The sequence below is a fragment of the Ovis aries genome, chromosome 15 (assembly GCF_016772045.2).
Source record: "Ovis aries strain OAR_USU_Benz2616 breed Rambouillet chromosome 15, ARS-UI_Ramb_v3.0, whole genome shotgun sequence".
In the NCBI taxonomy this organism is placed as follows: domain Eukaryota; kingdom Metazoa; phylum Chordata; class Mammalia; order Artiodactyla; family Bovidae; genus Ovis; species Ovis aries.
The window spans coordinates 47,406,890-47,523,559 of record NC_056068.1 but is presented as its reverse complement, the minus strand read 5'-3'; the positions used below and the strand labels follow the sequence as shown (position 1 = coordinate 47,523,559).

Below are 116,670 nucleotides of genomic sequence, written 5' to 3'. Positions count from 1 at the left end.
GGATTGATTTTCAGAAGTCATCTATAATTAATAACACTATAGTATAATCTTCAGAATTAGATGAAGGAAGAACAGTATTCTAGCTTGGGATTTTGCTCAGCTACACCTACCTGAGTTTCTCCCGCTCTGAAACAAACCTTTTACGTACAAACTGCTGTGCCTCAGTGTCTCTCATTCTAGCTACATAACATTCTTAGAATCAGTGATTCCTGGATTTTAGTTATTCCTATTATATCATAATTTATATCCTACTGACATGCACGTCTACAATAAGAGGATGTAAATACAAATATATGTGTTTCATATTTTGTAGAACAACTCTTGAGGAGACTGAGGAGATTGAGAATGATCTGAGAAAAATGGCATACTGTACATAGTTCTATTTTAATACATCTTTGACTAAAATCTATAATTTTTGTAGAAAATGTTAGAAAAAAGCAAAACATGAAATGAAACTCATGGACTCATAAACTAAACAGCCCTTAAGCAATTTTATCATTAAATTTTTTTCTATAGTTGTACATCTGTATCTATATACTTATATATCTATGTCTGTCTCCATCTATATCTAAATCTATATCTTAATCTGTGTCCGCACTTTAATTCCTTCTGAATCTATTTTTAAGTTTATCTATGCTTGTGCTATAAGGAAATATTATGATACATGTATAGATTATAGATTATGGATGATACTATAAACATGGATTATAACATCTTTTTCTCTGGCAGAACATTGCTGATACTGGGAACAAAAGTCAACAGAAGGCTTGACTTTTTGCCAAACTAATGTCATTCTACACTCCTCTTGTGAACATATTGGCTTGGCCAAGTATGCTTGTAATGACATTTGAGTGAACATCTGGTATGGGTTTTCAATCCTCATGTTAACTGTGGTCTTTGATGTCCTATTAATTTCCAAGGTTTATGAATTTATAAACTCATTACTATCTTTATATAATATTTCATTGCAGGGTTTTACAGTAACTTATTTAACCAAGCATTCCCTTTTTAAATCCTTTTACCTCATATTATGACTATATATTCACAAATTTAAGTCTCATTCAATTTGTTATTTAAGTACACAGTCCAGGTGTGTTCTAAATAAATTATTTTAAGTATTGTCTTTTAATATAAAATGCAAATGCTCAATGTAAGACAGTTGGGAAACAGCAAAAATATTTTTAAAAATTCCTAGTCAGGAGAAAACTGATGATAGCTTTTCTTTATGTTATCCCATCTTACATTCTTTGTTCCATGGATATGTAAGTTCATACATTTTCAATATTATTGGCTATTTAGAGCTTTCCATTTTTAACTGTATATACAAGATTTCTCTGAACATATCTAAGCTTGCTCTGATCTTTCAATTTTTATTTTAAGAATAAAGTCTCAGAAATGCTATTGTGGATTGGATTTTTAATGAATCCCATAAAATTACTCTCAGAAAAGATTCATAATGTATCTTTCTTCACTAATAATGAGGCTGAGTATTTTCATTTTTAAGAACAAAAGAACAAAAATGATATTGTACTATAATTTTAATTTATTTTTAATTGCTATTGAGATTAAACCTCTATTGAAGAGTCATATTTCATCTTATGAAGTAATGATAGCTACCATTTGTTGATGACTTGTGTTACAGCTCCATGCTAAGCATTTTTTGGACATTACCTCACATCGTCTTCATTTGGACCCCTTAAAACCATATTACAGATGAGGAAATGGAAGTCTACTAGGGAAATGGCAAAGGCAGGAACAAATCTTTTTCTTGTGTCAAGTTTGTTTTCTTGGCTACTAAATCTCTGAAATGGTTCTGATTGTTTCTGCTTTTGCCCATTGACGTCTCGAATACTCCAGTTGTCCTTATTGCTCTGTATTATTTTTTACAAATAACATAATACTCTGTGTTTTCACTGTCACATTTTGAGTATTTGCCTGCTTTTAGTTCATTGTTAATATTTTTATAAACTTTTAAATATTAATAGCTATGTATAAGTCTTTTCTCTTGTTTCTTTTTTATTGGTTACTCACAGAAAATTTTCCTTAAGCTTGAAAGCTTTGAGGCTTTGAGTATTATTCACATCTGTCTACTTTCACCTCCTCATTCTTAAATTTAGGATTATTTAATCAACATTATGAAGTTCATATGAAGATTAAATAGGCTAATATATGTAAAGTGTCTAGAATGGTGTCAGGCATATAGTGTTATATGTATTTGATGTATAATAATAATTATTATATTTTTGTATGTCTTAAGATATCTTTATTTCACATTCAGCAATTTTTTAAGAAAGCTTTTTATTCTGAAATAATTTTAGATTAATTATCATTAATAAATAATTAAATGTAAGTTTTTATTTCTCTAGAGTAAATACTCAAGCACAAAATTCTGTGTTGTAGGATAAGTTTGTGTTTATTTTTATAAGAAGACCAGACTGTTTTCCTGAGTGTCTCCATTTTAATATATTCCCACCAGCAGTGTATGAGTGATTCACGTCTTCCGTTTCCTCATCAACATTTGGTGTCAGCACTATTTTTTGTTTCAGTTAGTTTGCTTTTCACTGTAGTTTTAATTGGCATATTTCTAAATGTTAATGATGTACATTTTTCATGCTCTTATTTGCCATCTGAATACTCCTCTTTAGTGAGATGTCAGTTCATGTGTTTGGCCTGTTGTTTTCTTCTTTTTAATTTTTATTTATTTATTTAGGGCTCTACCAGATCTTGGCTATAGCACATGGGATAATCGATCTCCATTGCAGCATGCAGTATCTTTGGTTGCAGCATGAAAGTTCTTAGTTGCAGCACGTGGGATCTAGTTCCCTGGTGATGGATTAAACCTGGGCCCCCTGCCTTGGGAGCATGGAGTCTTAGCCACTGGACCACCAGGGAAGTCCCATTGCCTGTTTTTTAACTGGATTCTTTTTTTTTGTTTTTAACTGTTAAGTTTAGGGAGTTTTTTTTTTTTTTTTTTAATATAATCTAAATAAAAGTTATTTGTCACATGTACGGTTTGCAGATAGGTTTTCCCAGCCTGTAGCTTGTCTTTTCATCTTAACAGAGACTTTTTCAGAGTAAATGTTTTTAATTTTTAAAACTTCTTAAAGTTTTTTAAGTTGATAAGTCTAACTTATTAAATTTTGCTTTTATGAGTTCGGCTTTTGTTGTCACTTGAAAACTCTTTACTTAGTTCTAGTTTCTAGGGATTTTCTTTCTTACAAAATTTTTCTAAATGTTTTATAAATATTTATTTTATATTTAAGTCAGTGACCAACTTTGCATTAATTTTTGTATAAGGGGTTAAATTTGGGTCAAGATTCATATTTATTTATTTTTTTCCTTTGGATGTTCATTGCTTCTTGGTTAATGTAGCCAAATATTAACCTTTAACATGAAGTACAGTGACTCATCACATGTTAGTTTTTTTTCAATTGTTTTAAGTATTTTGTCTTTTTTTTTTCTTTCCTTATAAAATTTTGGAATGAGTGTATCTATATCTTCAAAAATTCTTGCTGAGATTTTGATAGAACTTTATTTCCCATATATATATATATTCTGTAAAGATTGATACCTGATCTCCCTTATTTTGAGTCTTCAATTCATGTCTGTTATGCCTCTCCGTTTATATGCTTCCTTTTATTTTTTATCAGCACTTCCTAATTTTCAGCATACATATCCTATTCATAGTTTTCTAGCTTTATACCTATGACCTTTTTTCTTTTGCTCCAAGTGTTATTTGGATGTAAAAAACAGCATGTGTCAGCGTGAAACATAGGTCATAACTACTAATCTATTTATCTAACTCTATAACTTGTTGTCTGTTGATTTTATTCTAGTTTTCATTATCTAAATGAAAAAGGAATAATCAATTTCTTAAAAGTGGTCAAAGGATAGGTCCACTTATAATGGATACAGAAATTTTTGCAAGAAAGTTGTTAAAATTGCAACAATTTGGGGGACTCTCTTTCTGAGTTGGATTTGTCCTTCCTCTCTAAGTATGAGTCAGAAGATGGGAAAGGGCAGAAGGGATAATTACACCTTGGAAAGCAGTTTCCAAAGGTGGCATTTTTTTCTTATGTAATGTGTTTTCTACTAGTACAGGAGAACCCAGGATTTCCTCAATGAATACAGCACAAAAAATTAGCCTAGGGACTTCTCTTGTGGTGCAGTGGATAAGAATCCGCCTGCCGATACAGGGGACACAGTTTCGATTCCCGGTCCAGTAAGGTCTCACGTGCTGCGGAGCAACTAAACCCATATGCCACAATTATCTAGTCCATGCTCTGGAGCCCACGAGTCACAGCTGCTGAGTCCGCATGCTGTAACTACTGAAGCCCACGCACCTGGAGCCCGTGCTCTGCAACAGAGCTGCCACAAAAGCCTGGGCACTAAAATGAAGGGTAGCCCCCACTCACTGCAACTGGAAAAAGCCCCCACCCAACAAAGATCCAGTGTAACCAAGCATAAGTAAATACAGAAATTTTTTTAAGGGATTTTTAAAAAAATTAGTCCTTTAATTGTACTTCCTCAATAAAGCAAAATAAATAGATAAACAAATAAAACTTTTCATGGAGACATAATGTGCTAGGATTATCCTGTGCCCAAGAAGGTGGGAGACGTTTGATAGGCGCTTCTCTGCTCAAGGTTATTCCCATCAGGTGTGGTTTCAACTCCCATCTCCTAGGAGACGGTGTAATGCTTTTGTGGAGCAAGTAGAACACTGGACAGGAAGGGCTGATTCAAATTGGTTGACTGCAATGGAGTAAAGACAATCTCTTTAACAAGTGGTGCTGGGAAAATTGGTCAACCACTTGTAAAAGAATGAAACTAGATCACTTTCTAACACCGCACACAAAAATAAACTCAAAATGGATTAAAGATCTAAATGTAAGATCAGAAACTATAAAACTCCTAGAGGAGAACATAGGCAAAACACTCTCAGACATAAATCACAGCAGGATCCTCTATGATCCACCTCCCAGAATTCTGGAAATAAAAGCAAAAATAAACAAATGGGATCTAATTAAAATTAAAAGCTTCTGCACAACAAAGGAAAATATAAGCAAGGTGAAAAGACAGCCTTCTGAATGGGAGAAAATAATAGCAAATGAAGCAACTGACAAACAACTAATCTCAAAAATATACAAGCAACTTCTGCAGCTCAATTCCAGGAAAATAAACGACCCAATCAAAAAATGGGCCAAAGAACTAAATAGACATTTCTCCAAAGAAGACATACGGATGGCTAACAAACACATGAAAAGATGCTCAACATCACTCATTATTAGAGAAATGCAAATCAAAACCACAATGAGGTACCACTTCACACCAGTCAGAATGGCTGCGATCCAAAAATCTGCAAGCAATAAATGCTGGAGAGGGTGTGGAGAAAAGGGAACCCTCCTACACTGTTGGTGGGAATGCAAACTAGTACAGCCACTATGGAGAACAGTGTGGAGATTCCTTAAAAAATTGCAAATAGAACTACCTTATGACCCAGCAATCCCACAGCTGGGCATACACACCGAGGAAACCAGAATTGAAAGAGACACATGTACCCCAATGTTCATCACAGCACTGTTTATAATAGCCAGGACATGGAAACAACCTAGATGTCCATCAGCAGATGAATGGATAAGAAAGCTGTGGTACATATACACAATGGAGTATTACTCAGCCGTTAAAAAAAATTCATTTGAATCAGTTCTGATGAGATTGATGAAACTGGAGCCGATTATACAGAGTGAAGTAAGCCAGAAAGAAAAACACCAATACAGTATACTAACACATATATATGGAATTTAGAAAGATGGCAATGACGACCCTGTATGCAAGACAGGAAAAAAGACACAGATGTGTATAACGGACTTTTGGACTCAGAGGGAGAGGGAGAGGGTGGGATGATTTGGGAGAATGGCATTCTAACATGTATACTATCACGTAAGAATTGAATCGCCAGTCTATGTCTGACACAGGATACAGCATGCTTGGGGCTGGTGCATGGGGATGACCCACAGAGATGTTATGGGGAGGGAGGTGGGAGTGGGGTTCATGTTTGGGAACGCCTGTAAGAATTAAAGATTTTAAAATTAAAAAAATAAAAAACTAAAAAAAAAAATTTTTTTTTTAAGAAAACAATTAAAAAAAAAATTGGTTGACTGGGAGACTTTCCTGGTAGTCCAGTGGTTAAGTCTGTGTATTCCCAAAGCTGTGGCCCAGGTTCAGTCCCTGGTCAGGGGACTAGATCGTACATACCGCAATGAAGACTGAAGATCCCACATGCTACAACTAAGATATATCACAGTCAAATAAATAAGTATTTTTTTTAATGGTGGACTGATTGAGGGCCTGTGCACAATTATGAAAGTGGTGGAGACCCTCCACTTCCAGCTGGTCTAGGAAATAGATGGCTAAACAGAGCTTCTCAACCTCAGCATTTTGGACAGGACACTTGTGGGAGTCATCCTGTGCATTATAGAACGGTTGGCTGTATCCCTGGTCTCTGTCCACTAGATGGCAGTAGCATCCCCCACAACCAAATTTGTCACAGAGGCCAAAGCCCCCCCCCCCCCCCCCCCCCCCCCACCCCCGCCCCGCCCTGAAAACCCCTGGGTTAAAGCATTATTCTCTCCCCAGTGCCCTAAGGGACCGCTGCCAACTTGGCCCAGAGTTCCTGCCCTCTTCCTCTTCCTGCCAGGCCAAGATTTCACTTTCGTTTCTCTGCCAGCTCCTCATAAGAAGCTGCTTCATGCAGACTGAGCCTTGTTTGGTGAGTGAATTCTGACCATGATTGCCCCTGCTTTTCTTCACCACTGAAACCAAGAGTCTTCTCTGGAAGCTGAAAGTGTGTGGGGAGGTTTGTGGAGGGACAGAGGGCAGAAGACTCTGGAAGGAAAGTACTAGGCTTAGTTGGATGAGTTTAGATTGTGGCTCAGGCTTGCTCCGAAGGTCAAAAAAGCCAACTTGCAGGCTACCTGCTAAGTGCAGACAGATGGCAGCTCTGAGACTACAGCAGGAACCTGGAAAGAAGTGAGTGTGGAAGAGGCAGAGGGCCTTGCTTGCTTCCTGGAAGAGCACTTATTTCTCCAGGCTGAGTCCATCCACATCTCTTTCCTATACCATAGCTTTGATTGTCTACCTTCCTAAGAGGAAATAGAATCCTCTCTCTGTGTGTCTCTCTGTGTGTTTATCTCTCTCTCTCTCTCTCTCTCTCTCTCTCTCTCTCTCTCTCATAACGAGAAGAACAGAAAATCTGCTCACCTCCACCTCATCAGAAGAAAACCTGGTGAAGGAGGTCCCTGTTTTCCAACTGTGTGATGCCCCAGCTTCTTGTATGGAGCATCAGACAGAATGGAGCCTTGGGAACATGGCCAGGGGCAATGTGGAAGTTGATCCTTTGGCCCTCCTCCTGGCACCACTGAGGGGCTGTCTGTGGCCCTCCTGACATCCCCTCAGCTTCCGTCCTGCCTGAGGATGGCAGGTTGGATGTTATGACAACTGCCCACTTCTGTGGCTTCCACTTGTCATGTGTCCCGCTGAGGTCCAGTCTCAGGAATCTGCTTGCACTTCCCTGGATAGACCTGCTACTTTCTCTTCATTAGTCCCTCCTGCCTTGGAGCTCTTCCTCCTTCTTCTTCCACTTAGGCACACCTTTGCAGTGATTGCTCCCTCAATTACTTATTATTTACAATAGGCCACTAATTAATAATGAGTTGATTATTGCTCAGAAGGAGCCCAAAGACTCAGTGGTCTTGCAAAGAAGTTTGCTCTTATCAATTGACACTAAGCATGTCCCATCTTAAGCTCGCATTTCACAGTGACTGATATCTTTTTTTGTTGTTATTATCCTCTTATTTTTTGTATTTTAAAATTTATTTTATTGAAGTGTAGTTGATTTACAATGTTGTGTTAATTTCTGCTAGGCAGAAAAGTGATCCAGTTATACATATATATTATTTTTTATATGCTTTTCCATTAGGTTTATCATAGGATATTGAGTATAGTTCCCTGTGCCATAGAATGGGACCTTAATGTCCATTGATAGAAGAATGGATAAAGAAGCTGTGCTACATTACACAAGGATTGATATCTTACTGACATTCTGATACATGGCCTCTCTGTTCTGTGTGCCCACTTTTCAGAAGTCATTGTTACTGCCTTTCTGTGAGTCTATGCCTTACTCTTGAATAGGATCCACTTCTCCCCAGATAACAAGTGTCTTCTCAGGGTCAAAAACAAGCTGCAATAAATAGGAGGAAAATAGATTTATTCATTTATTTTTAAGATGTAGTTCATAGGAACTAACGCAGGCTGCTGGCTTTTAAAAGTACAGTGAATATCTATTCAACATACAATAAATGTTAAATGCATATAGTAGCTTACATTATAGCTGGGAAGAGATTGTAAACAAACAAAACTAATGTAGTATATAAGAAGATGATTAATATTATGGAGGAACATTTTTTAAATGTTGACTCAGGCTGAGGGATCTGCAAAGACCCAGTAAAGGTCTTGCAATTTTAAGTAGTGCTCTTGAAGCCCCATTGATTTATTTTTTACAAATTTTGGTCACACCCTGTGGCATGTAGGACCTAGGTTCCCCAACCAGGAAAACTTGCATCTCTTGCATTGGAAGGTGGAGTCAGCCACTGGACCAATAGGGAAGTCCCAAAGGCCTCATTGTGAAAAGAAAATTGAGCACAATCTTATGAATATGAGAGACTTAAAGGCCTTCTTTTCTCATTGGCCATTCCTGACTCAAGAAACACAGAAAAGTGTCTGGGATGTTGTCTAGAAGCTCCTAGGGCCAATCTTCCCTGCACTCCACTTTCTAGAGACACTTTCATTTTACTGTCTAATCTGCAGAGAAGCATAGAGTTTACAATATCGTGAATCCAGATATTAGGAGAAAACGCAAGTGTAGGATGCATTCATTTGACACCACGGCAACTGTCTGACTTGGGAGTTCTATCAGGTAGATACTCCTTGTATTCCCTTCTCCATGTCCCTGAAAGATGGCTGCTCTGCTCTTGGGGTCATTCTTGGGTCTTGGTTGGGTCACTGCCCATGTTTGGGGGCTCTGGTTCCTCTGCACCTTTCTCCTTTTGCAGCCATTTATGGTGACATGCACTTTGACATCGGTTCCTTGCAGCCAAACTCTAAACAGGAGGTCCAAGCGCCACAGTAGAATGCATGTTCTACTCTTCCCTTCTCTGTAGACTCTTAGTGTTTCTCAGTATTGAGTGGATTTTCAATAGAATGAAAACATATCATGCCAATGTTGGCTCATACCTTCAGTTGTAAGCTAGGATGGACAATGTCATATTATGTAAACCCCTGGTCTTGCCAGTTATCAGAGCCTTATCTGACACATAGTCACTGTAGCCAGAGGTTAACAACATATGGCCTTTAGACAATTTTCAGTATCTCTCCCATTGGCTAGATTATACCCACCAGCTCTACTTCTCACCAGGTTCACTTCATGGATGATTGGTGAAGTGGACAGATTTCTAGACCTAAATTTATCTCCATGCAGCTTTCATCATGCCCCTCTCCCCGATTCTTTAGAGCAAGGGTAAGTGTATAGTTTATGAATCCCTCAGGTCTTTGTTTCAATATCAAACCTTTGCAACTGTATTCGTTTCCTAGGACTGTCACAAAGAAAAATGTATCACAAATTGGGTTGTTCAAGGAACAGAAATTTATTTTCTCACAATTCAGGAGGCTAGAAGTCCAACATCAAAGTGGTTGTAGAGTTGTTTCTTTTCTGTAGGCTCCAAGGAGGAATCTATTCCATGCTCATCTCCTAGTTTCTGGAGGCTTTCAGCAATCTTAGTCATTTCTTGCCTCGTGGCTACACTGCTCCAATCTCTGCCAAAATCGCCACATGGCCTTCTTTCCAGTGTGTGTGTGCACTCTCATCTTCTTAAAGGATATTGGTCATTGTGTTTATAGCCCACTTTGTATCAGTATAATCTCATCTAAACTTGATTACATCTGCAAAGACCTTGTTTTCAAATAAGCTCACATTCAAGCAGTGAATGCATCTGCATAGGAGACAAAAAAATCCATTATAGCAAGTTCCAAGATATTAATATCTACCAAGATATTCCTTTATTTTTATTTTCGTAATCTTTTGCTTCATAGTTCCTTGTACTAAGGAGTCCAGGTTTGGAGAGTCAGCATCGCCATGCTACCACTCTGCGACAGGGCCTCTGAGTGACCACTAGCACTAGTTTCAGCTTTGGTTTGCCATTCCCACTCATGTATCTTGGCAGGGCAGAAACCAACCAGGTTCACTTAGCCTAGCAGGGGCATAGGGGAGAGGAGACCCAGAAGTCAGTATGGCCGCCTCTGGTGGGCTCTCGGTGAGGGGCCATATTGTGGTATAGTAGATACGTCATCTCTCTCTTCAGGTCATTTGCAAGAGAACGAGATCAGGTGGATATGTATGAAACTAACACAGTTTAAGTAAGTTTTGTGCCAACAGACTGATTTCCTTGTAAGAACCAGAAGCATTACCTTGTAAGAACGAGAAGCATAGCTTCCAGGACCCTATAGGTGACCCTATACGAGTCACAACTTCTTTGAGGAAGCTGAGGTCTCTGTTTACCAAAAATAACAAAAATAAAGAACTAGGAGAAGTCTTCCTAGACATACCAATGTCTTCCTTTTTACAGGAAGAAAAAACTTAAGCCTGATGATAATCCTTCATTCCCATATACACAATCTCTAACTCCCAAGCCTGTCATTTTGTCTCATCTCTCACTCTCTTCTGCTTCTCTCCATTGTTTCCATCAACTTTTCCTACAAACTTCCATCATTGAACCTCTGCTCTTTGGAAGGACACTTCACATCATGTAGGAAGTGTAAAATTTCTGGTCCCTTCTGGGTTCTTGCAATTCTGAAAGCCTAGCAGCTCTCTGCATACCAGTCAGGCTGACCTTTTAAAGCAGGTTGAAGATGCTGTGCCTTTCACTAACAGGACATTAACATATGTGACTCCTTCTCGCTAAAATATTTTTTTCCTCTCATTTCATGTTCCCTGCTCATCATTCAGCTTTCCATTCAAATCTCACTTATTCAGCAGCAATATCTTCGATATTCTCCTATTTGGAAAATTATTTGATTTCTCAAAAATATGTACCTCTAAGTGATAGTATTTATCACACACACCAGGCCTCTGAAAGAGGACCCTGAAGACACTATGAGTGAAGTGAGTGAAGTCGCTCAGTATGTTTGACTCTTTGCCACCCCATGGACTATATAGCCCACCAGTCTCTTCTGCCCATGGAATTTTCCAGGCAAGAATACTGGGGTGGGTCACCATTTCCTTCTCCAGGAGATCTTTCTGACCCAGGGATTGAACCTGAGTCTCCTGTATTGTAGGCAGACGCCTTACCATCTGAGCCACCAGGGAAGTCACCCCAATTCAACTTATTGATTTGAATGATCTTTGTAAGTCACTTGATTCTATTTATGCATCTGAATAAAGGGAGTACTCATTTCACAAAGATTTTTATATGCAGAATAAATAGGTTGAAGTGACTTATAAATTCTAACTGGCTAGACAATTGTTACAAATAACTGTGAAAAGAACAGAGGCAAAAGGCAAAGGAGAAAAGGAAAGATATACCCATTTAAATGCAGAGTTCCAAAGAATAGCAAGGAGAGATAAGAAAGCCTTCCTCAGAGATCAGTGCAAAGAAATAGAGGAAAACAATAGAATGGGAAAGACTAGAGATCTCTTCAAGAAAATTAGAGATACCAAGGGAACATTTCATGCAAAGATGGGCTCAATAAAGGAAAGAAATGGTATGGACCTAACAGAAGCAGAAGATATTAAGAAGAGGTGGCAAGAATACACAGAAGAACTGTACAAAAAAGAGCTTCATGACCCAGATAATCACGATTGTATGATCACTCACCTGGAGCCCAGCATCCTGGAATGTGAAGTCAAGTGGGCCTTAGAAAGCATCACCATGAACAAAGCTAGTGGAGGTGATGGAATTCCAATTGCTCTATTTCAAGTCCTAAAAGATGATGCTGTGAAAATGCTGCACTCAATATGCCAGCAAATTTGGAAAACTCAGCAGTGGCCACAGGACTGGAAAAGGTCAATTTTCATTCCAATACCAAAGAAAGGCAATGCCAAAGAATGCTCAAGTTCAGTTCAGTTCAGCTGCTCAGTCGTGTCCGAGTCTTTGTGATCCCATGAATCGCAGCATGCCAGGCCTCCCTGTCCATCACCATCTTCCGGGGTTCACTTAAATTCACGTCCATTGAGTCCGTGATGCCATGCAGCCATCTCATCCTCTGTCATTCCCTTCTCCTCCTGCCCCCAATCCCTCCCAGCATCAGAGTCTTTTCCAATGAGTCAACTCTTTGCATGAGGTGGCCAAAGGACTGGAGTTTCAGCTTTAGCATCAGTCCTTCCAAAGAACACCCAATACTGATCTCCTTTAGAATGGACTGGTTGGGTCTCCTTGCAGTCCAAGGGACTCTCAAGAGTCTTCTCCAACACCACAGTTCAAAAGCATCAATTCTTCGGCACTTAGCTTTCTTCAAAGTCCAACTCTCACATCCATACATGACCACTGGAAAACCATAGCCTTGATTAGACGGACCTTTGTTGGCAAAGTAACGTCTCTGCTTTTGAATATGCTATCTAGGTTGGTCATAACTTTTCTTCCAAGGAGTAAGCGTCTTTTAATTTCATGGCTGCAATCACCATCTGCAGTGATTTTGGAGCCCCCCAAAATAAAGTCTAACACTGTTTCCACTGTTTCCCCATCTATTTCCCATGAAGTGATGAGACCAGATGCCAAGGTAAGAGAAACCCAAGTAAGATGGTAGGTGTTGCAAGAAGGCATCAGAGGGCAGACACACTGAAACCATAATCTCAGGAAACTAGTCAATCTAATCACTCTAGGACCACAGCCTTGTCTAACTCAGTGAAACTAAGCCATGCCCTGTGGGGCCATCCAAGAATGCTCAAACAACTGCACTCATCTCACATACTAGCAAAATAATGCTCAAAATTCTCCAAGCTAGGCTTCAACAGTATGTAAACTGTGAACTTCCAGATGTTCCAGTTGGATTTAGAAAAAGCAGAGGAACCAGAGATCAAATTGCCAACATCCATTGGATCATCAAAAAAGCAAGAGAGTTCCAGAAGAACTTCTGCTTTATTGACTATGCCAAAGCCTTTGACTATGTGGATCACAACAAACTGTGGAAAATTCTTAAAGATATGGGAATACAAGATCACCTGACCTGCCTCTTAAGAAATCTGTAGGCAGGTCAGGAAGCAACAGTTAGAACTGGACATGGAAAAACAGAATGGTTCCAAATAGGGAAAGGAGTACATCAAGGCTGTATATTGTCACCCTGCTTATTTAACTTCTATGCAAAGTACATCATGAGAAACATTGGGCTGGATGAAGCACAAGCTGGAATCAAGATTGCTGGGAGAAATATCAATAACCTCAGATATGCAGATGACACCACCCTTATGACAGAAAGTGAAGAACTAAAAAGCCTCTTGATGAAAGTGAAAGAGGAGAGTGCAAAAGTTGGCTTAAAGCTCAACATTCAAAAAACTGAATTAAGATCATGGCATCTGGTCCCATCACCTCATGGCAAATAGATGGGGAAACAGGGGAAACAGTGTCTGACTTTATTTTGGGGGGCTCCAAAATCACTGCAGATGGTGGCTGCAGCCATGAAATTAAAAGACTCTTACTCCTTGGAAGATAAGTTATGACCAACCTAGACAGCATATTAAAAAGCAGAGGCATTGCTTTGCCAACAAAGATCCATCTAGTCAAAGCTATGGTTTTTCCAGTAGTCATGTATGGATGTGAGAGTTGGACTATAACGAAAGCTGAGTGCCGAAGAATTGATGCTTTTGAACTGTAATGTTGGAGAAGATTCTTCAGAATCCTTTGGACTGCAAGGAGATCTAACTTGTCCATCCTAAAGGAAATCTGTCCTGAAAATTCACTGGAAGGACTGATGCTGAAGCTGAAACTCCAATACTTTGGCCACCTGATGCAAAGAACTCACTCCTTGGAAAAGACTCTGATGCTGGGAAAGATTGAAGGTGGAAGGAGAAGGGGACGACAGAGGATGAGATGGTTGCATGGCATCACCAACTCAATGGGCATGAGTTTGAGTAGACTCCTGCAGTTGGTGATGGACAGGGAGGCCTGGTTTGCTGCAGTCCCTGGAGTCACAAACAGTCAGATCCAACTGAGCAACTGAACTGAACTGAGATAATTGTTAGTCATAAAATTACTTTCCTCTTATAATGTTTACTCTGTCTGTGGGTGTCTCTGCGGAGTGAGTATAAGTGCGTAGAAGAACTCCTTATGGAAAGGTATATTGGGAGATACAGATGGAAAAATTGATTGATTGACCCATAGATAAATATTCACTGGAAACCTATCGGTGCTCCTAAAGCTCACCTATAGGAGAACAGCTAATTAACGGAAAGAAAAGAGGAAATGCTGATTTTTTTTTTTTTTTTTATAAAAAGGTCTAATTTCCTCTGGGGAAGTGAGAAGATCCTTTATGTATTCATCAAACATTATGCTCCCTGTGCTAGGCATTAGGGATACAGCAGTGAATAAAAACAGTGCCTAATTTACACAGGAGCCTGGTGGGCTGCAATCCGTGGGCTCATGAAGAGTGAGACGCAACTGAGCAACTTCACTTTCAGTTTTCACTTTCATGCATTGGAGAAGACAATGGCAACTCACTCCAGTATTCTTGTCTGGAGAATCCCAGGGACGGGGGAGCCTGGTGGGCTGCCATCTATGAGGTCGCACAGAGTTGGACACGACTGAAGCGACTTAGCAGCAATCTACACAGATTGCATTTTCAGAGTAAGATACTTCAAGAAAGGTATCAATATATTATACAGTGATAATAAGGAAAGATGGTAAGTGCACACAAAGTGATGTATTGATGCTTGTGCTGTAGATGAGTTAATCACATAAGGCCCTTCAAAGGAGAGACCATGTAAGGAGGGAGTCATATGAAGCATAACAGGAAGTCATGCAAATATCAAGGGAAAGATCATTGTAGGGTGAAAGAAAAGCAAACTGCAAAAGCCCTGAGGCATTAGTGGCTTTTCCAGGCCATTAAATTCCATTTGTTCTTTCTTGTTCTTCAGTATTTCAGTCTTAATCAGTTTTTAATGTCTGCATGATTGAAATCTTTTTTATCTATGCCAGTCTTACATATCTCTTTTCAATCTGCCCATCCATCCCAGAATCCTTAAGCAAGAAGAGCTCCAGACAGGAGGAAGCCAGGGAGCAGCTGCTATGGCTTTAAATACTGCGGTGAACCTACAGAAAGAGGTATCCTGTCCCATCTGCCAGGAGCTTCTAACAGAACCCCTAAGTCTAGGCTGTGGTCACAGCTTCTGCCAGACTTGCATCACTGACAGCAAGGAGACAGACATCAGCCTAGAAGGAGACAGCAGCTGTCCTGTGTGTGGTGCGCGGTACTCACTTGGAAACCTGTGGCCTAATCTGCATCTGGCCAACATAGTGGAGAGACTCAGAACAGTCAAGCTGAGCGCAGAGGAGGGGCAGAAGACAGGTCTCTGTGTGCACCATGAAGAGAAACTCCTGCTCTTCTGTAAGGAAGACAGAAAAGTCATTTGTCGTCTTTGTGAACGATCTCAGGAGCACCATGGTCACCACACACTCCTCGTGGAAGAGGCCGTCCAGGAAAGTCAGGTGGGGCCCAGGACGGAAATTAGTACTTGGTGGAAACTCTCACCTTCTCATTTGCTCTGTTTGGCACCGTAGTAGTGAGCTCTGTAATCTCCGATGTATGTCTCTTAACGGTGTGCTCAACTTCCAATGTCTGAAGGACATTCCTGTGTTTTTCTTTAGTTACATAAAGGAGGAGCCAAAAGTATAGACTCTTGGCTGAAAGTGAGAGGTTTTCTTCTTTTGTCTCTTTTGTTGTGTTGATTGGCAATTCCTTCACCAGATTAGCTCTAGTTGCTGAGATTAGCTCTCAGCAGAATGGGTGCTGTTGAAGACTGTGGATTGAACACATAAAAAATGTCAATAAGAAAAAAGGACATTCCTTGCCAAAGCAGAATCGATAATTACTCTAAAAAAAAGAATTGGCAAGGATAGTGACTTTCACCGCTTAGGAATAAACAATGCATTTACCTTCTCAGAATTTTTTCTATCCTGTGTCATCGATTTTAATGATCAGATTCAAACTGATTTCCATAAACTGGTCTCTTCTGAGATCAGCATGATTTCTTCCCTGTTTATTCTCTGTCCAGGTGCTGAAAAAGCCCAAAGTTTGATGCTGGTGTGGTTCCTCCCTTATAGGAGATGCTCCAGGCAGCTCTGATGAGGCTGAGGAAGGAGCAGCAGAAGGCTGAGAAGTTGGAAGCTGACATCAGAGAAGAGAGAACTTCCTGGAAGGTGGGCAGAGACTCTTCTTAATGGATTTCTGAGTTAGAAGTCGACACAACCGTCTGTCCTTCTGTCCTAATCATGAGGAAGCCCCTTCCTCTTGTCGCCTGGCATTAAATGAGTCCAGGTGCTATTTTATTTGTTCTCTCCTTGGTCCTTTCCCTGTGAGAAGTAGGGGCTTGAGAGTGGATATGTTTCAAACATACACAGAGTTTCGGAATTCAGCATGAAGACTGACTTTATGGTGAGTCTGTGTTGTGCTCAGTTGCCTCAGCTGTGTCTTTGTGACTCTACGGACGATGGCCTGCCAGGCTCCTCAGTCCATAAGATTCTCCAGGCAAGAATACTGGAATGGGTTGCCATATTCTTCACAGGGGATTTTCTTATCTCAGGGACTGAACCCAAGTCTCCTGAGTCTCCTGCATTGCACACATGTTCTTGAGCCACCAGGGAAGCCTTCTGTGGTGAAGAAGGCTGGAGAATTCTGTCTTCCACTCCTCCTGCAAGTCTCTGACACCTTCAGTGGAAGACAATGGCAAAAGACTGAGCTTTTTCTCAAGGTTCAAACTTAGGGACTGCAGTAATGCAGGGAGGCATGAGTGTCTAGGACAGCTATCCAGAACTCAGACCTCACTCAGATTTTACATTTTGGCCCAGGGTTGGCAGATAAGATTGTCTGAAACCTTTTTGATTTGTACTGAGGGAAAATAATCGAAAAAAAAATCTGAGCTTTCCCCAAAATTGCTTGCCTACTTTAACTTCCTTCCTGGTTAGAAGCCCCTGAAAAATATTTTCCTGGCTCTTAATCCCTTACACAAGTAGGCTCCCCAGCTGACAGATTCATTCCCTCTCCCCCTTGTCTAACCTTACAGTATCAGATTCAGACTGAGAGACAAAGGATACAAACAGAGTTTAATCAGCTTAGAAGCATCCTAGACAGTGAGGAGCGAAGAGAACTGCAGAGATTGGAGAAAGAGGAGAAGAAGACCCTGGATAGCTTGGCTGTGGCGGAGGTTGAGCTGGTGCAGCAGGGCGAGCTGCTGAAGGAGCTCATCTCAGACCTGGAACGCCGCAGTGAATGGTCAACTGTGGAGCTGCTGCAGGTGAGGGGGGCCATCCCACCTGCGGTTCTGAACCCGTGTCAGTTACCTTCTCATCTGTGTCCTTGGGTTCTAATCCTGTTGTTGTCACTAAGAGGCTCCTTTGAAATATATATATCAAGCTTATTTTCACTCATACTGATGGCTTTTCTAATGTTGAAGCAACCTGGCATTTCTGGGATAAATTCAAGTTGACTGTGATGTACAATGGGGCTTCCCAGGTGGCGCTAGTGGTAAAGAACCTGCCTGACAATGCAGGAGACATAATAGGTCTGGGTCTGATCTCGGGAATGGCATCCTACTCCAATATTCTTGCCTGGAGAATCCCATGGACAGAGGAGCCTGGGAGGCTACAGTCCATAGAGTCGGAAAGAGTCAGACATGACTGAATCGACTCAGCATGCATGGACGCATGATGTATAATCTTTTATATTTTGCTGGATTAAATTTTCTAGTGTTTCATTGAAAAAGTTTCATGTCTATATTCATAAGGGATATTAGCCTGTAGTTTACTTTTCTTGTAATGTCTTTGTCTCATTTTAGTATCAGAATAGTATTGGCCTCATGGAATGAGTTGGGAAGTGTTTCCTCCTCTTCTGTTTTTTGGAAGAATTTGTGAAATATTTGTATTATTTTGCCTTTAAAACTATCAGAATTCACCAGTGAAGCCATCTAGAACTGGACTTTCCTTTGGAGGAGGTTTTTGCTTTTCAGTCCAATCTCTACATGTTTAGGTCTATTCAGTTTTTCTATTTCTCTGTGAATCAGTGTGGATAGTTTCTGTGTTCGAAGGAATTTGTCCATTTAATTTACATTATCTAGTTTGTTGGTATACAATTTTTCATAGCCTTTATATTCTTTTAATTTCTGTTAATTCAGTAGTACCGTCTCTTCTTTAATTCTTATTTTAGTAATTTGCCTCCTATGTATTTTTTTCTTGAGATATTTAGCTAAAGGGTTATCTATTTTATTGATTTTTTCAAATAATTTCAAATAACTTTGACTGCCCAGTTTTTCTCTATAGTTTCCCTATTCTTTGTTTCCTTAACCCTGCTATTTTATTTATTTTCCTTGACTTGTGTTTTCTCTCTTCCTCCTAGGACATGAGTGGAATCATGAAATGGTGCGTATGGGTGATCAGGAGTCATGGTCATGTGGTATGAAGAAAGGTTTGTAGCCATGAGAGTTATCTGGTCAATCAGAATGAAAAATCTCCCCAAACAATGAAGTTTTGATGTAGTATTATTTTAAATTGTGGTCACAGATGAGGATTTTAGTGTTCTATATCTTTTGAGAATGAGCCGGATTCTATGTTAATGAATTCAGTAGTTGGAATTCACAGTTAGGGTCTATAAGGGTAAAGACGATAAAGGATTTTACTGTTAGACTCTTGTGACTTCACTCATTTAATTCACTCTCCGTCCTTCTTTGGTTTCTTTATTTCACTGGTGCCTATGTTAGCACATGGGTCTTGTCAAGCCCTAAAATAGTTATGTGGGTCAGCTTTAAAGAGGAAGAAAAAAATAAAAGTTTTGTTTTGTTTTAAATTTTGCCTACGTAGAAGTAGAGTGGGACTATGTCATTCCACAAGGTTCTCTTTAAGATTTCTAAAAGCAGACCTAAGCTTTGAGGTTATTGGTTTTGACTCTGGTGGCAATAATTAATCTTTTCCAAGTCACACATTTTAGAAACTTATATGGGAAAGTGTAGTCTTTGTGTCTAAAGTTTGCTGATCCATCTAGCAGCACCAAATTCTTTACAAACACATGAAGTTCTACCCATTTTCATTTCAGTAGTCATAACTTCTCCTTTGCCAGAAGTCTTTAACTTTTTCCCAGAACTCCTGAATATCTCCAATATTGTTTGTGGGCCACACCCCTGGAAGTAAAGCTTTGAACCAGGGCACAGGCCTATTGGCTCTCCAAAAATAGACCCATACCACAGTCAGAATCTGTAGCCTCCCTATTGATCTGCCTGGGAACGTCCATCTGGGAGACCCACTGTGTGTGATGACTTTTCCATATTAGTACCATTTTAGAGGTAGCAAAGGGTTTCCCTGGTGATTCAGACAGTAAAAGAATCCATCTGCAATGCATGAGACCTGGGTTGGGAAGACTCTGGAGGAAAGCATAGAGGCATATTCACTCCAGTATTCTTGCTTAGAGAATCCCCATGGACAGAAGAGCCTGATGGGCTACAGTCCATGGGGTCACAAAGATTCGGACATGACTGAGCAGCTAAGCACAGCACAGCACAGCAGAACACAGAGGTAGCAAAAGCCTTTCCTATACAGTATTTCACCTAGTTTCATATTCATTCCATGAAGTATCGAAAGAAGGGTTAATATATTCCATTTCTAGAAGGAGACAGCTTTTTGTTTAATTTTTTTAAGTGAAGGTCTTCTTCCTAAGTGGGCAGGTAGACACGAGCCCATTTCTTTTGTCTGCGGTGTCAGAGCCATCACTTCTCCCCTCCTCGGGTTTCTCAGGGAAGAAGGTTTAAGTGCGTCAGTGCATGGAAGGAGAGGAAGGCAGTGGTATTAAAAGGATGGAGTGTACGAGATGTAGGGTCAACATTTTTATCATCTCTAGGGGTGAGATCTGGACACTGAAGAAGCCAAAAACGATTTCCAAGAAACTGAAGAATGTATTCCGTGTTCCAGATCTGCGTGGAATGCTGCATATGTTTAAAGGTGTGGAAGCCAGGGCAGGAGTGTGGATATGGGATTCTTGTGGTGCCAGGGACTAAATTTGGGCACAAGTTGGGGTAGAAAGAAGGAGGGTATTCAGAGAAGGGGTATTGCTGAAGAGGATGTGTTATATAAAAGGGAGAATGGCTAGGTTTCTGGTTCATCCTTTCATTCACCACTTCATAGCTTCACAGTGGTCCTACACCCTACCCTCACCCTAGAAAAGAAGTAGGTATCAGTGCTTAGTCACTTGCATCAATCAACATCATTGAATCTTTTATCATTTCAGAGCTAACACGCGTCCAGTGCCACTGGGGTAAGAAGATTTATTGGGTCTTCAAATTACTGTGTTCTGACCCCATTTCAGAAGTCTGCAGTTTCAATTAGATTTGATCATAGCCCCACGTGTTCACCTCCTGATACATACATATAATATGTCACTCTAATGTTTAACTCCTTTTCCCCAGTCCATCAGCACAAGTTCTTCACAGTCAATTCCCAAGTTCCCTCTTCACAATGTCACTGGATAAGCTTACCCTGTATTTGTTATATGTTTTTATTTTTATTTTTTTCCTCTGCAGTGGACATCAGATTGAATCCATTCAACCTAAATTTGAATCTTGTCCTTTCAGAAGATCAGAGACAAGTGCTATCTGTGCCAATATGGCCTGTTAAGTATTATAATTATGGTATCTTGGGCTCCCAATATTTCTCCTCAGGGAAACACTACTGGGAAATAGACGTATCCAAGAAGACTGCCTGGATCCTAGGGGTATACTGTAGAATACGTTCCTGTAATACAAAGTTTGCTGTTCAACGAAGCACGAGTTCTGAAAATGCTTACTCCATATACAGACCCCAATTTGGCTACTGGGTTATAGGGTTAAAGGATAAATTTAGGTATGAAGCCTTTGAGGACTCTTCCACCACTCATCCTGACTCAAGAGTCTTGACTCTTTCCATGACTGTTCCTCCCCGTCATGTTGGTGTTTTTCTAGACTATGAAGCAGGCACTGTCTCATTCTTCAATGTTACAAACCATGGGTCACTCATCTATAGGTTCTCTAAGTGCAACTTTTCTCGGAATGCCTATCCATATTTCAATCCTTGGGACTGTCCAGCTCCCATGACACTGTGCCCTCCAAGTTCCTGAAACTTCCGTTCCCTCTCCCACTTCTTATAGTGACCCTTGCCATGGATTTCGCCTTCTATACCTGAGCCCATCTGTGCCATTCACACCATCTCTTCCTTCCGGTCTCCCATCTCTACTTTAGAACTCGTGCTCATCTTTGGGATGCAGAGTGCATCTGCTTTGAGTTAGCAGACATGCTAATTCACCTGTTTGACTCTCTTTTGTATTCTCAAAGAGAGACCTCTAATCCCTTCTGAAGACGACACAGTAATGGTATAACGTCTTTGCCCTCATAATCCTCCATATATTTCTTTTTTGATCACCAACCTAAAGAAACATAGCAAAGCCTGTCTGCCACCCTCTATGATATCCAGGACAATCTACAATCACTCCCCACCTACTACCATCAACTAAGTATTTGAGCGAATGTCTGTTGCCCAGGACACACTCAGTTTATCAAAGGGTCATGGAAAGGAAAACACAAGCAATATCTGTACACAGAATAACAATTTTATGTTCAGAGTGTTGGAGTTCTAATCCTGTCTTGACTTGTACGAAGTGTGTAATGATGAAAAAATTCTGACCTTCTTTTTTCTTAAATACAAACTAGGGTTTAAAGCTGTGCCTAACTCTTAAGATCATTGTGTAAAACTGAATGTCAGTGTAAAACAACTATTTAAGTGTCCTGCACAATTTAATAAAGATTTGCTCTGTGATTAGTGAAAAATATAAGCTGTGTCAATGTCCTGTGTACATATTTGTGCCCTTCAGATGAACGATAATGGACCTATCCAGGCTCATTTTTCAAGTTGCCAGACTTGGCTGGCAAGACCACTCCAGTTCCTATCTTGGTTTACAGAACTTTTTTATACTGAGGCTGTTCTATTTGGGACCATTTTTAAGGTGCTTTACTGGAAATGGATCAGAAAAGGTATAAAAGTATGAGTTTCTGAAATCTGTCTAGCAGAGGAAGCCATGTCTAGGGACAGCTGTTCTTATTAAGGATAGACTTTTGGTTTTCAGGCCTTTCGCTTATGGTAAAACACTTGAGTATATCACAGAATAGGGCTTCTTAATGGGCACAGTGATAAAGAATCCACCTTTTTGATCCACCTAAAATAGAACGCCTGTTCAGTTCCTGGGTGGGGAAGATTCCCTGGAGGAGGAAATGGCAATTCAATCCAGTATTCTTGCTTGAAAATGTACATGAACAGAGGAGCCTGGTGGGCTAGAGTCCATGGGGTCAAAAAGAGTTTGACAAGACTGAACACACACACACACATTCTCCAGTATATGCCATACCATGCACTTTTCTGTTCTGTTCTTTTTCTTTGTAACTAGTTTCAAATTTATGATGAGAAATTGACCTAGGATAGCAAAGAAGCAAGCTTTGCTTTGAGAAGTATACATTATAAGTTAGAGTAGACTACTATACAGAGTCTACCCCAAATTATAGAAAAATAGTAACTTGTCCCAGTGGAATGATACAGCATGTAATCTGGAAATGGTCTATATATACACACTCATACATACATGCACACATGTACACATACATATAATTACATGTATAAATATACATATGTACATAGAGCATCTTTATACCAGTAAATCTTCAAAAATACCACATAAAGAACAAATTCCTATCAGGTCATTAAAGGAATACATAACCTTATGAGATACACCCAACATTTCATGGCTGACAGTGAAGAAGATAGGATGATTAGGCCTAGGATTGTGTTTCTCCAGCACAAGTGCTCTATCAATAGAATACTCTCCAACAAAAGGTAGGAGCCAGATTCCCTAGGATGTGGCGTAGAAGGGAGAGCCATTAATGAACCAAGAGCAGGTCACAGTAATGGCTAAAATTAAGTTGAGCTATTTCATAGCAGGGTGCTTCTACAGGTCACATGTTATAGTGGGGGAAAACTGTGGACAGTTAAGAGCTTGGGCTTTGAAATAACATAGAATTTTGTTATCATACTTACTAGTCCTTATTAAAATTAACGATTCAGTTTTTCATAAGAAATAAAAGTAGTAAGACTTACCTTATAGGCCTATTGTGGGAATTAAATAATAGAATATTTGTAATAACTTTATCTCCTAGCAAGTAAGCACTGATCCAGATTGCTATCAGTTAATTTTCTTTTTGACTAGAAATGCATGTTAAGAATGAATAGGAATCTACTTTTTTTTTTTCATTTTAAACAAGTTTATTTAAACAACAAGATGCTTGACTTGAAGGGAAAAGTGTCTAGGGTTCATTTCTTTTAGAGTAACTTATCCCTACTTAATGACAGATTGCTCTACATGTAACACCTATGTACAAAAAATTATAAAATTGTCCTTGGTTTTACAGTGATAAATGAACAACATTAAAATTCTCCAATCAAACAAGGTATGCAAGAATTTTTATGTTGTTCTTTTTGTTTGTTTGTTTGTTAAACAGTGAGAGCAAAATAACTTACTGGAGTGTAAAGATAAGAGCTGATGAGCAGGCCACTAATGGAGAAAAGTGGGTATTTTCACAGAAGCAGTATTTTTCCCCTAAGCCATCTCCGTTTGATGTTGAGCAAAACATACCACTGGCCATTTAGTTAAAAAAAAATGCAGCATGCTTGTGCACATACATCAGTTACTTCAAATACAAGAAAGGAACGGGTGCAGGGGAAATGAAAGAATAGAGAATCTATACTGCGGTAGTCAGGATGTGGTGGAACAAAATTGTGGTTTTCTAACAGAATGTCTTCTTGGTCTGGAGGCATAGAATTCTGGTGTAAAGTAGCAGGTTCTGCTTTTAGTAGACACTTCCTTCCTGCTGCCGCTTCTACTATGTCACTTCAGTCGTGTCGACTCTGTGTGACCCCATAGACGGCAGCCCACCAGGCTCCTCTGTCCCTGGGATCCTCTGGGCAAGAATACTGGAGTGGGTCACCATTTCCTTCTCCAATGCATGCATGCATGCTAAGTCGCTTCAGTCGTGTCTGACTCTGTGCGACCCCATAGACAGCAGCCCACCAGGCTCCTCTGTCCCTGGGAGTCTCTGGGCAAGAACGCTGGAGTGGGTTGCCATTTCCTTCTCCAACTTCCTGCTGCTGGAATATGCCATTGTATCTTTATCTTCCATCTTTGACTGTGCAGGTGTGTCTGTTTCATTGATTGGCTGCCCATCGAATTGGAATCTGATCTGCCCCATTAATAAATCTTGTCATTCACAATAGGCATTTATTAGCTTCCTACATGGTGTATGCCTCTTAATCTTAAACTACACTACAGAACCATCCTGCTCCATCACCTTCAAATTAATTTGATTGCTGTTCTCAGTCTTGACATCTTCCTTGGGCTTTTTGTCCACCATGTTGAGGACTGGAGTCTCCTCAGCTTCTGCTTCACAAAAGAGGACCCAATGAGCACACAAGCAGCACCAAAAGTGGAAGAAGAAAGGGTAATCTACTTTAAACATTAGTAACTTTGCTTTGCTTTGATAAGGAAAAACTTGATTAGGGACTTTCCTGGTAGTCCAGTGGTTAAGAATTCACCTTCCAATGCAGGGTACAAAGGTTCAATGCCTGGTCAGGGAACGAAGTTCCCATGTGCCATGAGGCAACTAAGCCCAGCACAACAACTACTGAGCCTGTGTGCTCTGCAGCCCATGCACCATACTAGAGAGAAGCCATGTGCCGCAACAAAAGAGCCCCCATGCCTCGGGGAAGATCCCACATGCCACAGCTAAGACCTTATGCAGTCAGATAAATGAATTAATATTAAAAAGAATAACCCTATTAAGGAATTACAAATCATTTTGTATATTTTTTTTTCTTAAATCTTTAAATACTTTTACTTTACAGATAGTTTTCTGAATTTATTTTCTCTAAACATTCTATTTGATTCTACTATTTAATCCTCTGCTATCAATCACATGGGCTCTTTTATGGTGGTAAGAATATTTAACGTGAGATCTAACCTCTTAGAAAGTTGTTAAGGAGTTGCTGATCAATTAATGTAAAGTGTCAGTTACACAAGATGGATAAGTTCTAGGATCTACTGTACAGCATTCTGCCTGTAGGTAACAGTACTATATTGTGCATGTAATAAAAATATCTTCATTGTAAAAGGAAGTTTTATCTCTTCCTAACTACCCAAGCTTTTATTTTAATTATGGGAACTGCTTCTTTAATGTAAGAATATACTAGCTAAAAGTTGATTTAACATTTCTTTTCTATTTTTGCAGTAGTTCTCTTTCATTGGAAAACTGTTTTTCTGTTTGCCCAGATACATCTCCATTTTTCAGGGTCCTGGTTCACACTATGATTTACCATGAAAGAAGAAGGGTCAGGAGTTCTGTTCTGGGCTCCCTCAGCCAAGGTATAGGTCAGTGTTTCCTGGCCAGCCTCACTCTTTCTAGTGAGGTGGAAAGCTGCAGTCATCCTCAGAATGAAGTCAAGCCTGGTCTCATCCTCCAGTGAGACAGAAGGACAAATGTTGCTACAGTGAGCACACGCAGAGCACATGGTGGCAGCCATGCGTCTTTTGGCTTTTTCATTTCCAGTTCTTTCCCAACCTACTTGAGAGCTGAGAGGAAAAAAAAAAAAAAAAAAAAAAGGACTACTTGTCCAAACAGTATCTGTTCTGAGCCTTATTTTCAAGGATATAAGAAGTGCTTTGATGGGAATATAGGGGAAAGTCAGAGCTTAATAATTTAACACCTGTTAGTGTAATAATGTAGTATTAAGTTGGCCAAAAAGTTCATTTGGATTGTCTGTACTATCTTATGGAGAGACCCCAGTGAACTTTTTGGCCAGCTTCATATTTCTGCATGACTCTCCACATAAATTTCCGGTGCCCAGTTGCTTCTTGATTTGGAAGCCCTAAAGGTGTGACAGGTGCCCTGCTCTGCAGTTTCTTCTGTGTTCACAAGTCCTGCATGATATCCAAGTTTAAAATCAGGCATCTACTACAGTTCCCCCCAAATCACTAGCCCTGCTCATCCTTCTTGAGCCCCATCTGCAACCCAGATACAGAGCTCAGCTGAGAGATCAGAAGCAAGAAGAACCTGTAGGAAGAATTTCCATCAGGGACATCTTTACACTTTTAATAAAACAAAGAGATGCTTGATTGGCTTTAATCATGTGAAAAAATATCAGAAGTAGCATGATAACAAGATCCTGAGACCTATGAGAAAACGAGGTTAAAATAGAAGTGACTATCTTATCACCTCTCTTCTTGGGAGGCTTTGATGCAACCCAGACTGACTCACTCAATGGTAAATCCAATCAAAGCTTGTTTTCTTCATTTCATTTTCTTAGTTTACTCTGACTTCCTCATATCTGAACAGATCTTGCTAGATTAAGATTGATACATTGAACATTACTATCCCTGCAACATCTTCCTTGTACCTTTAACTGTACCAACTGACTGTATGGCACACAGTTTTGAACAATTCAGTCATGTCATTATCCTTAACGGAGTTCCTGTGCCACCTAATGCAGAATTGGAGCATTGTTTCATGGGCTTCCCTTGTGGCTCAGCTGGTAAAGAATCTGCCTGCAATGTGGGAGACCTGGGTTCAATCCCTGGGTTGGGAAGATCCCTTGGAGAAGGGAAAGGCTACCCACTTCACTATTCTGGCCTGGAGAATTGCATGGACTAAGTCCATGAGGTTGTAAAGAGTTGGATATGACTGAGTGACTTTCACTTTCACTTTTCAGTACTGTATTAGTGTTCTCCAAAGAACAGAGTAGTAGAATTAGTATGATATATATATATATATATATATATATTAGTTAATGTGCATGCATGCATGCTGTTGCTTCAGTTGTGTCTGATTTTGCAACCCTATGGACTGTCACCAGTCTCCTCTGTCCATGGGATTCTTCATAATTATGTATATGTATATATATAAATGCATATATATATGTGTGTGTATAATATTTATCAAGATGAATTAACTCACTTAATCAAGGAGCCTTAGATGTTCCATTATCTGCCAAAGGCAAACTGGAGACATAGGAAAGTTGGTGGCTGGTGCAATTTGGTTCAAGTCTAAAGGCTTGAGACCAGGGTAGCCACTGGTCTAAGTCCTCTTCCAGGAAGAAAAGAAAATCTATCTATCTCCTAGTTCAAAGTAGACAGGAAGATGCAAAAACAGTGAATTCTTCCTTCTTCCATATTTTTCTTCTTTATAGGCCCTCAACAAATTTTTTGATGCCTACTTAATTTAGGGAAAGTTAACTTCTGAGTCCATACATCAAATTCTAATCTTATCTAGAAACAGCACCCACACAGACATACCCAGAAAGAATGTCTAATCTAGGCAAACAGCGACTAGTCAATATGACACACAAAATTGAAGCTATTTGAGAACAGCTTCTAAGAGAAGAGCTGAGAGGAATTAAATACACTCACTGACCCAAGGAGGCTAAGGCATAAAAGCCTTGTCTTTTCCGAGGGGCCCTATGTGGTCTATAGTTTCTCTCCTCCTTTCCTGTCCAAACTCCACCCCAGAGAATTTAACTTTCATTTCCCCTCATCTTCTACTTCGGATCATCATAGTGGAGGTCAGGCCCCTGGTATGGTGAGTGAATCATGAACACATCTGCCCAGGGCCTGTCTTCATCCTTCTCCAGGGAATCACAACTTCTCCATTCTTATCTGAGGATAGCTCAGTGGTTTGTGGAGGGCAGAGTTTGAGACAAACAAAAAGAATAATGGAATCTGCTTGGGTGAGTTTAATTAGATGTCTAGAAGCTGTTCTAAAGGCAGAAATGGGCCAGCCTGCAGGCTTCCTGCTGAGAGTGCTGACTGAAGATCAGTCTTGAGGAGGGGAAGTCTTAGGAGAAGGGGGGTTGGAAGAAGAGAAAGGCTTGGTTTGTTCCTTGGAGGGACCATTTATTTCTCAAGGTTGAATCTACCCACAACGCCTTCCCATTCTGTAAGTTTCAATTATGCCTTGCTGAGACAGTCAGGATCCCTGATTTTTCAAGAGGTAGAAAATCCCTTCTAACACCAGTAGGAACAAAGGCCAAGGGGTCTTTGAGTCCTGCTATCTTAATTTTTATCAGTGTATCACTTAGTAGTATTTCTGCATGACTGTATCAACAAATTCTCACAGCCTCTGCCTCTCTGTGCTCAGAGGCCTGATGATGTGACAGCTGGCAGACTCTCCTCTGTGGTATTCAATGGTCCAGACACAGGGAACTGCTGCACTTACGCCCCTAACCTGCTCATGCTTCTCTTTGAGCCGGCTCTGCCACCCAGAACCAGCTCAGCTGAGAGATCAGGGCAAGAGGAACACCTGGGAAGAATTTCTAGAAGTGACATGTGGAAGCATCTAACATTAACAACAGTGACATCTAAATTTAACTTTAAAATTTTTCTTACTTGATTGGTATTCATGATATTAAAAGATGTCAGAGAAGCATGATTTTTTTTAATTTTAATTGGAGGCTAATTACTTTACAATATTGTGGTGGTTTGAGAAACATGATTATAACCACATCATGAGACCCCAAATGGAAGTAAGTTAGAGGAGCCTCTGTTTATTCCCCTTCTTCCTTATAGAAAGTCCAGCTATACCCACTGTACTCAGGAACAGAGACACAAGTCAACTCTCTTTCCTCACCAGGACTTCCCCTTTTCTGACCAAATCTTACTTCATCAAGGTTGACTTTAGAGATTATCATCTCTGCTACATATTTCTTATTCCCTCTCACCGTTAGTCAGTGTTACACCCTTGTTTTCTGAGCTCATACATCTCACCTCTGTCAGACCAGTTACTACAAGGTGTCAGAACTGATTTGTTAATTTACTGCTTCAGGTTTCATTATACTAGTATTGCAATGAGTTTATATTAAATAATAGCAGATGAATGCCTGGGAAATAAAACAACGTACAATTTAACTTTCCAATTCTATTTAGGAAAAAATGACTCTTTTCATACAATATCCATAATTTGTGGTTTTATTGTACTTAAGAGAAACAGTTTCACTGCAATCACAAAAGAAGAAAGTTCTGTCTATAAATTTCCTGTTTGAACTTTTACATAATTATTGTTCGAGTTAACGAATATAGATTATAACCCCTAAGATATTGTGACTTTGTATTCTCATGAGCTCAGATGTCAAATGACCAACTTGTAAGGTGCAAACATCTGAAATATTATCTGAAATATGCAAATGCCACTCATGTTCCCACATCTGTCTCTCTGATTGTTGGTGTGTCCTTGGGTCTCTGCTTAGTGAGTGGTGGGGTCATTCTTCACATGTAAAGACTAGTTCCTTCCATGTCTGTCATGCTTCAGCAGCTTTGACATTCAGTTCGGTTCAGTTCAGTAGCTCAGTCCCCGACTCTTTGCGACCCCATGAATTGCAGCATGCCAGGCCTCCCTGTCCATCACCATCTCCCGGAGTTCACTCAGACTCACGTCCATCGAGTCAGTGATGCCATCCAGCCATCTCATCCTCTGTCGTCCCCTTCTCCTCCTGCCTCCAATCCCTCCCAGCATCAGAGTCTTCCAATGAGTCAACTCTTCTCATGACGTGGCCAAAGTACTGGAGTTTCAGCTTCAGCATCATCCCCTCCAAAGAAATACCAGGGTTGATCTCCTTCAGAATGGACTGGTTGAATCTCCTTGCAGTCCAAGGGACTCTCAAGAGTCTTCTCCAACACCACAGTTCAAAAGCATCAATTCTTCGGCTCTCAGCCTTCTTCACAGTCCAGCTCTCACATCCATATGTGACCACTGGAAAAACCTGTAACCTTGACTAGACGGACCTTAGTTGGCAAAGTAATGTCTCTGCTTTTGAATATGCTATCTAGGTTGGTCTTAGCTTTCCTTCCAAGGAGTAAGCGTCTTTTAATTTCATGGCTGCAGTCACCATCTGCAGTGATTTTGGAGCACCCCAAAATAAAGTCTGACACTGTTTCCACTATTTCCCCATCTATTTCCCATGAAGTGATGGGACCGGATGCCATGATCTTCGTTTTCTGAATGTTGAGCTTTAGGCCAACTTTTTCACTCTCCTCTTTCACTTTCATCAAGAGGCTTTTTAGCTCCTCTTCACTTTCTGCCATAAGGGTGGTGTCATCTGCATATCTGAGGTTATTGATATTTCTCCTGGTGATCTTGATTCCAGCTTGTGTTTCTTCCAGTCCAGCATTTCTCATGATGTACTCTGCATAGAAGTTAAATAAGCAGGGTGACAATATACAGCCTTGATGTACTCCTTTTCCTATTTGGAACTGGTCTGTTGTTCCATGTCCACTTCTAACTGTTGCTTCCTGACCTGCATACAGATTTCTCAAGAGGCAGGTCAGATGGTCTGGTATTCCCATCTCTCTCAGAATTTTCCACAGTTTATTATGATCCACACAGTCAAAGGCTTTGGCATAGTCAATAAAGCAGAAAGATGTTTTTCTGGAACTCTCTTGCTTTTTCCATGATCCAGCGGATGTTGGCAATTTGATCTCTGGTTCCTCTGCCTTTTCTAAAACCAGCTTGAACATCAGGAAGTTCATGGTTCATGTACTGTTGAAGCCTGGCTTGGAGAATTTTGAGCATTACTTTAGTAGTGTGTGAGATGAGTACAATTGTGCGGTAGTTTGAGCATTCTTTGGCATTGCCTTTCTTTGGGATTGGAATGAAAACTGACCTTTTCCAGTCCTGTCACCACTGCTGAGTTTTCCAAATTTGTTGGCATATTGAGTGCAGCACTTTCACAGCATCATCTTTTAGGATTTGAAATAGCTCCACTGGAATTCCATCACCTCCACTAGCTTTGTTCGTAGTGATGTTTTCTAAGGCCCACTTGAATTCACATTCCAGGATGTCTGGCTCTAGACGAGTGATCACACCATCGTGACTCTTGGTCATGAAGATCCTTTTTGTGCATTTCTTTTGTGTATTCTTGCCACCTCTCCTTGATATCTTCTGCTTCTGTTAGGTCCAGACCATTTCTGTCCTTTATTGAGCCCATCTTTGCATGAAATGTTCCCTTGGTATCTCTAATTTTCTTGAAGAGATCTCTAGTCTTTCCCATTCTGTTCTTTTCCTCTATTTCTTTGCATTGATCACTGAAGAAGGCTTTCTTCTCTCTTCTTGCTATTCTTTGGAACTCTGCATTCAGATGCTCATATCTTTCCTTTTCTCCTTTGCTTTTTGCTTCTCTTCTTTTCACAGCTATTTGTAAGGCCTCCCCAGACAGCCATCTTTTTTTTTTTTTTTTCATTTCTTTTCCATGGGGATGGTCTTGATCCCTGTCTCCTGTAAAATGTCATGAACCTCATTCCATAGTTTATCAGGCACTCTATCTATCAGATCTAGGCCCTTAAACCTATTTCTCACTTCCACTGTATAATCATAAGGGATTTGATTTAGATCATACCTGAATGGTCTAGATGTTTTCCCTACTTTCTTCAATTTAAGTCTGAATTTGGCAAGAAGGAGTTCATGATCTGAGCCACAGTCAGCTCCCGGTCTTGTTTTTGTTGGCTGTATAGAGCTTCTCCATTTTTGGCTGCAAAGAATATAATCAATCTGATTTCGGTGTTGACCATCTGGTGAAGTCCATGTGTAGAGTCTTCTCTTGTGTTGTTGGAAGAGGGTGTTTGCTATGACCAGTGCATTTTCTTGGCAAAATTCTATTAGTCTTTGCCCTGCTTCATTCCGCATTCCAAGGCCAAATTTGCCTGTTACTCCAGGTGTTTCTTGACTTCCTACTTTTGCATTCCAGTCCCCTATAATGAGGAGGACATCTTTTTTGGGTGTTAGTTCTACAAGGTCTTGTCAGTCTTCATAGCACCTTTCAACTTCAGCTTCTTCAGCATTACTGCTTGGGGCATAGACTTGGATAACTGTGATATTGAATGGTTTGCCTTAGAGACGAACAGAGATCATTCTGTCTTTTTGAGATTGTTTCTAAGTACTGCATTCCGGACTCTTTTGTTGACCATGATGGCTACTCCATTTCTTCTGAGGGATTCCTGCCCGCAGTAGTAGATATAATGGTCATCTGAGTTAAATTCACCCATTCCAGTCCATTTTAGTTCGCTGATTCCTAGAATGTCGATATTCACTCTTGCCATCTCTTGTTTGACCACTTCCAATTTGCCTTGATTCATGGACCTAACATTCCAGGTTCCTATGCAATATTGCTCTTTACAGCATCAGACCTTTTTTCTATCACCAGTCACATCCACAGCTGGGTATTGTTTTTGCTTTGGTTCCATCCCTTCATTCTTTCTGGAGTTATTTCTCCACTGATCTCCAGCACCTACTGACCTGGGGAGTTCCTTGTTCAGTATCCTATAATTTTGCCTTTTCATACTGCTCATGGTGTTCTCAAGGCAAGAATACTGAAGTGGTTTGCCATTCCCTTCTCCAGTGGACCACATTCTGTCAGACAATTGACATTTTGACATTTTGACATTAGGGCCTTAGAGTGCTGCAGGTAAAATAAATGCTGTGACTATGTGGAAGAATGCATGCTCCGATCCACCCTTCTCTATCAGTTCTTGGTACATTCATCTCAAAATTGGTTGGATCTTGAATGGGATGAGAAAGATTTGGAGGTCCCACAACCATGTTTGGATCACAGCTTCGGTAATAAAGTGATATAATGATTACCTCTGAATTTGTCATTCATCAGAGCCCCATCTGGGCCATAGAATTTTCAGCCAGAGGTAAGCTGTACATGACTTCTAGGCTGTTTTTTGTAGCTCTACCTTTGTTGTTGTTGTTTAGTCACTGAGTTGTGTCTGACTCTTCGTGACCTAATGGACTGCAGCACTCCAAGCTCATCAGTTCTTTACTAACTTCCAAAGTTTGTTCAAATTCATGTCCATTGAGTCAGTGATGCTATCTAGCCATCTCATCCTCTGCTGCCCTGTTCTCCTTTTGTCTTCAATCTTTCCCAGCATCTGGGTCTTTTCCAGTGAGTTGGCTCTGCATATCAGGTGGCCAAAGTATTGGAGCTTCAGCTTCAGCTTCAGCTTCATTATCAGCCCTTCCAATGAATATTCAGGGTTGATTTCCTTTAGTATTGACTGGTTTGATTTCCTTGCTGTCCAAGGAAGGTCCAAGGGACTTGCAGTCCAAGAGACTCTCAAGAGTCTTCTCCAGCCCCACAGTTCAAAAGCATAAGTTCTTCGGTGCTCAGCCTTCTTTATGATCCAAGTCTCACATCCATACATGACTACTGGTAAAACCATAATCTTGACTATACCTTTGTCAGCAGACCTTTCTCAGCAAAGTGATGTATCTGCTTTTTAATACACTGTCTAGGTTCGTCATAGTTCATCTTCCAAGGAGCAAGCGTCTTTTAATTTTGTGACTGCAGTCACCATCTGCAGTGATTTTGGAACCCAAGAAAATGAAATCTGTTACTGTTTCCATTTTTCCCCTATCTATTTGCCATGAAGTGATTGGACAAGATGCCATGATCTTAGTTTTTTCAATGCTGAATTTTAAGCCACTTCTTCCACTCTCCTTTTTAACCCTCATCAAAAGGCTCTTTAGTTCCTCTTCATTTTCTTCCATTTAAGTGGTATCATCTGCATATCTGAGATCATTACTATCTCTCCTAGAAATCTTGATTTCAGTTTGTGATTCATCCAGCTTGGCATTTCACAAGATTTACTCTGCGTGTAAGTTAAATAAGCAGAGTGACAATATACAGCCTTGACATACTCCTTTCCCAATTTTGAACCAGTCCATTTTTCCATGTAAGGTTCTAACTGTTGCTTCTTGACCCACAACAGGTTTCTTAGGAGGCAGGTAAGGTGGTCTGGTATTCCCGTCTCTTTAAGAATTTTCCACAGCTTGTTGTGATCCACACAGTCAATGGCTTTAGTGTAGTCAGTGAAGCAGTAGTAGATATTTTTCTGGAATTCTCTTGCTTTTTCTATAATCGAATAAATATTGGCAATTTGATCTTTGGTTCCTCTGCCTTTTCTAAACTTGTACATCTGGAAGTACATCTGGAAGTTCTCGGATGATGTACTGCTGAAGCCTAGCTTGAAGGATTTTGAGCATAACCTTGCTAGCATGTGAAATGAATGCAATTGTAAGATAGTTTGAACATTCTTTGGCATTGTCCTTCTTTGAGATTAGAAGGAAAACTGAGCTTTCCAGTCTTGTGACCAGTGTTGTATTTTCCAAATTTGTTGACATACTACTGTAGACTTTAACAGCATCATCTTTTAGGATTTTAAATAGCTAAGCTGGAATTCCATTATCTCCACTAGCTTTGTTTGTGGTAATGCTTCCTAAGGCCCACTTAACTTCACATTCCAGGATTTCTGGCTCTAGGTGAGTGACCACACTATCAAGGTTGTCCTGACCCTTTTTGTACAGTTCTTCTGTGTATTTTTGCCACCACTTCTTAATCTCTTTTGCCTCTGTTAGGTCCTTACCATTTCTGTCCTTTATCATGCCCATCTTTGCATGAAATTTTCCCTTGATATCTCCAATTTTCTTGAAGAGATCTCTCATCTTTCCCATTCTATAGTTTTCCTCTACTTTTTTGCCTTGTTTATTAAGGAAGGCCTTCTTATCTCTCCATGTTATTCTCTGGAACTCTGCATTCAGTTGGGTATATCTTTTCCTTTCCTCCTTGCTTTTCACTTCTCTTCTTTCCTCAGCTATTTGTAAAGCCTCCTCAGACAACTTCTTTGCCTTCTTGCATTTCTTTTTTTGGGGGTGGTTTTGGCCACTGCCTCCTCTACAATGTTGTGAACTTCCGTCCATAGTTCTTCAGGCACTCTGTCTACCATATGTAATTCCTTGAATCTATTTGTCACTTCCATTGTATAATCATAAGAGATTTTATCTAAGTCATACCCAAATGGCCTAGTGATTTTCCCTGCTTTCTTCAATTTATGTCTGAATTTCACAACAAAAAGGTGTTGATCTGAGCCACAGTCAGCTCCATGTCTTGATTTGGCTGATTGTATAGTGCTTCTCCATCTTCAGCTGCAAGAAAATTCAGTTCAGTTCAGTTGCTCAGTCATGTCTAGCTCTTTGCGGCTCCATGGAATGCAGCATGCCAGGATTTCCTGTCCATCACCAACTCCTGGAGCTTACTCAAACTCATGTCCTTCGAATATAATCAATCTGATTTGGGCATTGACGATTTGGTGATGTGAATATGTAGACTGTCTTTTGTGTTGCTGGAAAAGGATATGTGCTATGACCAGTGCATTCTGTTGACAAATCTTAGTCATTGTCCTGTTTCGTTTTGTACTCCAAAGTCAAACTTGCTTGTTATTCCAGGTATCTCTTGAGTTCCTACTGTCGAATTCCAGTCCCCTGTGATGAACAGGACATCTTTTGGCTATTAGTTCTAGAAGGTCTTGGAAGTCTTCCTAGAACCAGTAAAGCTTCAGTTTCTTCTGCATCTGTGATGGGGAGCATAGACTTGGATTACTGTGATGTTGAATAGTTTGCCTTGGAAATGAACTGAGATCTTTTTGCCAATTTTGAGATTGCACCCAAGTACTGCATTTTAGACTCTTTTGTTTACTATGAGGGATACTACATTTCTTCTAAGTGATTCTTGCCCACAGTAGTAGGCATAATGGTCATCTGAATTAAATTTTCCCATGCTCTTCCATCTCAGTTCACTGATTCCTAAGATGGTGATATTCACTCTTGCCTTCTCCTGCTTGACCGTGTCCCATTTCCCTTGATTCATAGACCTAACATTCCAGGTGGCTATGCCATATTGTTCTTTATAGCATCAGACTTTACTTTCACCACTAGACCCATCCACAGCTAAGTGTTGTTTCTTCTTTGGCCCAGCCACTTCATTCTTTCTAGAGCTATTAGTAATTGCCCTCCATTCTTCCCCAGTAGCGTATTGGACACCTTCTGACCTGGGGGGCTCATCTTCCAGTGTCATATTTTTTGTTTTTTTTTCATCCTGCTCATGGTCATGGAGTTCTTGTGGCAAGAATACTGGAATAATTTGCCATTCCCTCCTCCAGTGGACCACATTTTGTCAGAACTCTCCGCTATGAGCAGTTGGTCCTATACAGCAACTTATTGTTTCTCTTATATTGGAGAGCTTACTTTTGCCATCAAACTCTGGCAACCATCAAGACATGGACTATCTTTTGAGATTGTCTTTATTTTCCTTTACTGCTTCACAGCCCCATTTTCCTCAAGTCCCTGACAGAACTTTTGAGTCTAGACTATAATTACCAGCCATGTGAATCCAGGTTGAGGAATGAGATTGACTGCGCTACCACTCTGTGATACTCGATCTGACTGACCTCCACCAGTGGTTTCCAATTGGGATCACAAATTCCACCCACTTAACCTCATAAGGCATAAAATATCAGGTTTACTAAGCTTAGCTGAAGGTATTAAAAAATACATCACTGAGCATGAGTGTTTCAGGTAAGCTCTCAGAAATGGTCCTTATGGGAGGTATGACATCCCCATCATCTCAGCTTTGTAAGGAACCAAACTAGATTGGATATATGTGACATTCCCATTGGTGGGATAAACCTAGTGCTACAAAGGACTGATTACCTTTCAAAAGACTGTGAACACCAGCTTCCAGGGACACAAAAGAGACATATTTGTTGATAAGAGTCACAATCCTCTTGTGAAAAATAAGATGTGTGCTTACCAACTGACATTCAAGGTCTATATAAAGTCTTCCTAGCCCCAATGCACTTTGCATGCAAGTTGCTTCAGTCATGTCTGACTCTATGTGACCCTATGGACTGTAGCCCACCAGGCTCCTCTGTCCATGGGATTCTCCAGGCAAAAATACTGGAGTGGGTTGCTGCACCCTCCTCTAGGAAATGCACTTTACCTCAGACTAATTTTGTTATCAATAATGTGGTCTCGACTGCTGACCTTCCACTTTGTTGTAGGTTTCCCAGAAAATAAAAGACACATGCATGCACACTTAGGAGTGTAGTAGTTCAATATTATCTTTGCAGGATGGAGTCCAAGACTGATGTTAACCCTGTTCCCACATATCTCATCCAACTCCCAATCTTGCCCTCTTACCTGCTCTTCTCTCTCACTTTTATCCGCTGCCCTGCCTTTCCTTCATTACCCTGTCCCTCCAGCTATCATCATCTCTCTCCTGAGGAGCTGTGCCTGCATCCTACCTGATCTTCCCAATTTCACACTGTGTCTATCCAACATCTCACAGCCCAAGGGCATAGCTGGTCATGCCCCTACTCTTCTCTGATGGCAAAACATTAATAACTTCTCCTGACTCATGGAGATGGGCTCCTAAATGTTACATATTTTAGGAAGTATCATATTTAATGGCACTTCAGCCTCTTGTGATACCAAGTGAAAGTGTTCATCGCTAAGTCATTTCCAACTCTTTGCATCCCCATGGACTGTAGCCCACTAGGCTCCTCTGTCCATGGAATTCTCCAGGCAAGAATACTGGAGTGGGTTAAGGGATCTTCCCAACCCATGATTGAACTTGGGTCTCTTGCATTGCAGCTGATTCTTTACCAACTGAGCCACCACCAAGATCCTAACAGTTTTCTACCCACCAATCACACAGGCATTTAGTAATCTATGTTAGATGTTATGTCTTCTAGGAACAGAATTGTTTCCTCCATCTAAACATTTTTCCATTTTCTCATTACATATTTCTTTCTTCTTCCTCAACTTTAAGTTCAACCCTTATGTTTCCTAGTGGAAGTATTTAGATAATCCCTATTTACCCCATTATTTAAAATCTAACATGTATATCTCTATACTAGCATTTTTTACACCTGCTCTTTTATGAATATATAGATACATATGAAATATATATATATAAATATATGACTAAAGTTTGATTTATTGTTACTTTCCAGGTAAATGTCAAGTGTGCAGTGATTTAAGCCCTCTTTTTAGATTCATCTTACTTTCTATAGATATTAGTCCTGTTACCAACACATAATTCTTCATCAGCAATAATTAGTTGAATGATCTGGCCTAATATTTTGAGGGTGTTTTCCTCAGGACTGATATTCATTTCATCAGTGTTTATATGCTTTTAAATATCTGACTTCTGTGATCCTCTGGATCTATTCATACTAACTCCTTCTCCACCATCCTCATACAATACATAGTTAGATTTCTATCAATATCTTTGACATATTTCAGGTCAAGGTGAAATCACTGTTTACACAGTCAAGACTTTGCAGAAGTTCCCAGTTGGTTTCTATTTCTTCATTTCCATACTACCCATTGCTCTTAAGTATTAACTAGGTTCATGAAATCTTTTTTCTTTTCTTTAACTCAATGGGGTAGGTGATAGGTCTCTGTAGGTTCAACTTCATTTTGTGTGTTGAAGATACATGATCATTATAAGTCATCATCTCCATTCATACATCAGATAAAGAATTTTTTCTCTTATGTATACAAACACATTGTCATGTATTATGTCATGATGAAGTGAGAAATCATTGCGTGTGAAAGTTGCTCAGTCATGTCCAACTCTTTGCAACCCCATGGACTATACAGTCCATGGAATTCTCCTGGTCAGAATATTGGAGTGGGTAGCCATTCCCTTCTCCAGGGGAGTTTCCCAACCCAGGGATTGAACCCAGGTGTCCCATGTTGCAGGTGGATTCTTTATCAGCTGAGCCACTAGGGAAGCCCAAGAACACTGGAGTGGGTAGCCTCTCCCTTCTCCAGTGGATCTTCCCTATCTAAGAATTGAATGGAGAAGGCAATGGCACCCCACTCCAGTACTCTTGCCTGGAAAATCCCATGGACAGAGGAGCCTGGTGGGCTGCAGTCCATGGGGTCGCGAAGAGTTGGTCACGACTAAGCGACTTCACTTTTACTTTTCACTTTCATGCATTGGAGAAGGAAATGGCAACCTACTCCAGTGTTCTTGCCTGGAGAATCCCAGGGATGGCGGAGCCTGGTGGGCTGCCGTCTATGGGGTCGCACAGAGTCGAACACGACTGAAGCGACTTAGCAGCAGCAGCAGCAAGAATTGAATAAGGTCTCTTGCACTGCAGGTGAATTCTTTACCAGCTGAGCTTCCAGGGAAGCCCGGAAATCATTGTAAATGTACAGCAAATGATGGCGATGGTTACAATGTAAGTAATTTAGTTAGAGCAAGTCTTTGTGATGAGATAATATGTGAGGACAGAGTTTCAGCTCAGTTCAGTTCAGGTCAGGTCAGTCCCTCAGTTGTGTCTGACTTTGTGACCCCATGGACTGCAGCAGTCCAGGCTTCCCTGTCCATCAGCAACTCCTGGAGCTTGCTCACACTCATGCCCATCGAGTCCGTGATGCTGTCCAACCACCTCATCCTCTGCCATCCCCTTCTCCTCCTGCCTTCAATCTTTCCCAGCATCAGAGTCTTTTCCAATGAGTCAGTTCTTCACCTCAGGTGGCTAAAGTATTGGAGCTTCAGCTTCAGCATCAGTCTTTCCAGTGAATATTTAGGACTGATTTCCTTTAGGACTGACTGGTTAGGAGAGAGTTTACTGAAATATGAATCATACTAATATCAATGGCAGCATCCAATGCTGAGAGAAGAGTGGATATAAAAGCCCAAAAGCTTTAAGTATTTTCAGCTTTTTGATATGGAGGATGCTTCTTGGGCATGGGAAACAAAAAGATGGTGGGTGGGTCATAAAATATCTTAGTAGAAAAGGTATTAGGACAACTTTTGTTTAGTAAAATTAAATAGCAAGATATAGATGGAATTTGTCACATAATAAGAACCATGAACTGCTGGTAAAGTGTTTAACATTATTATGCAATGTTCTTTTGGCTTAGTCACTGGGATCCTTCTTTCTGAATGTTTCTTTTTATATCCTTCAATAACTTGACCTTGGCCTGTATTTGATTTATAAGCAGCAACTAGAGATAGGAATACCAGACCACCTGACCTGCCTCTTGAGAAACCTGTATGTAGGTCAGGAAGCAACAGTTAGAACTGGACATGGAACAACAGACTGGTTCCAAATAGGAAAAGGAGTATGTCAAGGCTGTATATTGTCACCCTGCTTATTTAACTTCTACGTAGAGTATACCATGAGAAACGCTGGGCTAGAAGAAGCACAAGCTGGAATCAAGATTGCCAGGAGAAATATCAATAAACTCAGATATGCAGATGATACCACCCTTATGGCAGAAAGTGAAGAGGAACTAAAAAGGCTCTTGATGAAAGTGAAAGAGGAGAGTGAAAAAGTTGGCCTAAAGCTCAACATTCAGAAAACAAAGGTCATGGCATCTGGTCCCATCACTTCATGGCAAATAGATGGGGAAACAGTGGAAACAGGGTCAGGCTTTATCTTTTTGGGCTCCAATATCACTGCAGATGGTGACTGCAGCCATGAAATTAAAAGACGCTTACTCCTTGGAAGGAACGTTATGGCCTACCTAGATAACATATTGAAAAGCAGAGATATTGCTTTGCCAACAAATATCCATTTAGTCAAGGCTGTGGTTTTTCCAGCAGTCATATACGGATGCAAGAGTTGGACTGTGAAGAAGGCTGAGAGCAGAAGAATTTATGCTTTTGAACTGTGGTATTGGAGAAGACTCTTGAGAGTCCCTTGGACTGCAAGGAGATCCAACCAGTCCATTCTAAAGGAGATTAGCCCTGGGATTTCTTTGGAAGGAATGATGCTAAAGCTGAAACTCCAGTACTTTGGCCACCTTATGCGAAGAGTTGACTCACTGGAAAAGACTCTGATGCTGGGAGGGATTGGAGGCAGGAGGAGAAGGGGATGACAGAGGATGAGATGGCTGGATGGCATCACCGACTCGATGGACGTGAGTCTGAGTGAACTCCGGGAGATGGTGATGGACAGGGAGGCCTGGCATGCTGCAATTCATGGGGTCGCAAAGAATCAGACACGACTGAGCGACTTAACTGAACTGAACTAAGTATCATGTATTTCTACTTTTCTTACTCTACTCCAATTATCTTTCCCAATCATGCAAGGATCTGTATAAGAAAGTCCTCAGAAGTCAGGACAGGTAGGAGCAGGGGAAAAGTTACCATAGCTTCAGGAAAACTGGTGAACCTACAGGAGGAGATGACTTGCCCATTTGCCTGAAGCTTCTGACAGAACCCCTGAGCCTTAACTGTGGTCACACTTTGTGCCAAGCTTGCATCACTGTAAATAACAAGGGGTCCACGATCAGGGAAAAGAGAGAGTGTAGCTGCCCTGTGTGCAGAACCAGTCACGAGCTTGGGAACCTGAGGCCTAATTGGCACCTGGCTAACATAAGCAGAGAGGTTCAGAGATTTCAAGGTGAGCCCAGGGTAGCAAAGGAGAAACTCCTGCTCTTCTGTGAGAAAGATGGGAAGGTCATTTGCTGGCTTTGTGAGCCATCTCAAGTCACCACATATTCCTCATGGAGGAGGTTGTCCAGAAGTACCAGGTAAGAGACCATAACAGAGGGAAGACCTGTAAGAAACTGGTAATTAAGGGGAAATGTCTATTTTGCATTGGAGTTTAATTACCTGGACACCAAGAACCTGAGGCCTATGACCTCTTCTCTTCCTATGCCCCCCTTCTGATGTCTGAGAAACATTTCTGTGCATTTCTCCAATTATAACGTTATAACTCTATGTGCAGACTCTTAGCCAGAAGTAGATATTCATGTTCCTTGTGTTAATACATGGAGATCTGGTACCTAGGAGAAGCTCTCATTACCCCTTTGAACAGGAGGAATAACTGAGACACTTGCTGGATTAATGTGTAAGATGTTTCCCTGCTGCAGGATCAGATTTCTTCTAGAATAGAAGGAATCAATCTTCTCTTGGCAAGTATATAGTGACTTTTACTGTTCGAGTCATAAAGAACACATATCCTACCTCAATTTTTTCTTTCCAAATCACAGATTCTAAATGCTGCTCTCAGTTTCTGTAAAGTCTATTCTCCTTGGAAATCAGACTCATTTTTCCTCATTTATGCTCTACAGTGATGTGAGAAAGCCCATAGATTGACTCTAGTGTGATTCTTTTCTCACAGGGGAAACTCCAGGAATCTTTGGAGAGACTAAAGGGGGAACAGCAGAAAGTTGAGATGCTGGAAGATGAAATTCAAGAAGAGATTTCTACCTGGAAGGTGTGAGGAGATGCTTCTTGAAGGAGTTAGACATCTGGGCAAGACTTTGGATTGGTCACAAGGAACTGCCTTTCTCTTTGTTCCCTGATAGCTGTGTCATTTGACTTGTATTTTTCTTTGTCCTTTCCCTGATAGGAATGAGTGCTGAAAAGTGAATATATCACAAATGAACACAGATAGCGGAAGGGAGGTATTCATACAGAGGGACTCTCTGGCGAGGATGATTAGGGAATTGCATATCCATTCTTGTCCTGTCTATTAGTCTTGGGGAGACACCTGGCAATGGCTCTTGGTTCATCCTCAGTGTCAACTGTTTGGCAGAGGGTGGAGGGAAGGGGTCAGGAGTAATCCAAGGAGGTACAAGTGTCCTGAACAGCTGTGTAATGTCCGAGTCATACCCCCAAGAATTTCATTTGGACTCAAAGTTTACCTCACTAATGCAGACTTGAGGCCATTATTTTGCAATGTGATGGAGAGGAAAAAAAGAAAAAAAAAAACAGGAAAAGTCATGTTCCCCAAGAAATGTTCCTCCTCCTCTCTCTCTCTCTTTCTCATTCCTGTAGAATCAAATACAGCATGAAAGAGAAAATAGTTAGACAGAGTTTAAAAAACTGAGAGAGATCCTGGACAGTGAGGAGCTGAAGTAACCGCAAAACCTGAAGACTGAGGAGGAAGCTGGTCTGGATAACCTGGCCGACTCTGAGGATAAGCTAGTCCAGCAGAACCAGTTGGTGAACAATCTCATCTCACATGTGGAGCATCAGTTGCAGAGGTCAACCACTGAGATGATGCATGTAAGACTGGGGAAGAAGCCTCAGCATCTGAGACATGAGGAAAATGAAGAGAAAATGTCCTTCTCTTCTGTGTTGCTGTGTCTCTCTGCTGTTCTCACTAAGGTTGCTTTGGAACCTACAGTCCCCCTTCTCTGCATCTATTTCAGAGGCTGTAAGAATAAGTCAATGCCAGAATCGAATGCAGGAATAACAAGGGAAATTTTTATTTTTTTTAAGAATAAAATATTCAGTGCAGAACTTTGTGGAGAGAAGATTCATTGTGTTTGATGGTTTTCTAAAGGCTCCTGTTATCTGTGAGCTGGTATTAAGCATTTATCAGATCCTTCTACGTGTTCCAGCTTTGCCGCAGACAAATTCATTTCAGATATCAAGAGGCTTTTTTTTCTCCTTAAGCTCTTGAGATTTTTTTCCCCACTTTCTCTGTTTCTGAAGAAAATTTTTGAAAGATTCTTATTTATTCTTTAAGTATTCAATGGAATTCACTAGAGAAATTATCTCACTCTGGTTATTTCTTATTTAAAGTGTTTAAAATATTTTACTTGTTTTACAATTATTTAGATCTTTTACAATCCTGGAGTCAGTTTTTGCATCTCTTTGTGGGGATTTGTCTATTCTAAGTTGTATGGTTTGTAGGCATAAAATTAGTTACAGTAATTCTTTATTATCCCCTTAATTTCTATAATATTCACAGTAATGTCTCCTCTTTTATGCCTGATTTTGGTTATTTGCTTTTTCACTTTTTTCTTGATCAGTTTAGTTATGCTTTGTTAATTTATTGATTTAAAAAACATAACTCTTTAGCTATTTTGTCTATTTTAAAGCTTTTATGATTTATTTATTTCTACTCTTACATTTACTGTTTTCTCTGTGTGTGTGTAGATATATTTGTCCATGTGTGTGTGTGAGTGCTAGTTTAATTTACTCTGCTTTCTTAGTTTCTTGAATTGGAAACTTAGATCACTGATTTGAGACCATTTCTTCTGATATAGTGTTTAATGATATAAGTGCATTTAAGTAATTATATTTTATACATTTTGATTGTTTAGCTTTAATCGTTACTCAATTCAAGTTATTCACAAATTTTCTTTGCAGTTTTCTTTTTTGGTTTGTTTGTTAAACCTTGGATATTTTAAAGTGTGTTGTTAATGACAAAATACTTGGTCATTTTTGAGTTTCACTTCTGCTCTGGACTTCAGCTGTAATTCTGTGGTAATCAGAGAAATATGCTTTTCATTAGTTCAAACTTTTAAGTTTATTGACATTTGTTTATGACCTAAGATACTGGATGTTCAGAAAAATTTTTGTTATGAATTTAAAAACATGATGTGTTCCTCATTCATGGGGTAATATGGTTGTAGCTGTTACTTAGGTCAGTTTGGTTGATAATATGGTGCATGTCTTGATGGTTTTCCATACAGGCTGTCCTCTCATTATTGAGACTGAGCTATTGAAATCTGAAACTGTTACTATGGAATCATGTACTTCTCATTTTATTTTTGCTTTGAATACTTTGAAGCTCTGCTGTTGGGTGCATTTACATTTATAACTGGTATATTTGTTTAATGTACTAAACTTTTTATCATAACATTTCCCTCTCATTCTCTCATAAGATTTATCTTAAAGTCTATCTTGTCTAATAATATAAATGTTTGACCTGTTTTTTATTACTGCTTGCATGTAATCTCTTTTACCTTTGCCCTTTTGTGCTTTGATTATGTCTCTTATAAGTAGCAGTATTTAAATTTTGCTTGTTATCCAGGTCAACAATTTCTAATTTCAATCAAGGCATTAATACATGACATTTAATGCAATTATTGATATGTTTATATTTAAATTTAGTATTTTGCTGTTTGCCTTCTATTGGGCTACTGTAGTTTTCATTTTTCTTTTTCTCCTCCTTAATTACCTTCTTTTGTGTTAAGCAGATATTTATTGTATAAAATTTTGTTTTCCTATTTTCTCATTGTATTTCTTTAGCTTTTACTTGGTGGTTGCTCCAGTAATTTCAATATATTTCCTGTCCTATCCTGTTCTACTTCAGAATAATTTCAACTTAGTTTCAGTAAAAATAGAAACTCTTTGCAGCATGGCTTCATTTCCTTCCAGCAACTACACAGTGGTGCTTTTAATTTTGGCATCTGATCCTGTAGGCTAAGGGCTGAAGGCATTCAAATATTTTGCTATAACTGGATGAGAACTTCAAGAGTTTAATCAAGAGGTTTATGTTTCTTTCAGAAACTGAGGGAGAAAGTCAATATAGATTGAATAAGTAGAATTGGAGAAAGACACAAATCAGATTCTGAGGGCAATATTTGAGTTTCAAATTAAACTAGAATTAAAATTGCAATCACTCCCACCCCACCCTTTATCCTTTGTCTGTGCTGTGTGTGTGCTAAGTTATGCTGGTTCTTTGGGACCCCATGGACTGTAGCTCGCCAGACTCCTCTGTCCATGAAATTCTCCAGGGAGGAATACTGGAGTGGGTTGCCAATTCTTCTCCAGGGGATCTTTGACCCAGGGATTGAACCCTAGCCTTCTGTGTCTCCTACACTGCAGGCAGATTCTTACCACTAATACCACCTGGGATTCTTTCTCTATTCTAGTTTAATTTAATTTTTGTCACATACACAAAATAGCCATAATGAGGAGGGAATTTTTTTTTCTTTGAGACTGAGATGTTGTCCTAGTTTTTGGTGACATAGAGGAAATAAATTTGAAGCAAAAGAGATTAAATACAGTGGTACATACCAGTTCAAAGAAATAAAACATTAAATGTGATAAGAAGGTTAGATGGCTAAAAAATATTAAGGACCTGATTATACAGACTCAGTAGAGGCTAAAGTGTAGGTAAATGCTCTAGTTTTTGGGCAATGAGTGCATACTGGTAACATTATGAACAAGGAGTAAAAAAGGAGACAGCTTGGTTGATGAATAATGTTACATATTAGACATTCAAAATTACTGATTCCTGTGGCTCATTTACTAATGAATATATTAATATGCATTTAAAAGACAAAGTTGAGTAACAATAAAGAATTGGAAACCAACTGCTCATGTGTGTATGCTGAATTTAAGGGAGTGGAAGACATCGCTAATACGTGGTGTGTAAAATAAGAAGAGAGAGACCTAAAAACACCTACATTAATACATTTGTTTGTTTGTACCCTGAACAAAAGCCATATAAATGACTTGAGGAATATTTGGATTATATTTTCATGTTTGATTCTCCAAAACCTAGTTTAATGCTTGGCCTACAATAGTATATCACTTCAGTTTTGCTGAATAAATGAAAGAACCATGATTTCTTCAAATCATCTCATGGGTCACCAGAATCCCAGGTCTCTTGTTTTTCCCATAAATATGTCTAATTTCCAGATAACTAGAAGCCTGTCGCTTCCATCAGTGTTGGGGGTTTTTTATCTTTTTTGGAAACTTGACAACATCACATGAGTCTTCTGGAATGACTGGCTTCACTCTTGTTTTTACTTTTCGGCTGTTACATGGAGACCATCTCTATTCCCACAATCAGGACTGATGGGAATGAGAATAAGCTTTGTAAGTGGGGAACCTATTACTTCTTGACTCATGTTTTCTCATTTCTCACTAGGATGTGAATGCCATCATGAAAAGGTAAGTATGGGAAACCAGAGATGATCATTTTGTACTGAGAACATTATGTAAAGCTACTAGAGTTATCTAATGGTTAATTAAGATAAAACCATGCTCAGGACACAAAAACAGAGCATAGATTTACTTTAAGCTTCTGTTCAGAAATCATGGCTAGATTGTGCTATAAACACTGAGAATGGAACAGAAACTATAGTAGAGAAATTTGGTTGTAAGAAGTTTCAGCTCAGTGTCACTGTTAGGAATAAAGCATTGGAGTGTCAAGTCCCCATTACTTCATTAATTTAATTCACAATCTGTGTCACTGTGCAACTCAGGTCCCCATATTTAGTATGTGCTTGACTTATGATGGAAAGGTCGAATCTCTTTTATCTGCCAAACACCTAGAATTGGAGATAGTTTCTTTATATGTAAATTTTCCCCTGGGTATGGAAGAGATCAGATCCCTCTATAACTTTCTATATGGATTTCCAAAAACAAACATGAATCTTAAGGAATATTTTGCCTTGCTACAAATCATTGATCCATCACATACTCTAGAAGCCAGAATAGAAAGACAGTATCCTTGTCTTTGAATTTGCACACCTACATGGCAGCATCAAGATCTTTACAAACACATAAAATTCTGACCACTCTTCATTTAGTATTCATACTGTCTTCTTTCCCCAGGGTTTGTAATTATTTCCAGTGATCGTGAAATCTTAGGGCATTCTGAGGGCCTTCGTATTAGGGAGTCTCCTTTGAAGAGGTGAGGACTCTTTAGACAGTGTGTTTTCACACCTAATATATCTCAAACACCCAGGAGCCAGCTTCTGCAAACTCACTTTCTGAAATCTCCCTCAGAACAGATATTTATGTAGTCACTTTTCCACAAGTTAAAATTTTTAGGTATGGATGATTTATTTTGATAAATGTATTATTTCGTGTAATTTCATATAATCTAATAGTGATAGGGACTAGTTAATGATTTCATTTTGGAAGGAAGAACCTTTCCTTCTGACAGTCAAGACTGCCAGAGTCCAACTCCAGCAGCCAGGAATTCAACCTGAAGACATGAATGGTGTCGGTGAATGAGACAGCCTCTCATTTTTCTATGGACTGCCTGTTTATTCCAAGTTTAAGATTCTCTTTTATACTTTGACAAAAACATTAGGCCAGAGGTTTGACATTTTCAGTTCCCTCTCTCCCAGATTTATTATCTCCATAAATCACTGTTGCTCCTCAGAGTTTCTGCTTCAGTGATTCTCTCAGAATCAACTTTATCATCTATTATCTACCTCCTCTAACGTGAGAGTCGGACTGTGAAGAAGGCTGAGCGCTGAAGAATTGATGCTTTTGAACTGTGGTGTTGGAGAAGACTCTTGAGAGTCCCTTGGACTGCAAGGAGATCCAACCAGTCCATTCTGAAGGAGATCAACCCTGGGATTTCTTTGGAAGGAATGATGCTAAAGCTGAAACTCCAGTACTTTGGCCACCTCATGCGAGGAGTTGACTCATTGGAAAAGACTCTGATGCTGGGAGGGATTGGGGACAGAAGGAGAAGGGGATGACAGAGGATGAGATGGCTGGATGGCATCACTGACTCCATGGGCATGAGTCTGAGTGAATTCCGGGAGATGGTGATGGACAGGGAGGCCTGGCGTGCTGCGATTCAAAGAGTCAGACACGACTGAGCGACCGAACGGAACTGAACTGAAAGTGTCCTATAGTTAACTTGTGATTACACTGTAACTCATGCTACATTCCTCAGTTTACTGCTTATCTTCCTAAGTCCTGTTTGCCCCTAACATCCTGAGCTCACTATCTCTTAAAAAGGCTTCTAGCTATAGTGTCTCTAAAAAATTCCTAACTTCTATCAGCTATAGTAAAATATGCTAACTTTACAACATTCCTTAAATGTTTAACTTCTAACTGTTTTAATTATTCTAAGCCCTAAATTCAGTAAACTCCTTTGCCATAAACATTCTCCTCGCAAATAGGCTTCAAGCTGTGGCCTATGTGCTCATCCTGGAACACTTTTTTGTAAAAGTCCTTGAACAAATGTGGATGATTAACTTTATGAATTATTTTCAGAGCAATGCTGCAGAAGGCTTTGTGCCTTCTCATGCTCCTCTCAAGAACAATAAGCACCTTAATATTCCTTTTCAGTCAACTCAGCTGCGGAGAGGAAAAGACAAGTCAGAATCACAAGGCCTTCCCATGGAAGACAGTGTAACTAAGAAGGTGGCCATGAGCACATTTCTCCTGTCTCCAAGGTTTCAGTCATCCACTCTATCCTCTCCCAGGGTCTCCAGGGATGACCATTCTAGTGCATCAAAGGGGTGAAAACCTTGCAAGTTAGTGGTTTTAGAGGGATAAGTAGACGTGTGTGGGTCAATTTTTATTTTCTCCAGGACTAAGAACTTCATTGCGATGAAGCCAAAAACTTTTTCCAAGGAACAAAAGAGAGTTTCAAGCTCCTGATCTGAGAGAGATACTGTGAGCATTTAATAGTAAGGAGTGCTACCCAAGTGAATGTATGCGGTATTCTTGTGATGGAGGGAAAATGGTGAGAAGGCTCCAGTTTCTAGGTGTGGATAGAGTCAGTGAAGTCCAAATACTTTGTGCTGTTGATGTGGTCAAATTTATGGGGAGTGAGCAGAGACTTGGTTCATCCTCTCTTTCACTGGTTTACTATCTAAGCGTAATTCTTACCATAATCTGAAAGAAAATACATTTCACTGCTGACCCCTTTGCTTATATTTAATATTATGCATTGTTATCATTTCAGAGGTGAGAGATATGCAACACTGCTGGGGTAAGGAGATATTACAGTGTCATCAAGCCACCTATTTTCATCATCTTTTAGAATTTTTTATTTTCTTGTAGATCTCAGTTTAAGCCTCATGTTTTTACTCCCAACACACACAAACATGTTTTTTCACTCAAGTTATTCTATAGATCCCTTTTACAATGTCACAAATCAAATGATATTATAGCCCTCACCTTATACTGTAATTTTTCTACAGTTCAGGTGACCTTGAATTCTTTCACAAGTAATCCAAATGTTGCCATTTCTGAGGATCGGATGCAAGTGAGATGTGTCTGCAATTTGGAAGCAAGCAATACATCTCAGAATGTTGACTTTGATGATTATGGTGCCCTAGGATCCCCAGCGGAGAAGGCAATGGCACCCCACTCTGGTACTCTTGCCTGGAAAATCCCATGGATGGAGGAGCCTGGTAGGCTGCAGTCCATGGGGTCACTAAGAGTCAGACATGACAGAGTGACTTCACTTTCACTTTTCACTTTCATGAATTGGAGAAGGAAATAATAACCCACTCCAGTGTTCTTGCCTGGAGAATCCCAAGAATGAGGGAGCCTGATGGGCTGACGTCTATGGGGTCGCACAGAGTCGGACACAACTGAAGTGACGCAGCAGCAGCAGCAGCAGCAGCAGGATCCCCAATTATCACATCAGGGAGATGTTACTGGGATGTAAATGTATCAGGGAAACATACCTGGGTCCTGAGGGCCTATGGTAGCCAAAGTTAGTCTATATTTAGTCCAGGTTCAACATATTTTACATGGGACATAGAGGCATATGGTAAAAACTTCCATAAAACTGTCAATAATATAACATGTCCACGTAGAATCAGTGAACATTGTCAAAGTGTTTACTCGAGATACCAGCCTAAAAATGACTACTAAAAATGGGTTAATTCATGATTCTATATATAACGCTTTTGATGAGTCTTCCTCCTCAGATCCCTTGATTTTAACCCTCTCCCTGAGTGTATCTGCCTGTCGTATTGGGGTTTTCCTAGTCTATAATGCTGGAACTCTTTTATTTCTAAACATCACAGACCATGGCTTCTCATCTATAAATTCTCCTCATCTGTCCCTTATTGAAATTACCCATATTTCAGTCCTTTGAAATGTGATGCCCCCATGACTGTGCTCACCAAACTCTTGAACCTTCTCACACTCACTTCTCTGTAGTGTCTCATACTATGGGTACATCTAATACATTGGAGCTTACCTGCACCATTCTTACCTTTTTCCCTGCACCCTCTTGTCTTTCCTGTGTGACTGTTCATGATTCATCAATAGGGTTTACGATTTGCCTTTTATCATGTTTATCTTGATATTATGTTTGCATGCAGGGAACATCTTAATTCACCATTTTCAACCCCAAGAGAAATGATAGATGCCCCCATAAAGGACGATTTTATCAACGGACCACCTCTGCCAAATTTTTACAATCATTTCTTAATAAGTGACTAAAAAGAGAAAGGAAAGCTTTTCAACAATTTTTGGTATATTATCAAAGACATACCTAGTATAGGAGTCATTCACTAAAGCATGAGTAATGAGCAGTATCTCACTTTTCTCATTATGCCCCTTATTCGTCCAGCCCCAGTGGATTCAGGGTAATTCAAAGGGGGGACGGAGTTGGCGTCCTAGGAAAAAAACTTATTTAATTACAAATATAGAGAGAGATTAGAAACGGATAGCGTAGTAGGAAATATTAATGGGGAAAAAGAGGCTGAATAACTTGGTTTATGTGGGATACCAATAAAATTCCAAGACAAGGAATTTGCACCATCTACGTTGGGCCACTGGTGCCACTTGAATATCAGAAGGTGCCCCTCCCTGGGCTCGTTCTTGCATGGAACTTAAAAGGCGGAGCAAGTAAGTAGATGTGGTGAGCACACACGCTCCAGATGGGAATTCAGCCAGAAAAACGGGGGGCAAGAAAGAAATGACAAAGGGGAATCAGTCTTTCCAGAAACTGATCCGTTTTCTTTATTTTCAGGTTTGCTTATATACCTTTTGTTACACATAGAGACAAATGGAAATTTTTAAGTCACGCGGGGGTCAGCAGCCCTGACCTTTATCAAAATCAGGTGCTTCATATAAATGCATAAAAAACGGTCTTAGGGGTTTTACATCATCTTCTGGCCATGAGGCCTGCTGACATTTTATGATCCTTTCTTTCTGATAATCAAAAAACTTATTTTTTCCAAGGGTGTTTTTTCTTAAACCAGGCACCACCCTCTGAAGGTAGCAGATAAAGTTGCATTCCTAGAGGGTGAGGGTGTAGTGGGTTACAACTAAGAAAGGAATTTATTTAACCTAAGGTTAACATGATTAATCTTAAAGGTTAATACTTATTTCTCCTATATGCTAGCTATATTCATTATAAGGGCAGGGAATATGGAGATTTAGCAGCAAACATCAGCCCAACAAATGAAAACTCTTCACCAATGTTCCCCTTAAGATCTATTTAGTCTTAAGATAGTGATAAAGTTAGATTTTTACATAGCAAGGACACAGTGATTTACAACAAAGTACAGTGATCTATAACAAAAGAGAAAATTCAAAAGTCTAGTATTGCTAACATCAAAAACTACTATATTTCCTTTTCTATATTTCAAATACATTAATATATTCCTAGGTGCCTAAGGATATGGAGGCCTGGCAGCAATCATTGACTCAACAATAAGAAAAGCCTTATGCTAATTAAGATTTTCAAAATACTCCAAACTCTCTGTGCTGTTTACGGTTGAGAGGTAGTAAACAATCATGTGCATAGTGGCAGGAGTATGGATAATCTTGTCACACAAGCTAGTCTGCCAGCAGAGAGGTTTGACCTGAGACACCCTTGTCACACCCAGGAATTTTTATTGACTGGAGCTGCAAGTTTATTCCTTCTCCGAGAGAACCGGTGGGGAACAGCCCCCCATAAAGTCAGAGGTGTAGGTGAAAGCATGAAACAGTAAAATAGGTAGACTCTGGTCTTGGGGTAGATGCTCAGGAACAGGGGGGTTCCTGAGGCTTGATCCTGCCTTTGCATATGCCAAAGCCTCCTTCCTCATGACCTTTGCCATGGGCAGAGTTCCTCACGCTGGCTCCCGGCAGGAAAACATCATAAATGATATGTACTAAGAGTGGAAGTTTTATGCCCAGAGTATCTTATTTCAAGTCCTGTCTCTTCACATATTGGCAGTGTGACTTAGAATACATCCCTAATTGCTGTGTTTATTTTCTGAATGTAATCTTGATAGATATAAAAACTGTACAATACATAAATTATCAGAAGATAATTATATTAAGTATAAAGCATCTTAAGTGTCTCAATAATAAATATTTGATCTATTAAATGCTAAAAAATATAACCTATGTCAGTGTCTCATTAAACAGGTCTCTGCTTTCAGGGACACAAAGATTCTTTTTACGGACACCACATTTTTGAGATCCTAGATCACCATTGTGATGCTGTCAAGACTGTTTCAACTCTGCCTGTCATAGAAAAGCATGCGGGCCTATATGTGTGTCTGTCTGTGTTCGTGGGATTATAGTTATAGATTTATTATAATTTCAGTATTGCTACATACTTGCTCTTATTAAGTAAACTAGATTCTGATATCTAGGATATTATTTGTAAAAAAAAAAGTTATATGCAATTTACCTAATTAGTATTGCATATTAAACAATACAATGTTTGCAATAACTTCTGTAACTTCTAGCACAAAAGGTAATCTAATATATTGTTTACTCATTTTCTTGTTCCTTCTCATTGTAACTGAAATAAGTTATTTTCAGAATATATATTAGCTTATTTTTAACATTATGATCCTTTCTCTGCTTTAGAAACAGAATGCATTGATAGAACAGAACTATGGATGGAGGTTCATGACATTGTACAGGAGGCAGTGATCAAGACCATCCCCAAGAAAAAGAAATGCAAAAAGGCAAAATGGTTGTCTGAGGAGGCCTTACAAATAGCTGAGAAAAGAAGAGAAGCAAAAGGCAAAGGAGAAAAGGAAAGATATATCCATTTGAATGCAGAGTTCCAAAGAATAGCAAGGAGGGATAAGAAAGCCTTCCTCAGTGATCAATGCAAAAAAATAGAGGAAAACAATAGAATGGGAAAGACGAGAGATCTCTTCAAGAAAATTAGAGATACCAAGGGAACACTTCATGCAAATATGGACACATGCAAATAAAGGATAGAAATGGTATGGACCTAACAGAAGCAGAAGATATTAAGAAGACGTGGCAAGAATATACAGAAGAACTATACAAAAAAGATCTTCATGACCCAGCTAAACATGGTGGTGTGATTGTTCACCTAAAGCCAAACCCTGGAATGCAAAGTCAAGTGGGCATTAGGAAGTATCACTATGAACAAAGCTAGTGAAGGTGATGGAATTCCAGTTGAGCTATTTCAAATCCTAAAACATGATGCTGTTAAAGTGCTGCTCCCAAAAAGCCAACAAATTTGGAAAACTCAGCAGTGGCCACAGAATTGGAAAATATCCGTTTTCATTCCAATCCCAAAGAAAGACAATGCCAAAGAATGTTCAAACTACCACACAATTGCACTCATCTCACACACTAGTAAAGTAATGCTCAAAATTCTTCAAGTCAGGCTTCAACAGTATGTGAATCGTGAATTTCCAGGTGTTCAAGTTGGATTTAAAACAGGCAGAGGAACCAGCGATCAAATTGCCAACATCCATTGGATCATTGAAAAAGCAAGAGAGTTCCAGAAAAACACCTATTTCTGCTTTATTGACTATGCCAAAGCCTTTGACTGTGTGGATCATCACAAAGTGTGGAAAATTCTTAAAGAGATGGGCATACCAGACTGCTGGACCTGCCTACTGAGAAATGTATATGTAGGTCAAAAATCAATAGTTAGAACTGGACATGGAACAAGACTGGCTCCAAACTGGGAAATGAGTATATCAAGTCTGTTTATTGTCACCCTGTTTATTTAACTTATATTCAGAGTACATCGTGCTAAATGCCAGGCTGGATGAAGCACAAGCTGGAATCAAGATTGCTGGGAAAAATATCAATAATCTCAGATATGCAGATGACACCACCCTTATGGCAGAAAGTGAAGAAGAACTGAAAAGCCTCTTGATGAAAGTGAAACAGGAGAGTGAAAAAGCTGGCTTAAAACTCAACATTTAGAAAATTAAAATCATGGCATCTGGTCCCATCACCTCATGGCAGATAGATGGGGAAACAGTGGAAACAGTGGCTGACTTTATTTTTTTGGGCTCCAAAATCACTGCAGATGGTTATTGCAGCCATGAAAGTAAAAGACGCTTACTCCTTGGAAGGAAAGTTATGACCAATCTAGACAGCATATTAAAAAGCAGAGACATTACTTTGTCAACAAAGCTCTGTCTAGTCAAGGCTATGGTTTTTCCAGCAGTCATGTATGCATGTGAGAGTTGGACTATAAAAAAAGCTGAGCACAGAAGAACTGATGCTTTTGAACTGTGGTGTTGGAGAAAACTCTTGACTGTCCCTTGGACTGCAAAGAGATTAACCCGGTCAATCCTAATGGAAATCAGTCTTGAATATTCATTGGAAGGACCGATGTTGAAGCTGAAACTCCAATATTTTGGCCACCTAATGTGAAGAGCTGACTGATTTGAAAAGACCCTAATGCTGGCAAAGATGAAGGAAAGAGGAGAAGGGGACGACAGAGAATGAGATGGTTGGATAGCATCACTGACTCGATGGACATGAGTTTGAGTAAGTTTTTGGAATTTTGATGGACCTTGAACTGGCGTGCTGCAGTCCATGGGGTCTCAAAGAGTTGGACACAACTGAGCAACTGACTGAACTGAACTGAATGTTCAAAAGTTTTAAACAGTTCATACAACTCCATATCATACACACACACACACAAACCCAAATAATAACACTCTTTGGCTCATGTGTTTTGAAATTGCTGCTGATCTGTATCATTATCATTATTACAGTTTGTCTCTGTGAAGAAAAAACACAGAATTTTTTCTTCACTGTATTAGGGTACTTCAGAGAAGTAGAATATCTATCTATATATCTACCTATTTTCATCATAAATATTTATTTGAAAGTGCTTAATTATAAAGAATTGGCTCACATAATTATAGACTTTGAGAAATCCCAGTCCTGCCATCTGCAGACTGGAAATCTATGTAACTCAGTCCAAGTCTGAAGCTTGGGGCCACAGTACAGTCTAGTCTGAAGACCATGGAAAAGCTGCATCTCAGCTCCAGCATGCAGGCAGGAACAGGAAGAGCAAATTCTTCCTTCTTCCACATGTTTGTTCTTTTCAGGTCCCTCAACAAATTGAATGATAATATTCACCCACCCTGGGGAAGGTAGCCTACTGAGTCCACAGATCTAATTCTGTTCTCATCTGGAAATGACACCCACACAGACACACCCAGAAACAATGTCTGACACAAAGGACCAGTCAGTGTTAACACACAAAATTAGCCATCAAACTAATTTTCCTGCTTCATTTTATAAGACTCTAAGGATTGTATGATAAACAGCATTAGATGTCATTGTCCAACAAATAACCCTCCTACAGTTTCCTCTTTTTCCACCTATTTAGGAAAAGTCTCATTTTAGCCATACGGCATCCAGCTTCTGAATGTCTGTGTCAATGAACCACCCACTCTGTGATCACCCCTCTGACTGACCACCCTGAGTGATTTCAGATTTGTTGAGCCATTTCCTCCAACATGACCTAATAAGACAGACTGTCCACATTCACTTACTTCAGCTGGTGGACACAGGCCAGAGGAGAGCATGCCAGTGTTGCTGCCTCAGGGGAGCCCTCAGTGTGGGTCCTCACTGGGGAAAAGAGGGTACTTTACTCCCTCCTCCTGACAGCTCCTTAATATGGAACAATACATGGTGAGTGTCTGAAATTGCATTGCTTATGAAGCCTGATTTTCCAAACGATTTATTATTTTGTAGAGACTTGAGAACAGCTTCTAGGAGAAAAGCTGAGAAAAGAATAAAATATACTCACTGACCCATCAGGCTCAGGAATAAAAGCCTTGTTTCCTCACAGTGTCCTAGGTAAACACCTCTTACTAGTCTATAGTTTCTCTCCTCCTTTCTCGCCCATACTCCACCCTCTAGAATTTAGCTTTCATTTTCACTTGTCATCCATTAGAGATCTTAGTGGAGGTCAGGTGCTGGTGTGATGAGTGAATCCGGAACACATCTGCCCATTGCCTGTCTGCACAACTTTTGCATTAGGATGTGAGGGTTGCTGAGTGGTTTGTGGAGGGAAGAGTTTGAAAGACACACAGAAGAAAAAACAAAATCTGCTTGGGTGAGTTTCATTTGTTGTCTGTTCTAAAAGAGGAAATGGCCCAGCCTGCAGGCTTCCTGGTTAGAGTGCTGACTAAAGATCAGTCTGTGGGAGGTAGAGTCTTACAATAAGGGATGTTGGAAACTTTTGACCAATCTTATTTCTTCAACGTTGACTTTGGAAATTATCATCTCTACTACATATTACTTGTCACTCTCTCAGCTATAGTCAGTGTTAGAATCTTGTCTTCTGAGCTCACACAGTTCACCTCTGTCAGGCCAAAAACTACAGAATTTTAGAATTGATTTGTTAGTTTACTGTTTCAGGTTTTATTTTGCTAGTATCACAAGGAGTTTATGGTGTATAATAATAGATGACTGCCGGGGAAATAAAACAAAGCAAAATTTCATTTTCCAAGTAACATATAACATCCATAATCTGTGGCTTTACCCTACTTAGAGAAACAGTTTTACTGGAATCACAAAAGAAGAAAGTTCTATATATAAACTTACTTCGAAGAATTTTGCATAATTATTTTCTTTTTCTGTCCTTTTTACTTATCTATAGCTGTTTCCTCTGAGGTATTTTAACTCTGTGCTCAGATGTGAGAAAAACAACATGTAAGATTCAATCACCTGACGCCATGACAGCCAAGTGGCCTACAGTTTTATCAGGCAAATGCCATCATGTTCCCACATCTATCTCTCTCATTGCATTGGAGCCCTTGGGCCACTGCTTAGGGAGAAGTCGAGGGGTGGGTTCAGCCTTCGTGTATAGAGACTAGTTCCTTCCATGTCAGTTGTGCCGCATCAACTTTGACGTATTAGCTCTTTGGAGCCCTGAAGGGAATATAAATTCTGCAGCCTCATGGCTGAATGCTTGCTCTGTATCTCCTGTCTCTATACACTTTTGGTGCATCTCAAAATTGGTTGGATTGAAGAGAAATAGTTGGATGCTCTGTTACCATTTGGAACTCAGCTTGAGTTGATAAAATGAACTTGAATTGATATAATGTCCACCTCTGATCTTGTTCTTCATCAGAGTCTGGTTGGCTCATAATCTTTGCAGCCATGGGCAAACTGCATATGGCTTCTGAGCTATTTGGGTATCTGTACCTTTAACTGGATAGCATTTCTGCTTCACTTTCAGCCTCATTCTTTATTAGGTTTCCTTCATGTAAGATGAACATGGCACAGATGGAATTTCAATAGGTCTCAATTTATCTCTATTCAGCCTTTATAAGTTCCACATCCCTTGGGCAGAGCAAAGGGAAATTTATTAGCTGCTTCATACTGGAGATCTTTCTTTCACCAGCAAACTCTGGCAACCATCGAGATATGGACTATCATCTGAGATGTTCCCTTTCCTCGTCTGTTGTTTCATAGCCCCATCCGCTTGAAGCCCCCACAGAACATCTGAGACTAGACCATGGCCAGAGAGCCACAGTGATTCCAGGTTGAAGAGCGAGCCTCTCTGTGCTGTCACTTTGTGCTGCCCCCTCTGACTGCCCACTAGCAGTGGTTTCAAATCTGGATCACAAATCCCACTTACACAATCTCATAGCACATAAGCTACTGAAAGGTTGCTGCTATGAGCTGAGAATGATGCAGGATTCTTGGCCTCTGGAGGAGAGGAATTCAATCTGGGGCCAGTGATGCGGCTTGATCACTCAGAGCTTTTTGTATAAAAAAGCTTTATTAAAGTATGAAAGAGGGAAAGCTTCTGATATAGACATCAGAAGGGGACAGAAAGAGTGCCCCCTTGATAGTCTTAGAAGGAGTTATATACCGATTAGCAAGCTGCTAATTAGAGAAAGGAAATGCCTCAAAACTGAGAGAGTTTCACCAGACCTCTCACCCACAACATGCATTGTGAGATAGCACTGGCACAAAATGAGTCATCCTTGGCCATAAAACAAATGACGTGAATCTTGAAGAAAGGCAGATTTCCAACAAATGCATAGTTCATTCAGTCAGATCAGTTCAGTTGCTCAGTCATGTCTGACTCTTTGCAACCCCACGGACTGCAGCATGCCAGGCTTCCCTGTCCACGACCAACTCCCAGAGCTTGCCCAAACTCATGTCTATTGAGTCTGTGATGCCACCAAACCATCTCATTCTCTGTCGTCCCCTTCTCCTGCCTTCAATCTTTCCCAGCATCAGGGTCTTTTCCAATGAACGCAGATCACTAACATAGCTTAAGAAAGACATTTACATGAGAAAAATGCATTGGTTAGCTCAAGGTTTGAGATAAGGTTAAGTTCAGAGGGAGCCAGGTATCACCATGACCGCACAGGATTAGAAGAGAAAAGAAAAAAAAAAAAAAAAGCCTGCCATTGAAGTTTTATTTCCTCCTGCCACTTGAGGCCCTTTGGCCTTCCTATCAAGGCTATTGATACTCTCACCGGCGAGTTTACTAAGCTTAGCTGGAGGTATCAGGACAGGAGACACAACACTGGGCATAAGTGCCTCAGGTGAGCTCTCAGAGATGATCCTTACAGGAGGTGCATTATCCCCATCATCTCAGCTTTGTAAGGAACCACACTAGATGGATGTGTGTGAACGCACCACAGGTGAGAAAAGCCTAGTGAGCTGATTACCTTGCAAAAAGACCATGAGCACCAGTTTTCAGGTGCCTAAAAGAGACATATTTGATGATGATAATCACAATCTCCTTGTGAATAATGAGCTATATTCTAACCAACTGTGTTTATTTAAGAACTATATAATGCCCTCCTACTCCCAAATGCAGTTTATATCAAACTAATTGTGTTATCCATAATGCGTTCTTGAAAGGCTGCAGAACTTCTACTCAATTGTAATCCAATAGGTTTCCCAGAAAACAACACACACACACACTCACACAGACTTAGGAGAATTGTAGCCAGTATCATATTATAGGAAGAAAGAGCCCAGACCTGATGTTAACCGTTGTTACTACATATCTAATCTAAAACAGAATCCTGCCTTTTTATCTCTCACTCTCATATGCTGCCCTGCATTCTCCTCATCACCCTGCTCTCAAACTATCATCATCTCTCTCCTGAGCAGCTGCATCTACCTGATCTTCCCAATGCCACACTGGATCCATCCAGCACTTCACAGCCCAAGGTCCCACCTGGTCATGCCCCTACTCTTCTCTGATGGGAAAACATTGATAACTTCTCCTGACTCTTGGAGGTGGGTCTGCAAAGGTTATGAATGCTAGGAAGTATCATAATTAATGTCACTGCAGCCTCTTGTGATATCAAGGGCCTGGCGCTTTTCTGTGCTCCTGTCACACTGGCCTTTTGAAACCTATATACGAGGTTGTGTCTTCATTTCCTACACCTAAAATGTTTATACTCCCTTTCCTTCCATGTTTCCTTCATCTTCCTTGAGTTCAGCCCTTATGTTTTCAAATTGGAATTCTTATATAACCCCCTTTTTTTTACCCTTATTATTTGATCTCTGATGATCATATATGTCTCTATAGTGGTACCTTTATATATGATCTTTTGTATATATAAGACTGAATTTTTTTTACTACTACTTTCCAGGTGAATATCAAGTTTACAGTGGTCTAAATCATCTGTTTGAACTCATCTTACTGTGTATGGATATTAATCCAGATGCCAGCACATAATTCTTCATCAACAATAATTAGTTGAATAATATGACCTAATATTTTGAGATTTTTCTTCTCAAGACTGACATTCATTTCATCTATGTTTATATATTTTTATATATCTGACTTCTGTTATTCTATGAGTCTGTTTATACTAACTCCCTCCTCACCAGCATACGCATACTTCTTTTAGACTCCTGTCAATGATCCTAGGAATATTTCTGGGCCAAAGGGAAATCAATATGTACACACTCAAAACTTTGTAGAACTATCCAGCTGGTTTGGATTTCTTCATTTCCACACAACCCTTCACATTGCTCTGAATAATTGGGTCCATGTAGTAACTTCTGTTAGTCTCAGATTAACTCAGTGGGATAGAAGACAGGCCTCTGAAGGAGTGCCATCAATATATTAGGGTCAACCCATTCAGTGTATTAAAGATGCATGATCTTTGTAAGTCACTGGATCTATTTACTCATCTGATGAAGGATTTGCTCTAATCATATGTATAAACACATTGTAATATACTATGTCATAATAATATGGGAAATCATTGCAAATGTCCAGCAATTAATGGCAGTGGTTACACATAAATACTTTCGTTAGAGCAGTTCTTTGTGATGAAAAAGCATCAGGAAAGAGTTTACCAAAGCATAAGAGAGAGTCATACTGATATTAGGGGAAGCATTTCATATTGAGAGAAGAGTGAATATAAAATCCCAAAGACATTAAGTGATTTCAGCCTTTTGATACTGAAGATACTTCTTGGGCATAGGAAAGAAAAATCAGGTTAAATGGTGTGTCATACAAGTATCTTAGTAAAAAAGGCTTCAGGTCATACTTTTGTTGCTGCTGCTGCTGCTAAGTCGCTTCAGTCGTGTTTGGCTCTGTGCGACCCCATAGATGGCAGCCCACCAGGCTCCCCCATCCCTGGGATTCTCCAAGTAATAACACTGGAGTGGGTTGCCATTTCCTTCTCCAATGCATAAAAGTAAAAAGTGAAAGTGAAGTCGCTCAGTCATGTCCAACTCTTAGCAACCCCATGGACTGCAGCCTACCAGGCTCCTCTGTCCGTGGGATTTTCCAGGCAAGAGTACTGGAGTGGAGTGCCATTGCCTTCTCCTGTATTTTGTTAAGTAACATTAAATAATAAGAATCATAAAATTTACTGAGCTGATAGTAAAGCATTAAATTATGAAATGTCCTTTTGACTTGGCAACCAAGATCCTTTCCTTGTTTCTCCATGTTTTCTTTTCTGTCCTTCAATAATTTGATCTTGGCCTGTACTTGATTTATAAGCAGTTAGTACCATGTTTTTCTACCTTTCTTACTCTGCTCCTTTTTATCCTTCCCAATTCTGTAGCAATCTGTGAGCAAGAGAAACCACAGAAGTCAGGACAGGTAGGAGAAAGTGAGCAGATGCTATGGCTTCAGAAAAATTGGTGAACCTACAGGAGGAGGTGACCTGCCCCATTTGCCTGGAGCTTCTAACAGAGCCCCTGAGCCTTGACTGTGGCCACAGTTTCTGCCAAATCTGCATCACTGCAAACAGCAAAGAGTCCGTGACTGGCCAAGAGGAGGAGAGAAAGTGCCCTGTGTGCAGAATCAACTATGAATCTGGGAAACTGAGGCCTAACTGGCACCTGGCCAACATAGTGCAGAGGGTCAGGGAGGTCAAACTGAGCCTGCAAGAGCAAGAGAAACATCTCTGTGCTCACCATGGAGAAAAACTCGTGCTCTTCTGTGAAGAGGATGGGAAGGTCATTTGCTGGCTTTGTGAGCGGTCCCAGGAGCACCGTGGTCACCCTACAGTTCTCATGGAGGAGGTTGCCCAGGAATACCAGGTAAGAGACCACAGTGGAGAGAAAACAGGGCAGAAAATTGTAGTTGATGAGAACTGTCTACTTTACATTGGACTTTAATTACCTAATCACCATGAACCTGGGGCCTGTGATTTTTTTTCTTCCTATGCTCACCTTCTGATGTCTGAAGGACATAAATGTGCATTTTTACAATTACAAAGTAATAACCCTATACACAGACTCTTAGCCTAGAAGTATACATCCATGTACCTTGTGCCAATACGTAGAGATTGGTGCCCAAGAGAAGCTTCCTTAACTCTTTGAACAGGAGAGGTAACTAGGACACCGGGTGGATTGAAATGTAAGCTATTTCCTTGTTGCAGGATCAGGTTTCTTCTTAAACAACCAGTCTTCTCTAGGTGAGAGGATGATGACTTTAATCTCTTCAGTCTTATAGAACACCTTCCCGAGTATGGCTGCGGCTTGCGGCTCTCTGGGACGCCGTTGAGGAGAGGAGGGCGAGGTCTGTCCGAGGCTTTGGCTGCGATTCTCCTCAGCGATGGCGCTTCGGTCGCGGTCCTGGGAGTTGTTGCCGGTTTGCAGAAACCCCGGGTGTCTGGTGGCAGCGTTCTCGACCAGTGCTAAGCCAGCGGTGAAGCCTGAGGCGGACCCCGTGGGAAATGAAGCCGTTGCCCCAGAGTTCACCAACCGGAACCCCCGGAATCTGGAGCTCTTAGCTGTAGCCAGGAAAGAGCGGGGTTGGGGGACCGTGTGGCCCTCCCGGGAGTTCTGGCACAGGTTGCGAGTTATAAGGAGTCAGCATCACATAGAAGCACTTGTTGAGCATCGCAATGGCCAGGTTGTGGTTTCGGCATCCACTCATGAATGGGCCATTAAGAAGCACCTGTATAGCACCAAAAGTGTGGTGGCTTGTGAGAGTGTAGGACGAGTGCTGGCACAGCGGTGCTTGGAAGCAGGAATCAACTTCATGGTCTACCAACCCACTCCTTGGGAGGCAACATCAGACTCGATGAAACGACTACAGATTGCCATGATAGAGGGTGGTGTGGTGCTGCAGGAGCCTCGGAGAATCTATGAATGAAGCAGAAGCATTGTTTGGAGCTTGTAAATGAAAGCTGTCAGCTCTTCATTCTTCAGAAGAGAGCCTCTGGAAGAACTGCCAGCTTGGACGTTTTGTACGAAAATCTAAGAGCAGAATGTTATTAGTTAAGGTCGTCTCCTTCTCCCCTTCAGTATGCTTGTCTTAAATCCAGGGCTGAATTCTTCCCCTCCTGGACGTGAGAGAAGTATCTGAGAAAAACTGTTGCCGATTGTAATTAACTTCTGAAGGACAAATTAAATTGTTGTTTATAAAAAAAAAAAAAAAAAAAGAACACCTTCCCCACCTCAGGTCTTCTTCCAAGTAATAGAGTCTAATTGCTGTTCTCAGTTTCTGTAAAGCATATTCTCTTTGGAAATCAGGCTCATTTCTCCTCCATTTCTCCTCTTCAGTGATGTTAGGAAAATCTATAGCTTGACTGTGATGTGATTCTTTTCTCAACAGAAGAAACTCCAGACAGCTCTGGAGAGGCTGAAGCAGGAGCAGCAGGAAGCTGAGGAGTTGGAGTCTGACTTCAGAGAAGAGATTGCTGCCTGGAAGGTAGGAGAAACTTCCTGAAGGAATTAGACAGATATCTGGGCAAGACCTTAGGTTGATCACAAGGAGCTACCTTCCTATTTGTTCCCAGACAGTTAAGCCATTTGACTAATCCTTTTCTTCACTGTTTCCCTGATAAGAGTGGGTGCTGAAAAGTGAACATAAAGCAAATGAACACAGATATTGGAAGGGAGGTATTCTTTTAGAGGGACTCTCTGGTGGGGATGACTAGGGAATTTCATGTTCCATTCTTGACATATTCATTAGCCTTTCACTCTTCTGAAAAAGACCTCTGACAATGGCTCATGGTTCTGTCCTCAGTGTTCACCTTTTTGGCAAAGGTTGTTGGTGGGGGTCAGAAGCAATGCAGGGAAGCATGAGAATTCTGAATAGATGTGTGAAGGCTGGAATCCTTTTGGCTCTTGATTGTCCTTAACAATGCAGACTTGGAGGCATTATTTTGAAATTTGAGAGAGAGGAAAAAAAAAAGCAAAGTCAGCTTCTCCAAAAATTGTTTTCTTCCTCTCTGTCTCTCTCTCTCTCTCTCATTACTGAAGAGTCAAACACAATATGAGATACAAAATGTCCAGGCAGAGTTTGAAAAACTGAGAGCAATCCTGGACAGTGAGGAGACGAAGGAACTACAAAAGCTGAAGGTTGAGGAGACAGCCACTCTGTGTACCATAGCAAACTCTGAGAATGAGCTGGCCCAGCAGAGCCAGTTGGTGAGAAATCTCATCTCAGAAATAGAGCATCGTCTGCGGGGGTCAACAATGCAGATGCTGCAGGTAAGAGTTAGGAAGAAGCCCGAGCATCTGAGACACAAGAGAAACGAAGCAAAGTGTCCATTGCTTTCAAGTTGCGGAGCTCCTTCTGGTGCTGTCACTCCCCCCGCGTCCTTCACTCCTTGAAACTATAAGTTTGTTCTCTAAGTCTGTGAGTCTGCTTCTGTTGTGTAAATAAGTTCATTTGTATCTTTTTGAAAAGATTCTGCATGTAAATGATACCTATAATATACACTATATTATATGTCTGACTTCACTCAGTATGACCATCTCTACTTCCATCCATGTTGCTGCAAATAGCCTTGTTTCATTCTTTTTAATGGCTATTATTGCATTGCACATATGTATCACATCTTTATTTATTCCTTGGTTAATGGACATTTAAGTTGTTTCCATGTCTTGACTATTGTAAATAGCACTGCAGTGAATGTTGGGGTATGTATCCTTTCAGATCATGTTTTTCTCCAGGCATATCCCTAGGAGTGGCCTTGCAGGATAATGCTGCTGTGTGACCCCAGAGACCACAGCCCACGAGGCTCCATTGTCCCTGGGATTCTCCAGGCAAGAATACTGCAGTGGGTTGCCATTTTCTTCTCCAAAGCATGAAAGTGAATAATGAAAGTGAAGTCATTCAGTTATGTCCGACTCGTAGCGACCCCATGGACTGCAGCCTACTAGGCTCCTCCATCTATGGGATTTTCCAGGCAAGAGTACTGGAGTGGGTTGCCTTGGATCATATGGTAGTTCTATTTTCAGTTTCTTAAGGAACCTTTATTGGCTTCACCTATTTACATTCCCATCAACTGTGCAGAAGGGTTCCCTTCTCTCCACTCAGTCTCCAACATTTATTGTTTGTGGGTTTTTAGATACTGGCCATTCCAACTGGTGTGAGGTGATTTGCGTTTCTCTAATAATTTTGATTTGCATTTCTCTAATAATTAGTGATGTTGAACATCTTTTCAAATACCTCTTGGCTATCTGTATGTCTTCTTTGGAGAAATGTCTATTTAGGTCTTCTGCCTGTTTTTTGGTTTGGTTATTTGTCTTGATGATATTAAGCCACATGGAGACAAATCCCATATAATTCACATCATTTGCAAATATTTTCTTCCAATCTGTAGCTTGTCTTTTCATTTTATTTAAAACTATTGAATTTGATTAGGTCCCATTTGTTTATTTTTGTTTTTATTTCCAGTACTCTGGGAGATAGATCCAAAAAACATATTGCTGTGATTTTTGCCAGAGAGTGGTCTGCCGACGTTTTCCTCTAAGTGTTTTATAGTGTTTCATCTCATATGTACATCCTTAGTACATTTTGAGTTTTTGTGTGTGTGTGGTGTTAAGAAGTGTTTTAATTTCATTTTTACATGTAGTTGTCCAGTTTTCCCAGTTTGGTGGTTTCCCTTTCTCTGCAATTTTTTGGAATAGCTTCAGAAGAATTGTTGATAACTTTTCCCCATGATAGAATTCACATGTGAGCACATCCGGTCCTGGACTTCTGTGCATTGGATTTTTTCAGTCACAGCTTCAATTTCAATACTTGTGACTGGTCTGCTCATCTTTTCTACTTCTTTCTGGTTAAGCCTTGGGAGATACCTTTCTAAGAATTCATCCACTTCTTTGAGGTGGTCCATTCTATTGGCATACAGTTCTGTAGTAATCTCATATGATTCTTTGTATTTCTATGGTATCAGTTGTAACTTCCTTGGTGGCTCAGACGGTAAAGCGTCTGCCTACAATGTGGGAGACCCAGGTTCAATCCCTGGATTGGGAAGATCCTCTGGAGAAGGAAATGACATCTCACTTCAGTACTCTTGCCTGGAAAATCCCATGGACGGAGGAGCGTGGTAGGCTACACTCCGTGGGGTCCCAAAGATTTGGACACAACTGAGTGACTTCATTTTCACTGTCAGTTGTAACTTCTCCTTTTTTTTATTTCTAATTTTATTTATTTGAATCCTTTCCCTTTTTTTCTTGATGTGTCTGGCTAAACGTTTATCAATTTTGTTTCTCTTTTCAAAGAACCAGCTTTTAGTTTTATTGATCTTTGTTATTGTTTTCTTTGCCTCAACTTCATTTATTTCTCCTCTGACCTTTACGATTTCTTTCCTTTTACTAACTTGAGGTTTTGTTTGTTCTTCTTTCTCTAGTTTCTTTACGCATCAGGTTATGTTGTACATTTGAGAGTTTTCTTGTTTCTTGATGTACGATTGAATTGCTATAAACTTCTTTCTTAGAACTTCTTTTGCTGAATCCTGTAGGTTTTGGATCATTATTGTGCTTTTATTTTCATTAGTCTCTGGGTACTTTTTTATTTCCCCTTTGATTTCTTCAGTGGTCCCATTGGTTGTTTAGTAGCATATTGCTTAACCTCCACAGACATTTTTTTTTGCATTTTTTTCTTATAGTTTATTTTTTTTAATATAAATTTATTTATTTTAGTTGGAGGCTAATTACTTTACAATATTGTATTTTTTTGCCTCCTTATAGTTTATTTCTAATCTCATAGCATTGCGGTTGGAAAAGATGCTTGATATGATTTCAATTTTCTTGAATTTACTGAGGCTCACTTTGTGGCACAGTATGTGATCAATCCTGAAGAATGTTTCATGTGCACTTGAGAAGAAGGTGTATTTTGCTGTTTTGGATGGAATGCTCTATAAATATCAATTAAGTCCATCTGGCCTAATGTGTGATTTAAAACCTGTGTTTCCTTGTTGATTTTCTGCCTGAATGATCTGTCCATTGATGAAAGAGGGATGTTAAAGTCCCCTGATATTATTGTGTTAATTGTCAGTTTCTCCCTTTTTGGCTATTAGTATTTGCCTTATATATTGAGGTGTTCCTATGTTGGGCCAATATATTTTAAAAATTGTAATATCAACTTCTTGGATTGATCCCTTGATCATTATGTAATGTCTTCATACATCTCTTATAACAATATTTATTTTAACTTCTATTTTGTCTAACATGAGTATTACTACTACAGCTTTTTTTTTTTTAATTTCCACTTCCATGGAATACCTTTTTCCACAAACTGAGAGGTTCCAGATATAGTAGCTGGGTTTAGAAAAGGCAGAGGAACCAGAAATCAAATTTCCAACATTCATTGGATTACAGAGAAAATGATGGAATTCCAGAAAAACATTTACTTCTGCTTCATTGACTGTGCTAAAGCCTTTGGCTCTGTGGATCACAACAAAATTTGAAAAAATCTTTAATTATATGGAATACCAGACCACCTTACCTACCTCCTGAGAAACCTGTATGCAAGTCAAGAAACAATAGTTAGGACCAAGCATGGAAAAACAGACTGGTTCAAAAATGGGAACGGAGTACATCAAGGCTGTATATTATCACCCTGCTTATTCAGCTTACACGCAGAGCACATCATGCAAAATGCTGGTCTGTATCACTCACAAGCTAAAATCAAGATTGCAGAGAGAAATATCAACAATCTCAGATTTGCAGATGATACCACTCTAAGGCAGAAAGTGAAGGGAAACTAAAGATCCTCTTGATGAAGGTGAAAGAGGAGAGTGAAAAAGTTGGCTTGAAACTCAACATTCAAAAAACTAAGATCATCACAGCCACCTCATCATCACTTCATGGCAAATAAAAGCAGAAAAAATGGAAGCAATAACAGATTGCATTTTCATGGGCTCCAAAATCATTGTGGACAGTGACTGCAGTCATGAAATTAAAAGATACTTATTCCTTGGAAAGAAAGCTATGACAAACTCAGGCAGTGTATTAAAAAACAGAGACATCACTTTGCCAACAAAGGTCCATAAGGTCAAAGCTATGGTTTTTCCAGTTCAGCTCAGTTCAGTCACTCAGTCGTGTCCAACTCTTTGCGACCCCATGAATTGCAGCACGCCAGACCTCCCTGTTCATCACCATCTCCCAGAGTTCACTCAGACTCACGTCCATCGAGTCCGTGATGTCATCCAGCCATCTCATCCTCGGTCGTCTCCTTCTCCTCCTGCCCCCAATCCCTCCCAGCATCAGGGTTTTTTCCAATGAGTCAACTTTTCTCATGAGGTGGCCAAAGCACTGGAGTTTCAGCTTTAGCATCATTCCTTCCAAAGAAATCCCAGGGCTGATCTCCTTTAGAATGGACTGGGTTGGATTTCCTTGCAGTAGTCATGTACAAATGCGAGAGTTGGACCGTAAAGAAGACTGAGTGCTGAGGAATTGATGCTTTTGAATTGTGGTGTTGGAGAAGACTCTTGAGAGTCCCTCGGACTGCAAGGAGATCAAACCAGTCAGTCATATAGGAAATCAACCCTGAATATTCATTGGAAAGACTGATGCTGAAGCTCCAATATTTTGGCCACCTGATACAAAGAGCCAACTCATTGGGAAAGACCCCGATGCTGAGAAAGATTGAAGGCAAAGTGAGAAGGGGAGTGGCAGAAGATGAGATAGTTAGGTAACATCATTGACTTGGTGGACATGAATTTGAGCAAACTCTGGGAAATTGTGGAGGACAAAGGAGCTTGGTGTGCTGTAGTCCATGGGGTCCCAAAGAGTCAGACATCATTTAACAACTGAATATCAACAACAATCTGTTTCCATCCCCTCGCTTTCAATCTGTATGTGTCTCTAGATTTAAAGTGAGTTTCTTGTAGACAGCATACATATGGGTCTTTTTTTGTATCCATTCAGCCAGGTTATTCCTTTTGTTCAGAGAGTTTAATCCATTTACATTTAAGGTAATTATTGGTATGCAAGTTCCCATGGCCATTTTCTTAATTGGTTTTGTTTTTGTAGGTCTTTTTTCTTCCTTTTCTCTCTTGTTCTCTTCTTCTGTGGCTTGATGAACACTTTAGTGTGTTTGGCTTGCTTTTTCCTTTTTGTGTACATATCTATTATAGTTTTGGCATTTGCTGTTCTAGAGACATTTTCATGCAGCAGTATATATACTTACAAGACTTTTCAGATTGCTGGTCTCTTTCCTGCCTAGACAAGTTCCTTTAGCATTTGTTGCAAAGCTGGTCTGGTGATGCTAAATTCCCTTAGCTTCTGCTTTTCTGTGAAGCTCTTTATATCTCTGGCAAATCTGAATGAGATCCTTGCTGGGTAGAGTGTTTTTGGTTGTAAATATATTATGCTACTTCCTACTAGCCTGCAGAGTTTCTGTTGAAAACTCAGTTGATAACATTATGGGAATTGCCTCATATGCTATTTGTCATTTTTCTATTGTTGCTTTTAATATTTTTTCTTGCTTTTAATTTTTGTCACTTTGATTACTATGTGCCTTGGCATGTTCCTCTTTGTGTTTATCCTGCCTGGGACTCTCTGCTTCCTGGACTTGGGTGGCAGTTTCCTTTCCCATGTTAGGGAACTTTTCAGCAATTATCTCTTCAAATATTTTCTCAAATCCTTTATTTTTCTCTTCTCTATCTGGGACCCTTAAAATGCGAACATTTATGCATTTAATGTTGCCCCAAAAGTCATCTGTGCATTTAATGTTGCCCCAATAGTCATTTTTTGTTGTTGCTGTTTTTCTTTATTCTGTTCTGCAGCAGTGATTTCCACCACCCTGTCTTCCAGGTTGCTTATTCAATCTTCTGCCTCAGTTATTCTGCTATTGATTCCTGTTAGTATAGCTGTCATTTCAGATATTGATTATTCACCCTTGTTTGTTTTTTAGTTCTTCTAGGTCTTTGTTGAACATTTCTTGCACCTTCATCCTTGCCTCCATTCCTTTTCCAAGATCTTGGATCATCTTTGCTATCATTATTCCAAATTCTTTTTCTAGAGGTTGCCTATCTCCATGTCACATAGCTCTTTCTCTTCGGTTTTCTCTTGTTCATTCATCTGGGACATATTCTTCTGTTGTTTTATTTTTTGTTTTTCTGACTACCTCTGATTGTTGTTTCCATTCTATAGGCTGATGGATTGTAGTCTTGCTTTTGCTGTCTGTCTTCTGGTGGATGAAGTTATCTAAGTGCTTTGTGAAAGCTTTCTTATGGGAGAGACTGGTGGTGTGTGGAACTGAGTCTCATCCCTCTTGTGATCAGGGCTAGGGATAATGGTGGCCCCCAGGAGAGCTCACTCCAATGAGTGCCAGTTTCTTTGCCACAATGAAAAGCCATCCCGTGCTTCTGCAGGAGGCCTAGCAAGTAGACCTCACTCAATCTCTTATGGGGTCACTGCTTTTATCCCTTTAGTCCTGGTGCATACAACACCTTGTGCGTACACTCCAAGAGTGGAATTTCTGTTTCCCTCAGTCCTGTGGAATTTCTGTGATGAGACTCCTTTGGCTTTCAAAGTCAGATTCTCTGGTGACTCCTCCATTGCTGGACCCCAAGGCTGGGAAGCCTGACTTGGGCTCAGAATTTTCTCTCCTGTAGGCTAACTTCTGTAGTTATTTTTTTTTCCCCCAGTTTGTAGTTTGCTCACCTGTTGTGTATCAGATTTGATTTCATTGCAATAGCACCCCTCCTCCCGTCTCACTGTTTTCTCTTTTGTCTTTGAATGTAGAGTATCTTTTCTGGTAGGTTTCAGCATTTTTTAAATCAATGGCTGTTCAGTGGTTGTGATTTGGATGGTCTCTCAAGAATGGGGTGAGACACATCCTTCTACTCCACCATCTTGAGACCAATCTCCTAGAAATAGTTTCTTGGGCCCATATATTGTTATTTTTAATTTGTATGTGTGTATATATTTGTGCACATGTGTGCAGGGGGAGCTGCTGATTCAATTTACTATTCCTTTCTTGAAGTGAAAATTTAGACCACTGATTTGAGACAAGCTCTTTTGATATAGTGTTTAATGGCAAACTGCATTTAATTAATTAATTGTATTTCATACATTTTGATTATTTAATGTTTGTTTTCTTTCAGTTTGACTTTTTCTCAAATTTCCTTTTCAGTTTTTTTTTTTAATTTTCTTTTTAAAATTTTGATTCTGTGTTAAACCTAGGGTATTTTAAAGTGTGTTGTAAATGAGAAAATGCTTGGTGATTTCTGAGTTTCACTTCTCTGAGGATTTCAAATTTAATCTTGTCAAAATCAAAGAACACACATCTTTATTATTTTAAACTTTCATGTTTATTGTTACTTTTTATGGCCTAAAAAATTGTATATCTAGAAAAATTTTTACTATGAATTTTAAAAGATTATGTTTCTCAAAAAAAAAAAGATTATGTGTTTCTCATTTATAGGGTAAAATGGGCTGCAGACATCAGTTAGGTCTAGTTGGTTGGTAGCATTGTTCATGTCTTCTGTAAATTTGAATGTTTCCATATAAGCTGTTCTTTCATTAATGAGAGTGAGTTATTAACATCTGCAACTGTTATTATTGAATTGTGTGTTTTTCCTTTTGGTTTTGCTTTGAGTATTTTGAAGCTCTGCTGTTAGGCACATACACATTTATAACTGTTGTATTTTTTTGATAAACTGAATCTTTTATAATTATAAAATCACCCTCATGTCTTTTCATAATATATCTTAAAGTATATTTTTTTAATATTAGCATAAATATTTGACCTTTTTTTTACTACGGCTTGCATGGTATATATTTTTCTATCTTTTTACATTTGCCCTTTTGGTGCCTTGACTGTGTCTCATGCAAATAGCAATAGGTGAATTTTGCTTTTTATACAGGTTGACAATCTCTGATTTCAATTGCTGCATTAATACATGAAATTTAAAGCAATTACTAATGTGCTTGTATTTAAATTTGCTCTTTTGCCATTTGCTTTCTATTACTATATGGATATTGTAAGTTTCATTCTTTTCATTCTCTTTAGCTAGTTTGTTTTGTCTTAAACATATATTTCTAGTATAAAATTTTAGGTCTGACTGTATTTTTTTAGTTTTTTTCCTAATGGTTGCTATAATATATACAATATGTTTCCTGCCTGATATGATCTACTTCAGACTGATACTAACCTAAACTGTTTCATTACCTTCCAGCAACAACACAAAAATATTTTCTCTTTAATGTGGGTAACTGCATTCAAGCATTGTTATAACTGGGAGAAAAAACTCTCTTTTCTTCTAGAGTTTATATCAGAAGGTTTGTGTTTCCTTCATAAACCGGGAAAAGAAGTCTTTAGGAGTTGAATAAATAGAATTAAAGAAAGACACAGACCAGATTCTGAGAATAATGTTTGAGCCTCAGAATTAGACTATGATTAAAGTTGCAACTGCCACCCTAATTCCTTATTCTTTCTCTACTTATTGTAGTTTTCTTTGATTTCTTTGTCATATACACAAAAGAGCACTAATACAAAGGTGTTTTTTTGGAAACTCAGCTATTCTAGTTTTTGGTGACATGGAAATAAATCTTTAGTAAAAGAGATCAAATATAGTGGCAGATTCCTGTTCAAACAAATAAAACAGTAAAAGTGATGACTAAGACAATTAGATGACTAAAAACTGTTAAGGACCTGGACTGAACAGACTCAGCAGAGACTAAATTGCAGATAAATGCATGAGTACTTGAACAATAAGTGTATATGGATAGCATTATGAAAATGGGGTACGAGAGAGAAGACAATTTGGCTGGTGAATAATAAGTTATATATTAGACATCCTATATTATTGATTTCTGTAGCTTATTTACTACTGAATAAATTAATATGAGACAAAGTTGAGTGAAAAAGAAAGAGTTGGAAATCAACTGCACATATACAGATGCTGACTTTAGGGAATAGAAGAGATCACTAAAAGACAGATTATAAAATGAGAAAAGAGTAAAGTTTTTTAGGTTTTTCCTGAAAAGCTTATATTGATATATATGTTTGCTTGTACTCTCAACAAAAGCCATCTACGTAGCTTGGAATATTAAGATTATGATTTCATTTCTGATTCTCTAAAGCTTGGTTTAATGCTTGCTGTACAATAGTGTCACTTCACAGTCCAGTTGAATAAATGAAAGAACAATGAATTATTCAGATCACCTCATGGGGAACCAGAATTATAGATCTCTTGTTTTTGCCATAAATATGTCTCATCTCCAGACACTAGAAGCCTCATACTTCCACAAAGGTTGAAGCTTTTTTACATTTTTGGAAACCTGACAACATCACATGAATCTCCTGGAATTATGGGGCCTCACTTTTGTCTTTATTTTTCGGCTCTTATATTGAGATCATCTCTATTCCCAAAACCAGGGGTTGATGGGGATGTGAATAAGCTTTGTATGTGGGGGAACCTATTACTTCTTGACTCATGTTTTCTCTTTTCTCACTAGGATGTAAATGACATCTTGAAAAGGTATGTGTGACAGACCAGAGATGGTCCATTCATGCTGTGAAAATGAAATAAAAACCTTAGACATAGCTGGTGACCAGTTAGAATAAAACAATGTTCAGGGCTGAAAAAATGGGGTATAGATTTACCTTAAATTTTTATTCACAAATCATGGCTAGATTGTTCTATAAATACTGAGAGTGAAAAAGATTCTAAAGTAGGGAATTTTGCTTGTGGAAAGTTGCAGAGTTAGGGTGAATAGTAATATTAGGTTAGGGAATTACACTGTCAGACTCCACAAATATTTCATTCACACTATGTCACTATGCAACTCAGGTTCCCATATTTAGTTATGCTTCTCAGGGGAGGTTTGAGTCTTCTTTATCTGCCAAGTATCCAGAACTGGAAACAACTTCTTTATATTTGAATTTCTTCCCTGGGTATGTTAGAACAGGTCCTTGTATATCTTTCTGTTTAGATTTCCAAAAGCACATGTGGGCCTTAAGCTAGAATTGAAAGTCAGCATCTTTGTCTCTGAATTTGCACTCCTACATGATAGCCTCAAGCTGTTTACAAACACGTGAAAATCAGGTCACTATTAGTTTAGTATTCATAATGGCTTTTTCTTCAAGGTTATTTGTCTCTGGAGAACCTGAAATCTCAGCATATTCTCCTTATCAAGAAACAGCCTTTGAAGATTTGGGGATTCTAGACAGTATTCTCATTCTTGATTTGTCTAGAACACCCAGGAGCCAGATCCTGTTACCTCAACTTTCTGACATTTTCTTGGAAATACATATCTACGTAGTGACTTTTCCACAAACTGATTTTTTTGAGATACCAAATATTTATCTTGTTAAATTCATTATTTCATATAATTTCCTATGTGTGTGCATGCTAAGCCACTTCAGTCGTGTCCAAATCTTTGAAACCCCATGGGCTGTAGCCCACTAGGCTCCTCTGTCCATGGGATTCTCCAGGCAAGAATACTGGAGTGGGTTGCCATGCCCTTCTCCAGGGGATCTTCCTGACCCAGAGATCAAACCCAGGTCTCTTATGTCTCCTGCATTGGCAGGAGGGTTCTTTACCACTGTTCCCACCTGGGTATCCCATAATTTCACATGATTTCTAGGAAATAGAGAGGGAGAGGTCAATGACTTCATTATAGAAGAAAGAGACTGTCCTTCTGAGAGGTCAAGCCCATCCCAAGTCACACAGAAGGTAACTGAAAAAATGGACATGAGCAGCATTTCTTCTGTCTCCAAGTTCATGCATCCACTCTCTACCTCCCCAAGGTCTGCAGGGAAGACTGTCCAAGTGCATCAACGGGGTGAAAATTTTGAGTCTGTGGTTTTAGAGGGATAGATAGTGAGAGATGTGGACATCAATTTTTGTCATCCCTAGGAGTAACACTTTGACTCTGAAGAAGCCAAAACCGGTTCTCAAGGAACAGAGAAGTGTGTTTCGAGCTCCTGATCTGAGAGACATACTGCGAGTATTTAGTGGTGAGGAGTGCTACCCAAGTGGGTGTCTTTGGGTTTCTTGTGATGGAGGGAAAATGGAGAGGAGGCTCCAGTTTCTCGGTGTGGATAGAGACAACAAAACCCAGATACTATGTGCTTATGATGTGGTCATTTTATGGTGAGTGACAAGAGATGTGGTTTTATCCTATCTTTCACCAGTTCGCTACCTCACCAGAGCCCTTCCCCTAATTTGAAAGAAAATAGATTACAGGACTGAATCTTTTGCTTATATTTAATATTGTGGATTTTTAACATTTCAGGGCTGAGATATATGCAACGCTATTGGGGTAAGGACATTTTCATCAAACCACCCTTTCTCATTATCTTTTCGAAATTTTCATTGTCTAGTAGACCTCATGTTTTAAGATCCGTTTTCCCTCTCAATATATACAAATGTATTGTCTTTCCACTAAAGTTATTCTCAATATAGTTTTCTAAATGTCTGAAATAAAACTACATCATGGCCCTCACATAACCCTCTCATTTTTCAACAGTTGACGTGACCCTGAGTCATACAACAGGTAATCGAAACATTGCCATTTCTGCTGATCGAAGACAAGTGACATATGTGCACAAAGACCAAAGAAATAATCGATGTTGGGAAGAAGTTGATTATGATTATGGTGTCCTGGGATCCCCAGTTATCACATCAGGGAGACATTACTGGGAGGTAGACGTGTCAGAAAAACGTGCCTGGATCCTGGGGGTATATGGTGAAAAACAAGCTGAATATAATACAAAGTTACCACTTACAGCTGATGGAAATCATCAAAATGTTTACTCGAGATACCAACCTAAAAATGGCTACTGGGTCATAGGTTTAAATTATGATTCTGTATATAATGCTTTTGATGAGTCTTCCTCCTCAGATCCCATGATCTTAACTCTCTCCCTGAATGTTCATCCTCGTCGTATTGGAATTTTCCTAGACTATATTGCTGGCATTCTCTTATTTCTCAATATCACAAACCATGGGTTTCTCATCTATAAATTCTCTTCATGTTCCTTTTCTCAAAAAACATTTCCGTATTTCAATCCTATGACCTGTAAAGTCCCCATGAATCTGTGCTCGCCAAGCACTCAAACCTTCTCACATCCACCTCTCTGTAGTGACCCTTGCTATGTGTGAGTCTAACACATCTGAGCTTATCTGCACCATTCTTACCGTTTTTCCTTACTTCCTGCCCTTTCTTCCATTCAAATGTCTTTCGTTCATCAACAGGGTTTACAGTTTACAGTTTACTGTAAAGAAAATAGATTACAGGACTGAATCTTTTGCTTATATTTAATATTGTGGATTTTTAACATTTCAGGGCTGAGATATATGCAACGCTACTTTCCACAATTTCATATTTGCATTAGAAGAAAATCTGAATTTATCATTTTTCCTCCACCAAGGGAAAATGACTGATGCCCCATAAAGAAAGAGTAGTATCAAGGCAGCACTTCTGACAAATTTTCACAGTCTCATTTCCTCTGCCACTGATTGAGATGATGAAGAAAAGCTTCTCAATAACTGTTGCATATTATTGAGGACCTATTGTAGGAGTCATTCATAAACAGATGCATCTTAAGCGGTGTCACTGTTTAACTATCATGTTTCTTATTCATCAAGAAATTGACTAGACCATATCATAGCTCACATGTACTAAGAGTGTAAGTTTTGTGTCCAGAGTGTCTGAGTTCAACTCCTTTCTCTTTATATTATTAGCAGCATAACCTAGAATAACATCCCTAAAAGCTGTCTTTATTTTCTTAAAGTAATCTTGATTTAAAAAGCTGCACCATACATAAGATCATTGTCAGAAGATAAATGCTATCACATAGAAAGCACCTAAGTGTCTCAACTTAATAATAAATACTTTATCTATTAATTAATGAAAAATATAACTTTTATCTCAGTGTCTCATTCAACAGATTTGGGTCTTCAGGGACACAAGGGTTCTTTCTACTAATATCTAAATTTTCATATCCTAGGTACCTCTTTGTTGCTGTTAAGACCACTCTAGCTTTTCTGTCATAGAAAAGCACATACATATGTGTTTGTGATCACAGTTAAAATTTTATTATGATTTTGGTGTTGCTACATTCAGGCTTTTATAAAGCAAGCTAAATTATATGGAATCCAGTTCCTCACTTACAAAAAGATTATACAGAATTTACACAATTACTATTGTGAACATGAAATCATAAAATCTTTGTAATAAGTTCTGTAACTCCTAGGACAAAAGTGTCAGTAAAACGTGTCATATATTCATTCTGATTCCCTCTCACTGTAACTGAAATAAATCATTTTCAGAATACATGCTGCTTTATTTTCAACATTATTACCCTTCCAGTTTTAAGAAATACAATAAATTAATTAAAGAATGACATTTTCTTTAAATTTTGCCTAATGGTAAAATGTTTATGTGTAGCTGCTTTATTTTTTTTTAAAGTTCTGCACTAATCCTTTTTCCTTGAAATTGGATTTTAATTTGGGCTCTGTTTCCCCAGCTTTGCTTCCCTGGTGGCTCAGCTGATAAAAATCCCGTCTGCAATGTGGGAGACCTGGATTTGATCCCTGGGTTGGGAAGATCCCCTGAAGAAGGGAAAGGCTACCCACTCCAGTATTCTGGCCTAGAGAATTCCATGGACTATATAGTCCATGGGGTCACAGAGTTGGACACAACTGAACAACTTTCACTTTCCCTTTCCCCAGCTTTACAAAGCTATCATTTATCGTGATACATTAGGACTCAGAAGTGTAATTGTAGAATTTCTTAACAATGGCGTAGGTAGGTGTTTTGTGTGCCCTGGTCAACTTTAGTTTTACAGTGAGACATAAGTTGTCAGGAATGAAGAAAAAAGTGTTATCTTCCTTTAGTGAGATAAGTGGGGAATTATTTCTGCAGGGGATGTTCATTCAGGGTTTGGTGGGATCCCCAAGTCTTTTCAAATTTTTAATCCCAATTCAGCCTCCAATGGAGTTAAAGTTTAAAAACAAATGCCAAAGTGGATCAAGTGTACCTGCTCTCATTTCTGCTAGTTCCCCCAAATTCCCAGCTTCTTTAACTTTGGACAATCTTTGAATTCACAAGGGATTCTAAAGATAATTTTTTTTTTTTTCAGTTTCTGCCTCTCTGGTGTGTATGCACACATCCACATCTTAAAACTCATCCTTGGAAACAGGGGGAAACTGGTCTTTTAAATTTATCCTTTGCCTTCCTTTCATCCCATTGCTACAATGAGTGATGCTCTGATACACTAGGAAAAATCTATACTCTTGAATTATTGACAAATCACTCTCCAGGGTCATTGATAACTTATCACTTACTGGGAGCCCAATCTTGGAAGATTCAGGATGAAGCAACTAGTTAAAAGAGAATGAAGACCTGAATTTTTGTATTTAAAAAGAAAAGATCTGCACCCTGAGGGGCATTCACTTTCTAGTAGTGGCTCCTGGCCCCAGAAATAAAGCCCTCTGCTGAAGGTATATAACATTGATAAGTAGCTTCCAGTCAGATACTCTCTTCTCAGAGAAAGGACAAAGTAGGTGTTCTGGAACCTCTTCAGTAATTGGTGCTCAGAAAACAGGACAGTTAGATGTGAGAAAATGAGAATTAAACATTATCTCACACAAAATTTTTGTTCTTTGCAGTAGCAGTGTTAGTCGCTCAGTCGTGTCCACCTCTTTGCGACCTCACGAACCATAGCCCGCCAGGCTCCTCTGTCCATGGGATTCTCCAGGCAAGAATACTGGAGTGGATTGCCATTCCCTTCTCCAGAGGATCTTCCTGACCCAGGGATTGAACCCAGGTGTCCTGCTTTGTAGGCAGATTCTTTACCATCTGAGCTACAGGGAAGATCTTTGTTCTTTGCAGGCCCTCAACAGATTGGATGATGTCCACCCACACTGGGAAAAGCAAACTACTTTACCAAGAACACATCCAATTCTAATCTCATCTGGAGACAACACCCACACAGACACACCCAGAAAGAATGCCTAATCTGGTCACCCAGTGACCAGTCAAGTTAACACATAAAATTAACCATCTCACTAATTTTTTTAATTCGTTTTTATCATGTTGAAATTATAGGAATTCTATGTTACATTAGATGACATTGTGCAACAAATGATACTTCATACACTTTCATCTTCTTAGTCTATATGAAAAGTGTCATTTTGGCTATATTGCACCCAACTTCTGAAAGTCAGCATCAGTGAACTCCCACTCTGTGATCACCCCTCTGACTGACCACCTCTGTGATTTCAGATTTGTTGGGCAGTTTCCTCTAACATGACCTAATAGGACAGACTGTCTACATTCACTTACTTCAGCTGGTGGACACAGGCCAAGGGAGAGCATGCCAGTGTTGCTGCCTCAAGGGAGCCCTCAGTGTGGGTCCTCACTGGGGAAAAGAGGATACTTTACTCCCTCCTCTTGATAGCACATTTGTAAGGAAATGAGGCAAGGTGGGTCTGTGAAATTACATTGCTCAGGAAGCCTAGTTTTCCAAACGATGGGTTAGTTTGGAGAAACATGACAACAGTTTCCAGGAGAAGAGCTGAGTCCAGTTCAGTTCAGTCGCTCAGTTGTGTCTGACTCTCGGCAACCCCATGAATCGCAGCACGCCAGGCCTCCCTGCCCGTCACCAGCTCCCAGAGTTCACTCAGGCTCACGTTCATTGAGTCAGTGATGCCATCCAGCCATCTCATCCTCTGTCGTCCCCTTCTTCTCCTGCCCCCAATCCCTCCCAGCATCAAAGTCTTTTCCAATGAGTCAACTCTTCACATGAGGTGGCCAAAGTACTGGAGTTTCAGCTTTAGCATCATTCTTTCCAAAGAAATCTCAGGGTTGATCTCCTTCAGAATGGACTGGTTGGATCTCCTTGCAGTCCAAGGGACTCTCAAGAGTCCTCCCCTACACCACAGTTCAAAAGCATCAGTTCTTCAGTACTCAGCCTCACTGACTCAGCAAACTCAGGCACAAAAGCCTTGTCACTTCCCAAAAGCTCTATGTGGATACCTCTTATTGGTCTATAATTTCTCTTCTCCTTTCCTGTCCAAACTCCACCCCCTGGAATTTAACTTTCATTTCCCCTCATCTTCTACTTCGGATCATCATAGTTGAGGTCAGGCCCCTGGTGAAGTGAGTGAATCCTGAACACTCCTGCCCAGGGCCTGTCTTCACTGTTCTCCAAGGAATCACAACTTCTCCATTAGGATGTGAGGCTAGCTGGCTGGTTTCTAGAGGGCAGAGTCTGAGAGACACAGAAGAAAAAAATGAAATCTGCTTGAGTGAGTTTAATTAGATGTCTGGAAGCTGATTAAAGGGGGAAATGGCCTAGCCTGCAGGCTTCCTGCTGAGAGTGCTGACTAAAGAGCAGTCTCAGGGAGGGGAAGTCTTAGGAAAAGCGGGTTTGGAAGAAGAGAAAGGCTTGGTTTGTTCCTTGGAGGGACTATTTGTTTCTCAAGACTAAAATCTACCCGCAACTCCTTCCCATTCTGTTAAGTTTCAGTTGCAACTTGCTGAGGTCAGTCAGGATCCCTCATTTCTCAAGAGGTAGAAAATCCCTTCTATCAACAAGAACAAAGGCCAACGGGTCTTGAGTACTATTATTTTTATTTCATTCAGGGTATCACTGTAGTATTTCTGCAGGATCGTATCAATAAATTCTCATTCCTTAGGCCTGTCTATGCTCAGGAGCTTGATGATGTGACAGCTGGCAGGCTCTCCTCTGTGGTATTCACTGGGCCAGGCATGGAACTACTGCACTTCCTTACATCCCTATCCTGCTCAAGCTTCTCTATGAGCTGGATTTGCCACTCAGAACCAGCTCAGCTGAGAGATCAGGAGCAAGATGAGCACCTGGGAAAAATGTCTAAAAGTGACATCTGGAAGCATCTAACTTCTAGTAACAATGACATCAAAGTTTTACTTTTAAAATCTACTTACTTGATTGCTGTTCATGATATAAAAAGATGTCAGAGAAGCATTATTAGATCCACATCATTAGACCCGAAATGGAAATAAGTTAGCCCAGCCTCCGCATTTATTTCCCTTCCTCCTTATAGAATGTCCAGCTGTACCCACTGTACTCAGGCACAGAATGTGAAATTGGAAAGTGCCAGTCACTTAGTCAAGTCCAGTTCTTTGCAATTCTATGGACTGTAGCCCACCAGGTTCCTCTGTCCATGGAATTCTTCAGGCAAGAATACTAGAGTGTGTTGCCATTCCCTTCTCAAGGGATCTTCCTGACCCAGTGACTCAAGTACAGACACAAGTCAAATCTCTTTCCTCACCAGGAGTTCCCCCTTTCTGATCAAATCATTCCTCATCAGTGCTGACTTTGGAGATTATTATCTCTGCTACATATTCCTCATTCCTTCTCAACCATAGTTGGTTTTAGACCTTTGTCTTCTGAGCTCATACAGTTCACCTCTGTCAGGCCAGTTGCTATAGGGTCTTAGAACTGAGTTGTTAGTTTACTGTTTCGGGTTTTATTTTACCAGCATTGCAAGGAATTTATATTAAATAATAGTAGATGACTACCTTGGAAATAAAGCACAATTTCACTTTACAGTTCTATTTAAGAAGAAAGACTCTTTCCATACAATATCCATAATTTGTGGTTTTATCGTACTTAGTAGAAACAGTTTAACTGCAATCACAAAAGAAGAAAATTCTGTCTATAAATTTCCTATCTGAACTTTATATGTGTACACTTGTATACACACATAACCAAAACCAAAACAGTCGAAAAAGAAATTAAGAAAGTAGAAGAGATTGATCTGGTGAGCAAAGGAAAGCAAAAATGATATCAACCAGTTAAAAACAAAACTAAAACCTAAGCTGGAAAACAAAACTAAAGCAATATGACAGCTGGGGAATAAAGCAATGAAAGCAAAACAGACTAATAAACATGGTGAGAAAAAGAGAGAAAAGGAAGAAAAGAAAGAAAGAAATGAAAAGAAAAGTTAAATAGAAGTAGGTAAAGAAGATTTATATGTACTAAAGAATAACTACAACAGGAAAAGAATAAGAAAAGCAAGCAAAATATATATGTAGAAAAATAATAATAATAAATTTTTTTAATTAAAAAAAATGGGGGGAAAAAACCTTCACAACTGCGAAAGGCCAATGTAGAGGCAGACAAAATAAAGGAAATGAGAAGCTTGATTAATAACAACAAAAATTCTCCAAAGTGTAAATAGATTTAATAGCATTAATAAAATCAACAACTACAGCAACAGAGGGAAAATAAGGAAACGAGAAAAAAAAAATCCAGAAACAATGACAGAACCAGTTAAAATATAAGAATAATAAACGTTTTTCTTGGATATTATCTGTCAGCGTCTTTTCCCTCACTGTCATAGTCCAGCTCACCTCCCTAGAATGCCCTCCAATCCTGGGCTAGTCTCTAGACCTGATTCTAATCTGGCCCTACTCCTGCATTTTCTTGTCTCTAATGTCTGCATTGGCCTGTGCTAGCTCGTTTTCTTTTGCAGGACCTCTCGTTGTCCTTATACATATTCCGTAGACTCAAAGTCTGACTAGTTGATCACGTGAATTTAATCTGCAGCTTTTACCACTTGTGGGAAGGTTCTGAGTTCTCTTCCTTAGCCACACCACCCCTGGATTTCAACGGTGGTTTTATCTGCACCTCTGCCTGTGAGTGGTCTATAAGGCTTTGCTCCTGAGGCTGCTCTGGAGGACTTGGGTTTGCCCCAGGGAGGACCTGGTATGGGGGCAGTGCAGCTGCTTGGATCGCAGGGGCCCTGGCAGTACCAGGTACTAAGAGGAACCAGCAGCTAGGACAACAGGGAATAAGGGGCCCTTAGGGTTTTTCCTAGCCTCTAGCTGCTCTGTCCAAGTGGGGATCATTCGAGGGGGTGGCATAGGAGCTTGGACCCATGGCGATGCTGGATACATAGAGGTGCCAGTGGCAACTGTCACAGAAGACATGGTGCTATTAGGGTTTTGCTGGGTTTCTCTCTCCACGGAGTTCTCCAGGCAAGAACACTGGAGTGAGCTGCCATTCCCTTCTCCAGGGGATCTTCCTGAACCAGGGATCAAACCCAGGTCTCCTGCAATACAGGCAGATTCTTTACTGTCTGAGCCACCAGGGAGGCCCACAACTTGTTTCTGGCAGCTCTGCCCAGTGAGAATTGAGCATGGAGACAACACAGCTGCTTGGATCATGGGAACTCTGGTGGTGCAAAGTGCACAGGGTCACCAACTGCCTCAGCCGCAAGAGCTACAGTCCTATTAGAGTCATCTCCTAGCCTCTAAGAGAAGTCGCTCAGTTGTGTCCTACTCTTTGTGAACCTATGGACCATAGCCTATTAGGTTCCTCCATCCATGGAATTTTCCAGGCAAGAGTACTAGAGTGGGTTGGCATTCCTTTCTCCAGAGGATCTTGCTGGCCCAGGGACTGAACCCAGATCTCCCACATTGCAGGCAGACACTTTACCGTCTGAGCCACCAGGGAAGCCTCTGGCAGCTGGCAATTAGAAGGCCTCTTTGACTAGGCCTTCTCTATTGCCTGACCCATTCAGGCATTTACAGGACCCCTCCCCCCCCCACTCCAGTTGGGGTCCTTCCCTGTTTCTTGGGACCTCGGGGACTTACAGGACCCTCCCCCGCTTTGGAGGCCTTTTCTGTTTCTCAGCACATCAAGCACTTAAAGGGCCACCCTGACTGGGGTCCTTTTCTGCTGCTTGGTGCATCAGGCACTTATAGGGTCAATCTCTCTGGGGTCTTTCTTTGTCTCTGTCTCTAGACAGGGTCCTCGCTGTCCAGTGATGATGTGCGGGGAGAGAGAGGCTATGGAGATGGCTCTGTCTCCTCTGTGTGACTCAGCAGTATCACCCTGACTCCATGTTTGCTTGGCTTTCCTTCACAAACATTTCCCACTGCATCTCCTCCCACAATCCCCTTGGGCTGTCTCCCTGCAGTCAACAGCAAAGCTTGCCCTGGGATTGCTCTCCAAGCTCTGTGCTCCAGCTCCCAGTTGCTGCACTTTCTAGGGGACTTCTGTCCCTGTCCGGAGTATATATGGCTGCAGCAAGGGTTGTCTGTGTGATTATCATTCCATTCAGACTGCAACAGACCAGCTGCTTCACTCGCAACAGACCAGCTGCTTCACTCTCAACAGCCTCAAATGCTTCACCTCTACCCGAAACAGTTGTCCCAATGTGTGGATCTGACCCCTGCTTCAGTTCCTCCACCCTCCAGGGGTAAATCCAGTCCTACTCTCCTCTTTTTCACCCTTCTTCCTTTGTCCTCTTGAGTTTTGCATGGTTTTATATATTCTTTTCTGCTGGTCAGGTATTCCTGTCCATTCTTAGCTGGTGTTCTGCAAAATCTTCTGTGTCTGGAGGTGTATTCCTGATGTATCCATGGAGAGAGATGTGCTTCACATCCACATACTCCTCTGTCGTCTTGGATCTAAGTCCTCTTTTTACATTCATCTTACTTCATATAGATATTAGCCCTACTACCAGCACACAATTCATCAATGATAATTAGTTTAATGACCTGGACTAATATTTTGAGATGTTTTTTCTCAAGACTGACATTCATTTTATCTATGTTTATATGCTTTTAGATATCAGACTTCTATAATTCAATGAATCTTTTTAGGCCAAGGTGAAATCACTATTTCTATAGACAGAACGTAGCAGAGTTCACTCATTGCTCTGAGTGTTAATCGGGTCCGTGAAGTTTCTTTCCTTCACTCAGTGGGGTAGGAGACAGGTCTCTGAAGGAAGACCCCTGACATACTAAGTTCAGCCTCATTCTGTAAACTGAATACACATGATCTTTGTAAGTCATTGTCTCCATTTATACATTAGATGAAGAGTTTCCTCTTATACATACAAACACATTGTCATATATGAGGTCATGATGATATGGGAAATCATTGTCAGTGCATAGCAAATGATGGCATGGTTACACTGTAAATACTTTAGATAGAGCAGGTCTTTATGATGAGAGACTATGTCAGAAGACAGTTTACTGAACTATAAGAGAGAGTCATATGGATGTCAGTGGCAGCATCCGGTGCTGAGAGAAGAGTGGATCTAAAAGCCCCATGGCTTTAAGTGGTTTCAGTCTTTTGATACTGAGACTGTTTCCTGGGCACTGGAAAGAAAAAGCAGGATGGATGGTGCATCATATAAGTATCTTAGTAGAAAAAGTATCAAGGCAACTTTTCTTCGGTAAAATTTAAATAGCAAGAATCACTGCACAGATAAGGATGGAATTTGATATGATATGAATCAAGAACTGATAGTAAAGTGCTTAAAATTATGATGAAATCTTGTTTTGGTCAGGTCCCTTGTTTCCCTCATTTTCCCTTTCCTGTTTTCTCTACAGTTTCTTTTAGGTCCTCCATATTTCTTGGCCTGTATAACATTTATAAGCGACTATAATCATGTACTTCTACCTTTCTTAATCTGCCCCTTTTATCTTGCCCAATAATGCAAATATCTGTGAACAAGAGAATCCTCAGAATTCAGGACAGGAAGGAGGAGGGGACAAGTTGCCATGACTTCAGGAAAATCAGTGAACCTACAGGAAAAGTTGACCTGCCCCATTTTCCTGGAGCTTCTGACAGAACTCTGAGCCATGACTGTGACCACAGCTTCTGTCAAGCCTGCAACACTGCAAACAACAATGAGTCCGTGATTGGCCTAGATGGGGAGAGCAGGTGCCCTGTATTCAGAATCAGGTATGAACCTGGGAACCTGCAGCCTCATTGGCACCTGGCCAGCATAGTGGAGTGGCTCAGGGAGGTCAAGGTGAACCTGGAGGAGCAAGAGAGAAATCTATCTGTGCCATGGAGAGAAAGTCCTGCTCTTCTGTGAGGAGGATGACAAGGTCATTTGCTGGCTTTGCAAGCGGTCTCAGGAACACCATGGTCACCACACATTCCTTATGGAGGAGGTTGCCCAGAAGTGCCAGGTAAGAGACCAGAATGGAGGAAACACAAGGCAGAAATGGTACTTGAGGGGAAATGTCTACTTTGCACTGGACTTTGATAACTTGTTCACCATGAACCTGGGGCTTGTGATCTCTCTTCTTCATATGCTCAATTTCTGATGCCTGAGGGACATTTCAGTGCATTCCTCCAATCATAAAGTAATAACCCTACACATGGCTCAGACAGTAAAGAATCTGCCTGCGATGCAGGAAACTGGATTCCCTCCTTGTGTTGGGAAGATCCTCTGGAGAAGGGATTGGCTACCCTCTTCAGTATTCTTGCCTGGAGAATTCCATGGACAGAGAAGCCTGGCAGGCTATAGTCCATGGGATTGCAAAGAGTCCGACATGTCAGAGAGTGACCAACACTTGGACACTTCGACCCTACACACAGACACTTAGCCAGAAGTAGACATTCATGTACCTTGCGCTAATAGGTGGAGATCTGATGTTCAAGAGAACATTACCCCTTTGAACAGGAGGGTAACTAGGACACTAGGTGGAAGAGTTAGAAATTGTTTCCTTGCTATAGGATCAGGTTTCTCCGAGAACAAAGAGAACCAGTCTTCTCTTGGCTAGTGTATGGTGACTTCTATTGCTTGAGTTGTAAAGAACACATAACCTATCTGATTTTTCCCCCCCAAAGTCACGGATTCTAATTGCTGTTCTCAGTTCTGTAAAGTCTATTCACTTTGGAAAACATCTTCATTTGTCTACCATTTATTTTCTACATTGATGTTGAGAAAACCATAGCTTGACTCTGATGGGATTCTTTATTCACAGTGGAAACTCCAGGAACTTTTGAAGAGGCTGAGGAGGGAGCAGTAGGAAGCTCAGAAGCTGAAGGCTCAAGTCAGAGGAGAGATGAATACTTGGAAGGTAGGAGGAGGCACTTCCTGAAGGAGTTAGATATCTGAGCAGGACCTTGGGTTGATCACAAGGAGCTGCCTTCTTCTTTGTTCACTGACAATTAGTCACTTGGCTAGTCCTCTTCTTCACCATTTCCGTGATAGGAGTGGGTGCTGAATAGGGAATATATCACAAAAGAATACAGATATTGGGAGGGAGGTGTTCATAGAGAGGGACTTTCTGGTGAGGATAACTGGTGAATTTCACATTCCATTCCTGCCATGTTTATTAGCCTTTAACTCTTCTTGGAATCCATTTGGCAATGTCTCATGGTTCTGTCCTCAGTGCTCAACTTTTTGGCAGAGGAAGGAGGGAGGGGGTCAGGAGTAATGCAGGGAGGCATGAGTATCCTGGACAGATGTGTCATGGCCGAGCTATACTCATGAGGATCCCCTTTTAGCTGAGGGTTAGCCTCGGTAATGCAGACTTGAGGCCATAAATGTGAAATGTGCTGGTGGTAGCGGTTTAGTCGCTAAGTCGTGTCTGACTCTTGAGACCCTATGGACTGTGTAGCCGGCCAGGCTCATCTGTCCATGGGATTCTTCAGGCAAGAATACTGGAGTGGGGTGGCATTTCCTTCTCCAGGGGATCTTCCTGACCCAGGAATAGTATCCGGGTCTCCTGCATTGCAGGCTGATTCTTTACCAACTGAGCTGCTAGGGAAACCTTTGAAAAGTGATGGAGAGAAAAAAAAACAGGAAAAGTCAGTTTCCTTAAGCATTGCTTTCCTCCTCCTCTTTCTCTCATTCCTGAAGAATGAAATACAACATGAGAGAGAAAATATCCAGGCAGATTTTTTAAACCTGAGAGAGATCCTGAACAGTGAGGAGTTGAAGGAACGGCAAAATCTAAAGCCTGAGGAAGAGGTTGGTCTATGTAACCTGGGTGACTCTGAGAACGAGCTGGTCCAGCAGAGCCAGTTGGTGAGAGATCTCATCTCAGATGTGGAGCATCATTTTCAGGAACCAAAAAACGAGATGCTGCAGGTAAAACTGAGGAAGAAGGCCCTGCATTTGAGACCTAAGAAAAATGAAGACAACATTCCATCTCTTCTGTGTGGCTGTGCTCTTTCTGGTGTTGTCACTAAGGTTGCTTTGTGCCCTGCAGCCCCCTTCCCTCATAGCCCCATTGGTAAAGGATCCTCCTGCAGTGCACAAGAACCCGGTTCACTTTCTGGGTTGGGAAGATCCGCTTCAGAAGGGATAGGGTACCCACTCCAGTATTCTTGGGCTTCCCTTGTGGCTCAGCTGGTAAAAAATCCGTCTGCAATGCGAGAGTCCTGGGTTCAATCCCTGGGTCGGGAAGATCCCCTGGAGAAGGAAAAGGCTACCCACTCCAGCATTCCGGCCTGGAGAATTCCATGAACTATGTGTGTAGCCCATGGCTTTGCAAAGAGTCAGACACGACTGAGTGACTTTCACTCTTACTCTCATGCAGCTCAGGTTCCCATATTTCATAGATGCTTGACTTATGGGAAAGTGGAATCTTCTTTACCTGCCAGAGACATAGAATTGGAGACAATTCCCTTACATTTTAATTTTCCCCTGAGTATAGAAGAGAGCCTGTATCTTTTTGTATAGATTTCCAGAAACAGACTTTATTTTAAGGAATATTTTTACCTTGCTGCAAATCACTGATCCATTTGGTCACATACGCAAGAAGAAGTCAGAATGGAAAGACAGCATCTTTGTGTTTGTATTTGCACACCTACATGTCAGCGTTAAGATCTTTACAAGCACATGAAATTCAGACCACTCTTCATTTAGTATTCTTAATGTCATCTTTTCCTGGGGTTTGTAATTATTCCCAGGTATCATGAAATCTCAGGGTATTTTGACACTCACCATTTTGGGGAGTAGCCTTTGAAAGCATGGAGACTCTTGACAAACACTAATATATCTCAAACACCCAGGTTCTGCAAACCTGAGTGGAGTTTTATGCCTGGAGTATCTTATTTCAAGAAGTGTCTTCACATATTAGCAGTGTGACCTAGAATAACATCCTTAACTGCTGTGTTTATTTGTTAATGTAATCATGATATAAAAACTGTGCCATACATAATATTATTGTCAGATGATACATGATATTTTCTCCTTGGAAAGACCCTGATGCTGGGAAAGACTGAGGGCGGGAAGAGAAGGGGACGACAGAGGTTGAGATGGCTGGATGTCATCACTGACTCAATGGACATGAGTTTGAGCAAACTCTGGGAGATGCTGAAGGTCAAGGAAGCCTGGTATGCTGCAGTCCATAGAATCATAAAGTCAGACATGATTGAGTGACTTAACAACAACAAAATGATACTAAGTGAGAAGTATCTAAGTGTCTCAATAACAAGTATTTGACCTATTGAATACCCAAAAATACAACCTGTCAGTGTCTCATTAAACAGGTTTGTGCTTTCAGGGACACATGGATTCTTTTTACTGATGCATCATTTTCCAGATCCTAGATCACCTTTGTGCTGCTGTCAAGACTATTCCAGCTCTGCCTGTCATGGAAAAGCATGTGTGCCTAGGCATGTATGTCTCTGTGGTTGTGGGATTACAGTTTTCATATAATTTCAAAATTGCTACATACTTGCTCTTATTATTGTGATCCACACAGTCAAAGGCTTTGGCATAGTCAATCAAGCAGAAATGTTCTTCTGGAACTCTCTTGCTTTATCCATGATCTAACAGATGTTGGCAATTTGATCTCTGGTTCCTCTGCCTATTCTAAAACCAGCTTGAACATCTGAAAGTTCAGAGTTCACGTACTGCTGAAGCCTGGCTTGGAGAATTTTGAGCATTACTTTACTAGCACGTGAGATGAGTGCAATTGTGAGGTAGTTTGAGCATTCTTTGGCACTGCCTTTCTGTGGGATTGGAATGAAAACTGATGTTTTCCAGTCCTGTGGCCACTGCTGAGTTTTCCAAATTTGCTGTCATATTGAGTGCAGCACTTTCACAGCATCATCTTTCAGGATTTGAAATAGCACAACTGGAATTCCATCACGTCCACTAGCTTTGTTCATAGTGATGCTTTCTAAGACCCACTTGACTTCACATTCCAGGATGTCTGGCTCTAGGTGAGTGATCATACCATCTTGATTATCTTGGTCATGAAGCTCTTTTTGTACAGTTCTTGTGTGTATTCTTGCTACCTCTTCTTAATATATTCTGCTTCTGTTAGGTCCATATCATTTCTGTCCTTTATTGTACCCATCTTTGCATGAAATGTTCCCTTGGTATCTCTAATTTTCTTGAAGAGATCTCTAGTCTTTCCCATTCTGTTGTTTTCCTCTATTTCTTTCCATTGATCGCTGAGGAAGGCTTTCTTATCTCTTCTTGCTATTCTTTGGAACTCTGCAGACCACCTGACCTGCCTCTTGAAAAAGCTATATGCAGGTCAGGAAACAGCAGTTAGAACTGGATATAGAACAATAGACTGGTTCCAAGTAGGAAAAGGAGTACGTCAAGGCTGTATATTGTCATCCTGCTCATTTAACTTCTATGCAGAGTACATCATGAGAAACATTGGGCTGGAAGAAGCACAAGCTGGAATCAAAATGCCGGGAGAAATATCAATAATCTCAGATATGCAGATGACACCACCCTTATGGCAGAATATGAAGAGGAACTAAAAAGCCTCTTGATGAAAGTGAAAGAGGAGAGTGAAAAAGTTGGCTTAAAGCTCAGCATTCAGAAAATGAAGATCATGGCATCTGATCTCATCACTTCATGGGAAATAGATGGGGAAACAGTGGAAACAGTGTCAGAATTTATTTTTTGGGCTACAAAATCACTGCAGATGGTGATTGCAGCCATTAAATTAAAAGATGCTTACTCCTTGGAAAGAAAGCTATGACCAACTTAGACAGCATATTGAAAGGCAGAGACATTACTTTGCCAACAAGGGTCTATCTAGTCAAGGCTATGATTTCCCCAGTGGTCAGATATCGATGTGAAAGTTGGACTGTGAACAAAGCTGAGTGCCGAAGAATTGATGCTTTTGAACTGTGGTGTTGGAGAAGACTCTTGAGAGTCCCTTGGACTGCTAGGAGATCGAATCAGTCCATTCTGAAGGAGATCAACCCTGGGATTTCTTTGGAAGGACTGATGCTAAAGCTGAAGCTCCAGTACTTTGGCCACCTCATGCGAAGATTTGACTCACTGGAAAAGACTCTGATGCTGGGAGGGATTGGGGGCAGGAGAATGGGACGACCAAGGATGAGATGGCTGGATGGCATCACTGACTTAATGGGCGTGAGTCTGAGTGAACTCCAGCAGTTGGTGATGGACAGGGAGGCCTGGCATGCTACGATTCATGGGGTCGCAGAGAGTCGGACACAACTGAGCAACTGAACTGAACTGAACTGAACTGCTCTTATTAAATAAACAGATTCTTTACCAACTGAGCCACTAGAGAAGTCCTACTAAGTAAACGAGATTCTGTGAGATCCAGGATCTTATTTGTAAAATATGTATATACAGAATTTACCTAGTTATCATTATGTGTATTAAACAATACAACATTTGTAATAACTTCTGTAACTTCTAGCTCAAAAGTGGTACTGTATATAATGTGTATTCATTTTCTGCTTCCCTCTCACTGTGACTAAAATAAGTCATCTTCAGAATAAATATTAGACTATATTCAACATGATAACCCTTTCTATGTTTTAGAAACAGCATACATTGATGAAAGAATTACAATTTTATTTAAATCTTACCTAATTGTAAAATAAATGTTTCTGGATAGTGCCTTATTTTATTTTTTCAAAATATTGTACAATAATGCTATTTCTTTGAATTCAAATTTCAAGTTAGGCTCTGTTTGCCCCAAAGTTACCATTCACAGTGATACATTAAGACTCAGAAGTATAATTGTGAGATTTCTTAACACTGATTTAGGTAGGTATTTGTGTGTCCTGGTCAGCCTTACTTTTTTAATGAGTTAAAAGTTCTCAGGAATGAAGGAAGAAGTATGATATCTTTCTTCAGTGAGATAAGAGGGGAATCACTTCTGCACTGGATGTTCATTCAGGGCTTGGTGGGATCCTCCTGTCTTTTGGAATTTTTAATCCCTATGGAGTCAAAATTATTTGTTTTTAAAGTGAATCCAGTTTATTTTCTCTTATCCATACTCGTCCCGAAGAATTCTCAACTTTCTACCTTTGGATGAACTTTGACTTGACAAGGGTTTCCAAAGAGGAATTTTTCCAGTTTTTGTGTCTGTGTGTGTATGCACACATCTATGTCTTAGCACTCACCCTTGGAAACAAGGGAATATTGGTGTTTTAAATACTTCCTTTGATCTCTGCCTTCCTATCTTCCCAAAGCTACAATGACTGGCGTTCTGACTCACTAGGAAAATTCTGTACTCTTTAATTATTGACAAATGATTCTCCAGGGCCACTGATGCTGTTTCATTTACTGGAATGCTCAGTTCTCCAGTTCAAGAGGAAGTACCTAGTTATGAGAAACTGAGGAGCTGGATTTTTGTATACAACAGAAAAGACCTGCGCACAGAGGGGCATTCCCTTTTAACCAGGACTCCTGGGTTTCCCTGGTAGCATGGCTGGTAAAGAATCTACCTGCAATGCAGGAGACCTTGGTTTAATTGGGAAGATCCCCCAGAGAATGGAATGGCTACCCACTCCAGTATTCTGGCCTGGAGAATTCCATGGACAGAGAAGCCTGGCAGGCTACAGTCCATGGGGTTGCAAAGAGTCAGCCATGAATAAGTGACTTTCACTGGCATGAGAAGTGAAGTCCTTTCCCAAAAAGAATATGACACATATAAGTCTTTCCCAGTCACATGTTCTTTTCTTGGTTAAAGATTGAAGAAGGTGCCCTGGAAGCTCCTCAGTCACTGGTGCTGGGAAAACTGTGGAACTGCACACATGAGAACGAGAACCGTACATTTCCTCTCACCATATACAAAGGCAAACTCAAGATAGATTAAAGGCCTAAATGTAAGTCCTGAAACCACAAAGCTCATAGACGAGAACATAATCAGACACTGTTTCACATAAATCACGGCAATATATTTTTGAATTTATATCCAAAGGCAAAGGAATAAAAGCAGAAGTAAACAAATAAGACTGAATTAAAAGCATTCACACAGTGAAAGAAACATTTGACAAAATAAGATATACTGAATGGGAGAAAATTTGCAACTGAGATGAATAATACTGGGTTAATACCCTAAATTTTAAACAGTTCATACAACTCAATATCAAAAACAAACAAACAAACACAAAATATCACTGTTTGGCTCATGTCTGGAAATTGCTGCTTATCGGTGTCATTATCTTTATTATAGTTCACCTCTGCCAGGAAAAAACACAGAATTCCTTCCTTAGTGTATTATTCAAGGTACGTCAGAGAAACAGAATATCTGTCTATATTTCTGTTTATATCTGTTTATATATCTGTATATATCTGTTTATAATATCTGTTTTCATTGTGAATATTCATTTGAAGATTCTTTAATGTAAGGTATTGGCTCACATAATTACAGACCCTGAGAAATTCCAGTCCTGCCTTCTGCAACCTGGAAATCTATGTAACTCAGTCCAAGTCCGAAGCTTGGGGCCACAGTACAGTCTAGTCTAAACGCGGTAGAAGAGTGCACCTCAGCTCAAGTAGCCAGACTGGAGCAGGAAGAACAAATTCTTCCTTCTTCCACAAGTTTGTTCTTTCCAGATCCCGCAACAAATTGAATGATGATGCTCACCCACCCTGGAAAAAGCAAACTACTTTACTGAGTCCACAGATCTAATTCTAATATCATCTGGAAACGACACCCACACAGACACATCTAGAAACAGTCTGACACAAATGACCAGTTGGTGTTAACACACAAAATAAATTTTACAGCTTCATTATATAAGATCCTAAGGATTATATGTTAAACAGTAGTACTCTTGCCTGGAAAATCCCATGGACGAAGGAGCCTGGTGGGCTGCAGTCCATGGGGTTGGGAAGAGTTGGACATGACTGAGAAACTTCACTTTCACTTTTCATTTTCCTGCATTGGAGAAGGAAACGGCAACCCACTCCAGTGTTCTTGCCTGGAGAGTCCCAGGGACAGGGGAGCCTGGTAGGCTGCCGTCCATGGGGTCACACAGAGTCTGACATGACTGAAGTGACTTAGCAGCAGATGTCATTGCTCAACAAATAACCCTCCTACAGTTTACTCTTCCTCAAACTATTTAGTAAAAGTGTCCTTTTGCCACATAGCATCCAGCTTCTGAATGTCAGCATCAGTGAACGACCACTCTGTGATCACCTCTCTAACTGACCACCTGAGTGATTTCAGATTTGTTGAGCCATTTCCTCTAACATGACCTAATAGGACAGACTGGTCAGATTCACTACTTCAGATGGTGAACAGGCCAGTAAAGAGCAAGCCAATGCTGCTGCCTCAAGGGAGTCCTCAGTATGGGTCTTCACTGGGATAAAGAGGGTACTTTACTCCTGCATCTGACAGCTCTTTAGTAAGGAAACAAGACAAGGTGGGTGTGTGAAATTGCATTGCTTAGGAAGCCTAAGTTTTCCAAAGGTCTGATTATTTTGAAGAGACTTGAGAATAGCTTCTCGGAGAAGAGCTAAGAATAAAAAGCACTCACTGACTCACCAAGCACAGGCACAAAAGCCTCGTTAGTTTCCAGAGGCCCTATGTGGATGCCTCTTACTGGCCTTATAGTTTCTCTCCTCCAAATTCCACCCACTAGAATTTAACTTTCTAGTGGGTGGAGCCAAACTCCACACAGTAGAATTTAACTTTCAGTTTCCTTCAGGCTCTTGGTGAGGCGAGTGAATCCTGATCAAGACACGTGTTTACTCTTCTCCAAGGAACGACAACGTCTCCATTCATATCTGAGAATAACTAAGTGGTTTGTGGAGGGCAGAATTTGAAAGATACACAAGAAAAAAACGGAATCTGCTTAGGTGAGTTTTATTTGTTGTCTGTAAGCTGTAGCCCTGGGATTTCTTTGGAAAGAATGATGCTTAAGCTGAAACTCCAGTACTTTGGCCACCTTATGCAAAGAGTTGACTCATTGGAAAAGACTTTGATGCTGGGAGGGATTGGGGGCAGGAGGAGAGGGGGACGACAGAGAATGAGATGGCTGGATGGCATCACTGACTCGATGGACGTGAATCTGAGTGAACTCCGGGAGTTGGTGATGGACAGGGAGGCCTGGCGTGCTGCAATTCACGGGGTTGCAAAGAGTCAGACATGACTGAGCGACTGAACTGAACTGAACTGAAGCTGTTCTAAACGGGGGAAAGATTCAGCTTGCAGGCTTCCTGGTTAGACTGCTGGCTGAAGATCAGTCTAGGAGAGAAAAAGTCTTAAGAGAAAGGTGATTGGAAGAAAAGAAAGGCTTTTTTGTTCCTTGGAGGGACTGTTTATTTCTGTAGGCTGAATCTGCCCACAGAGACTTTGAATTCTGTAAGTAAGAATCAAACATACTGAGAACAGTGAGAATCTTTGGTCTTTCAGAGTTAGACAGTCCCTTTCCTCAATAACAGGTCAAAGGCTGAAGGGTCTTCCAGTCCTGATATTTTCATTTCTATCAGTGTAGAAATAGAGTATTTCTGGACGGCTGTATAGATCATTTCTCATTCCCGAGGTTTTCCTGTGTTCAGGAATCAGATGCTGTGACATCTGGCAGGCTCTGCAGCCTCTCATGAATTCTCTTGTCCAGACACAGGGAAATGCTGCACTTCCTTACATTCCCTAACCTGTTCATGCTTCTTCAGTGGGATGTGCCACCCATAAGCAGCTCAGCTGAGAGATTGGGGCAAGGAGAGCACGTGGGAAAAACTTCCAGAAGTGCCATCTGGAAGCATCTAATGTCTAGTAACAGTGACATCTAAGTTTAAGTTTTAAAGACTTGTTACTTGATTGTTACTAAGGATAGCAAAAGACGTTAGAGAAGTATTCTTATACTACATCATGAGACTTATGAGGGAAGATAAGTTAGAGGAACCACGTGTTTATCTACCTTCCTCTTTCTTATAAGCGTACAGCTGTACCCACTGTACTCAAGGCACAGAAACAGAAGTCAAATATTTTTTCTCAGCATGACCTCTTCTCTGTTGACCAAATCTTATTTGGATGTTATCGCTCCTGCTACACATTCCTTGTCGCCCTCTCAGCCACAGAAGATGTTAGAAACAGCTTCTGAATTCGCAGTGAACCTGTCACGGTCATTACTACCTGATTTTCAAATAGATTTGTTACTTTACTGCTTCAGGTTTTATTTTGCAAGTGTTGTGAGTAGTTTACACTATATAATAGTAGAAAACTGCCTGGCACATAAAACAAAGCACAATTTCACTTTCCAATCTGATTCTCAAAAATGATGGTTTCTCATGCAACATCAGGAACTTGTGGCTCTCTCACATTATTGTAGTTTTATGTCCTTTTTTGTTGATCTGAGATACTGTGCGTTTGTATTCTCATGAGCTCAAATGTCAGATGACCAACCTGCAAGGTGCAATCACCTGTAGTTTTTATCAGGCAGAGGTGACTTATGTTCCCACATCTGTCCTCCTGCTTACCAGGGAGACATTGGGTCACTGTTTAGGTAGTGGTGGGGTATCATACATCATATGTGAGCACTAGTTTCTTCTGTGTCTGTGGTGATCACTGCTTTGACGTTAGCTCTTATCTCTGCAGAGAAACTAAATCTGCCTCCCCATGTCTGAATGCATGTTCTGATCCTCCCTTCTTCATAGGTTCTTAATGCAGCTGAGCATTGGTTGGATCTTGAATGCATTGAAATATAACTGGAGGCCCCTCACCAGACTTGAATAATAGTTTTAGTCATAGATTTGAATCATGTTGACGTCTGATTTTATTCATCAGAGAGTGATCTGGGGTACTTGATCTTTGCAGCCAGGGGCAAAGTGAATATTTTCAGTATCTGTAACATTAGGTGGATTATATTTCTGGTTCACTTTCAGCCTCATTTTTTTTTCTATATATATAATCATTGGAGGCTAATTACTTTACAATTTTGTGGTGGATTTTGCCATACATCAATATAAATTGGCCACGGATGCATGTGTCCACCCCCCTTTTGAACCCTCCTCCCACCTGCCTCCCCACCCCAGAGGGATGTCTGTCTTATATATAGAGTCGTTACTGTCTTTCTAAATTCCATATACATGTGTTAATATACTGTATTGGTGTTTCTCTTTCTGACTTACTTCACTCTGTATATTAGGCTCCAGTTTCCTCCACCTCATTAGAACCGACTGAAATGCATTCTTTTTTATACCTGAGTAATATTCCATTAATTAATTGTATTAATTATATCACAACTTCCTTTTCCATTCGTTTGCCAATGGACTTCTAGGTTGCTTCCATGTCCTAGCTATTGTAAACAGTGCTGCAATGAACACTGGGGTACATGTGTTTCTTTCAATTCTGGCTTCCATGGTGTGTATGCCCAGCGGTGGGATTGCTGGGTGGTATGGCAGTTCTATTTCCAGTTTTTTAAGGAATCTCCACACTGTTCTCCATAGTGGTTATGCTAGCTTGCATTGCCACCAACCATGTAAGAGGGTTCCCTTTTACATCCTGTCCAGCATTTATGGTTTGTAGACTTTTTGATTCAGCCTCATCTTCATCAGGATCCGTCATGTAGGATGAACATGGCACAGCTGGAGAGTTTCAGTAAGTCTCAATTTAACTCTGTGCAGGCTGTATAGCTTTCATCCCCTTGTTCAGAGTGAACAGAGACTCATTAGCTGTCTCACACTGGAGAGCTTTCTTTTGTCATCAAACTTTGGCAACCATTAAGACAGGAATATCATTTGAGAGCTTCCCTTTCTTGTTTGTTGCTTCATAGTCCCCTTTGCCTGGAACCTCTGATAGACCCTCTGAGGTTAGACTATGGCCACAGGGCCACAGTGAGTCCAGGCTGAGGAATGAGCATCACTGGGCTGCCCCTCTGCGATACCCCCACCAGCTGACCACAAGCAGTGGTTTCCAATCTGAATCACCAATCCTACCCATACAACCTCATGAGATATAAACTGCCAGGTGGGCTAAGCTTAGCTGGGAGTTATAGGATGGGAGACATAGCTTTGGGCACAGCTGCTTTAGTTGAGCTCTCAGAGATGTTCCTTACAGGAGGGACATTATCCCTGTCATCTCAGCTTTGTAAGGAACCGTACTAGATGGATGTATGTGAACCCACCACAGGTGAGATAAGTTTAGTTCTGTAAAGATCTGAACCCATTGTAAATTACCATGAGCACAACTTCTAGGGACCTAAAACAGACATATTTGACAGAAGACTCACAATTCTGTTGTGAAAAATGAGATGTATGTTCATCAATCATCATTTAAATTCCATGCAAAGTCTTTCTAGCCCAGATGCATTTCATACATCAGGCTAGTCTTGCTGTCAACAATGTGGTCATGAAAGGCTGCTGACTTTCCACTTTGTTGTAATTCAGTAGGTTTCCCAGAAACACAAAGCACAAGCAACAAAAACAGCAGCAGCAACAACAACAACAACAAAAACCTTAGAAAAAAATAAGGGCAATATGATCTTTACAGGAGGAAAATGTACAGGACTGATATTAACCCTTCTTCCCAAATATCTAATTCAGCTCCCAGTTCTGTCCTTTTACCTCCTCTCATCTCTCACTCTCACCTGCTGCCCAGAATTTCCTTCATCATCTTGTCCCTCAAGCTATCACCATCTCTCCCCTGAGCAGCTGAGCCTGCATCCGACCTGATCTTCCCAATTCCACACTGGGTCCATTCAACATCTCACACCCCAAGGCACAGCTTGTCATGCCCTTACTCTTCTCTGATGGGAAAACATTAATAACTTCTCCTGACTCTCACAAATGGGTCCCCAAATGTTACATAATTTGGGAAGTGTCATATTTAATGTCACTGTAGCCTCTTATAATACAAGACTAGCAGTCTTCTGTGTACAGCCACAGTGGCCTTTTAAAGCTCATACAGGATGGTATGTCTTCCAGAAACAGATCATTTCCTTCACCTAATACCCACTTTTTCTCTTTCTCTTTTAATGTCTCCTTCATCTTCAGTTTTCAGTTCAATCCTTGTGGTTTTAAGTTGGAAGTTTTGGATAATTCCATCTTTCCCACCAGTCTTTGATTTCTGAACAACACATATGTCTCTCTAGTCGTGTTTTCTCTATCTCTTTATATATATATGCAAGTGTTAGTTGCTCAGTTGTTTGACTCTTTCATCCCCATGGACTGTAACCTGCCTAGCTTCTCTGACCATGGAATTCTTCAGGCAAGAATACTGGAGTGGGCTGCCATTCTATTCTCCAGGGGATCTTCCTGGCCGAGGGATTGAAACTGGGTCTCCTGCATTGATCATAGACTCTTAACCATCTGAGACACTAGGGAAGCCTGGGATGCATATATATATATATATATATATATATATATATATAACTGATTTTAATTTGCTATTACTTTCCAAGTGACTAGTAAGCCCATTCATTTTAGTTTAAACACTCTATTTCCACTTTCTATGTGTGGATATTAGTCCAATTGACAATACACAATTTTTTTGGCAATAATAATTAGTTGAATGATCTTGCCTAATATTTTGAGAATTTTTTTCTCAAAAGCAACATTAATTTCATCTGTGTTTCTATTCTTTTATGTATCTGACTCATGTGATCCTATGAATCTATTTGCACCACCTCACTCCTCACCATCCTCATACTTTCATGTAATTAATCTCCTATCAATGTCCTTGGTTGGCACATTTCTGGACCAAAATGAAATCAATATTTACACACTTGAGACTACCCAAGACCTCTTAGCTGGGCTAGGTCTCCTTACTTCTACATCCTCAGTGCCTTGATTTAATTGGGGCCATGAAGTCACCTCTGTTTGTCTTTGACTAACTCAGTGGGTTAAGAGACCTGTCAAGGAGGACTCTGAATTCCCATTCTGTGTATTGATGATATATGATTTCTGTAGGTCACTATCTTTATATTCACATCTGATAAAGGAATTTTTTTTACTATCTACACAAAACTATTCTCATATATTATGGCATGATAATAAGGGAAATCATTGTAAATATTCAACACATGTGGTAAGAGTTACAGTATAATAAGTCATCAGAAGGGTCTATGTGATAAAAGAACATGTAAAGAGACAGTGTACTGAGGTATGAGAGAGTCGTACCCCAGTCAGAATGGCTATCATTTAAAAGGCTACCAATAATAAATGTTGGGGAGGGTGTAGAGGAAAAGGAATCCTTCTAGACTCTTGGTGGGAGTGTAAAGTTTTGCAGCCACTATGGAAAAAATTATGGAGGATTTTAAAACAAATAAAATAGTTACTGTATAATCCTATAATCCCACTCCTAGACATATATCGAGATTAAATTCTAATTCAGAAAGATGCATGCACCACCCCAGTACTCACTGCTGTACTATTTACAATAGCCAAGCCATGGAAGCAACCTACATGTCCATCAACAGATAAATAAAGAATACATACAATGGAATACTAGTCATAAAAAGGATGAAATACTGTCATTTGCAGCAACATGGATGGACCTAGAGATTATTATATCCAGTGAAGTAAGACAGAAAGAGAAAGAGAAATATTGTGATATCACCTATATTTGGAATCTTAAAAAAAAGATACAAATAAATAAATTTACAAAACAGAATTAGACTCATAGACCTAGTAAACAAACTTATGGTTACCAAAGGGAATGGGTAATGGAAACAAATTAGGAGTTTGGTATTAACGTATACAATCTACTATACTTAAAATGGGTAAACAAGGGTTTTCTATATAGCACAGGTAAGTATACTCAACGTCTTGTAATAAATTTTAATGGGAAAAGAATATGAGACAGAATATATATACATATATCTGCATATATATATATCTGTGTGTGTGTGTATATATATATATATACATACACATATACATATGGATGCATGCCCAGTCTCTCAGTTGTGTCCAATTCTTTCAGACTCCATGGACTCTCCTGTCAGGATCCTCTGACCATGGAATTTTCTAGGCAAGAATGCTGGAGTGGGCTGCCATTTCCTACCCCAGAAATGTTCCTGACCCAGAGATCAAACCCATATCTCCTGCACTGGCAGGCAGATTCTTTACCACTGTACCACCTGGAAAGCCCTACACACACATACACACACAGAGACATGCACGTGTATGTGTGTGCACGCTTAGTCATTTGAGTTGTGTCTGACTCTTTGAGAACCTTTGAACTATAGCCCTCCAACTTTCTCTGTCTATGGGATTCTCCAGACAAGAATAATGGCATGGGTTGCCATGCCCTCCTCCAGAGGATCTTCCCAACCCAGTGACTGAACACAGAAGCCTATTTATATATAGGCTTCCCTGGTAGTTCAGGTGGTAAAGAATCCACCTGCAATATAGGAGACCCAGGTTCAATTCCTGGGTTGGGAAGATTCTCTGGAGGAGGTCATGGCAACCCACTCCAGTATGCTTGCTTGGAGAATCCCCATGGACAGAGGAGCCTAGCAGGCTACAGTCCATGTGGTCGCAGAATCGGACACAACTGAGCAACTAAGCATAGCACAGCACAGAATATATATATATATCAGAGAATGCGATGGCACCCCACTCCAGTACTCTTGCCTGGCAAATCGCATGGATGGAGAGGCTGGCAGGCTGCAGTCCATGGGGTCGCGAAGAGTCAGACACGACTGAGCGACTTCACTTTCACTTTTCACTTTCATGCATTGGAGAAAGAAATGGCAACCCACTCCAGTGTTCTTGCCTGGTATATCCCAGGGACGGAGGAGCCTGGTGGGCTGCTGTTTATGGGGTCACACAGAGTTGGACACAACTAAAGTAACTTAGCATATATATATATATATATATATATATACATATAAATAAAATCATTTTGCTGTACACTTAATACTAACACAACACTCTAAATCAGCTAGACCTCAATTAAAAAAAAAAAAGAGTGAGTAATACTGATACACCATGACGAGACAAGAGCAGGTATAAAAGACCAAATAATTACCTGGTTTAGGGCTTTTTACATTGAGGATGTGCTTTTAGCATGGAGGAGAAAAAGCAGGATAGATGGTGGGTCACTCACAGATCTCAGTAAGAAAAGCTCACTAGTTTTTGTTTTGGTAAAGAAAAATAGCAATCAACGCATAGATAAGGATAGATGAAATTTGTCATGTGACATGAACTGGAAATAAAATGTTTAGAATTATTATAAAAAGAATCATTTTACCAGGTCAAGAGGCTCTTTTTAATTTTTATCCTTTTATTTCTTTATTTTTTCTCCTTCAATAGTTTGTTCTTGGGTCATCCTTGATTTCAATAGTTTGTTCTTGGGTCATCCTTGATTTTAAAGTAGAAGTGTCATTTTGCTTCTACTTGTCTTCCTCTACACTTGTAACCTTTCCAGTCATTCAAGGATCCGTGAACGAGAGAACTGTCAGAAATCAAGACAGTGAGGAGCACGTGAGCCACTGCCATGGCTTCAGGAATCCTGATGAACATACAAGAGGAAGTGACCTGCCCCATTTGCCTGGAGCTTCTGACGGAACCCCTGAGCCTTGACTGTGGCCACACCTTCTGTCAAGCCTGTATCACTGCAAACAACGAGGAATCCACAGTTGGCCAAAAGGGGCACAAAAGCTGCCCTGTCTGCAGAGTTAGTTTTGAGCCTGGGAACCTGCGGCCTAACAGGCATGTGGCCAATATAGTGCAGAGGCTCCGAGAGGTTAAGGTGAGCCCAGAGGTGGAACAAGAGAGAAATCTCTGTGCTCACCATGGAGAGAAGCTCCAGCTCTTCTGTGAGCAGGATGGGAAGGTCATTTGTTGGCTGTGCGAGCGATCTCAGGAGCACCGAGGTCACAACACATTCCTCATGGAGGAGATTGCACCACAGTACCAGGTAAGAGACCAGAATACAGAAAAAAACAGAGCAGGAGATGGTACTTGAGGGAAATCTCTACATTGCATTGGGCTTTAATTACCTGGCTACTAGGGACTTGAGGCCTGTGATCTCTTTTCTTCGTATGCCTACCTTCTGACATGTGAAGAAAATTTCTGTGCATTCCACCTAAGTATAAGCAAACACATGGACTCTTAGGCAGAAGTAGACATTCATGGACCTTGTGCTAGTGCGTGGACATCTGGGGCCGAGAGAGGCTCTCATTACTCTTTTGAACATGATAGGTAACTAGGACACTGGGTGGGTTGAGGTGTAAGTATTTCTTCTTTACAGAATCAAGTTTCTTCCAGGACAAAGAGAACCAGTCTTCTGAGTCTCAAAGAACACATTCAACATCAAGGTTTTCTTTCAAGTCATAGATTCTAGTCACTTTTGATTTTTTGTAAAGTCTATTCTCTATGAAAATCAGCCTTATTTATCCACTATAGTGATGCTGAGAAAGCCCCTATCTTGACAATGGTGTGATTCTTTTCTCACAGAAAATGCTCCAATCATGTCTGCAGAGGCTGAACGGGAAAAACAGGAAGCTGAGGAGTTGGAAATTAAAGTCAGAGAAGAGATGTCTACTTGGAAGGTATGAGGAGATGCTTTGTGAGGAAGTTAGACAGGTATCCATGCAGAACCTTGGGTTGGTCACAGGGAGCTGCCTTTTTCTTTGTACCATGACAGTTCAGTCATTTGGCTCATCCTTTTCTTCAGCCTTCCCGTAATCGGTGTAGTATTAAAAAGTGACCATATCACAAATAAACAAATACTGGAGGGGGAGTGTCTATAGAGAGAGTCTCTCTGATGAGGATGGCTAGGGAAGTTTATATTCCATTCTTATCCCTTATCTTCTCAGGGAGATATCTGACAATGGCTCATGGTTCTGTCCTCAGTGTTCAACTTTTTGGGAGAGGGTGGTGGGAGGGGGTCAGGAGTAATGGAGGGAGGCATGAGCATCCTGGACAGATGTGTGAAGGCTGCCCACAGCCAGAGATCCCATTTGGCTCTGAGTTGTCCTCAACAGTGCAGACTTGGGGCCATTATTTTGAAATATGGTGTAGAGGAAAAAACTATACACAAAGTCAGCTACCCCAAATATTGCTTTCCTCTTTCTATTTTACTTCCTTGTGGGCTTCCCTGATAGTTCAATTGATGAAGAAACCGCCTGCAATGCAAGAGACCCCAGTTCAGTTCCTGGGTTGGGAAGGTCCCCTGGAGAAGGGATAGGCTACCAACTCCAGTATTCCTGGGTTTCCCTTATAGCTCAGCTGGTAAAGAATCCACCTGCAATGCGGGAGACCTGAGTTCAATCCCTAGGTTGGGAAGATCCCCTGGAGAAGGGGAAAGCTATCAACTCCAGTATTCTGGCCTAGAGAATTCCATGGACTATACAGTCCATGAGGTTGCAAAGAGTCAGTCATGACTGAGAGACTTTCGCTCCTTGTGGGAACTTCCCAAGCAGAATAGTTATTGTTCTGGCTCCCAGTCCCAGGCCACTGGTCCAAGTACCCTCTCTGTCTGTTTCTCCTTCCCTAAGACTCAAATAGAAAATGAGATGCAAAGTGTCCAGGGAGAGTTTACAAAACTAAGAGAAATCCTGGACAGTGAGGAGGCGAAGGAACTGAGAAAACTAAAGGATGAGTTGGGAATTATTCTGAAAAAGCTGGCAGAATCTGAGAATGATCTGGTCCAAGAGAAGCTGTTGGTGAGCAGTCACATCTCAGATGTGGAGCGCCATTTGCAGGGATCAACAATGGAGCTGCTGCAGGTAAGACCCGGAAAGGAACCCCAGCATCTGAGGCAGGAGAGAAATATGTTCCTGTGATCCTTCTGATGCCCTCGCGGAGGCTGCTTTGACCCTGCAATATACCTTCTCTGCATCTATTTCAGAGGTTGTAAGAATAACTAAATTCAATGTAGGAATAACAAGGGAAGTTCTATTTTTATTGTCATCAAGCTCATTGCAAACACTTCACTGTCTAGAGAAGATTATTGTGCTCAGTGACTTTCCATAAGCCCTTGTTTTCTGTGGCCAAGTGCTGAACATTTATCAAGTACCTTTTCATGATTCAGATTATCACAAAGTCACTTCAGATTCCAAGACGTATTTTTTTCCTCAATATGTTGAGATTCTCTACCTTTTTCTGTTTTTTAAGACAGTTTATGAAGAACTGTTATTTATCTTTAAATACTCAATATAATTTACCAGCATCGCCATTTCACTCTGGGTTTTTCCTATTGGAAAAGTTTAAAATATACATATTTTTTCTTTCTTTTATACTTGTATTAAGATTATTTAGATTTTTGTAACCAGTTAGTCCTTTATTGTATATTTTTGTAGGAAGTTGTCTATCCTAAGTTGTCTGGTGTGTAAACGTAAAGTTATTTATAACAATTGCTTATTGTACCTTTAATGTCTACAGTACTCAGAGCAAAGTCCCTTTTTGTATTCCAGATTTTGCTCTTTCATTTTTCCCCTACTCCTTTTAGTTACTTTAGTCAATTATATTATTTTTTTCTAAAAGTATTGTTTCATTGATTTTGTGTATTTTGTAAATTTTCTTACACATTTATTTCTGCTCTCACCTTTATTGTTTTCGTTGTGTGTTTGTACCCTTTTGCGTGTGCATGTGTGATGTGTGCATGTGTGTGTGCACTGTTTTTTAATAACTTTTCTTTCCTAGTAGATCACTGATTTCAGAGCATCTTAATAAGAAAAGCAGCAGTGTCTTAGTTTTTTTCCATTCATTTTGATTTAGTGTTTGTTTTTATTCAGATAAACTTATTTTCCTATTTCATATGCAATTTCTTTTTGTTAAAATGTAGATATTTGAAGGTGTGTTGTTAATTAGGAATACTTGGTGAGTGTTGAATTTTACTTTTGTAGATTTCAAATTTAATTCAATTGTAATCAGAGAATATATATTTTATTCCTTTAAACTTTTAAATTCACTGATAATTGTTTATGGCCTCAGATATCATATGTCAGGGAAAATGTACATATGAAAAGATTGTATATTCTCCATTCATTGGGTGAAATGGTCTACAGATGTCAAGTTGGTAGAATGTATTGTCCATGTCTTCTATAACTGGGTGGCTTCCATATAAACTCTTCTCTCCTTATTGAGAGTGAGTTGAAATCTGCAACTGCTATTGTTCAATTCTGCATTTTTCCTTTTAAATTTGCTTGGTGAGTTTTAAAGCTCTATTGTTAGGTGTATGCACATGTATAATTAGTTTATCTTTTTGAGGTATGAAACATTTTATCATTGTAAAATTATCCTCTCATTTGTTCATAATTTTTATTCTTTTAAAGACAATTTTTTCTAATAATAATAAAAAAACTTGAAATCATTAGAGCTTGCATGATCCATAGTTTTTCTCTTTTTACTTTTGCCTATTTGTATCTTTACATCTAAAATACATCTCTTACAAATGACAATAACTAATTCTTCCTTGTTATCCCATCCAACCATCTCTAACATTTTAATTGGGATATTAAGATGATAGCTTTAATACAAATACTGATATAGCTGTATTTAAACTTCACTATTTGCTTTCTATTTGGCTACTGTAGTTTTCATTCTTCTCTTTCTTCTTAACTAGCTTCTTTTGCATTAAACAAATATTCCTGGTAGAAAATTTGAAGCTTTCCTATTTTCTAACTGTAGTAAAAAAAAAAAATTCCCCGCCCCCCGTGGTTGCTCTAGTGATTATACAGTGTTTCCTATCCTACCATGATCTACTTCCGACTAAAACTAACTCATTTTCAGTAAATACAGAACCTTCCTGTAACATTGCTTCACTTCTTTCCAGCAACAACACAATGATGATTTTACTATAGACACCTGATTCTATGTAAACTAATCACTGCAGGCTTCTGAACTTTTGGTTACGCTGGAAGGGAAAGTTCTCTTCTGGAGTCTATATCAGGAGATTCATCTCCTCTTTAAACTGAGAATAGAGTCAGTAGAGGCGGAATTAATAGAACTGGCGAAAGACACAAGCCAGCCTCTGATGACAAGGTTTGAGCTTAAGAATTAGACTTTGAATGAATTTGCAATTGACTCCCCCCCACCATCATTTATTTTCTGTCTACATATTCTAATTTTACTTAATTTTTGTGATAAACACACAAGAGCTTTAACACAGAGAATTTTTATCAAAAACCACTGGTTGCTCTAATTTTTTTTGACATGAAGGAAATAAAGCTTCATGAAAAAGAGATCAGATAAAATGTTGCATATCTATTCTAACTAAAAAACTAATAATATATGTGATGATTAAGAAGATTACATGGCAAAAAGCTGTTAAGCCATGGACTAAGCAGACTCAGTATAGACTGCAGTGCAGACAAATGCTCTAGTTTCTGGACGGTGACTGAATGCATATTGGTAACATTATACAAATGGGGTACAAGAGAGGAGACAATCTGGTTGATGAATAGTAAGTTACATATTAGGCATCCTAAGTTACTGATTCCTGTGGCTTATGTTTAACCGAATATATTAACAAGCATTTAAGAGACAAAGCTGAGTAAAACTAAGGCATTAGAAATCAACTGTACTTGTGTGTATGCTGGATTTAAGAGAGTGTAGATCACTTAGAGTGTATAAAATGAGATGAGAGAGATGAAAAACCACCTACAATCATACATTTGTTTGCTTGTACTCTCAGCAAGTGCAGTATACGTAGCTTGAAGAATATTAGGATTATGAATTCATCTTTGATTCTCCAAAGCCTGGTTGAATGCTTGGCAAATAATAATACATCACTGTGTGCTTTTGTTGAATAAATGGAAGAACTGTGAATTATTCAAATCATCTCATGGGTCATGAAACTTACAAGCTTTTGGTTTTTCCCATAAATATGTCTCATCTCCAGATACTGGAAGTCTCCCTCATGCTTCTACAAGGGTCAAAGCCTTTTACCTTTTGGGAAATCTGACAACATTGCATGTGTCTTCTGGAATGACTGGCTTCACTCTTGTCTCTACTTTTTGGCTCTCACATTGAGACCATTTTTATTCCCACGATCGATGGCTGATGGGGATGTGAATAAGCTTGGGAAGTGGGGAGACTTACTACTTTTTGACTCATGTTTTCTCTTTTCTCACTAGGATGTGAATGTTATCCTGAAAAGGTATGTGTGGGAAACCAGAGATAGTTATTTATGCTGTGAAAAGAAAATAAATCCCTTACAGTTATCTGATAGCCAATTAAGATAAAACAATGCTCAAGGCAGAAAAATGGACGATAGTCTTATTTTAAATTTCTGTTCATACATCAGAGTTAGATTGTTTTATAAACATTGATAATGGACTAGATTCTATATTAAAGAATATTGATTGTGGGAAGTTGCAGAGTTTGGGTCAGTACCAATATTAAGGACAAGGCATTACAGTATCAGATCCCCATGACTTCATAAATTTAATTCACACTGTGTGTCAATATGCAACTCAGGTTCCCATATTTAATAGGTGCTTGACTTGTCATGTGAAGATTGAGTCTTGTTTTCCTGCCAAACACCTAGAATTGGAGACAACTCCTTTATATTTTAATTTCTGCTCCCAGAAGAGACAAAGTCCTTGTATGTTTTCCAGCTTAGGTTTCCAAAAACAGATTTGAATCTCAAGGGATGTTTTGGCCCTGGAGCAACTGTTGATCAATCTTGGTCACAGACTTTAGAATCCAGAACAGAAAGGTAACATCATTGTGTCTGAAGCTACATGGCAGCATCAAGATCTTTGCAAACACAGGAAAGTCAGACTACTTTGTTCATTATTCATAATGTCTTTTTCTCCAAGGGTTTGTAATTATTCCTACTGATTATGAAATCTCAGGGTATTCTGAGAGCCTCTCTATTGGATAGCAGTCTTTGAAGATCTTGGGCCTCTAGAGAGTGTTCTCATACCTGGTATGTCTCAAATACCCAGGAGCCAGATTCAGCAACATCACTTTCTGACTCCTTCCTAGAAAAACATATCTGTGCAGGGAATGTTCCACAAATTATTCTTTTTAGATACCAACGTTTTGTTCTGTTAAATCCATTGCTTCATATAATTTCATATGATCCCTAGGAGGTGGAGTGCCGTGGGTTAATGATTTCATTATAGAAGGAAGAAACTCCCCTTCTGACATTTTAAGACCATCCAAGTCACACAGAGGGTAGCTGGGAAGGTAGACATGAACACGTTCTCTCTTGTGCCGAGATCAAGCATCCACTCTCTTCTTTCCCAAGGCCTCCAGGAAAGACAATTCAAGCCCATAAACAGGGTGAACATGTAGCAAGCCAGTGGGTTAGAGGGGAAACAAATCACATTTGTGAGCACCAACTTTGTCTTCCCTAGGAGTAAAACCGTGGCTCTGAAAGAGCCAAAAACTTTCCCCAAGGAACAGAGGAGAGTGTTTCGAGCTCCTGATCTGAGAGAGATACTGCGCGTGTTTACTGGTGAGGAATGCTACCCAAGTGGGTGCAGGAGGGCTTCTTTGAGGGAGGGAAAATGGGTAGGAGGCTCCAATTTCTATGTGTGGATGGAGACAGCAAAGCCCAGACACTCTGTGCTAGTGACGTGGTCATATTTATGGGCGATGACGGGGGCTTGGTTCATCCTGTTGTTCAGCATTTCACTACCTCATCATAGCCATTCCCCTCATCTGGAAGAAAATAGATTTCAGGGCTGATTCTATTGCTTATATTTATTTTTTCATTATTTTTTATTGCTTATATTTAATATTGTGGATTTTTTTTTATCATTTCAGAGCTGACAGATATGCAACGCTACTGGGGTAAGGAGACATCACCGTATAATCAAGCCACCCTGTTCTCATCATCTTTTAGAATTTTTCATTTTCTAGTAGGTCTCATGTTTTAAGCCATGTTTTCCCTCCTAACAGACACAAACATATTACTTTTCCAGTCAAGTCATTCTAAAGATCCCTTTCAAAATGTCACATGAAAACTACATCCTTATCCTAACCCAAGCCTATATTTTTCAACAGTTCAGGTGACCCTGAATTCTCCCAAGAATGCAAATGTCATTTCTCCGCGTCAGAGACAAGTGAGATATGCATCCAGTTACCAACACTGTAATGCATATTCGAAGGATAATTATGAAGATTTTGGTGTCCTGGGCTCCCCAGTTATCACATCAGGGAGACATTACTGGGAGGTAGACGTGTCAGAGAAACGTGCCTGGATCCTGGGGATATGTGATGAAAACTGTAAAAATATCATGAAGTTACCATTAGAACTTGGAAATTATGGAAATGGAAATTGTCAAAATGTTTACTCATTATATAAACCTAAAAATGGAAATTGTGGAAATGGTAAAATGTTTATTCAAGATATCAACCTACAAATGGCTATTGGGTCATAGGGTTAAAACAGGATTCTGTGTATAATGCCTTCTTAGATCTTGAGATTTTAACCCTCTCCCTGGGTGTTTCTCCCCATCGTGTTGGGGTTTTCCTAGACTATGAGGCTTGCTCTGTCTTATTTCTCAATGTCACCAACCATGGGTTTCCCATTTATAAATTCTCTTCATGTTACTTTCCTCAGAAAATAGTTCCATATTTCAATCCTATGAACTGTGATGCCCCCATGACTGTGTGCTCACCAAGCTGTTGAGTCTTCTTACACTCACACCACTCCTCTATAGTGCCCCTTACTGTAGGTGCATCTAACACACCTGTGCTTCTCTGCAACATTCTTACCGGTTTTCCTTGCTGCCTCTCTTTTTTTCCATTTGAACATCCTTCATTCATTAGGAGGGTGAACAATTTCCCTTGTGTCCTATTTTCCCCAATATCATGTATGTGTTAGAAAATCTTAATTAATTTTCCGTACTCCATGCTATAATGATGGATGCCCCATAAAGAAAGAGCAGTATGATGTAACACCTTTGCCAAATTTTACAGTCTCATTTACTCTGCCCCTGACTGAGAAAATGAAAGAAAGCTTTTCAAAAATGTTTGTATATTCGACCTAATATAGGAGTCCTTCACTAAAGAGTGAGTGCTGAGCTCTGTCTCAGTTTATCCATGATGCCAATATTCATTAAGAAATTGAGGGAAAAATATCATAAATGACATGTACTAACAATCATAGTTTTGTGTTCAGAGTGTCTAAGTTCAAGCCCTGTCTCTACATATTAGAAGTGTAAACTTGAATAGCATGTTTAAGTGATGTTTATTTTCTTAAAATAATCTTAATATAAAATTGTACCATACATAAGATTATGAAAAAATAAATGCAACTAAGCGTAAAGCATATAACTGTCTCAATAATAAATATTTTATCTGTTAATTACTAAACAATATAACCTATACCAGTGTTTCATTAAACAGATTTGTTCCTTCAGGAATACAACGGTTCTTTTCACTGAAGTCTCATTTTTCAGATCCTAGATACCTTTGTGCTGCTGTCAAGACTATTCTACCCCTCCCTGCCATGGAGAATTGTGTAACTGTATATTTGTGTGATCACAGAATTTTATTATAATTCTTATGTTTCTACATAATAGCTCTTATCAAGTAAATGAAATTCTATGGAGTTCAGTTTCTCAGTTAAAAAATCACCTGATTAATATTGTGACAATTAAACAATACAACATTTGCAATAACTTCTATAATTTCTAGCTCATAGGGGTAGCCCAGTATAAATGTCTATTCCTTTTTGATTCCTCCTCACTGTATTGAAATAAAATATTTTCAGAACATGTTACTTTATTTGCAACATTATTTCTTTGTTTTAAGAAACAAAATAGATTGAAGAATTGCAATTTTTTTTCTCAATCTGCAGTTCAGTTCAGTTCAGTCACTATGTTGTGTCCGACTCTTTGCGACCCCATAAATCACAGCAGGCCAGGCCTCCCTGTCAATCACCAACTCCAGGAGTTCACTCAAAATCACGTCCATCGAGTCAGTGATGCCATCCAGCCATCTCATCCACTGTCGTCCACTTCTCCTGCCCCAATCCTTCCCAGCACCAGACCCTTTTCCAATGAGTCAACTCTTTGCATGAGGTGACCAAAGCATTGGAGTTTCAGCTTTAGCATCATTCCTTTCAAAGAACACCCAGGACTGATCTCCTTTAGAATGGACTGGTTGGATCTCCTTGCAGTCCAAGGGACTCTAAAGAGTCTTCTCCAACACCACAGTTTCAAAAGCATCTATTCTTTGGCACTCAGCTTTCTTCACAGTCCAACTCTCACATCCATACATGACCACAGGAAAAACCATAGCCTACTAGACAGACCTTTGTTGGCAAAGCAATGTCTCTGCTTATGAATATGCTATCTAGGTTGGTCATGACTTTCCTTCCAAGGAGTAAGTGTCTTTTGATTTCATGGCTGCAATCACCATCTACAGTAATTTTGGAGCCCAGAAAATAAAGTCTGACACTGTTTCCACTGTTTCCTCATCTATTTGCCATGAAGTGATTGGACCAGATGCCATGATCTTCGTTTTCTGAATGTTGAGCTTTAAGCCAACTTTTTGACTCTCCACTTTCACTTCCATCAAGAGGCTTTTGAGTTCCTCTTCACTTTCTGCCATAAGGGTGGGGTCATCTGCATATCTGAGGTTCTTGATATTTCTCCCGGCAATCTTGATTCCAGCTTGTGCTTCTTCCAGCCCAGCGTTTCTCATGATGTACTCTGCATAGAAATTAAATAAGCAGGGTGACAATATACAGCTCAGATCATAAACTACTTATTGCCAAATTCAGACTTAAATTGAAGAAAGTAGAGAAAACCGCTAGTCCATTCAGGTATGACCTAAATCAAATCCCTTATGATTTTACAGTGAAAGTGAGAAATAGATTTAAGGGACTAGATCTGATAGATAGAGTGCCTGATGAACTATGGACTGAGGTTCATGACATTGTACAGGAGACAGGGATCAAGACCATCCCCGTGGAAAAGAAATGTAAAAAAGCAAAATGGCTGTCTGGGGAGGCCTTACAAATAGCTATGAAAAGAAGAGAAGTGAAAAGCAGAGAAGAAAAGGAAAGATATAAGCATCTGAATGTAGAGTTTCAAAGAATAGCAAGGAGAGATAAGAAAGCCTTCCTCAGCGATCAACGAAAAGAAACAGAGGAAAAGAACAGAATGGGAAAGACGAGAGATCTCTTCAAGAAAATGAGAAATACCAAGGGAACATTTCATGCAAAGATGGGCTCGATAAAGGACAGAAATGATATGGACCTAACAGAAGCAGAAGATATTAAGAAGAGGTGGCAAGAATACACAGAAGAACTCTACGAAACGATCTTCATGACCCAGATAACCACAATGGTGTGATCTCTCACCTAGAGCCAGACATCCTGGAATATGAAGTCAAGCGGGCCTTAGAAAGCATCACTATGAACAAAGCTAGTGGAGGTGATGGAATTCCACTTGAGCTATTTCAAATCCTGAGAGATGATGCTGTGAAAGTGCTGCACTCAATATGCCAGCAAATTTGGAAAATTCAGCAGTGGCCACAGGACTGGAAAAGGTCAGTTTTTATTCCAATTCCAAAGGAAGGCAATGCCAAAGAATGCTCAGACTACAGCACATTGCACTCATCTCACCCACTAGTAAAGTAATGCTCAAAATTCCCAAGCCAGGCTTCAGCAATACGTGAACTGTGAACTCCCAGAAGTTCAAGATAGACTTAGAAAAGGCAGAGGTACCAGAGATCAAATTGCCAGCATCCTCTGGATCATGGAAAAGCAAGAGAGTTCCAGAAAAACATCTATTTCTGCTTTATTGACTATGCCAAAGCCTTTGACTGTGTGGATCACAATAAACTGGAGAATTCTCAATCTTACCTAATTACTCAGTTCAGTTCAGTCGCTCAGTTGTGTCCGACTCTGCAACCCCATGAATCGCGGCATGCCAGGCCTCCCTGTCCATCACCATCTCCCGGAGTTCACTCAGACTCACGTCCATTGAGTCGGTGATGCCATCCAGCCATCTCATCCTCTGTTGTCCCCTTCTCCTCCTGCCCCCAATCCCTCCCAGCATCAAAGTCATTTCCAATGAGTCAACTCTTCGCATGAAGTGGCCAAAGTACTGGAGCTTCAGCTTTAGCCTCACATAGTTATCAGTAAGTAAGTAAGTTATCAATAAGCAAGCTCACATAGGTTATCAGGCCCATCTGAAAAGTACAAAGTCAGAGCATAGAAAGTAAAGACATAAAAAGATGTCACTTAGTTTTGGTCAGGGTGCCACCTCTTAACTCGAGTGTGATGTACCTGCGAATCAATTCCTGGCACTTTGACAGCTGTGGGAGAAGAAAGAATAACCTGGTAAGGGTGTTCCCAGAGGGGCTCGAGGGATGGGCCCCCAGATACCAAAGTTTTTATGAGGATCTCAGTTCCTGGCTCAAATAGAGGCTTGCTCGACTCAGAGGCTCGGACAGGAGTCATCTCCCGGAGTTTTGTTAATGTCTTTTGAAAAGCTGAGAGCTAAGTTACATAACTAATTAATTTCAAGGCTTCAGGCTCTATAACAATGTCTGTACATAAGAAAAGCCTTCCATAAATACATTCAAAGGGGGACAGTCCCTGCTTTTTTGGGGCAGTTCGAGCCCTCATTAAAGCTATGGGTAGGACTTTAATTTAATTGTCCTGTTTCTCTTGAGTTAATTTGTGCAGATGTCTTTTGATAATGTCATTAGCTTTTTCAACATTTCCTGAGGATTGGGGTCTCCAGGAACAGTGTAAGTGATATTCTATTCCTAGAGCTTCAGATACACCCTGAGTGACAGCAGCTTTAAAGGTGGAGCCATTGTCACTCTGAAGGCTTTGTGGCAGCCCAAACTTAGGGATAATTTCATGGATTAAAATCTTTATAACCTCCTTACCTGTTTACTACGACAGGGAAAAGTGAACAAGCTTCCTCTATCACAGCACAGAGTGAAATATAATCTACATATTGTAACATCACCGCTTCAGAGCTATTGAAGTTTTGTAGATTCCGTGACAAACTTTGTCCAAATACGTGAGGACTATCATGAAATCCCTGGGGCAAAACTGTCCAGGTTAACTGAGAAGCTGGCTGCACAGGGTCTTCAAAGGCAATAGAAATTGACTTTCCTCCGCCAAAGGCACTGAATAGAAGGCATCTTTCAAATCAATTACTGAGAAATATTTGGCTCGGTCAGAAATTTCAGAAAATAGAGTATAAGGATTAGGCACCACGGGGTGTAGGGGTGTAAAGGAACTACAGCCTCATTGATTGTATGTAAATCTTGAACTAGTCTCCATTTACCATTTGATTTTTTTTATACCCAAAATAGGAGTGTTGCAAGGACTGTTACAGGGAATTAATAGTCCCTGTTCCTTTAAATTTTCAATGATGGGTTTTAACCCTTCCTTAACCTCAGGTTTCAGTGGATACTTTTTCTTATGTGGAAATAAGTGCGGGTCTTTGAGCTTGACAACTACAGGAATAGCATTCTGTGCCTGACACACGGATTTTCCATCACCACATACTCTAGGATTTACATTTTGTTCAACTAAAGGGAGAGAAAGGGAGGGCTCCATATTCATAAAAACAGAGGTGTAGACCTTGCTCAGTATATCCCTCCCCAAAAGGTGTGAGGGAGACTCTGGCACAATCAGAAACTCGTGTGAAAATAGCACAGAATCCCAGTTGCAAGATAAAGAATAACTGAAATAGTAACCTTTTGGCTCGTCCAGACAGTCCCATTACGGGAAGTGGATCGGGAAGAAAGAGGGCCAGGGGCTTCAGTAAGCACAGAGTAAGTTGCCCCAGTATCTAAAAGGAAATCGACGGATTGGCCCCCCACAATTATTAATACCCAGGGTTCCTCAGTTGTAATTAAGATGGGAGCTTGTGTGGGGACCCCGGGGCACCTTCAGTCTTGACTTTCTTGAGAGTCCGACCCCAGAGTCCTCCGCCTCTGAGGGCAGTATTTCCTCCAGTGTGGTCCTTTGCAGACCAGACATCGAGCCAGGGGCGGCTTAGATGCCTGAGGGCAATCCCACTTGAGGTGCCCCTCCTTTCCACAGAAATAGCAAGCCCATCCCTTTTCACCTGGGTCCCTCTGGGCATTTTTCTCTGGCTGTTTAAGAGTGTTTTTCATAGCCATTGGGAAGGCTTCCGCCTTTTCCTTTGTCTTTTTTTGCCTTTCTTCCTTTTCCTCATACTCCCTACTGTAATAGACTGTCTGAGCCAGTTGTAACAGAGAATCTAAAGACTGATTTGGTCCATACGCCCGTTTTTCTAGCTTATGGTGGATAT

General features: G+C 40.1%; 4 protein-coding genes and 1 pseudogene across 15 annotated transcripts; all 5 read left to right on the top strand.

Annotated features, from left to right (window-relative positions):
- The first annotated feature begins 6,733 nt into the window (after positions 1-6,733).
- On the top strand, positions 6,734-22,099 carry TRIM34 (tripartite motif containing 34). Of its 5 annotated transcripts, XM_012095907.4 has the most exons (8): positions 6,734-6,769; positions 15,278-15,749; positions 16,365-16,460; positions 17,324-17,554; positions 18,652-18,674; positions 20,143-20,243; positions 20,530-20,556; positions 20,822-22,099. In XM_012095907.4, the coding sequence occupies exons 2-8, from the start codon at positions 15,330-15,332 to the stop codon at positions 21,391-21,393; spliced, it is 1,470 nt and encodes a 489-aa protein (XP_011951297.3). In that variant the 5' UTR covers positions 6,734-6,769; positions 15,278-15,329; the 3' UTR covers positions 21,394-22,099. The 5 variants fall into 5 exon arrangements, with proteins under 5 accessions (XP_011951297.3, XP_011951298.2, XP_042089069.1 ...); XM_012095908.4 differs by lacking the exon at positions 17,324-17,554; XM_042233135.2 differs by lacking the exon at positions 20,530-20,556.
- Positions 22,100-40,544: 18,445 nt separating this feature from the next.
- Positions 40,545-46,279, top strand: LOC132657877 (tripartite motif-containing protein 5-like; annotated as a pseudogene).
- Positions 46,280-51,629: 5,350 nt separating this feature from the next.
- On the top strand, positions 51,630-92,175 carry LOC101119159 (tripartite motif-containing protein 5-like). Of its 8 annotated transcripts, XM_042233131.2 has the most exons (10): positions 56,808-56,985; positions 61,934-62,414; positions 63,937-64,032; positions 64,587-64,817; positions 74,025-74,047; positions 75,428-75,528; positions 75,807-75,833; positions 76,041-76,067; positions 87,300-87,395; positions 88,181-92,175. In XM_042233131.2, exons 2-10 carry the CDS (start codon positions 61,995-61,997, stop codon positions 88,183-88,185), a joined length of 1,026 nt encoding a protein of 341 aa, XP_042089065.1. In that variant the 5' UTR covers positions 56,808-56,985; positions 61,934-61,994; the 3' UTR covers positions 88,186-92,175. The 8 variants fall into 8 exon arrangements, with proteins under 8 accessions (XP_042089062.1, XP_042089064.1, XP_042089066.1 ...); XM_060399984.1 differs by lacking the exons at positions 87,300-87,395; positions 88,181-92,175 and adding an exon at positions 76,860-77,849; XM_042233128.2 differs by lacking the exons at positions 56,808-56,985; positions 87,300-87,395; positions 88,181-92,175 and adding an exon at positions 51,630-56,558 and having other exon boundaries at positions 76,041-77,849.
- On the top strand, positions 62,841-63,743 carry LOC114118423 (large ribosomal subunit protein uL18m). Its single transcript, XM_042233134.1, has one exon. It carries the CDS (start codon positions 62,932-62,934, stop codon positions 63,472-63,474), a length of 543 nt encoding a protein of 180 aa, XP_042089068.1. The 5' UTR covers positions 62,841-62,931; the 3' UTR covers positions 63,475-63,743.
- A 10,772-nt stretch (positions 92,176-102,947) lies between the features above and the next one.
- Positions 102,948-111,044, top strand: LOC105614607 (tripartite motif-containing protein 5-like). Its single transcript, NM_001318072.1, is given in 9 exon segments — positions 102,948-103,370; positions 103,910-103,948; positions 103,951-104,004; positions 104,953-105,183; positions 108,535-108,557; positions 109,765-109,865; positions 110,177-110,203; positions 110,417-110,747; positions 110,750-111,044. Coding segments are annotated over 9 exon segments (1,524 nt in total).
- Positions 111,045-116,670: the final 5,626 nt, after the last annotated feature.

Coding starts and splice junctions, on each gene's coding strand:
- TRIM34 (XM_012095907.4), top strand. CDS start 15,330: ATGGCTTTAAATACTGCGGTGAACCTACAGAAAGAGGTATCCTGTCCC. Junction 17,555..18,651: donor CAACTGTGGAGCTGCTGCAG/GTGAGGGGGGCC, acceptor TCTTCCTCCTAG/GACATGAGTGGAATCATGAA. Junction 20,557..20,821: donor ACGCGTCCAGTGCCACTGGG/GTAAGAAGATTT, acceptor TTTCCTCTGCAG/TGGACATCAGATTGAATCCA.
- LOC101119159 (XM_042233128.2), top strand. CDS start 61,995: ATGGCTTCAGAAAAATTGGTGAACCTACAGGAGGAGGTGACCTGCCCC. Junction 74,048..75,427: donor GTAAATGACATCTTGAAAAG/GTATGTGTGACA, acceptor TGTCATCCCTAG/GAGTAACACTTTGACTCTGA. Junction 75,834..76,040: donor ATATATGCAACGCTATTGGG/GTAAGGACATTT, acceptor ATTTTTCAACAG/TTGACGTGACCCTGAGTCAT.
- LOC114118423 (XM_042233134.1), top strand. CDS start 62,932: ATGGCGCTTCGGTCGCGGTCCTGGGAGTTGTTGCCGGTTTGCAGAAAC.